The sequence below is a fragment of the Anser anser genome, assembly GCF_964211835.1.
Source record: "Anser anser genome assembly, chromosome: 1".
NCBI classification, from domain to species: Eukaryota; Metazoa; Chordata; class Aves; order Anseriformes; family Anatidae; genus Anser; species Anser anser.
Window position 1 is genome coordinate 151,781,211 of NC_139720.1, and position 144,179 is coordinate 151,925,389.

Below are 144,179 nucleotides of genomic sequence, written 5' to 3' on the forward strand. Positions count from 1 at the left end.
TATCATTAAGTAGGGTTGTTCTAAAGCAGACCCATTCACTTTCAAGAGTCTGAGTCTTTAAGGTCCTCAGCACCAGGGATGCACTGGCATCTTCAGGTCTTAACTCCAAAGAAGCTAACATGGAATATCAAGCCTGATGTATGAGACCTAAAGCAAAAAAAATATGATCTTCCTTTCTGTAGACAAAACCGAAACACAGTTTTAAAGCAATGTAATGTCTCACCAGCAGTTCTAAGACACAATGCACTTTGCAAGTCCCAGACTCACTGTATCCTTCCTGAGGCCCTGCTTCCTTCCAGACATCGATGTTTCTTTCTCAGGCGCCTGGTCTCAGTTCTCAGACTCTGACTTGCTGAGTTCTCATGTCACCAAAACTCTTTTTTTGCAAGCCACTGGTTCCCAGAACTTTCCAAAGGCTGTCGCTATCTCTTGCAGGACTACAAAAGACAGTAAAGCAGGGTTAAACAGGAAAATTAGAGCCTGTAAAGAAAAGAAAAAAGAAAAAAAATAGGGGGGGGGGGGAAACAAGGAAAAAGGAAAAAATAAAAAAGGAAAATGGAAAAAAGAAAAAAAAGAAGAATATAGAAAAGAAAAAAAAAGAAAAAGGAAGAAGGATTTTGGAAGGAAGAAGCTTTCCTTTGAAAAGGAAGAAGCTCTTGACTCCTTCTTTGCTTTACATGAATTCATAAAAGCAAAGAAGATTATGGAAGGCCATCCCTCAGATGGGAAGTCTTCTTGTTCATATAGATTTCTTTAAAATGTTTACTTATGTTTAAATCCTCAGACATAATGAAAAATTTTCTTCTTATTTCCTTGTCTTTCTCATAAGTTCAGCGGGGGGGGGGGGAGGGGCGGGGAGGGAATCTTACAGAAATGGTTTATCTTCTCACACACAATGAGGAACTAATTGTGTAATTTTCCAGAAGAACTTCATCAGTGAAAAAAGAATTGCAAGGACCATTGAAAAATAAGACAGTCCAAAACATCATTAAACCTAGTCGCATTTATTGGAAATTCCTTCTTATGCATTTTCTTCAACACCTTACACAAAGGGAAGATTTCGTGACTATAGCATCTTCTCTCCTGCCTCTATTCCATTTTCTTTGAATAAATGTGTTTACTGTGAGAAAACAGAAGTATTTGATTCAGAACACAAATCTGGAGGGAGGGTGTAGAGGAAAGTGAAAAGCAGACAGAAAGGGAGCTTTATGAATAACACAAAAAAAATGCAAAAAGCAAGAAAGGAGAAATGGTGAAATGCCATATCAAATGGTGGATATTTTTTTATTTTTTTTTATAAAAACCTAACTTTAAAAGATAATTTCTAGATGTTGCATTAACTCATGGTTGGAGCTTTATTTTGTCTGCATAACCAAAATGTAACTGTCATAAGCACTGGTACCTCAGCAGTCACTGCTTTTCATTTTGCAATCTTTTTCTTTTTATCTGTCAGAAAGAGATATAATATTCTTCTCCATTGGATAAAACACTTTGAATTTTTGTAAACTCCTATGTTAACTTAGCACAAGTAATGTGAATGTTACGTACGTCTACAGACAGATATTTAATCATGATTTTCCATATATTGACATTCAAACTATGTAATCCTGATTTCTTACACAAAACTGAACAATGTTCCACAAAAGCAAACATCTGTTTCTTTGATCACTTAACTTTACCAGCAGGTTGTTTCCAGAATCTTCTGTCTTCTAGCCTCTTTTACTTGAAGGAAAATAAAAATTAATTGTATGATTGCTAGGAATTCTTCTCCATTAGCAACCTTTGAGGCTCCTTGAAGTTGTTCATTAATTGAAATCAAATCATTAAAGAGGATGCATACCATCATCCATGGTTCTTTCTGAATTAGAAGCCTATGTGATACCAATAGCAAGCTTCATGAAAATGTCAAAGAATCATAGTGTTGTCTTGTGTTGGAAGAAACCTTAAAGACCACCTAGTTCCAAACCCCCTGCCATGGGCAGGGACACCTCCCACCAGACCAGGTTGCCCACAGCCTTGTCCAGTCTGGTCTTGAACATCTCTAGGGATGGGGCATCCACAGCTTCTCCGGGCAACCTGTGCAAGTGCCTCACCATCCACTGAGTGAAGAATTTCTTCCTAACACCCAATCTAATTTTTCCTTCTTTTAGTTTAAAACCATTCCGCCTTGTCTTGTCATTGTCTGCACAAGTAAAAAGTCGCTCCCTGTTTTTTTAATAAGCCCTCTTTAAATAGTGAAAGGCTGCAATGTGGTCTCCCCAGAGCCTTCTCTTCTCCAGGCTACACATCCCCAGATCTCTCAGCCTTTCTTCATAGGAGTGGTGGTCCAGCCCTCTGATCATCAAAATTGCTCCATGGTCGTTTCTGCTCAGACCTGAGTGGCTGGTGAATGGTGGAAATGCAAATCTACTGCCAGCCCCCAGAAGATATCATTCGGTTTCTGTACTACAGATGTAGTAATAAGTGAAAAGCTCCATCTGCATGGATCCAACCCCCTTTGATACCCTTCTCACTCATAGTCACAACCTGCTCCTCCTCACCTGCCTTCAGCTCCTCTTGCCTCAGAGCAATGAACCACTAATGCTATGTCATGATTACTTTTCCTTGGGTTCCATGGTGTCCCACCTTGAATCTAAGCTGGTGATATTTCTTAAATCTGGTTGTCCAATAAATATTTTTTTAATATGAAAATACATGAGAAAGTGTACAAATAAAATTCCTAACTTTTTTGTTAATTGCTTAGCGTAGGAAATCTTATGGTCCTCACCTTACAGGTAGAAAACTGAGAAAAAGGAAAATCAATGCCATAATCCCAAAATCAGGGGTCGGAAAAATGGGACTGCATGTAAAAGTCTTGGGCAGGATCTCCTTCTCTCCACTCTATTAGAACTTACACTTAAGATTGTGGAAATATACTTAATTGGCATTAAAAAGTATTCTCTATGCTAGTATATCATACTGCAGAAAAAAAAGGATGACATCGGAAAATTGTGATTTTGAAATGTGATTTATGCATGCACTTAAAAGTAGGATGAAACAGGAGGGGGAGCTCTCAGTACATCAGCCAACAACGAAAGCAAGCTCCAGTGCAGCAGTTTTCCAAGCCAGGGAAAGGTGCATCAGCTCTCACTTTGCTTTCAGCAGGAAAAAGGGAACGATTTTCTCACCTGCAGAGTCTAACCTTCCACACTAAATGGCACAATATTTTTCTTAAAATTGCATCTTTTACTTCATCAAAAGCTTTCCTGCTCACTGGTAATATGTAGTACATTGTTACATTACAAAGGAAAAGCTGAGCTAATTATCTCCTCACTTTTGCCTTTTTGATAAAATACACAAAATCTAACTTGGTTCAGCAAGCAACTATAGCAAACATCTAGAGAAAGAACACAGACAACATCTGTAACAAGTCAGAGATCCAAGAAGTGTTGTACAACTGATTTCTGCCTCACTTTCTGTCTTAGTTAGGTCTTTACTTCATATTTGCAGCTCAGCAGGCAACCTTCTCCCCTTCGGCCTTATATGTTAAATACATACCGTAGTTTGTGATCTACCAATGACAAGATACCCACTAGAAATCAAATTTCCTCTTCGCAGATCTTTCCTGATTTACTGCAAGATGCTTTACTCACTCAAATTGAAATGAAGTAGAGACACTTGGGAAGTCTGAATAGGAAACAGCTAATTAGAGACTTGCTAAACATACAAGTAACAGGGAAATGAGGTTAACTTTATAAGCAAAAAAAAAAAAAAAACCATTGAAATCAGTCAGGAATGATTCATCCAGCCATTGTCATCTAGCAATTTCATAGCAGGTAAGAAGAGGACCATGCAGAAGGATTGAAAGGAAGGATTAATAGACATAGAACAGGCTAGACATAGAAAGGTAGACTGTAAATATTTTGAATCATCATGCATAATAAATTTCTAGTAAACAGGATGATTTCTAGTGCAATAACCCTAGGAAAGCCATGTATGACCCAGAAAAACACTTTAAATGGTTCTAAAATAACCTAATTTTATTTGTCTGGTAATTCGACAAGTAACTCTGAAAGAAACCTTCAAAAGTGAAAACAAAGTGACATTTTCTATCCTTTTATTATGAGTTTGATTCAGTCCATTTTAAGTGAGCTACAATAAAAAAAAAAAAGTAAGTTTAGAGTAAGATTATGAGTAAAAACAATACTTTAGACCAATCAGCACTGAATGTTGATTATTTAATTCTTACAAACTGCCCGACACTGGTTTCTGAAATTAGAAAAAACAACTGAATTAAGTCCAATAATAATAAAAGTAAGAAATCTGTATAGATACCAAAAAAAAAAAAAAAGTTCCTAGGATGGTCCAGGGAATAGAAGCAAGATTTAGATAAGCCTTGCAAACCAGATGCTAGGAAACAAATATTCACTAGGGAAGACAAAGAACTAGTACAGCTGAAATAAACAAAGTTCATCCAAGAATGATCAAAAAATAGTCTTGTGTAAGATTACACTGGAAAATTAGAAGAAGGTTTCTAATTGCCAGAGATATAAGATAGCGGCTTAACTACTTTTAAGATATAACTTTATAAGTTTCTAAAGGGAATTATACAATTTGGCTGTCAGCAACAGCAGGCAGCTGGTAGCCAGGTCCTAGATGCTCCCTAGCTCTTCCCCATTAACCAGGACATCCCTTCTTATCTCATGCCCTTATAAAACAGAGGTCTATCATCACTGATATTCCATAAACAGAAAGAGACTAAATTTGTCAAATGCTCTTTTGAAGTAAATTATCCAGCACAAATTATTCCCTATTTTTATTATTCAATAACTCATGTAGTGAATGGAACTCATCTAATATTAATTAATTCTCTTAGTAGAACAAAATTAAGGATTTGTAGTTAAAAACTCCAATGACATGCATCAGACTATCAGAGAATGTTTGATAAATTCCATGGCATCAAGATTTTGCAGTTTTCTTCCCCTCCCCTCCCGGGACATATCAAGGATTTATGTAAAATAATAATAATAAAAATCTAAGATCAACATGTATTTTAAAAGAAACACTGGGTACAAAACCTTTCTATAGTTATATACATTCTGAAGGCACTACACTGACCTAACACAATATACTTGATGAAAGCTATCTGTTAAATATATATATATATAAAGTTATAAGGAAGTGCTTAAATCCCAATCCAAAAGTTGTAGATAAACAAACGCAATAGTCTTATTTATTAATGGGAATGAAGGAGAGAGCATCAATAATAGAAAACATTAAATCTTGTAGCAATAAGTGTCTAAGACACTAAATCAGTTCAGAAATGCCAGCACATAGATATCAAAAATGAGAAGAAGAACCTATACACTCTGACTCAAAGGTAGTACCTAGGAGGATGCTTTCAAAAGCAGATCTGAAAAATGTTCAGCCATTAAATAAAGAGTATCCTAATGTGTGCAAAAAGAATTTGCAGTTGGTTGAAAAATAAAGAAAATACAAAGGGAATACAAAGAAGATTGATTGCAAAAAATTCAGTTTTGAGATGAAAAGATAATGTTGTTAGTAATACGAGAAAGCAAAATCCTTTCCTCAGTAGATGACTTCCATTTTCTTCTCCAGCTTTCAAATCTTTTGACCAAGAAATGCATACATAAGATGACTTTGTTTTCAATCAAGTTTTTGCTCAACCACAAAAGAGAAGGAAAAAAAAAAAAGTATTTTTCAGGCTATGAATTTGAAACATCACTTTTGAATGGAATCAATAGCAGAATTGAGGAGGATAAACTGGGATCAGAGATGAATGTTGAAGATAAATAAAGAGTCTGTCATCACACCTGTAGATTTGTCATAGCTTCCTACATATTTGCTAAACAGGAAAACTGAGCTACAGGTTTTGATTTTGTTGGTTGGTTGGTTTGGTTTGGTTTGTTTTTTTCTAGTTCAATGTTTAGCTGTACTTAATTGATAGAAGAGTTTTTAAGAGACAATTTTATTTTATTGTTCCTCATTTTCTTTCTGATTTGCATTCACTTTACCCACTGGGGTAGACAGACAAGAAATTACCAGTATAACAATGCTGTTGAAAGGAATGACATGGCTTTTTGTTTCATTTTCTCCTATCATCAGCAATGTGTTTGCTGTCCACACTCTTCCTGTATTTTTTTTAAAGAAAGTTTACGATATTAGCCACAGGAACAGCAACAGAGGCCATGTATCAGGTACATGTCCCAAAGGTTCATTATTTCTTTCTTTCTTTCCAAGCCAATAGTTGTTTCTATTTCTTTCTATGAAGCAGAAGAAATTTGGAGGACCCTTCATTGAAACATGTTTCAAAACAGCCTTTGGGCAGTAGCCGAGACATCCTGGGGAGCTCTGAGCTACTGGAAGCTAGTTTCCACAATTCCTGGGGTACCACACACAAGAGTTTTTTTGCATGGTTACCCACTTTTTTATCACAGAGGTCATTCCTGGTGGTATGTGGTGTTCACTACCCACAGCAGGCATGCAAGTCTGAATCACCAAAGCAGACTTGAGTATGCTATAGTTAGTATGATTTTTCCCCTCTTCAAAATCTTCCGAATCTGTGTGGTTCAAAATGTCTAAGCAGCCAAGCGGAGAAAGTGAAAGAGCCTACCCTTAGCCAGAGGTACTTAATTTAGTTACATACCTCAAAAAGTAATTATCCATTTGCAGATATGGGTCTTTGTTCATGCTTATAAATCTAAAGAAACCTTTAGCTGACAAACTTAAGTGATACTACTGCTTTGCAAGTGAAGTGACACAACCAGAATGAAAGAGAAGGGAATAAAACCTAAGCAGCTAAATGATTCCACTCATTTCCTGAGAGAGAACAGAGAGGAAAGTTAAGATGTGGGTCATTTGCAGATCTAGTTTGGAAGCTCATTGGGAGGTACTCAGCTACAACTCAAATGGCTGCCATTATAAAATCTTGGGTAGATGAGATGCATAGTAGATAAAGTGGTAACTAGTGTCTCCCTTGGAGCACTTTAACAACTGGGTTTGAATTCATAAGTGTTCTGATTGTACATGTGCAAATGCTTCCATATAAAAGGTTAGGCGCCCATTGTTACTGCAGCATCTGTTAAAAAAGATAGCCATATCGGTTGCTAGGAGATGGCAGAATTCTCCTGGAGAAAAATCATTCCTGATAAAAAAAAATGATTTTACATAAAGACCTTCTTAAATATAAATATCTTTGACAGCAGCTATTATTATTCACTGAGCTCCTTCACAACTGAATAAATGGCAGAAAAATATATTATTCAAATACCATTATATCCTAAAGTGTTAAATAGGTTTTTGTCTCTCTTTTCCCCTTCTTTTTTGTTACTCCAATACAGTATTTGCTTCCAGCTAAAATTACTGCCTTTCCTTTTCTGTAGATCATTCCATGAAGAACCTTTAAGAGAACTGAGGTCAAAAATTGAACTTGCTTGTCTTCCCTTTCACTGTGAAACTAGATTTGCTTAAAATGAATCGTACAGTAGGATAAATGCTTCATTGGGAAGGAACTGGGATGCAGAAAGATGAAGGAAACCTTGCAGCAAGTCTTCACGAATGGATGGCTGGAAGAAGGCAGGTGGGAGGCTGTGCCTCCTGAAAGCAACCAACCATTCAATTTCATTTCAATAATGTTTGTAATTTTCTTCCTGCTGGGGTGGCTGGAAGTACAGCTGCCCTATATTTGTGACCATGTGTCCAGCTTTTGGTGAAAATGACCCTAACAAATACAACATGAAACAAATGATATACTTGCTGTTTTAAACTTGTGTAGTCAATAAATGAAACAATAATCTTTCCTAATTTAGTGTGCTCAGACTTGCTATTGTGGACATGAGAACTTCCCAGCTGCAGAACACAAAGGCATGCTGCCCACAAAATACGTGGTTTCAGCAGCTGTGCCTTCCATTGACTCGAGCTGGGAGAAATGTAGATCAAATACCAACAATAAGAGATCAATGTTGGAAATATTAGCATGAGAAAGAGTGCACCAAACTCTGAGTGTCTTTTTTTTTTTTTTTTAATCTGGCTGTAATAAAGTTTTTCAAGAATTTTGCACATGGGGGGTGCATGTGCACATGCATGTGCGCGCATGTGTGTAAAGTGCCTCAGAATCAGGCCGCAGCATGTTTCCTTGTACAAATATTGACAGGAATCCTTCAGTTTACTTGGAATTTTCCTGAGAAAGCTGCAACAATAAGGTAATACCTCTTCACTACTTTTCACACAGTTGTTTCAACTGCTGGCACCAGGAAATCCTTATTGTTTTAATCAATACCACTTGGAGTGATGACATGTTTCTTTTTTTCCTTTAGTGACAGACACGGTGCATTTCCTTGCACAAAGTTCTCATGAGAGACTTTTGTGCTGTGCTCTGTATATCCAACAGCAAATATGTATTTGCCAGAAGGCTGAAAGAAGGGGTCACTATTTTTATTTCTTCTACTTTTCATCCTGATGCTTTATGCTTCATTGTTGTACTTTCAAATTTACAAATGACCCCAAGAAAAGTAGTGAGACTATTGTCAACGGTCGTAATAAAACATCTGAGGAACATTTGGAAGACCAGGAGTTATTAATTTAAAGAATTTAACTTTGATGTTCCTTTCCTCCCCAATCTCCTTTCTAGCACATACACTTGAACAAAAATTATAAAGTAATGCTTTAACTGCATTCTTGAATGTTTTACGTTAATTAGAGACTTGATTAAAGTTATTAAGGTAATTAGAATGTAACATGCATATACCCCAACTAATATACTGTGACAAACATTATTGCAACACCATACTTTGCTCTGCAATTGTATGTAGCATAGACAGAAAGAAGTGGTAAGAAATTCTTTCTCTTAAGACATATGGAAAAGAACTGAGCTCCCACTGTGCTGGTGACAGCAAGAAATGCTCTGCTTCCATCACACAGAGAACAGGCAGGACGCTCACTCCCTATTCCCACAAACATCGGGCAACGCAGGAATTCACCACCCCACAGCACTCATTTCAGTGATTGGGACAAACAGAGAAAATGCACTTGTTTGCATAGTGCTATATATGTTCGTAGACCAGCACTGTGAATACCAGAAAAAAAAAAAAGAAAAAAAATGTTTCTGACGACTTCAAACTTCTACAGATTAACATATGCCCTTTAAAGAGCTTAATTGCAGCAGCTGCACATTCACTGATCTGCTGCAGTTTATGTGTTTTGACATCCTCTCCATTCTTTCTTTCCTCTGCCTTGATCAAGAGAATTTGTAGCTTCCAAGCTTCATTCAGTTATTGCAAAGCAAACAACATTTTGTGCTTTCTGCATTTTTTCCCCACTTCTCTTTCCATGATTACCTCCCATAGACCATCATCCTTCAATCCCAAGCTTCCTCTTTCTGTGCTATCCTGTACCACTCCAGACAGCAAGAACTTTAACGTCAACTTTAATGATGGTGGGAGTAAATCCCAAGTTTTATTTGTTTCACAAGTCTCAAGCCTACGAGTAGTTGAATGCATTTGCCTCTCATTGATACTGTTTGTCAATTGACTTTTCAGAGACCTTGAGTGCAAGCGGTGGTACCACAGCTTGCAACTGTAGTTAAGGCACAAAACGCACTGGAACCATCTTACTCTATTTTGCTGCTGCAAAACAATACAAGTAACTGAAGAAAGCAGCAGCCATAAAGCATGTTTTCGTTCCAGAAAAGAAGCAGATATGACATGGAGCATACAGATGGTTTGACTGCCATTATTTTCAAACTCTGTGCTCATTTTGCTTCTTTGAACAGGACCATTCTTAAAAGGAGATCTCAAATGGCCAGTTCAATAAGGAAAAAATCATTTGTTGATACTTAGATCTTGTGATAATATAGCAAAAGTGTGTAGTTTTTAAATTCTGCTAAGTTATAAATCAGTCACTGGATAGTGACAGGATAGTCACTTGTTAAATGCCTGAAGATAGTTATTTTTTAGAATACTGATAATAAACAGGTTAATTTGGGGAAAATGCAGGACCTAATTCCCTAAAACAATGTTGATACCCTTATTTAGAAACAGTAGAGGTAAAGGTAAATTTTTGGAAATTCTTCCAAAAGATAGAACTATGTGAGTGGTAAGCTATTTTTGCTGCATTGCAAGACTATTTAGGAGCTGGTGGGGTTTTTTTTGGTTATTTTTTTTTCATAAATTGAAAAATGTATTGAAGTATGTAAAGCAGTCTATATATTTTCAAGACTTAAATTCAACAATAAAAAGCATAAGTGTAAAGGGAAAATAATAAATTTATCAGGAAAAAAACCTGCAGCCCTGAAGATTACCTCCAGGTTTGTTGTTGTTGTTGTTGTTTTTTGTTTGTTTTATTTTTAATGCAGATATACTAACTGCTGTTTCATATATGGAAGAAACTATGAGCAATAGAACTGTGATTATAAAATGCTTTTAAAAGAGAACTTGGTGAGACTTGCTACTGTTAACAACTTTTTTTCTGAGATCCCTTTAAAAAATAAAGAAAAGAAGGAACAACTCTAGACATGCAGGAAATACCTCATTTTGTGTTGTAGCCAATCATGAAAATGAGGAAATACATTTTAAACTGTCTTGAACGACAGCCCATTTTACCATGATAGACATTTGGCTCTTGTGTCACTACTGTGTAATGCAGATTGTCTGACTAATACATGCACGTAGTACATAGCTGTATTCAGCTGGGTGCACAGCTGAGTACAGCACAAAGTTTTCAGTGTTAGGGATGATAAGACTACATTTGACTTCAGTAGAATATGGACATATTTCACTTAACTGACTCAGAACACTTCTAACATTTATTCCATCCATCTCTTTAAAAACACACCTAATTAGTTGAACTTCATCCAGACAAATTTTAAAAATTACAACAATAAAAATAAATAAAAACACCAATATCCCCATTTCACAAGTAATAAACAGAGAAAAGTCTGAATTTAAATGCTAGCTTTGACTCCTGCTCCCGGCACAAAGTTAATGGAAAAGAGAGGGAGAGAGAGAGAGAAAGACAGAGAGAGAGAATCCAGTATGTCTTTTATCAAAAGTCAATTCAAAGCTCAATATAAAGTTCAAACCTTTTGTAGCATACATTATCATTAAGATGAAATATTTAGTGGTTCTGTATTCCGGTCATCTTTTGACAATAACCTACAATGTCTCAGAGGTGGCAGGTGCTGGAGAATTCAGTCAATTATTTAAAAATATCTCATTTTTCAGGACGAAAGGTTGAAAACTGCTAATTTTTATTAGCATGCCATCGATTAAATTGCACCTTCCATTTTAACATCCTGAACAAATTCCATAAACATTAAAATTTTTAGCTGCTTTGAATCTTTTACAGTATCTTTATAAAACCTTGAAACATTGCTATTTAATAGCCATCCCCATCTCTTGCCCTAGTGAATGGGTATAACTCTTTGTCCTGTGGACAATAGGAAGTCACATTTTTGGACTTCATGTAATGTTCTTCAGAGATAAGCTTGTCACAAATTATAGCTAATAATGTTTCAAGCTTCTCTATGTGATAGTTGCAAGGTGAACACAAGGTTGGAACCAAATTAAAGTAGAACTACTCATATTTTTTCAGATTAAAATCTCACTAATATTTAATATTTGAATTTAAGCAAAATGTCAAATGTTTAAAAGGTAAAGTTCTTGTGATTATTAAAGGAACATTAAAGCAAAATAGAAATTGGATTGCTAAAAACCCCATTGCATTCATGTGGGTATGTATGCAGGCAATGTCACATTTTGGGAAATATTTGCAAAGCAAAAAAGCTTTTAAATGTTTATTTTTGTTTGAAACTCTATTCTTGGAGTTGAGGGACGGTTGGACCAGATGATCTTGGAGGTCTTTTCCAACCTTAACGATTCTATGATTTCCACAACATTTTACCAAGCAAATAGGGTTAGGCTGATCTGGTACCAAAGGGTAAAATCTTTGAGGAATGCTACTCATTTCATATCCACTATCATCAACTGTGCTTACAAATACTGTCTTCTCCCTGAGTAGTCCCACTCGGATCAACAGGATAAATTGTGATAGCTAGCCATAACTGGAATGGGTGTAAGTCATGTCCTTGCAGGAGAGGGCAACAGAAAAAAAATTGCCTCAGAGAAGTGAGAACATAACATTGTCTTCATGCTTCAGCTTCAAGAAGCATCATGCTCTCAGGCTGTCATCCTGATGGAGGATTTCAGCCACCTAAATATCTGCTGGAAAAGCTACACAGCAGGCAGTAAGCAATCCAGAAGACTTCTGGAGTGTGTTGAGGATATCCTCCTGGTCCAGGTATTAGACAAACCAACCAGAGGAGAAGCGTCACTGGGCCTGGTGCTCACCAATGCAGATGAACTCATTAAAGAGGTTAAGATTGGAGGCATTCTTGGATACAGGGACCACACTCTGGTTGAGTTTGTGATCTTGAGGAATACGGGCCTGGAGAAGAGCAAAGTCAGTACCCTGAATTTTAGGAGAACTGTGAGCTGTTTATAGAACTAGTGGATGAGAACCACTGGAGCACAGTCCTTAGGGACAGAGGAACTGATCTGAGCTGGAGACTCTTTAAGGGTACTTAGAGTACAAGAGCTTTCCATCCTCATGTGTAAGAAATCAAGCAGGAAAGGCAAGAAACCAGCATGCTGGTCAAACTGTGGCACAAGGAAATGCACAGGCAGTGGAAGCAGGGACATGTGGCCTGGGAAGAGTACAGGGATGCTGTCCAGATGTGCAGGGATGGGATCAGAAAAGCCATAGCACAAATATAACAATATAATGAGCTTGGTTAGGGATGAAAGAATAATAAGAAAGGATTCTACAGGTACATTGCTCAGAAAAGAAAGGCCAATGAGAGTGTACCTCCTGTGATAAATGAGAAAGGACAATGGGTAACAACAGACATAGAGATGGCTGAGGTATTCAGCAAGTTCTTTGCCTCAGTCTTCACTGCCAGTCAGGCTTCCCACATCTCTTGAGCCCCTGAACCTGTAGACAAGGGCTGTGGGATCACAGTCCCTCCCACTGTAAGCATGGAGCAGGTTCAAGACCACCTGATGAAACTGAACAGATACAAGTCTATGGGGCCCGACGACACGCATCCCAGGGTCCTAGGGAACTGTCTGATGCAATTGCCAAGCCTCTCTCCATCATATTTGAAAAGTCATGGCAGTCAGGTGAAGTCCACAGTGAACAGAAAAAGGGAAATATCACTTCCATTTTTAGAAAGGATAGAAAGAAAGACCAAGGGAACTACAGAACAGTGAACCTCACCTCTGTTCCTGGGAACACCATGGAACAGATCCTCCTGGAAGCAAAGTTAAGGCAAGACAAGGAGGTGATCTGAGACAGCCAGTATGGTTGGCAAATCATGTCTGAGTGGCTGCATCAGTTGACAAGGGAAGATGTCACCTGCTTGGGCTTCTGTAAGGTCTTTAACACGGTCCCACATGACATAGTTATCCCTAAACTGGAGAGATATGGATCTGAAGGATGGACTACTCGGTGGATAAGGAATTGGATGGATGGCCACAGACAGAGAGGTGATCCATGGCTCTGTGTCCAGGTGGAGGCCAGTGATGTGTGGTATCTTTCAGGGGTATGTCTTGGGATGTGTGACATTTAATATCTTCATCAATGACAGACAATGGGATTGAGTGCACCCTCAGAAAGATGACACAAAGCTGAGCAGTGCAGCTGATACAAGAGAAGGAAGGGATGACATCCAATGAGACCTGGACAAGCTTGAGAAGTGGGCCCATGTGTACCTCATGAGTTTCATCAAGTCCAAGTGCAAGGTGCTGCTCCTGGGACAGGGCAATCCCAGACATGAGTACAGACTGGGAGAAGAACTCATTGAGAGCAGCTCTGCAGAGAAGGACTTGCAGTTCTGGTGGCCAAAACACTTGACATGAGCCAGCAGTGTGCACTTGCAGCCCAGAAAATCAACTGTATCCTGGTCTGCATCAACAGAGGAGTAGCCAGAAGGTCGAGGGAAGTGATTGTCCCCCTCTCTTCTGCCTTTCTGAGGCCCCACCTGGAGTGCTGCACCCAGGTCTGGGGCCCCCAGCACAGGACGTGGACCTGTTGGAGTGGGTCCAGAGGAGGGCTACAACAATGATCAGAGGGCTGAAGCACCTCTCCTATGAAGAAAGGCTGAGAGTGCTGGGGAGACCTCATCGCAGCCTTTCAGTCAGATGAAGATCAACTTTTTACATGGGCAGATAGTGATAGGACAAGGGGGAATGGTTTTAAACTAAACAAGGAGAGATTTATATTAGTTATTAGGAGGAAATTCTTTTCTCAGAGGGTGATGAGACACTGGAACAGGTTACCCAGACAAGTTGTGGATGCCCCATCTCTGGAGGTGTTCAAAGCCAGGCTGGATGGAGCTTTGGGGAATCTGATCTAGCGCGTGGCATCTCTGCCCATGGCAAGGGGGTTGGAACCAGATGATTTTTAAGGTCCCTTCCAACCCAAGCCACCTTGGACAGCTTTGCCAGATCCTCTGATTAGCATCAAGGGCTTGGGCTAAGCATGGCTCCATCATGTCATTCACTCCCTTCGTCTTTCCTTTCTGTGATACTAGAGAGAATGCAAGCATACCTATTTTGCACTTGCCTGAATGGGAAGTTGTGGATAACATTTACATATGTCACACTTGAGAGGATGACATAAATTTCCTTTAAGCATGTCCACCGGAATAGATGCAGAGCAAAGCATTAACCCAAAAAGATGGGAACAAAGCTGAAGTAAACTTACAAAACCAGCTCAAATTCCAATTGAAAGCTTCCTCTATTTTTTTTAATATATATATATATTATTTTTATATTTCCTGTCTGCTGGCGACAAGGTTCTAGAAAAACCAGCTTCACAGAAAATAAGCAAGTGAACGAGTGCCTAATGACTAGATGTCTACTGGATAAGAACTGCCCAGATCTGGTCTAACCTCATTTTGAGATTGACTTCACAGAGGAAATGAAGCCTCTGATTAATATTTATGACAGACTCTGTTTCCTTATCTTCAATGATATTTTTTAGTCTGGGAGAGTAAAATCCAGATTGTTGTGACAATTGTGAGAATAAATTAGTCAGTATTTATAAATCACTTGGAAGAAAAAGTACTATTACTGATAATTATGAAATTGGATGAACTCAGCAAAACATGCTGCATATGAAACTAGTTGTTTCTTGGCCCTCTTCTTTTACATCTCAAAGTTGGAAACACTGAACTGCAGTAATGTATTGGTGATGCTGTGATGCAGGGTCTAATACTCCAGTCAAGTCTGTTGGACTGCATGCTCCTACATGAATATTCACATAATTTTGCCTTACCAGTTTTGTAGGAATGTAAAGACAACTGATTCATTTGCAGAAAATGTTAGCAGTCTGAAAGCTTTAATAAGTTTCCCTTTTACTTATAACTAGCAAAACTGTGTCAGAAATGAATCTGTATGCCCTGGTCTTGAAAAAATACATCAGATGACTCCCAGCTTCTTAAATGTTTAACTCACATCTCAGCTAAGACTTATTCCCACGAAAATATCAGCACTTGATTGTGTGGGATTGAGTGTAAAAGACTATTGGGGAAAGGATGCCTCAGAGATCCACATCCCCTGGAACCAAGCAGTCACACATGCACACATACACATAACCCATACTTCTCACAGAAGAATTTCATTTTGTTAGCATTTAATTTATTTTTTACAAATAAACAGAGGTTTACATGCACAGAATTACAATAGCTTTCTTTCTTGAAAAATGAATAAGTGCCACTCTGTTTATGTTTGGTCTTGAGTGACAAAATATTGGTACTAAAATACTTAAGAATAAATACTGGAAATAAGAGAGAAGTTTTTGTTTTTAAACATCTGTTTTAAAGTGATATGAGGGAGTGAAATTAAATTTAATAATCTCTCGTCCTTCCTCTGCTTTTGAATTCATAAGACAACGTGGTAAGACATGTGTTTCAGATCTAGTGTGGTATTTTCAGATGTAGACAATTCATTATCCGTGGTTCTCCTTTTCTGCATAAGCCATGATTTTTCTAAGTACGAAATTGTCTGTTAAATTGTCCCCGGGTTACACAACACAAAACAGCATTTGTGTATAGTAAGGCATTACCTCCACCTGCTATAGACAGTATTTATTCTACACATTTTGTTTTTTCTGTTGGATTGTGGCCAGTGAACTCAAGAGCTTCTTGGAAATTAGAGGACCTCACCTGTCAAATTTTCCAATTTGCTTTACATAAGTTTAACTAACTGTTACTTCTGTTTTGTTGGAGTAGAATGGAGGTTCTTTCATGCTTTTTCATGGATAATTTTTCCACTGGAAAATTCATTTTTGCTGTCCTTTTCATAACCTAACTCACGTATGTGTGCTTAAATCAGACCACAGAGTGTGAGCAGATTTAGATACTCAGCTACAGGACTTCTGCGTGCAGATTAATCGCTCATTTGAAAATGCTCATCAGTTGTGCCAACCACCTGCTTGTTCTGATTTATGCAATGTTTTCTGAACAACTTTGATCATACGTGTGCCCATCTGTATGCCTATAGCTATGCCTCAGAGCACTACCCTTTCTTGGACCAGTAGACCAAACTAAAGAGAACTTTACCACACAGAAGCTAAATCTTTTGACTGACCGTCCATTTAAATCAGTCAGTTTAGTACAAAGCAGCAAGTGACAAAACATTTTTGTCTCTTCCATGCACGACAAAACTGTGCTTAATTAGGCATTTAAGAGAGACTTAACTTCTACAGTTCTCACCACAGTTATTTTCAAGCAACTCAATGATCTGAAGCACCAATTAGTTTCAATTCACACCTATTACCCTCGCTTAGTTCAGTGTTAATTCAAAGTCTAAATTCCCCTCCTTGACAAAAGTGATACTTCTCTTTTTGTAAGTGTTTCCTTTGAAGTTCTGAAAATGATTATGCCAAATGCTATTACTTAAAGCTTCATATGGATGCCCTATATTTGTCAAGTTTTCTATTTTCATGTTTTTATGCCCAGCATATTCTCTTCCTTTCCTTCTGTTAATAAATGTATTGTTTCAACTCTCCTATTCTCTCTTCAACATTCTTCTTCCAAAATCACTGTCATGTTATTATGGGATGCCATAATGCTACCACCAAAGGGGATTGAGATCAGTGCAATCTCATAGAACATTACACATAACTTAATATTTAAAGGTCTTTTGTCTAAATGTCTTTTCTGCAGCTTGAATTAGATCACACTTAGAAGAATCAGAAAAAAAATCAAGTATCAACAAAAGCACTTTAAAAATACATTTGTTACTACTCTATCCCATTGTTTCCTTTTGAAAACCAATGCTCATAAATTCCGACAACTGATTACCTTAATTGCCCTTATTAGCTTTTAAGTAGTTTATTCTACATAATTATAAAATTGTTCATCTCCTCCTTAGTTTGTGAATGCTAATTTTGAATTTTGTGAGAAATATGACATTTCAAATCTCTTGCTGATGAGCTGACAATACAGAATTACCCATTTCTACCAAATAACTCCATATACTCCATATACATATAACATATAAAAGTTATATATACCCATGCACCTGCTGATGTGCATTCATACATGCTGCTTATACAAATTAGCATGTTACATATAGTGCTTTAAGCTACTGCAAAACAAAAAAAAATCAGTCAAACATTAATATTTTTTATTGTTGCCAATGTTTCTCAAAATACGTTGGATTTCTTTCTCAGTACAGCCCATCATGAAATCTCTACACATTTCAAGTCTATCTGACAACATTTACACAATTCTCTTTATTTTGGCTATAGACTGTATGAAAATTTACTGTGCTTTGTATTTCAAAAAAATCAGGTTTTCATTCAAAAAGTGGAGAGACAGTTCTACACTTGATGACAGGATTTTTAGAAAAATCTGAGGTAAATCTGCCAGTGTAGCTAGAAATCTGGACCTACCCTTGATATGAACCATAGGCATATCATAAGACTTTCTTATTTTGGCACAAATGTATACCTCAGTTTATAAGTATGCTATACAGAACTGCCAAACAAACAATCCTGAAGCTCAGTGTTATAAGTGCCCTGCACACTTGGAGTACATATGAAAATTACTCAAAAGAAATTTTGAATTTTCCCTCCTATCAGCAGCTGAGAGCTCTAGCATATGTACAAGGGTCAAAGTTTGCAGATAATTATGTTAAAGACCAAAATAATCTCAACACCAGACAAAATCGAGAAGCCAAACTAGAATACATCCAAGATGTACTATCTACTTGAGACAAATTTTATTTATAGAACTACCTTCTCACACTGATTTTCCAAAATGGAAATGCAGAGTAACAGCAGAGCAAAGCATTCGAGTCTCCAAAACTGTTAAACAAAATGGTTCTTCTCTATGTGTGAATTTACACAGAATTTCCACAATATTTGAAGACATCAAAACAAGGCAAGGAAATTTACCTACCTACAAATTTAATTAATAAATTTCATATTTGTATAATGGCAGTGAGCAAGGATTTTAAAAAATAAAAAAATAGCAAAGCACAGCTAGAAGTTAGAACTATGTCCCCAGAGCAGAGCAATGAGGAACACAACTGTGCTTGCTTTGCACAGGGTTAATTTTGGGTATCTCAGCAGCACATTTTCTAGAGATTTTTGTTCCAGATTGAAGTTAAATCTGGCCTATCACCTGGGATTCAGCCTCTCAAAATTGAGGATGTTCAACCTCTAAATACTCACAAATGCTCTGCTTTTCATCTACAGTTCCTATCAAATTTAGAAACATCTTTCATATGTTTAGTTTTAACACAGATTTCAGTACTCCGCAAACTTATTTTAAACCATTTCATAGCTATCCTTCCTGCCTGTTAAACACATCAAGTGCTTCAGTGCCAGCTGGTGTCAGAAAAAAGTCTAAAAACAAGAAACATACTGCTGGCTGTCTTCTATCCTTGCTGGCACTCACTGCTTGAAGACAGATTAAAACACTACTTGTAGCTCTTTCAGCTTTTCTCAGACACCAGAATTTTATAGTGGGAGAGGCAATTAACAATACTGCACTTCAGCAAGAGACTTCTGAGTTCCTTTCCTCAGTTTTGTGATGATCTTCTAATCTGATCCCCTCTTGCTCGGAAAACAACTTTCCATTTAACAAACAACAAAACAAATGAACAAAAAAGAAACTGAAATACAAGGTGGCTCCAAGTGGAATGCTTGCCTGACCCCCCCCCCCCCCCCCCCCCCCCCGGTATGACCATCCAACAGAAGCAAGAAGAAGGAAAAAAAAAAAAAAGCCTTTATATTATATGCATTAAGTCTTTCAGCAGATTTACACATTCAATCCAGTATTGTTTCCACCTTCTCTTTCAGCTTCCCCACACTCTGTTTCCTCACAAAGACCAGTCTCCAACCATCTCCCTCCATGCTCACAAGAAGTAAGCATTGGAAGAGATGCTAAACTTCATCACAACAGCTGAGACTGATGCATACAATTCAGTGTGTTCAAAAGTATTATATTACTGAAAGAAAAAGAGAGATTACATAAACATTTTAAAACTACTATGCCTGAATTAAACCCTACTTAGGCATTTAGCAAAAAAGATAACTTAGAGTTGTTTCATTTACTGCATGTATTGAACCTGTTCCTTTTTGACCAAACTATGGTTTCTGACAGTCAGTGTGACAAATTCTCTGTAGGTATGACTTTTGTACATACAAACATTCTGAAATGCTCAGAACTACAATTCCTTTGGCTTTAATCTGATCCATTTTGTGGAGCATCTTTAAATGAAGAGTATGTGCTTTTAAATAAATTCCTACAGGATTGTTAAGCAGCATGAAAAAAATAATAAATATTTATTACCTTCAGTTATTATTTACATAATACAATTGTATTAAAAAAATACCAGCAATGCTAATCTGACTAGAAGAACAAGGTCTGATTCAGTCAATTTTAAAACCAATCCATGGAATTATAAATTACAGTCTGTGAGTTTCCTAATTTTATCTTCTAGAATTAAAACTGAAAGATCTACATCTAACATAGAAATTATTTTTTGTTAATATAAAACTTTTCTTCCAGTAAAATGTTTACTATCAGAATTAAAATATTTCCATCCCTACTGGTATTCCTTTTAAGCAATACCTGACATTTTTCACTAAATGCACTGCAAATAAGTGTAAATAACACTGATTTAAAAAAAAAAAAAAAAGTTGGAGCTGAACAAAAACATTGGTTCGTTTAACTCTGGTGTTTGTGACTACTACTTTTATAAGACACAGAAGTGTTTTTTACCTATAAATATTTTAAATGAAAAATTCAACCCAAGACATTATTAAAACATTAAATCTGATATCTTTGGTTATTATTCATTGTTGGAATAAAAAGAAGTGATAATAAAAATGTCCACAGGCTATGCCCATTTTGGCAGTTTATGAACCAAACTAATAACTACTTTGCAAGCAGTAAAATTTGGCATTACTCTAGTTGCCCTATTAGAACTATAGTAGATTCCAATCTCAAGAATTCTGGATATAATGCAATACTTCTACACTTCATAGACCAGTTCCATCTAGAACCAGCTAACTGTAAGTAAAATATCCAAATTATCAGTGTTAGTATAGTTGCATTATGGAGATTCTCCAGCCAGACTAACTTATCTTTCTGAGAAAACAGTTTCAGTATTTCTGTAGGCCAATTTACTGCACTATGTAGACAAAACTAAGAATGAGATACAGTAAAGGACACAGGCATCTAAAGCAAAATATATGCCAATACAAGGCCTGTGTACATAATAGCAATTTCATGTTGAGCTGCCACTTCACCTTCAGGATAGTTAAATTTATCTGGGCAAGAAAAAGCACTCTTAAGTTTCTTTACAGAAACTTAGCCTATTTTGCAGCAAAAATCCTGAATTTCAGAGTATCAGAAGGAGAGCTAAGAAACATTGCTCTGTATCTTAGAGTGAAAGCACTTGGGTGGGACACAGGAGTTCTTCTCAACCAGTGCTTCAGGGAGTCTACAAGGAACTCTCTAGTCATTGGCTAAAAAACGAAAAGTCACTGAAAACATACAAACTTAAGAAAATATGGTTTAATTTTTTTTCTACTATTTCAGCAGTCGGATGTAGACAAGGTCTTTTTAGCAGTAGCTTCTGAACTCTGGATACCAAGCTGATGGATCTTGTGGCTACCTACAACCCAGGGACATGCAATAGAAAAGTAAGGATGTTAGACACATAATTGTACTCAGTATTTTCTAATTGCTAGCTCTGGAAGCCCTCTGCAAAACCATGCAGGCTCCCATAGACTATGTCTAAACAACTAAATTGAGAAGTACTCCCAAGTTCCAAGGTCTCCAAGGTGAGCATTCATGTAGATGAGGTACAGATGAGGGTAGAGATCCCTCTGCAATCCTGCTCCAATTTCCTATTTGCCAGTAATACACATCTTGCTGCATAAACATAGTTATCTTCTTAAGGCACCTAGGTCACTCTGTGCTTTATATAATAATCCTAGGTGTTCAGTTTTCGCCTACTAAGTATCTGGGCACCCAAAATGGAGTAACTTCAGTGACTAATCTATATTTGCCTAAGTACTGAACCTAGACCAACAAGCACTTATATCATATACAAAGTTATATATAGTTGCAGCCAACTTCACAGCATTTAAAAGAAACGCTATAAATGTGCCACACTGTGTAAAAATCAGTGTGAATGCCTATTTCCAAACCAATTACAATAAAGCAAAGGGGCTCAATATAAACACAAAATAAGATAACACCAGTCCTGCAAATATAATTCCAGAGTTTAAATTCAAATTGTTCTGGTCTGATTTCCAAAAGGAAAAAGGAAAAAAAAAAAAAAAAGAGAAGAAAGAGAAGAGAAGAGAAGAGAAGAGAAGAGAAGAGAAGAGAAGAGAAGAGAAGAGAAGAGAAGAGAAGAGAAGAGAAGAGAAGAGAAGAGAAGAGAAGAGAAGAGAAGAGAAGAGAAAAGGAGAAGAGAAGAGAAGAGAAGAGAAGAGAAGAGAAGAGAAGAGAAGAGAAGAGAAGAGAAGAGAAGAGAAGAGAAGAGAAGAGAAGAGAAGAGAAGAGAAGAGAAGAGAAGAGATATTTCATCCCCAAATGTTCAAGCAGCTTATGAATAGGATGCATAGGTGACTGATTACATCTCTGACATTGTTGTCTACACCATTAAAAACAGTGATTAAAGACTTCAAACACTTTTGAGACTAGCCTGAAAACTCTTCTGATTTATTTTTTTTGAAAAGAGGTGTTCAAAGCCAACAATGTTAATCTCAAATAAAACCTTACAGATTCGATGTGAAATACACAGATGTACCCAAATACAGATTGATGCTTAGCAAAATCACTTTTCTTGAAGTAAAATAATAATAATAATAATAATAATAATAATAACAACAACAACAATAATAATAAAATATATGCAAATGCCTATTTTTTCAGCACTCATTTAGAATGATTAACCTGGTATTTTTGGCATGGCATGGAAATTGCTATATTTTGTGAGATTTAAGGAAAACTCTCTGCTATATCTTGTTCAATACTTTTCCACCAGTTTTAAATGCTAATTAAACTACACTTTTGCAGAAGATTTTGGGTATAGTTCTAGAAAAAAAAGTATTGAATTTTATGAGCAAGTTCCAGTTTCTTAGAGACTATTCATGTCTAAATTGTATGTAAAAATAACATGACCCAGCCAGAGTTTAAAACAAAATAAAACAACTCATAACTTCTGTGAACCCAACTAATGACAGAGGTCTAGGATGTTTTTGTCCCTGTTTCTAGGTACTACGTGTTGCCAATAAGAATACAGTTTACGCCAATCTTAATCTAGCCATGGGAAAGAAACAGCCAAAGATATATAGCCAGAACTGTTTATGACATAAACAAACAGTTTACTGCTTCCCACATAGCAGGGAAACAGTTGGATTACACATCAGCATCTGGTTGCTCCAGACAATACTACCAGGAAGTTAATGAAATTGGAACAAGGAAATTACTATGACTCGGCACTCCATAAAAAAGTGTAATTTATCATCAGGGACGAAAAAAAAAAAAAAACACTAACAACAAAAAACAATGGAAGCTTTGCTGATAAACCAACAAAAGAAAATATAAAGGCTGTATTGCTGTAAAACAATAACTCATTTTTTTTCTGTACAAGTTTTATTCCAAAAGCTGAAGTCACTTAAAATTTTTAAAAATTGAAATGTCGCTATAATGAAAAATGGTGATTACAATCAAGACAATGAGGCAGGTGTTTATCCATGACTTGCAAGGTATTCACATCATTTTCAAATTAAATCACTATTAGTTTTACTTTATTAGGGTCTGATTTCACCAAGACCAGGAAACTAGAATACTATCTCAGTATTTAGGAGAGTATCCACCTCTCAAAAAAGGCAAAATAAATGTTTCTGTTAAAAGTTCCCAGGAATTAAACTTGGGTGGTCAATTTGTTAGTCAGGTACATGAAATATTCTGAAACTCTAGAATTTGTTGCCTGAAACTTAACCACTAAGCAGCCTTCACTCAGTCCGCACTGCCTGTAGAGTGCAACATGATGTCTTACATGAAAATTTCTAAGAAGCATTTTCCTTTGAAGCCACGCATTTTCTCATTCACGATTGCCCTTTTAGTTCCCTTTTGGCCATTTCCACTGTGGATTTATTCCTGAAAAAGGTCTTGGTCATGGCATCACAAAGGAGCAGATTATTCCCCATACAGGATCTTGGAGCACCTTCAGACCACTACAGACAGAATGGACCAAGGCTGGCACATCCCAAGAAGCAATACTTATCCACTAGTCCTTACCCAGCAAGACTTTCCTAGGTAGGTTCCACCCCCATGCCTCTATCACAGTGCCAGCAATCTGATATGCCTATGACCTACACAAAATGCCCAGTCTGACTTGTATCAGTAACTGCCAGCACTTCTTAACAAAAGGAGGAAACTTAGGCCATGGTCTGGACTCTGTATTCATAAGGCTTATTTGTTCACATGCCAACATAGGAGCAGACAGCAAGGAGACTACCCTACAGGCTTGGTCTTCTCCCACTAGCAAACACAGCTTGCTGAAACATTGCTTGCATGAAGAGGGTGGTCCTATGCCGTTTGCCTTCTCCAATATTTCTCAGGCATGTGTCTTGGGACCCAGATGCCCCATTCCTAGCTGGACCCTCCACAGGATCAGTATGAATATATCACATCAGCATACAGAAACAGAGCTCTGGAGGGACTAAAGGAGAGCATGGCCTGTATATATTTTGGAGACAGAAAATTGAGTTCATGAGAACTAGAGAATTCTAGTTCTCTGAGGATGTCTATTAGAAGATGAATATAACATGAAATACATTATTCCCTTCAAAAATATATAAATACATACATACACACACACGTGGGGGGGGTGTCTTGTTTTGTTTGTTTGTTTTTCTGAGGCAAAGAATTTCTCTCCTTATTCTTGTTACCATTAAAGAACAAGCATTCACAGCCAGCATCTGAACTACATCCTCAATGTCCCTAGTCATCCTGAAGTCATTCAGTGTCAGTAGACAGGATATTCTCTTTCTCCAAGCAACCTCTAGTCTAAAACTAGGCCCACCTGCAGTCAGACATAAGTTGCTTTGCCTACAGCAGATTCCAGGAAAGACAGGCAACATCACAAAAAGCCTCCTGTGTAAAGACCTTCCAAAATACTCTGTAAATTAATGGCATAGCACTTAAAATCCTTGGCTCTAACCAGCACAGAACTGCACTAAAGAAAGACATAACAGGTGTGCCCTAGGGGCTGACCTTCAAATCAAGACTAGGCCTCTTTTGCCAATTATCTATCTGTCCTAAGTGATTTCATTCTACATGTGAAATTCCAGTGGGAAAATAACACGCCCAAACCAAGGACCTTGCAGATCAGTGTTTGGCCTGTATTTACACGCAGCATGTGTTCCCCAAAACTGAGCTCGTGGGGTGTTTGGGAGAACTTGGCTGTGGGGAAGCTTGCTTCAGAGATGGTGTATGGTTTGTCTGCAGAGCTCTTTTCTCAGACAGTTGTCAGTATGGAAAGTAAGCTGTCATCAGATCCCTTGGCAAGCCAATTCACTTTACTTATCTGGCAGAAGAAAACCTGACTAGCTTCCTGCCAGACTAGTAAAACGAATTGTCGTACTGCAAAAGCTGGCACAAAGAAAGAGGTGGAACCATATGGCTAGAAATAGGTGCAGAGTTACAAATGAGTAAGGAGATAGGATTGGGACTGCCAGTTTTTGTGGCAATAATTATATTGGCCACTAAGCCACACCCTGGGTACTTGGTTCACAGCAGAGGCCTGTAAGACATGTACAGTTCATGAAAGGCAAAGGGTAGGGGTATGCAACATTTCACTGTGCCACTAAGGTTCTGGGGATCAGTCCTGGCCCTCCTGAAATCCATGTCAAAACAATGAACTTCAATCTGGTTAGGCTTACTACCTGCCTATCTCATCAGAGACCCATTACATTGTTTCAGAAACAATAGCCACTCAAATGAGTACTGGTATATCTGATTAAAAATATACAATTTCAGACAGAGGGGAACAAAAAAAAAAAAAAACGGGAGAAATGCCTCTACTATTTGAAGCTACAGCTCTCCAGAAAAGTACTGTTTTATTTTCAAAACTGCTTCTTATTGGTAAATTTTTACCAACATTTTGTCATGCCAAATTGATACTCTCTAACTGTTCCCACAGAAATCACAAGAATTTTTCTACTATATAAAAGGCACGTATAAGTCATTACATGATTTAAACCACAGATACGAACCTCTGCAGCTCTGCAGCCTGGAAAATACAAACAGCAGCATTGTAACAACCCAGGAACTGTACCAAATGTTAAACAATGCCTTTGGACTTTAAAGATAAGACATAGAATAGGCTAACAAACTACACAGCTGATGAAAACAGTGGTGAATTGAAGACTTGAACAAAAAGTGTGAAAAGGAAGAACATCTGCAATACTGAACTACTAGAGAAAACAGAGGAAAAATAACCCTGTTTCTTTAGCTGCAGTCTATATACCTACAACAGTTAAAACTGAATGCATCTAGAGGTAGTACAACACAGCGGGGAAGCATGCAGAAACCAATATATAATAATGATATGCAATTCTATAACCCTACAGAGACAAAATATGAATCTTATAGATATATATGGAAGAGTGAAAAACAGGTTTTATTATTATTATTACTATTATTATTATTCCAACTTGACCAAAAAAAATTTGAAATGTAGGAGTTATAATCTTCAGAGAGAAATATAAAATATCCTTATTATTGAGAATACTTTGCTGAGAACCCAGCCATGGCACATATGGTCACACATATTAACACTACGAAGGATTGCGGCGTTTATTTAGACTAATTTCATGCATAAATTATTCTACTGTTTCTTAATGGGTATCTTTTCAGCAAATTCATAACTTCTGTTTCAACTGTAACAGATCTTTTAGAAAGACATCTATCATACTGTAAATTCTTCAAGGAATGGAGGTATAGTGCTAAATAAAAGAGAACTGAGGAGGGAGCCCAGGCATTAGACCTGATCGCCTATGTTACTTAACTATTATTTTGGTCGCTGGCACTGTTTTTAAGTGTTACAATTTGTCATCTCCAGTACTATACCACAAAAACATACAGTTTGTAGTGCTACTCAGAATATAGCTTACTCCAGTGACTGTTCAGAAAAGCAAAATGGGTCAAAAAAAGTCAAGAAATGCATGTCAGATCTTTAGTAAATTCTTTTTTTTTTTGCCATCAAAAAAAAAAAAAAAAAAAGCAAATGTTATTTCAAAACAGCAATTTTAAACAGTAGCTTTTTATCCTAGTCAAATTTGAAGAACCTGACTCAAAATGTCAGAGGTCAATGGGATGAGGTTACGCATGGCTAAACACCACGTCCTGCGCTTTGGTCACAACAACCCTGTGCAACGCTACAGGCTTGGGGCAGAGTGGCTGGAAAGCTGTGCGGAGGAAAAGGATCTGGGGGTGCTGGTTGATGCTTACATGAATATGTGCCAGCAGTGTGTCCAGGTGGCCAAGAAGGCCAACAGCATCCTGGCTTGAATCAGGAATAGTGTGGTCAGCAGGACCAGGGAGGTGATCATCCCCTTGGATTCTGCTCTGATGAGGCCACACCTCAAGTACTGTGTTCAGTTTTGGGCCCCTCAGTACAAGGACATTGAGGCCCTGGAGCATGTCCAGAAAAGTGCTACAAAGATAGTGAAGGGCCTGGAACACAAGTCCTACAAGGAGCAGCTGAGGGAACTGGGGTTGTTTAGTCTGGAGAAGAGGAGGCTCAGGGGAGACCTTATTGCTCTCCACAATGACCTGAAAGGAAGGTGTGGGGAGCTGGAGCAGCCTCTTCTCACAGGTAATTAGTGATAGAACTAGAGGGAATGGCCTCAAGTTGCTCTAAAAGAGGTTTAGGTTGGAAATGAGGAGACATTTCTTCTCAGGAAGATTAGTCAGGCATTGGAACGGGTTGCCCAGGGAGGTGGTGGAGTCACTGTCCCTTGGGGTGTTTAAGGAAAGGTTGGATGTGATGCTTAGGGACACGGTTTAGTGGGTAATGTTGGTGGTAGGGGGACGGCTGGACCAGATGATCTTGGAGGTCTTTTCCAATCGTAGTGATTCTATGATTCTATGACATGCTGGGGAAAAGCTTTGTTTCAAAGACAATTCAACAATGGGCAATTTGCCCATGGAAGAGACTGAAGAGACTCAAAAGAAAGTGCTGCTGAACACTGTATACCCCATAAAACAATCTTACATCCTAATTAAAGCCACAGGATATGTTCTCCCTATTAAATCAAAAGAAAATGGACTAAAATTAAATGAATAACCAAGCCTCATACTAATACAATTAAGAACTTTTTTTGAGAGACATTTAAAAGAGATATTAGCTACATAAATGTAGTTTTGTAATCAAACTGTTAATTATTAATGGCTGGGGAGTGCCCAAAATACAAGAGAGACTGAAATAAATGTTAGGCCATTTACATTTAAAATAAAGCAGACCTTCTCTTACACTGGTAGGTAAGCTAATTGTAATATTGTCTATATTTACCCAGATGATGTCAAACCTAGCACAGGACACTGTAAATCCTACACACCAATGTTGCATATTGTACACTCTAAAGTCTCTCTTAAGCTATGGGATGCAAAGTCTAAGACTCTGATTCCCAAGTTAGTTGATTTGGCTAAAGCAGTTGTAATAAAGGGCACTGTTTGCTGATCACCATAATGAAATTGCTCCACACAGGAAGTTCAGCCAAGATAATTAATGAACTTAAGAATTTCTGGACCATGAATGCCAGCAAGACATTTGACTCATAACCATTTTATTTTTTTTTTCTGAAAAGGTTTTAAAGAAATGCAGATCTGCAGAGACATTTGAATGGATCTATATACCGTATAGAGACCAGTGCACCCATGTGGATAATTAAACTGTAATTAAATCAATAAAGCTAAACAGAAGGATAAACCAGGAATGTTATTTGTTCTGTGTTACTTAACCTAGCTATTGTGTTCTTATCTTTATTAAATGAAGGGATTATTGCCATAGATAGCATACAGATATCAGAACAGGAAGAAGAGATTATTTTCCCTGCTGATTATGTGAGAGACTTTGCTAAGGATTTATGAAAGGTTATTTTCATGAAGGCTTAAGGAACAGTTTGGGTTAGTGGTAGTACAAAGTGAATTACACCAAATCTGAACTAACAAAAAAGGACCTCAAGCAGAAGTCTAATTTGACCAGTGCCATCTGAGTGCAATGAAAGAAAAACAAACAAAAAGCAGCTATCTGTGGATTTGTTTTTTTTAATTCAATTAATGCTGAACCTCTCACCAACAAAGTATATTGTGACCTGAGACAGAGACACTCATTCTCATAGAATAATGCCATCTGGTTAAGATGAAAACCTGTATCCTTGTATGTATTTACTAAATCTTGTTCAGGCTCCTGATTTATCTGTACATGCACAAGTGTTTCAGAAGATAGATAGATGTAAAATATTTTCTGTTAGCAAGAGGAAAAAGGTGTAAAAGATTTGCATTGAACCTAATCCGATTCAAATGGAGAAAATTAAAAATAAAAGGAGCAAAATGGATTTAGAGTCCTAAAAAGTATTTTAAAGCCCTCTCTCTCTCAAACTCTGTACAACATGCGGAAGTTCTTGTGAACTCTGGTAACATACTCAACTATCTGCCTTAGAGAGTTTATCTCTTTCCACAAGCAGCTACTTTTGCCTAAGCTCTGCAGTGAACTGGGAAGCATCTTTCCTTAATGGCAAAAGGCAATTAATTAGGAATAATTTTTCCTCCAAATTTAGGACCTCAGAGACAGAGCAGTTTCCAGTTTCCTTGTCCACAATGGAAAATGACCTAGCAACATTGCTCCCAGAAAAAAAAAAAAAAAAGAACTAAAATCTGGCAGAACAAAATGTCACAACGATATAATTCTTCTGTGCTGTTATTGCAGCACAAAGATTGTATTCCTAATGCTACGAACAAGCACAGTATGAGAATTGGTATCTCTAAATTCCAGCATATATTCTATTGATGAGAAATGCATCTCCTGGGCATATGCAATGATGACCTGCTTTTGTACAAAAGGTATGGAAGTCTATATGAACTCACAAATTATATATGATTGCATATCTAAATGTAAATGAATTACATAATTACTTTTATGTTTTTAGGAAGATAGATTTCATCTTCAGAACTTAATGTGTTTGTTAATGTAGCAAACCTTGAAGTCCTCTGCAGTAAATGCTTTTATATACAGCAAGAAAGAAATACGAGATACTTCAAATGACAGCCTGAATGCTGCTTTAGTATCGGAGATAATTTAGTGGTATCCCTCTGCTTCAGTTGTTGTTTAGGTCAGCTAAAGTTGTGAATCCTTAAAAAGAGAACCGTGAACAAATGAATATAATTGTCTAATAAAACATAAGTTGTTGCAAAGCTGTATTTTATATACTAATTCAACCCAGCAGTTAAAACTCATCTCCCTGAACAATAAAATCAGTTTTGCTCAGCACAGTCCTGGCTTCTCAGCTGCTCCTTCCCCCACTGTCTTCTATGTAACTAGGCAAATACAAAAGAGACCAATCAAACACGATTTTTGTTTACCTTTCACTGAGAGATAGAAAGTGGTGAGCCTGCATATGCTCCTTTGTCCACGGAGAACATACACTAGATTTTGTTTGATACACATTTAAAAGTTCCTTTTAAGTTTTCACTTCTTAGAGACTAGTTGTGTTGCTATAGCTTTTGGACTCTTGCTAACAGCAGCTTTTCCCCCCTCACCAGAATTTGAAGCTTTTGATCTCTTTTATCTCCTGCTTGCTCATAGCCTAAGAATTGCATCTGTGGCAAAGCTTGTCCTCTTAAGAGTCCATTGACTTATTGCTAGAAAGCAAGGAAATAGCTTTCTTTTCATTCTGAGTCCCTGTTGAGATAATACATTCTGAAGGGACACAGTCTGTGTGGAGTAATCAGAGCTATTGTTCACCACTGTTTGAAATGCACAATGAAAATATATTACTGGGGTAAAGGAAAAAAAAAAAAAAAAAAGGAGCTTCTACCTAAGAGAAATACACAGATAGAAATCCAAAGAAGGCTTTTCTTAAGAATCACAAGTCAGGTAGCACCAAGCTGTAACTTGGACAATAGCACGTATTGGGCATAAAAAAATAGAGCATACATGCAAACAAATACATATATTTTATTTAATTTCTGTGCCATAGGAAAGGCAAGGTATTAGTACCACTCAACTTTCTGATTCAGAATGTCCCAGCACAGTCCACCAGACTGTCCCATGGTAACACTAGTCTATGTTTTTAGACTGATTTACTGAGCTCCTGTGATTCTCCCATAACATCCTTTAAAAAAAAAAAAAAAAAAAGACAGCTATGCTGACCTCTACTGCACTATCGCCAGAGTTTAGTGGGTAGCAGTGGTTTAGCTTCCACATTAGCTGGGTGAAAGACTGAACGCTTCCAAAAAGGTACTCTTCACTTTCATCTTACATGACTGCACACTGTTCAGTAGCAGCCATGCTAGACAGCTGTCACAAATGAAGCTATCACAGATGTTTGGCCTCAGCCAAACATCTTCCCAGAATAAAGAATAAAATGTGCTCTAAATATGACAGTGGCTTCTGAGCAGTTCCTCACCATGTAGGAAGATCTATGGTGGTGCAAAATGGTTCTGACATTGCCAGTCACACCACAACAGTGTAGGGACTGTGGTTTTGCAGTTCTTTTTTCTGCAGCTTTCTCCTAAGGAATTGGCTTGCCTAGAATGATTTAATTATTTCTACTGAAGTGCAAAGATGATTTGAAACTATATTTCTGTAGCTCCTCAGCAATGCTGCATGCTCCTCACACACAATTTAAACTGTTCAGCAAACAGACAAATTTTCAAGTTATTTGAGGATTACACTCTATAAAAGTCAATCTCATTATTTATAAAGGTTTTTTGGTTTGTTTGTTTTCCTTTCTTGTCACTTGTTTAAAATGCTATAGAGACTTAGTACAAATGAAAAGAAATTATAAACACCTAATGTGAAGAAATGATTTACATTTAATAGCCAAATTCTTAAGTAACAGCAGGCCATGAACTCATGTCTTAAAGTTAATAAATAAGAGTGGAAATTACGTGTGTTCCTATTTAACATCCCCCCTTTATTCATTTTCTGCAACAACAGATGAAGGAAAACCATTTTCCTTCAGTGGAACAACAAATTTCAACCTTGGAAGTACAGAAGCCAATGAAAAATTCTGCCAATGTAAAATTACGAGAAAAAAAAATGAATGTGAAGGGAAAAAAATGTCTTTTGTTTGTTTCTGAGTATGATGGCAGAAGAAGGATGCAGAAGCATACCATGTCATGAATTTCATGTTCTCCATACTTTCAAAATGGTATCACAGAATCACAGAATTGTAGGGGTTGGAAGAGACCTCGAGAGAATCAGGTCCACCCCCCCTGCCAAAGCAGGTTCCCTAGAGCAAATTGCAGAGTTGGTTTAAATGGTTTGCATCCAATGCTGCAAATGTATTTAATGTACTTATTTATTGCATAAATCTCTTGAGATACTGTTATCACCGACAAGAGGTTGCAACAGGCAACAATCCTTATGCAGCAAAACTGAAAAAGGTTCACTTAACTGGTATCATCACAGTTCAGCCAAGCTGTTAAAGCTTGCAAAATAGATGATTTCTGCTCCCTCTCCCCAAAACAAAATGAATTTCAAACCAACTAACAAACAAAATCCTAATCACTATATATACATATATATATATTTATTTATTTTTCAAAACAGGAGACCTTTTCTTGCAGAATCAGTCACAAATAAAGAGAAGCCTAAGTGTCCTTGAACTTAATAAGGTCTGCAATGATGTGTTACTATAAGTAATAAGAACACCACGAGAATCAGTAAAAATGATGCCAGTGAGAACAGAAATAACATGTCATAGTTACGTGGTCAATAAAAAAGCTGTCCCTACCTACCAGTATGGATAATCTTCACAATTTCATCGTTATTCATGGGATTATTTAATACATTTAGAACAAACAAACAAGCAAATCTTAGCTCCCAGTGTTTGCATTATTCTCCTCAGTTTTCATTTTATAAAGCTTCTATTTTACAAAACTTCTGAGAATCATTTCAAAACTGAGTTCTATGCATTCAGAAACAGAGACAAATATGTTTTTTTTGTTTTTTTGGTTTTTTTTAAATCTACTTTTTAAACCATTTTATAACCCCGATTTCTGTAAATTTGAAGAGGGATTCACCCCTCAACTGCAGATCTTGCCCAAGGCAATCATGAAGAGAACCCACTCCAGGCAAAAGAAAGACAAGCATCTGCCAGGGACAATGGTTCCCACATACACTACCACATCTCCTGGGACAGGACCTCAGCACGTTCCTCTCTCTTCTATTTTAGGGACTTAATTGACCCCTAGAGATAGCTAAAGTTAGATGAGAAGTCCTACACTCCAAGTTCTAAATAAATAAACAAATAAATAAACAGAAACAAACATTTTCTCTTCAGAAATATTTGAATTTTAAAGAACATTTTAAGTTATAATGCGCTACTCTCAAAGAATATATACATTAGGATATATTCCAATTAAAAAAACACCCAACACAGCTGGGGGATCAGGCCCAGTCACCATGGGTTCATGAAAGGCAAGTCCTGCCTGACCAACCTCATCTCCTTCTATGACTGGATGACCCACCTGGTGGATGAGGAAAAGGCTGTTGATGAAGTCTACCTACACTTCAGCAGGGCCTTTGACACTGTCTCCCATAGTACTCTTCCGGAGAAGCTGGCAGTCCATGGCTTAGACAGGTACACTCTTTGATGGGTTAAAAACTGGCTGGAGATACAGGAGGCCATTCCCTCTAGTTCTATCACTAGTTATCTGCGAGAAGAGGCTGACATCGAGCTCCTCACAACTTCCTTTCAAGTCATTGTAGAGAGCAATAAGGTCTCCCCTGAGATGACCCAGAGAGTAGTGGTTAATGGAGTTGAGTCCAGCTGGTGTCCCGCTACAAGTGGTGTTCCCCAGGGGTCAGTGTTGGGGCCCATCCTTTTTAATATCTTTATTGATGATTTGGATGAGGGAATTGAGTGCACCCTCACTGTTTGCAAACACCAAGTTGGGGGGAAGTATCAATCTGCCAGAGGGTAGGAAGGCCCTGCAGAGGGACCTGGACAGGATGGGTCGATGGGCAGAGGCCAATGGGATGAGGTACAAGTCATTGTACCCCTCAGTACAAGGACATTGAGGCCCTGGAGCATGTCCAGAAAAGTGCTACAAAGATAGTGAAGGGCCTGGAACACAAGTCCTACAAGGAGCAGCTGAGGGAACTGGGGTTGTTTAGTCTGGAGAAGAGGAGGCTCAGGGGAGACCTTATTGCTCTCCACAATGACCTGAAAGGAAGGTGTGGGGAGCTGCAGCAGCCTCTTCTCACAGGTAACTAGTGATAGGACTAGAGGGAATGGCCTCAAGTTGTGTCAGGGCAGGTTTAGGTTGGAAATGAGGAGTCATTTCTTCTCAGGAAGATTAGTCAGGCATTGGAACGGGTTGCCCAGGGAGGTGGTGGAGTCACTGTCCCTTGGGGTGTTTAAGGAAAGGTTGGACATGGTGCTTAGGGACATGGTTTAGTGGGTGACATTGGTAGGGGGACGGTTGGACCAGATGATCTTGGAAGTCTTTTCCAACCTTAATGATTCTATGAACAATTAAGTGATCTTTAATTCTAACGCAGGACTATGAAATCACTGGAATTTTGTATTATTTCAAAATCAAAATGATTTCAGGAGAAATATTTAATTGTCATCTTTCTACCAGCAGCAATCCAATAATAGCTACACAGACAAGTCAAAGAAAGGTCTAATTTCTTGTGCAGCTATCATATTGCAATAAACATCTCTAAAATGGCATCCTTAGAAATTACAAACTCCCTTAATAGATATTACTGCTAAGAACAAAGTTCTGTTTAATGAACTTGCCTACTCTGTGATGTTTTGTATGCTCCTCTTCTTACACAACTTCAGATGAAATTAGCATGGCTCTCTAATACAGATTTTTTTTTAAAGTTACATGGTTTACACTATGATTATTATTAAAGGAAATCATTACATAAAATACTCAATCTCTCCAGCCACACTGTATTCCTAGAATGTTTTATTTTTTACAGTTGAGGTAATTGCTACCCTCGAATAATTCTGTTTCCTCCAGGGTTTGCCAGTACGGAGGCACTACTGTAAGGTTACGTAAGAAAATCTGAAACCCCTGTGGCTTGACACAAGTAACACTTTGCCAGGAAGTCTCTTCCCTCACAAAGCTTTATTATTATAAGTATTTGCAGTCCATCAGGGAAGGATAACAGTGAGTCACCCACAGGCACTGCCCCAGGGAGGTGATCCCTTCCTGATGTCAATCATAGTGAAGAGTCTCACCCTTTCATTTGCAGTAAGGCTGCAGTGGTCAAGGCAGGAATCATAGTTATCGTGAAGCCGGAAGAGGTCCTGCTTAAATGATGCTCTTTTAGGGCTCAGATGATTTTACAATGATGCTACTGAGATCAAGTACAACAAAACCAAACATTTCACTTAAAAGAAGTTTTACTATGCTTTACAAAAGATCAAAGACAAAGTGATGGGCTTCTAGGATGAGTGATGCATCTCACTGATGCTATACAAAACACAGTTTCTGTGTCTGAATTAGGGAAAACAGCCTCTGAATTTCCTAAATCCAAAATATTCAGTTGGCTTCTTTCATACTATGGCAGCCTAACCTAATTGCATATACTGGAGGTTCAGAGAAGGAAATGTTGACACCCACAGCCACAGAATGTAAGACATACACAAGCAACACTTTCTCTGAACTGTACAGGATTACTCAGTCTGAGGCCTGATTTTGAACTCTTCATAATGATGATGATGATAACAGTAAAAATACATTTGCATTTCTACATTCAACCCAACATCCTAAGGAGTAATGCTGGAGTCATCATTAAACATAACACAGTGTTTCCTGACATTAGATGAGAGCAGAATCACTTCAGATGGCTGGTAAACTTTGGTCTCTGTAAAAATCTGCTAAGTGGGGCATTCAAAATGCTGTTCTCTTAGGTCTTGATAGCTACAGAACCAATTAAAATCAGCTATGAAGTCAGGCCCTCAGTCAGTCATACCTGTCTTTCTGAGGCCCATGCTGTGTTGACGCTCACCAACCCTACAAGGATTTGGGCATATTTAAAAGATGTACTATAAAACAGAGTATCAGACTGCATAGGTTTTCTGAATGCACTGAGTTCAAATGTTTTTGTGAAGCAAGCTATTGTATTTCTATTATAATCCACTATTGTTTTCATTGCCATTATTGCTATCATTATAATTGTTTTTATGAAAATGAAGTACAGAAACCAGATGGGCAACAAAAACATTCTGATCAAGAAAAAAGTCTACTGACTGATATGTTGCTGTATCTACAGACTTATCTGCCATTACAAATATATTTTTTTTCTATAAATAAGAATGACTTTATCCTAATGATGAAGTTATTTCTCCATCAAGGAAGTTAATACACTTTTCAGAGAATTGTGGATTCAAATGTGTGGACAATAAAGGGAAAGGTGCTTTTTTCTGTGAATTGTTAACTTCCTGGTTGTTCCGCTCTAACATTAATACTGAGGAGGTATTGCTCAAGAGTGGTTTTATCAGATAAAGCACCTTGGCCAGCAAGTAGGATAATATTCCATTTATTTGTCAATTTATAGGTTTTAAATATAATATGTTTTTTAACCTCATTAATGTTTTAAAATGTTTTGTATTCACCTATGAGCAAGTATAAAGCAGACATACTCAAGTATATGCAAGTATGGTATTTTCTACTTACGAGCATATTACACCAGTCTTGAATGATAGAAAACGCCCTTAAAAACATACCAACAATAGGGAGTTCAAGAAATGTAGAGATATGAAAGCAACTTTTATGATGTTCTATCACTTTGAATTACAAGGAAGGGTTTATCTAGAATGAGAAAATTATTCAAGACTAGTTCTGAGTTAGCCCACACATGACCTAACCTCACTTTTTTCCCCTCATGAAGATGCAAGTTAATACTCTTTAGCCTAGCTTAAATATGCGAGTTTAATTATGATGGGAACTTCAAATGGATGCCAGCTAGCTAAATCAAGAGGGTAAAAAAAAAAAACAGATGCTCTGGATTTTAGCTAGGAAAAGGGTCTATGCTAGACAATACCACAATGGTCATCTGGCCTGGGCCTATCTACATTTCCTAGCACAGGCCTAATTGAAGACTGATTCTCAGGCACTTAACACTTAATATAGTCCTTTATTACGGATCTCTGACAGGAGACTGCCAAGCACCCCACAATCAGCAGATGTTTCTGTGAAACATTATCATATGTTAAATAGAATAACGTACACAGTAGCTACCTTCTGATTTAAAATAATAATAATAAAACAAAATACAAAAATATAAAAAGCTCTGTTTAACTATACTTGTTATTGCAAACTCTTTTCAATGAAGAACTCTTTTTAATGAATTCCTGTACTGTTACAAGACTGTAATAAAGCATCTGAAGCCAAAAAAATTTATGATCTCCCATAAAACTTAAGAATGGACAAACTGATTTGTCTCAGCATTTATAGAGAAATAATTGGACTGAGAATTTACAGGCCAAGTTTCCACTTGGAAAGAAATTTTAGGTACTGTTACTATTACAAAACACTGAAAATGAATGTTCATAATGGAAATGCTGATGGACTTTTAACTTCACCAATGCTAGCTAGACATACAAATGCTCACAGACACACTGTGAAAATCTGAAGCTTACTTTGATAAACTCTGCTTCAGTATATAAAAAGTGAATGACAGCCTTTCCTGGCTTTTCAATTCAGTACAGATGTAAGCACAGAAATCACTATCTTGCAAATTTCCTGACTTCCCAGAATAGCTTTGAAGCAGGAATTATTGTAAGTCATAAGTGAAGATGTATTATGAAAAGTGTTAATGAGACATGAGTTACATTTCTTACTTTTTTTTTTTTTAAGAGACTGTACTTTGGAGAGGTCTCCACGGCCAAAATCTCTTTGCAAAGTTATTTTCTCTTTTCAGGGCAAGCTGAAGGTATGTTTCACGTTATCTATCTGATACAAGCTTGAGAAATAGTAACCTAATCAAATCATGCAGGGTTTTCATTACGGTTTAGCAAAAAATACTATCTGACATTACCAGAAATGAATCATATATTTGGCTGTAGTAATTTCTATACAGTACTAGGACAAACCCAAATATGACAAAAAACTCATGGCTACTGTAAAATACCTTTAGCCTACTCTGTTCTTTTTCACTAAATCCTTTCCACAGGGAATTGACCAGCTTACTTCTGGTTCACATTTTTTTTTCCCTTTCTGGGAGAAGTTCCCAGTATAATCTTTGCCAATGGGACCAAAACATGGTCTTATGAGGAGCACTTTCCAGATTTAGTCCCATGATTCAAGACACCATCAGGTTTTAAAGGGGAAAAACCCTCTCTGTGGAAATATTAACCTGACATGTCTCCAGTCTAGACTAATAATTATGTTAAGGACAAAGCGAGTCCATTATCCACATGGAACGGGTGGAGGCTTTGATAAACCAGTAATAATAGAAATCAGACTAGTCACTGAGGACTTTTCTTACTTATTTGCTTTCATATAAAAAGGAACTTTAGGCTCATTCAAGAATTCTGCTTCCACTGGGTCTGACAAACAGCTCGTTTATTTCAATCAAAGGCAAAGGACTGCATTTAGTGTAGTGCCCATGAAACAGGAAATTGAATGTTGTTCAACAAAGGTTGACCTGCTCCTGTAGATTTTTGTCTACACTGCTTTTGTTCAGAATGGGAAGCAGGGTTCCTCTAATTGTACCATTCTAAATCTTCTCATTGCAGCCTTTTATACATTCAAATGAACACATTCATTTAAACTCACCCATGCTTTGTAAAAATTGTACAAGAAAAACAAGTGTTGAGAACTGTAATGAAGCTGGTGACCTTCAGTAGAAAAAATGTATAATTCACATTTAGAGGGTAGCAGTTTCCAAATACAAACACCTTAGTCCAGGTTTTAGCTGTGCAATTAGAACAAACTTAACTTTCATTAAGAATACCATGCAGATAACTTCGGACAGAAAACGTCCCAATGACCACAACACGGTTATCCACCCTACAAAACTGGAGCTGTAGAACTGGGGAATGAATTCTTGAGTGCCACCTACTGGCATCCTAACCAGTTCACTAGCCATTCACGCATCTATCTCCATGTGTACAAAGCCTGAGCGCACATGTAAATACATACTTATCCAGGCTATCCCTACTTTAGTCATACTCACTTATGAATTCTAGAGTAGTGCAATCCAAGGGTGTCTCACAGACTGTTTTCAGGAGGGCATACTAATGTAATATTTATACAATCATGTTGGCATTCATCTTTAATGCACACAGTTAGACCATCATCCAACATCCACAGGTGTGAGTGCAAATCCTTTTGCCAACCTCCATGAGTGTATCTGGAGACCTGAAAATGGTATTTTCAATGCAAAAATGTTCACCAAAGTACCTAGTCAGAGGTAAAACTCTTTATTCCATCTTGAAAGAGGCAAGAAAATAGATTTTCAAGCACACTTTATGGACAAAGGAAAATAAACTATGTATAACACAAAATATTTGAATTATTTGATTGCATTTTCCTTCTACATATCTTTAAGAATTGTAAAAAGACTGAAAAGCATTGTTATCCTCATTTTCCACAGAGGGAAATCAGAAGAAGAAACTAAAATGTGGCGCTTTTTTTCTTACAAACAAGACAGTCACTGAAAAGAGAAAGAGAATATTTCAGAAAATATCACTTTTGCATGCTGTTTTTCAGATCGCTGTTTAAAACAGTGTATGTGAACTGATTGCTTTCATACTAATTCAAGAGGCTGATATTTTTAAATAGCTACATGCAAAAGTCTAATGAAAGATACATTTCTAACCTCATTGGAAAATACTGCTGACACTATGCGACTTCTCAGAGTTGTCAGAAAAAGAGCATTTAACTTCATTCATAGCATAAATTCCTGTCATAAATTAACAGTCTCCACTACAAAATGAAGCACACAGCTTCATACACAACCACTTGAAAGAGTCCCTGTACAATTATCACTATCAGTCTTTAGCTAAGACTATCAGTCTATCGAACTAAGTTGATAAACTTAGCTTCAGGTCCATCTTTCTTTCAATAAGGAGAATATATTATTTAACATTAAAATACCTAGAAATCTAAAGGCACGATAAAACATAGTAGTAGTAGAAATAACCTACATGGTCTGTAGTTTTTGCTCCTATGCTACAACTAAGATGCTGCTTCTTATAAATAAATAAAACAAACAAACAAACAAACAAAAACTCAAGAACTCAAAGGGATGTTTTTCTTCTGTTCTCCAGTGTAACTACTCTAACAGGAAGTAACAATTCTAAAAGACAACAATCATTTATGGGGTAGTGATGCCCAGTGTAGATACAAAGGAGATAGAAGAAAAATGCAAAAATGCAGTAAAAAAAGCAAAGAAGATGCAAATGGAGAAAACAGGAAGACTTTTAAGCTGTTGAAGACCTGCCCTAATGTTAATAGCTAATGTAAAAAAGAGGCATCACTGAAACAAAGAAAAAAAGAATAATCAGGAAAAATATAGTCAAATGGCATTGTCTTCCTACAGATGAAAAGCAGTGGGCTACAGCCCATACAGATGGGTCATTATTTATTGCATTGTGGGGAACATTACATTCCCTTTCTTTCTCTAGCCAAAGGAAGACTGAGCTCACATTACACAACCCAGCCCTTCCCAACAGGACTAGGATGGCCTCTAATGATAGAGTGCTGCCTCTCCATCACTTTCCACATAGTCTGAGGCTTGAGAAAATGATGCTTGCCATAGCACATTGTCTTCTTTCTGCTGTATGATTTAAACATTTGGAAAGAAGCTGCAGCATTCTCCTGTAGAAACATGAATTGTCACATAGGGAAAGGCAGGAAACACACACCCGTGTTTTAGCCTTCCCAGCAAATCCAGGCCTCCCTTCTGCACACATACCCAGAACAAAGAAGAAGGTAACTCGCAGTGAACTAGCAACATCCCACAATTCACTTATACTCTGTTAGTAAAGATAACATCACTGGGAATGTGGAACAGCTGTTGCCACTATGACAAAGCTAAGCTAGATGGTGCCCTTCAATGAGGAAGTGCAGGGTTGGGACTGTGATTGCAATGTCATGCAGACTTGCAACATGACCACAGCACTGCAGAGCTTCCTTCTGTCTAGCTCACCACGCACCCCTCCATTTGAAACAATAATGCCTGCTACAATCTCGTGTTAGCAGCCTTCGTCAGCTCGAATTTAAAGTGAAATGCAGCTAGTTTTAAATAACCTTGATGCTTTATGAGTAAGTATTTTACTTTTTTTTTTTTTTTCAAAACTATGTGGATCGCTAGAAATTCTTGAAGTCATAATTGAATTCTTGGGAATGGCGCTGGGTTTGTTTGTTTGTTTTCTTCCAATAAAGAGCTTTGCTCAAGTTTCTCCTGGCAGGTGAACTTCACTGTTCAAGAGGAAAAAAAAATCATATATGCCCTCCTAGCATTAATAGTCCATTACAATTTCTGTTACCTCAGAAAGTGAGCAAGAAATAGCTACTGGTCTGTGTTTTGGAAACTCCCTTGCCTGCCATAAGCTGTCTGCATGGCTGTAAGCACAGCTCTCCTTCAGGCTCTGTTCCTCAGTTGTGAAGCAGAGGTAATAGCAACTCCTTGCTTCACAATAGTGTTGTGAAGTTAAACACAATAAACCCTCAGGAACAATGTGGTCATAAGAGTAAAGTAGCAAAGGCAAAAAGTCAGGGCATATTTATTTTGCTGGCAAAGCACTGCTCTCAGAGCAGTAATGCAAACACATTCTTGGTGTAATGACAGGTAGGGTTGCAAGTAAGATGCATTTGGCCTGTTGCTTTTAACTGGCATTGTTTCTGTTGCTAGCTTTTCAGGACACTGCAATCAAATAATTATTGTTTCCTTGGTTGCCAACTATTTTTCTTCTATTAGTAATACAGACCTTTGTTTATTCTTCTTCCTCCCATGGGAAATTTCAACATGCCTCCAGAAGTGATGTTGTATGACTCTCATTTATAATAGGATCACTCCCTTTCTTCCCAGGGGAGACTTTTTTTCCTCCCTCCTCCCCACCCCCCCACATTTGTAGATGTGGACACCAAGTCAAGCCTCTCCTGTGTTCACATTCATGTGGTCTGAAAAAGATGAACCCATCAGCAGTTCTCACGCATTTGTCTAAGAGATGTACTGTTCAAGAGAATTCATCTCAGACACCATTTCATTTAAACTATTTAACACTCATTCTGGCAACATTAGCAACAGACTATACAGAAAAGTAGTATCAAAAAATACATTTTTAGTGGTTTTCCTTTCCTTAATGCAGTGAGTACTTTCTGAAGGTTTTACATCATTTCTTTGCTTTTTTGTTCACTTTCTATGTCTTCTCACCATGCTCGCTCCTTTCTCTGCAATGCATGCATTTTACTATCTGTCCCTTACTCATCCACAGTTTGTCTTGGTGTGGTTTTGCCCTCTAATTACCCACCCCCCCAACCATACTCAACCCTTCTCTTTCAGGTACGTAGTCTATTTTGTCTTCTAACTGCTACCCTCTGCCCTAGAAAACCCATCTCTTTCACTAGGTCACTGTGTACTTCTGTCACTCTAATTTGTAGCCCCCAGTTCCACTACTGGCAACTCCTGCCGATGACAGATGTCTCACAATCAGCTGAATCTTGGCTTTATGCTTGATGGAAGTTCAGGACTTTTTTTTTTTTTGCATTTTCTTTTTGCAGCAGCATCTTTATACAGATGCAAAGTCACCTCTTCCTGAAGTACAGCTTCTTTTAGAGAATTCCAGATCCCTCTGCACCATCAAGATCAAATACCTGTAGGAACAGCTTGAGAAAAATTGCAGACGATGCTATCCAGCAGGGTGAGTTAGCATGGATGGCATCTTGCCCTGGGAGTCCTGTTCTGAACAGTCAGAGCATGTCAGTGCATTATTTCATTACTTAATATATACAGCAGGAACTCCAGACTCAAGCATGCAGAGGAACCTTCAACATACGAACCCTAAGCTACATACATCCTCCTCCACCATGTAGTGCAATGCATTCATCTCTTCCCATGCCTCCTGTGTCATTCAACTTCAGTATTACCTTCCCCCACTCATTTCTTCTACCTTCCTTCGGCAGGAAAGCATACATAATTGCCCAATGAGGAGCTAAATGAAGAGAGACTAGAGAGTGCTAACTCATCAACCAACTAGCAGGAAAGTCTACAAATTCAGATTGACTTGATATTCCAATGCTATATACTCAGATTGGCTTGGTGCCTATCTATCAGATGCTGGCAGTCAAATACCACAGTCTTCTATCCTGCAGGGAAAAAAAAATGGCTTAAGGGGCTATGTCAGTATATATCCAATACACAAAGAAATCGTGTCAACTTCTGGCCTAGTCTTTCTGCAATATCTGTGTGCTCCTGAGCAAAGAAGTCAACACTGAAAGACTTGCTAACTCAGCTGTATGTGATTTTAGCAGCTATGTCTGCATCAGCAAGTAACGCTTTGCAATAAGAAGTCTGTGAACTAAGATAATGGCTGCTGGGAATCAAATGCTCACACTACATACTTTTAGGAAGTGCTTTACTTCGGACTAGCTCTAGACTACAGTCTACGGAGTCCTGCAGACTGTAACTTCAACAGCAAATGGAGACTTACAGTATACCATCTGATTTCACAGAAACACAACAGAATGGTTAAGGGTGGAAGCAACCTCTGGAAATCATCTGATCCAACCCCCTGGCTCAAGCTGGGTCACCTAAAGCCAGTTGCCCAGGACCACTGCCAAATGGCTTCTGGACATCTCCACGGATGGAGACTCCAGAAGCTCTCTGGACAAACTGTGCCAGTGCTCAGTCACCTTCACAGAACGGAAGCACTTTTTTACTGATGTTCTAACTCCTGTGTTTCAGTTTGGTTTAGATTTATTTTATTTTTTCAAAAACAATTCAGTTTACCTACTCTGAGATTACTCCACAATTCAAATCGATGTTCAACAGATTTGTCTCAACAGTAAAAATACAACTCTTTATTCTAGCTAAAATGCTAGTGTTGATCCATAGATTGGCGGTTCTACTACAACAATGTTCTGCAAATATCAGCAGTACCTGACTTTAAAAATGGTGTTTAATATAATATTTCTTTAAAAGTTTTACCTTGCTACACTTTTCTTTTTCCTCATCTCCAAAAACAGAACACAGCAAATTAACAGGGAACTGTCCAAACAAGATACCACCACACTATGCTTTGTAGTTGTTTAAACCATAAATGGATATGCTTCGTTCATTCAAACCTTTTTAAATAATGCAAATAAAAGAAAGGATTCCTTTCCACATTTACATTGCTTCCCACACTACTGAGATTACACCCCAAGAATTCATAAAGCTGTAATTAGCATCTGTGATAGAAACTTGAACACGACTTTATCAAATTTGTATGCCAACACAAAACACTATCAACGAACAGTAACCACATACGCATTGACGTCAGCTACATCTCTACAGAAGTGCATGTAGACACTAGATACATGCCTTTGGAAACCTATCCTGCTCTAACACACTGCCATCTTAGACACGGATCCAAATGAAATAGGCCCCGAGACCATTTGGAAATCAATGCACAGGGTCTGATGGCAGATTACATGCACTATGCACAAATTCTACAGCATGTATAGGTGAATACAGGTGACTACACTACATAAGCAGTGAGCTAGATGCTATGTATGCTGAGGGTGCCCAGTGTTAAGAGCTTACCAAGAATTCAAGTCAATCCTGTCTAGTATTGCTAAAGTCATGGTTATGGCTCTCTGGCAGACTGTGAGGTGGGACAAAGTTAGCCAGATCCCTCATCAAAACGCAGTTCAATTTAACCTGCACAACTGCTATCTTTGTGGTTTAAAAATATCAAACCATCTACAGATATGTACTACTGATACAATTTTGGAATAAAGGACACGAAGAACAACAATAGAGCCAAACAACACATACCATACCATTGTTGATGTCTTCATTAGAAAACTGTTCTTTCTGGAGAACTCCCAGAAGGATGGACTTCAAGATGCCTATTTTATCTCTAGTATTTTGTTTTTCTTCAGATCATTAAGAAAGACCTTTACGAGTACAGTCTCTCAGCTTTTGCTATTTTAATGATATTTGCACAAAGCAAATTTAAAAGCTTCTGTTAAAACTAAGCTAACTAAAATTGCATTCTGCCTCAATGCTTTATTCATACAACCTTTAGCCTATTTAGCCAGGCAAATGAATTAATGAATCAACTTGCAAAATGGAGCACTACTTTTCGGAATACAGAAGGCAGAACCTGGCACTCAGAAGACTTCCTGCTAAACTGGCTTGTTCATATAATACAGCACATGTATCTTATACTTTTTAACAAAAAAATAGGAAAGTATTAACTCAATTTTTCTGTCCATTAATACATGCAAATTTTAGGCAAACTGATGAATTAATGTTAAGAAAAAAAGAAAGGTTTTATCCAACCTTTTTTGATAGAATTTTAACAGCATGGCTGAGGGTTGAACATTCAAAAATGCTTCAGGGTCCATTCCTATTAATTGCTGTAGCACTGACTCAATTTTTAAACATTGACTTTTTTTTTATCCAAACTTTTTTTTTTTTAAGAAACAAGTTACTTCTTGTCTACTTTTCAAAAAAAGTCATCACTTCCTGTCATTTCCATATTCACACAGAACAAGTAGTACTGCTGTGCAGATTAGCGTTAAAAAGTAGGAAAAAAACAGGAAAAATCTGGTTACAAATAAAATTTCCATTGCCTGGACTTTATCCAAGTAGCTTTTCAAAATTGAAGAATTATGAACTCACAAAATACACGCACTAATTAGGAGTCACCAAGCCAAGTGGAAACACTGTGCAGGGAGGTGTGGCTGTCTCTGTTAAAGCTAAGGTGTCTGAGTCAGCACCGCAAGGGTGGCATCTTCATCTATTTAGGAGCCAAAACTTGGGAGTCCTCTCCTGAGGGCAGTGCCTACAAGTCTTTGAAGAACTGAGCATGGCTCACCCTCTTTAAAATACAGCTGCCGTAGGAGTAGTGTTATGTAATATCCAAGTGGTTGCAGCACTTGCCAAGTTCTGCGTTCCAGCTCTCAAGATTAGTCTTTCTTCCCATGACTATTTAATAAAATTCAGAAACAGTCTTGTGAGTAAGGACCAAAATCCAGGGTGAGTCACTTCCCCCTTCCAGAGCACTATAGTCATTACGTTACAGCAATATTGCCTCCTGCCTTTGAACCTGCATATTCCATATTTTGTGAAATCCACTTGGCTTCAACTAAGAAGGGACTTTGCTCCTAACCCCTTTTTCACCTTCCTCCAGCCTAGACAGAGGCCTGTTGATTAACATACTGTCATGGGAGGGAAGTGATGTTGATATGACTAAGGACACACCTGAATTCAATCTTCACACCCGCCCAGCTAGTCTAACTACTATGCTAACCAGTGGATCACGAGCAACCTGTTTTTGAATAAGTATCTGTTTCTACTCTATTAAAAAAAAAAGTACTATCCATGTATTCCTATTGGATCAGTCCCTCATGAGACTTAAAGGAAACCCCAACTCATTTCTGGTTAAGTCCCTAGTCAGACACGTCAAATGCCACAAAATCTTTCAGGTAAATCAGAATATGCCTACAGTGCTGAAATATCTCCACAGTTATGCAGCTGCTGGACAAGGCTGGTTGGATTTTTACTACCATCAGTCTTCAGTAAACCAAGTCTTAGGTCCAGATATAAATACTTCTGCACAATATTAAATCTGCATATTCTATGTAACATTGGTCTTTAAAAATATTCACTGAGAAAAACTGAATATGGATATACATCTTGCAGATCAGTGCCGCAAGTTGCGATCAAAACTTACGTTTACTACTTCTAATAGTGTTCAAGAGCTTTTTATTCAGTCAGTAAGTGAACTAGGTAATGTGACCAAAGCAAGCAAATGGACATCACTTTCCCTTTCGTCCATGTACTAAGAAATAACCCAAATATTTATTAATAGAGAGATAAGTAGACTTAAAAAAAAATCATTATCTGTATAAAGTTACCACGTTGATCAGGATTTGGTAATTTTATTTTCTAAAACTAAATCTAGTTGGAAATGAAAGTAGATGTTTTTATGTTATCATACCTCCACACGCTAGTTCAGATTGCTCAAGCTGTGCCTTTTTTTCCCATATCCAAATTACAAAACACTTCCAACAGAGTCCTGCACTATACAGTTTGTTTTCTAAGGATACAATTACCACCTAAAATTCTCTTTTCTGAAAGTTTAGCTATTAACTGTGTTTACACAGATGATCCACACAGTCTTTCTGTATAGGTACAATGTGAAAAAACATCCTCACAACTGTTTTGCTACTCTGCCTGATGCTTCATCTCTCTACCTTTGTATTTTAGCAGCTCAGAACTCCATAGTGCTACTAAAAGAGAAACAAAGCAGCTGACAGAAAATGCCTAAGTAAAATAAGCAACTTTGGCATCAGGTGTGAAAAAGTGATTTAGTAATACAATCTCTACACCTGCATAACTTTTGTAATCCACAGTGTGGCATGAATCTCAGTGCTGACTCATACATAAAAAAAACAAACCATGCATACCCAGCTCCTGACCTCGTAATAAACTCATGCTGAAATAGCTACTTTGAAAGAATTGACAGTTTAAATCATTTCCCCTTCCAAGAACTAGATCTTCTGTACTTCTTCTCTCCTCTTACTACTACTATGACCTGACAGAGCCATATATGCAAATCACATACTGATCACTTTACCTAACTGTACTGTTACTTTCTCTCTACTTACCCTTCAGAATCCTTCCCTTTTAGACCTATTACAGAAATATTCAGCTGTGCTACGCTCAACACAAACCAAGTAATCCACCTTCAATCTCCCAAGATTCCCTTGACCTAGCTACTAACAAAAGTGACGGCATGAGAGCAAGCATGACCTGCAGATTATCAGGATACAGAATGTAACTGCAGGGCTACCACCAAATACTTACAGGTTGGGAGATTTCATATGATAGTAGCCATATTACTGATGGGTGAGGTGCTTTAATTATGCCACTATTTGGCTATCAAATAAGGTGCTTTCCAACTCTAGGGCAACTATTTTAAGAAGCAAATTATGCATTTTAATATACCAAACATATTAAAATGCAGAAAAATAATGCAAAACCACAAGAGTTCATAGAAATTAAGTATGGCTAACCAGCCATGAATAAAGGTGTTTACACGTGATGAAAAACTCAAGAATTCTCACAATATAAACCAGAAAAAAATCCTAATATTTTATTTAAATATTGAACATTTCAAAAGGGAACTGACCAGGGAAATGACCTTCTTCCTTTTAAATTAATATGGGAAATAAAAATACTTAATGACATTAAGTTCTTAAATTTAGAATTCATAAACACTTTTCTTTTGTTATTACATACCCATTGCAGCAATACCTGAAAAAAAAATGTATTTTATTTTTATTAAGCTATGCAAAGTAAGATGACAGGATGAAAAAAACTACCAAACTTCTAAGAAATTACAGAAATCACAAGTCGGAATATTCCTCTACAAATTTGCCAGCATTGCGTAGCTCTCAGGGACTTTTATAAGAGTTCTTTTCCAGAGGTACTTTCTCACTTATAAAGACTAGATTCTGGTAAGAGGCCTGTCATTATCCTAGTAATAGGTACATAAGTTGTTCTCCTATTAATTCAGAAGTTTAAACAAGCAGAGACGGAGCAATATAATAAGGATTTAGGGCAATTATTTCATTATATCATTTCTTAATTCTACTATGCAAGCTGACCATAAATTGTTCTGATATTGTATAATGCATCTGTATACTTCTGAAAAAAATCAGTGATTTTAAAAAGGAATTGAATTCTGCAGTTGGTATTTCTTCAAAAAGTTAAGCAAAGACTCTGCTAACAATGCCTTACCAAGGATAAAACTACGCTTACAGCAATTACTTTAAAAACACATTTATGACCCATAACTGATGGTAAAGCAATTAATGTGTCCCATTTTTTTCCCCTACATTCCAAGTCAGGCCCAGCACATCCAATACTGAATGTAAGAAATTTAGAAAATTTTTGTAGAAATTATGCTGTAGAAACTATGTTAGTTGAAAATTCACCAATATCAGAAATCAAGGATAGCATCAGACACAAGTTCTGAGAGAAAACTTTAATGACTACGTGGCAGAACAGGGTTAAAAAAGCTCATACACAGATGCTCACTGTACCACCAGTTCATAGTCTCCACCTGACTTGAACTGGCTTTTGCCAATGTACCTACAGTTAACAAAGGACAGCAATACATACATGTAAAGTTACTCCCAAACAGGTATCAAGGCAGACATCCACTGGTGCTAAGCTCGAGATTAGCTGCAGTAAAACCACTCCCAGTAACTACAGAGTTCACCAGAGAACTGACAAAAATAATTTTCAGTATTTTACTTGGGGGCAGTTAAGTGTTTTGTTGGTTTTTTTTTTTTTTTAACTTGCATAATCTGCAGGGAGACAATACCTCCTACGTTGACATAATGTAAATTAATTGAAAAAATAATCACGGCCTTTAAAAGTTTTGGGTAACACAAGCGCAGTAACTCCTCAGCTGCGTAGCACCTCGCCACAGGACGCGGTGGTTGCTGAGGCAGCTCCCAGCCCCCCGTGGTGGGGGGGGAACACCTGAGGGCGGCTCTGCCACGCTTCCCGCTTGTGGTCGGTACCCAGGACAACACCTGGGACCGGGCGGCCTTTCCCAACGCCGACAACCCACCTCATCCCCCTCCCCACAAACACACCATCCCACAGAGCGCCAGCCCCGCACAACCGCCACACAACGCCCCCGAAACTGGCGTCGGCGACTGCGCAACGGTCGCCAGCCCCGCGCATACACAGAACGAAACGCTGCCTGCCGGGCTTTCCTCCCGCAGCGCCGCCTCTCATTGGCTACCGAACGCTGCCGAGTGGCTTCGTGCACCTCCGGAAAACCGCCAGAGGCGGGGGTGGCGGGGAGGGGGAGAAAACGGCTCGAGCGCGGCGCGGTGCATTGTGGGGCGGGAGGAGAGTCACCGCTCTGCTAAGGGCCGCCATCTTGTCTGCGGCCGGACTTGCTGCCGCTCTCGGGGCCCGCTCCTCGTCCTCGCCGCGCGGAGCGAGGGGACAGAGAGGGGACGAGGCGCCCGGCCGGCGCTGATGCGCCCGGAGCCTCCCCGTGCCTTCCACAGGCGCTGCTAGCGAAGGGGGCGGGGGTAGTCGGGCGGCCGCCGGCGCGGCCTTTCCTCTCCTCGGCCGGGATGGGCCGGTCCCGCAGCCGCAGCTCGTCCCGCTCCAAGCACACCAAGAGCTCCAAGCACAACAAGAAGAACCGGAGCCGCTCGCGGTCCCGCTCGCGGGAGAAGGAGCGGGCGCGGAAGCGCTCCAAGTCCCGGGAGAGCAAACGCAACCGGCGCCGGGAGTCGCGGTCCCGGTCCCGCTCCAACACGGCCCCCTCCTCCCGCCGCGACCGGGAGCGCGAACGCGAGCGCGCCTCGTCCCCGCCGGACCGCATCGACATCTTCGGGCGCACGGTGAGCAAGCGCAGCAGCCTGGACGAGAAGCAGAAGCGGGAGGAGGAGGAGAAAAAAGCCGAGTTCGAGCGGCAGCGGAAAATGTGAGTGCTGGGCCTGGGCTGGGGGCATCCTGGGGGGGTAAGGGGGAGGGAAGGAAGGAGGTGCGCTTTGCCGTAGTGCCTTTCTCTCCTCGCCTTCCTCCCCCCAGGCTGGAGTCCTTTGCTTATGGGGAAAAGGCGCTTAGGCCCTCTCTGAGGCCTAACTTCTGCCTGTTTTCCCGCCATCCTCCCCTTTCCTAAAGGCTTGTTCTATCAAGTGTGCTAAAGCCGCCCACTCAGAGCGAGAGCCTGCTGCACGTCGCTTCCCTGTCACCCAGACGTGCTGCTCACTTCCTATCTGTCGCTCTGCTGCGTTGCTCTTAAACTTCTTTCTGTCTCTGAGGCCTCCGCTCCCCGCAGGCTTTGTGCTGCACTGCCACACTTTCTGCCCCTCCCCTTCTGTGCGTGGTGCTTATTATGCGTCCAGCGAAGGCATTTAAGAGTTGCCCGTCTTAGGGTTTCAAGAAGTGCTAAGCAACCATTGTTGTAACCTTGCATTTTACTTTACTTTTTTCATTTGTCTTCAAATGGGACAGTGAGATCCAGAGACTTGCTTCATATAAAGCTTTTCCTTTTTCAGTTTGCATTGTGGAGAATGTAATAAATTCCTAAAGTCCATAAAGATAAGTAAATCGTGTTTAATGTTGGGTGTACGTTTTAAAGCGAATGTTGGTGTACATTAAAATGTCTAGCAATGTCCTTAAGTTAAGAAAGAGACCTTCAGCAGAGGTAACAATGGATGTAAGAGTTGTGCTAAAGTGATGCTTTTTTGATGCAGCCCTCACTCCTCAGAGCACCAAGTCTAGAGATAGCACTTGTACATGTGAAGCCAACTAGTTCTGTTAATTCTTTGGTGGACCTTTGAATTTTATTTCAGCTGTGCTATTCTAAAGAAATACTATTTGTAGTTCAGAAGGTATGATCACCCTGAATTGTCACTTTTTTTTGTCGATAATTTCCTTTGCTAACTTCAGAATTTGAGAGTGATGTCATAAAAACTTAACGTAGCAATACAAATTCCCCCCAAATCATTACATGTTTTTTGAATCATTAACCCAAATTTTGCAGTTTACAGTTTTTTCAGTACCTAAACAAAAAAAAAAAATCCACACACCTTCGGAATGTGCTTAACAATACGTTTAAAATATTTGATCTGTTTTGCTTCAGTTGAGTGCTTCAATTGAAAGTAGCCTGTTCATTCAATAAGTTTCATGTAGCAACATACATTTCAAGTCTATTTTCTGCAATGTTTTCTATGCAAGTCAGAAAACTTTGAAATTGTACTCATGAAGTCTCTGCAGAACAAATATTTGGTTGATATTGGCAACAGAATAGCAAACTATTGAGTGAGAAGCAGCATTGGAAAAGATTAGACATAGAATTTTGATGTTTCCAAAATGCACTTCAAATTTCAAAAACAATATCAAACAATAAATCTTAATACAGCATACAAGTGTGATATCTGAATTCATTTATAAATTGTGTTACATATACTCAAGTTAGGAAAGAAAATAAGTAATTCCTTGCTGACTGAATTAACTAGCAGACAATTTGTGTATTGAAAGTGACTTTCTTCTAGTGTCTGTTCAAATCTTAACACACAGCCTAACTCCCGATTTTACCTGTAATTATAGTTTTCCATAGCAAAGTTTTCATAAAGATGGTAAATAAGCATTTTTTTTTTCCTCATAAATCTGCTAAATGCTAAGCTTTTACTTTTTTTGCAGATTTTCTAAAATTAGTCTTTAGGAATTAAATGGAGCATACTAAAATATTTTTACATTAATGGCTTCTCTGTTTCCCTGGGATTATTGCTCAGTAAGTCAGGGTGATAAACTTAAATCTGTATATAATGTACTATAAGTGATAAAAAAAGAGTAGTTGATATTCACTACCAAATCGCTGAGGTTCATATCTTTTTTTGTAACTTGATTTTCTTGAGACACCCAGTAAATGGTTAGAAGTATATTGTCGTTATCCATAAGCATAAGGTAGTCTTATAAATGAATTTTGAGAATAGATTTTGATCTTAATCTGTTTCACTTCGTTTTGTTTCCAGTGCTCCAATAAATGTAGTCCTGTATATTGAACAGTTATATTTATAAAACTGTCATTGCCTGTGCTTGTGAAAAGATATATTTGCTCGATTTAGTGGAATACAAATGGAATTTGTGGAGGCGAGAAGAATGAAATCTGTGCAACGCATAGTGCTTAATTTGAGTGCATCATTGATTGCTGAGGATATTTGAAAAGTTACTTTAGGCATGAGTGTTAGGTTTTTTGTATAACTTTGTACTATCATTATTCAATTAGCTAACTTTTATTCTCATTTTCCTTAATATTAAAGGAAAGCTAAAATAATTGAATAAACAGCTTTATGAAAAACAGATTTCTGTAGAAAAGACTTGTGTATCATTTCAGGACTGTAAAAGTACTCATGACTGAATAAATAATCCTAAGAGGGAAAAATTTTTTTCTGAAAAAATAAAGAATTATTTGGATATAAAGGGTATTAACAGATATATATATGTGTGTGTGTGTGTGTATAAATAAAAAAACTTTTGACCCCTTCTCCAACTTCCGTCGAAAAAAGGCCCACAAGTTAATGACTTGGCAAAGACATGGGCCTGATGTATTTTTCTGGATACTGATAGGGACCTTCTTTCCCCTCAAAAAAATTAATTCAAGATACTTCGTCACTTTAGAAAAAGAGAGCACTGGCCCAGTGTGTCATTGGAAAAGTTCGCTATCTGCTGAGAAATGGAAGAATAAATTTTGTCTTCTGGGGTTGAATGTCTAAGTTGGGGTTTCCAAAACTTTTCAGTGAGGGAGAGGGACTATGCGTTTGGTTGAAAAGAAGATATGTAAACCATTTCTGAGCTTTTCACCTTGGTATTTCAGCTGACTATGTAGATTTGCAACCTGTACTTCATAATGATAATATGTAAAGTTCTTTTTGTGTGTCTCAGTATAAATAAAATAGAAATATGCAAGAATTATGAAAATGACAGTATATTAGGATACTAACAATGATTGATGTCTTTCTGGTGCTGACAGGCTACAAGATAGGTTTATAAGATTGTTTTGTATTTTATGGAATATTTAAAATGATGGTTCAGTTTCAAGGTTAAAAAAGAGCAGCATTCTCCCCCAAAGCCCGTAATAATCCTAAATGAATAGTGCCATCTGAAACATAGCTATACAGTATTCACTTTGTGTAAAAAGAGCATAGTTAATATTCGGATATCTAATTGCTGTACTGTACTGGTGATTACTACCTGGAAGATTTTCTTTCTTCATTTGGTAGTAAACCTGGGAATTGATCTAATCATTCTGTATCCTTTTTAATGAAAACTTAAACAGTGATCAAACTAAGTAATAATGCTGTTGCTAAACATATATAAAGAAAAGCTGACATTTAAAAATGCTTCCAAAATTCAGAACATGAAAAACTGTAAAGGTTGCAAGGATTTATTTAGTGCTTGGTGTTGGTATATTGTGTTTTGGATAATTATGGTGGAAACAGGTTGCTGCAGTAGACAAGTTAGAGGAGAGCTGAAATATTTGAAATTTGATGAGGTATTGGATAAGTAGATTGCAGAAACAACACCTAGAATTCTTACTAAATATTCAAATTATAAAATATATCACTTCTGATTAGTTTGGTGACACTGAGATCTTTGTTTTAAGACAAGATTTTGCAATATATTACGACTACCTTTGAAACCATGTAAATTCCTAAAGTGTGAAGGATGGCCAAACTTGGTGGAGTGGTGTTCTTTCCCTAAAAACTATGGGTTTTCATATCAAGTAGTAGTATGATAAGCTGTATTCTTTAGCTTAACGGTCTAGAGATAAGGAGCGATATTAAATATGGTATGGTCTTAATGGTCCCTGTGGTTGAAACACAGGTTGCCTGAATGTTCACTACAATACATTCTTCAGTGTAGGGAAAAACATTGAAATATCCAATCTACGTGAGTAAAGCATAAAACTATTAGAAGTTGATTCAGTAGTGTGGTTGGTGCTCTGCATTTGCAAGAGGGCAACCATTTTTATTGATTAAAAAGGTAATCTTCATGTTTGCATTTTCTAGCCGTCAACAAGAAATTGAAGAGAAACTTATAGAGGAAGAAACTGCTCGAAGAGTGGAAGAGCTTGTGGCTAAACGTGTAGAAGAAGAGTTGGAGAAACGGAAGGATGAGATTGAGCGAGAGGTTCTCCGCAGGGTGGAAGAGGCTAAGCGCATCATGGAAAAACAGTTGCTCGAAGAACTCGAGCGACAGCGACAAGCTGAACTTGCAGCACAAAAAGCCAGAGAGGTAACGCTCGGTCGTTTGGAAAGTAGAGACAGTCCATGGCAAAACTTTCAGTGTCGGTTTGTGCCTCCTGTTCGGTTCAGAAAGAGATGGAATACTGCAAATCTAATTCCCTTCTCGTATAAACTTGCATTGCTGCGAAACTTAATTTTTAGCCTATTCAGAGGAGCTCACTGATACTTAAACAGTTATTCTCCTAAAACCTGAACAAGGATACTTGATTTTTAATGGAACTGACCTACATATTTCAGAATTGTTTGAAACTTTTGCCATGGCTGCAGGATTTATCAACGGTCCTTTCTTTTTTGGGGAAGGGTATTAAAAATCTGTAATTATGTATCCTTCATTTGTTTCATTTTGTTTACCTAGACTGTAAGAGGCTTTTGCCTTCAGTCAGGCAAAGAGCAGGGTCCAGCACTGAGCTGCAGTACCTGTCTTTAACGAATAGGTTTCTTACTCTCCATTCAAAACAAACATTTTCCTTGAGCATACATTGGACTAATTCTGGAACTTCGAGCATAAGCCCATCCACGTCTTCACGAAGGATCTATGTCCAAATCATTATTTCCATTTTTAATATCTACTAACAATTCCTTTTTTCCCTAGAAGTTATAAAAGAGCAGGTTGCCCATGTCTGAAGGCAAGCTGAACATGTGACTTGGGTTGTGTTTTTTTTTAATCAGCAGCTGGAGCAGAAGCTGAAAATGTCTTTCTGTGAGACAGTAATTTGCTACTAAAGGCTTTGCCTGCCTGCCTGCACCAGTCATTCCAGGATCCAGAAATGTCAAGACAAACTTTAAATTGTGTGAAGAAAATTTACAGTAAACAGTCGTGTGTCAAGCACCTTTTTTACTCTGCACTTCATGTACAGTTTATTTTAAATGAATATATTGATTGGCTTACAAAAGGAGAGATAGTAGCAATGAAGATTTACCCTTCATCTTAAATGTGACCTGTCTGTCACAGTCTTTAAAATTAAAAAAAAAAAGTTACAACAAATATTAGGGATATTAAATAACATTTTTTTGTAAGTTCAAACCTTGACTGTAAAGGAATTGAAGTTGAATTTAGACATTTAGATGTGTATATTCAGCAAATGCTTTATATATACAGGTTTTTGTTTGATCAGATTGATGAATTTTTTTTTTTTTTAAGTATTTTTGCTATAGTCAATATGATGTGGAGATGCCCCATCAGTTCTTTGCAATGCAGAATAAACTTCCATGCCTGGAGTGAAGTGTGCTAGCTAGTAGCTGGTTACTAGTCATAGTAAGAAGTTTTCTCTTCGTATGCTTGCTTTGTTCATATTAACTTTTTTTTCTTACACAGACACAAACCTCTGGCTAACTTTAAATCTTCCAAATATTCAAATAATTTGGATATATATTATGTGAACTGAAACACCTCAAAATCTTTCACGCAGTCTTCATATTTATGGGTTGCATAAAAGAGTTCCATAAAATTCACCAAGAAAACAACAATTACAAGGCGTTATTTCCTGATCTTGCCTTTCCTGGATTCCAGAATTCCAAGTTCAGACTGCAAATGACAGTTTCATCTGTCTTAAAATTGTCAAAATATTGAATGTTAAGTCCATTCTCCCCATGAAGGAAGCCCATAGCTCCATGAAGTATGGATTACCATTTGTATTTTTCACTAACAGTAAATGTATTTTTCTTATTAATTGTTTGCCTTAGGAATGATTTACATATTTTTGTTCCTTCCTATCATAAACATCTGCATTCCTCAGCTCAGCCTTCCTTGTATGTTGTTTCTTTATAAATGGTTGAGCTGCTGATGCAGGTATTGCCAAGCTAACAGTACAAATCATTTTAAAGAGGAAGCTGGCGCGTATGGCAGCCGAGGAGCACACTCTGCAGGACACTGGACAAGACAGTAAATATTCAACTTTTAATGCTGATTAAAGGAGTATAGGTAAAGAATACGTAGGTATACTTAATTGGTGAGACAAACTATTCACTTTATTTATATTTTATATATTACTTTTTAATTTGGTAAATACTATCGAGTTTTTGTAGTTGTCCTTGTTGATTTGTGTGATATTAAAATTGTAGTAATAAACTGTCAGGATTCTGTGCTTAGGGAGGGTTTAGTTGGTTGCTGTTTGGACTGGGCGGGGATGATTTAAATTTAGTATGAGAGATGAGACCAGTTTTAGTGGCTGCACAATGTACTGTTGTGAGACAAGATAGGTGGCTGTAAAGCTGCCACTTTAAGTCAGTTCACGAAAGAATTCTGAGAAAGATTAGTGACATACGGAGTTGAATGTTATACTTTACTAACATCTTGCCCTGTCCTCCCGTTTAGGAAGAAGAGCGTGCAAAGCGTGAGGAACTAGAGCGAATACTAGAAGAGAATAATCGAAAAATTGCAGAAGCACAAGCTAAACTGGTATGTAAAGACGCAGTTAACAGTTTTATAGAGGAATACAGGTCTCTCTGCCTGATTTGCAACACAATTAAAATAAGCAAATCAAAGCTTTCTAGAGTTTAACTTCTCTGTTGCCGGTTATGTCGGTAGCAGTGCTCTGTTTTCCTTGAGAATAAGAGACCAGACCCTTAGTAATAACATTAGTCTGAAGAAATACTACTAGTCATTTATTAATTTGGAGGAAGATTGCTGCCTTCGTTATTTAAAAAAAAATATGTTTTTAACTGTATCTTATGGGGAAGGTTGAAATGAATTTGCAAACATACTCAGCTTCTAGAACAGAAATAACTTATTCTACCTTGTTGAGCAGGACAAGTATAAACTGGATTTGAGACTAGGATAAGGTTGATAATGCGAAGTGCTGAAAGAGAATTTCAACATGTGCTTAAAACTTCTAAGTTATGAAAGTCCATCTTATGTTGATCTCCAAAATTATTTAAGCAGGTTGCTTCTTCATGCAAATGTTCAGTATCACTTAGCTGATTCTAATCAATTCACGATAAACCAAACTAAGCTTTTTTTTAAATCCTGTTTGAATTTTATCAGTTTCAATTGCTGAAGTGTTTATAACCTTCTCAAGTAAGTATGATGTTTCTTAAAACTGCTTAAGCTACGTCTCCTTCAGATCACGCTCTCCACTGGTGTTTGTGCTTTATCCTTTTCCCAACCTTATACGGGGGGAACAGGATAATAAGGAAATCTGTTAAATGGTGTAATTAACAAAATAAGATTCAGAAGACCACCTACCTTTAGAAGACCATTGGAGTAGCTGTAAGAATCTTAAGTCAGTGTAAAGACTGACCTTGTTACAAATCAAATAGAAATCGCTTTGAATTAGGAGGGTCTTATAGATAGATCTCGGAGGTGGGAGACCTTTGTTTGAAGGTCTGTTATTTCATTATATTATGACTTCATCTGACATGACAGGTGTCAGGAAGATTTCTCTATTTATACACTGATTTTCGTATTTAAAATGTAATGCGTTGTTTGCATAGCAATGCTGAAAAACATTGAAGTAAGCATTCAAGGTTTTGATAATGTTAGCTATGAATGTAAAAAGTTTCAGCGTTTCTTCTAAACTCACTTTGTCACCATTTTATAAATAGTTCCATTGAACCAGCTATGGCATCTAGCTCAAGTATGCTTGCAGTATGCAGGATTGGATATTGGATACAGACTTGTAAATTGCTGTTATGACTGCAAAACATGTTGGCCTAAATTCTACCGTTTTCATATGTAGGCTGAAGAACAATTGAAAATTGTTGAAGAACAAAGAAAGATTCATGAGGAGAGGATGAAACTAGAACAAGAGAGGCAACGTCAGCAAAAGGAAGAGCAAAAAATTATCTTGGGCAAAGGAAAGTCTAGGCCAAAACTGTCCTTCTCGCTAAAGAGCCAGGATTAAATTGCAACTCTGAACTCTTACAAGGAAAAAAAAAAAAAAGGAAACAAAAAACAATAACAACAAAAACTTTGTATGGTAGCTTCATGTTGAAGTGGTTTTTTTTCTCTCAATTTTTTTTGTCTTTTTTTGAAAGTCTGGAAAGTTAGCTTGTTCTAATAGGGGCTGTGCTCTGCAATTCTTAATTTTTTTTAAACTTCCATTAAGTTAAACCCTTATCAGATCATTGTTGCCTTTTAGAGGGAAATCTGTTCTCATACGTTTTGTTTATGTATTAGTGGTCTGAAAGATCAGGTCACTATGAATGGTGGATGATCTGATAAGGTTTTACTTGACCTACTCATCAGAGTTTGACTCTGATAATTGACAAAACTTTATACTGGGTATTGCTGACTCCCCCTTTTTTTTTTTTTTTTAAGTCAGTAAATACATGAGTAAATTGCCATGGTATTACTGGACCTCTGTGGCTTACTGTTAAATCAGTGTCCTATGATACTGTCCCATTGTTGCGCTTGATGTTCCTGATACAGGTAAGGAAATAGTTTGTCATTTCTGCTATGAATACATAGAGAGAGTTCAGTATTGTCTCTGTTAGATTTGTTTTTATTACATTGACAGCGTTCAACCAGCGTTCCCCGTTGTGTAAATAAACCAATTTGCTGAATAAAGTGAAAGTCTTAAATTCATATGTTTAAGTAAATTTTTTTAGTACACTTCTATAAACAGCTGTAAGTGACAATTCACATTATTAAATTCAAGACTATAGTGGTATTTTTTTAATTTTGCTTTAAACTATTGTGGCTTCTCCTACTTAAAATGCAAAATTACACACAGTAAAAAAATCCCTGCAGTTGTGAATGTTTTTAATGGCTGCTGCTGTTTTCATGAATGTTGTTTTTTTTCTTCTGACAGAGACTTATTTCAACTGTAGTATCGTGTTTAAACAGCTGTATGGCTTACTGCACCCACACCAATACTTCAGTATCTAATCCCCTTCAGTTTGCCTCATAATATAGTATATTGTTATAAGTGAAGATCATTACCATATAATAAATCTGATGGATCCTAAAGGATTTAAAAAATTAAATTTTTCCCCCCCAAAGGAAAACAGAAAGTAAGACTCTGTTTAAATGTATTGTTTTAGCCAGAAAGCAACTGTTACGCATATACAAGATCTTGTTGAATGTTACCCACTTGTATGTACAGGTTTTATTTTGAAAAATACAGATTGAAAACTATATATAGAATCCCCTTTTTGTTTACAATTCTTCTACCAAAACCTGGATTACTGTGTCTTCTCCAGTTTTAAAACTTTTTTCCTGTTGGTATGCAACATCTGTAGTAAACATAGGATGACAAGTATCAGTAGTTGCCTGAGCATTGGAATGTTGCTGGACAAAGATGGAAATAATTCCTGATATTCCCTACGGATCTGTTTCTGTAGATTTGGCAAATTAAATGTGAGAGCAAGTTGAGTGTGTCACTGACAGCAATACATTCAATATGCTTTGTATGAAACCTGGGCTTTGGGGCAGATTGATGTGTATCTCTTTGTCCAGTATGTCAAGAAAAAAATGCAAAGAGTAAAATACCTACACTATTACTGTATTTAAATTTGTCTCTATATATTGTATTACAAGAGAAGGTTGAAGGTTGCTTAATGCATAAAAACAAAAACTGAAGCCAAATAAATTGTGTACATGACCTGTTGGCAGGAGCAGGTTGTATTTAAAGCTCAACTGATACCTGTATTTCTAAAACAGAAAACAACCCCTGTTCCCTTAAGAGAAACAAGCTATTAAAAGTCAATACTCAAACAGACCTACGCATTTTTGTTTCCTCTCCTCTTCTAAAAGTGAGAAGTTACATTCTCATACAAGCAGCTCTGGGGTATTAGGCTTTTATGTTCTACGTCACCAACTTGCTGTCAAATAGTAGTTGTTCTTTATACTTAACCTCTCCAAGCTTAAGTCACAATTTTATTTCCGTTCACACATTTAGGACTACTCCGTGGACAAAGTCCACAGTCAGAATTAGCCCCTTCCACAATTCCACAGCTTCTTATGTGTGATTCCTTCTCCCGTCTCTCAAAAAAGTAAAAACAGCTACATTTTTTTTGGTGTGGAGGGAGGTGGGCAGAAATATAGTCAGTAAAAACCACTGTCTTTAATGTCTTAAAACACTCTTTAGTTGTTAGCATTTTACAGACCTGGAATGGGTGTATCTTGTATTTGCATTGTTCTGGGGTTTTCTTTCTTTTTAAATTACTCTGGGACCTCTGGGATATTGTTGATTTCTAGGGAAATAACTCTCACTTTGGAAGGGGGGTAAACTGACATTTAATGGTAAGAACTTCAGATGTTCTCATTTTCCTCTGATACTCATCTAATGCAAAGTATGTTAGAATGTGGACATGTATTTAGGTAATGATTAAACAGTGTAAGCTTGCATGTGTGTCAGTTTCCATGAAGATACTAGTTTACCCAGAAAACTTGCTGAAACTGCTGTTAGAATGTGTCAGTTGTTTGGTTTTTATTTAATTTGTTTTATCTTCTTACAGTTTGAACTTTAAATTTACAATTGTTGGTTACTCTAGCAGGTTTGTTGTACCATTTTTTTGTTCCCCCTCTCCACAGTGAGATGGGTAAGCATTTTTTTGTTGCCACCTGCCTTGAGCAGTAGTCAGTTTCTGTACCTGATAACAGAGGAGAGCTTAGTTTTTCTTAACCCTGTTCATAAATGTCCTGGAGAATTATTTTAATACCAGACAATGCTGCCATCCGGCAGATGCAGGAAAAGTAGAAGACAAGACAGCATTATCCTAGCATATCTGTATTTCATAATGGAAAGTTACACTGGAGATTAAACTTCCTATGTCCGCTATCGTTATTTTTCCAAGTACATGTGGAAGGCTGACTGCTGTGAAATGTATTGGAGAGCTGGTGTCCTTGACGCTGCTCAAAGCATTTTGGTTGGTGAGATGTCTTAAGCTGCCAAGCAGTGGCACACCTACATGTAGAAAAAAGATTCCAGTATTAACTTACTAAAGTATCAATACTTCATCTATTATCTTGTTTTTTTTAAAAGTGTATGTCTTCATCATCTCTCCTTTTCTCTTAATCTTTGTGCTAGCTCGTGAACCTTGACCTTTCTGTTGCCCTTGCTGGCCTGAGGATCAGAAACCCACCTTCCCCGTGCTATTAACGCACCCTCTTAAGATATTTGAGTGTTTCTCTGCTGTTCTAAAAGTGTACCCCAACCATGGAGAGGTCTCTTAGAATTGTTTGTGATTTGCTTTTAACTGCATGAAATGTTGTGTTAAACGTTTTCAGGGTATTTGGGATGTGTACTTTGGCAAGTGGGAGGAAAATGATTAGCTGTGCTCTTGTAGGGTGTCAAGTGCAAGTTCAGGTGAAATTCAAGTTGATGAATACATTTCAGTTTGCACTGCAGAGGTGATTTATTTCAGAAGGAGAATTGTAAAGTAGTCTGTGTGCCGAAGGCCCTTTCCAATAAGGGAAATGGTAGAAGTGCCCAGGCTCAAACAGTTTTGGACTAAGTCCTGTCCAAGTGGAGCAGAACCATGACTTTTTCATGCATCTCTGTTTCATTTTCATGCTAGTACCACCAAATGCATGCATGTCGGGGTTATCCACCTCTTCCAATGCCAGCTGAGGAGGGCTCAGTCTTCATTGATATTTCCATACAAAACAAGCTTATTTTTGCTATCACCTTTCACAGACTGTGACACGTAGAACCAAGGGCTATGCTGGCTCAGTGGTCAGCAATGTACAAAGAAACATAAACCTTTATACAAAGACTGGTAAGATAGCAGAAGTGTGGTCCCTGGTCTTGTTTCCTACCCTATACCGCAAATAAATAAGAATTTTTGTTCTCACTGAATGCTAGTGAGAATCAGTATAAAAATACATCAAGGACTGAAATGCACTTTTAGGATGTACCAACTTCTCTGATTTTTATTTCAAGGGTGCTTGAATTCTATGGCTATATTTAGGAGCAGCCAAGGTCCTTTTCTAAAGAGCTATGGTTAACCAAAATTGTGGTTATAAAACAGACACGGAGAAGACAAAAAACATCTAGATATACATTAACACCATTACAATGTATCTTCTGTATTTGCGGTAGAGTTAATGTTATTTTAGGAGCTTCTTCAAGTATCTAGCATGCTTGGCCTTTTGTACAGACAGTAAAAACTCTGTTTAAATCACTTTTTAAAAGTGTCAATAACCTGCTTTTATTTGTCATTAGATTTGGCAATGCTCTTCAGTTATATCTTTACCACTTTGACATTGGTGAATTTTCACGTAACAACGAATGAAGGTGGGGTTTCCCTCTTAAAAATTTACATTTATAAGACCCTGTCCCACGTATTCTCATTCCCGACGCTTAGACTGATGTTTAAAAAAGAATCGAGGATCGCGGCCCCAGTCCCGCTCCCGTTCCGATTGACTGTCTTTTTGTCGCGGGTTTCTTAGGATCAGGGCAAATAGTTATTGTTAGTAGTGCCCGCATCGCTGCCGGAAAGAAGCCAAAACGAATTATTCCGGGATAAACCCGACTTTTTTTGCCGTAAGGCTGGCGGAAGTAGAGGAAATAAAGGTTTGCGGAGTGCAAGTGGCAGAGTCCTGATTTATTTTTTTCCCCCTTGAAGGTAACGCTCACCCAGCAGCTCCGTCCGTCCATCCATCCATCCATCCCTGTCCGCGGACCACTCCTGCCGGCAAGGGCAGGCCGGGCGCAGGGGGACCTCGGGGTCGCTCCCCACGGCGCCAGCAGGATTTGCTCCCCCCTGCAGCCCGGCCCTCGCCGCTCGGTCTAGCAGCAAACCTTCCCCGCGAATCCCGAAATCCCTCGCCGTGCGCCTTCCCCGTCAAACAGCCCCTGCAGAAGACCGCTTCTGCGGCCGCAGCTCTACTGCTAACTTCGTGTTTTGCCTTTTTTTTTTTTTTTTTCCCCACGGATTATTTCATCTCGCCCCTCCCTCCCGCCCCAGCCCGCAGCCTCTCCATCCCTCCTTGTCCGCGCCCCGCTCCTGCGAGATGCTCGGCGGCTGGGCACGGCTCCCCCGACCCCCTATGTCAAAAGGGGGGACCCGAGGAGAGCAGCGACTCGTTCTCTGGGCTTCTTAGCTGCTGCTGGGGTCAGCTCAGGAATAACTTTTGCTCCGCGTCCCTACTGCGCGGTGATTTTATTCACTCGGGTTTTTATAGCGAGCATCGTGGGGATGCTGAAGAGTAGATTACAACAGCTGTATTTACGTAAAATGATTAGCCGCTGGACAATAGGAGTCAGGGGATATATTTAGCCACGGGAGGATATTTTCAGACAATACCAGGGCTCTTCATTTCCTCTGGTTTACTTAAAGCAAGGATACGGCGAGTTAGAGGTCACAGTTTACTCACAGCTTTTACAAAACACCGCCCGTAATCTTTCACTTCAAAACAAACAGAAGCAGCAGCGTTACAAAAAAAAAAAAAAAAAAAAAAAAAAAGTAAAGCTGATTTGCACCTCTCTGTTGCTAGAAGCATTTATCGGGCTCCCCGTTTGCCTTGGCTCCCGCCTGGCCGCACACCACCCGTTTGTTTAAAAGTTGAATAATTAAGTACTTCTCTCTCTCCCTCGCTGGCGAAGGTATCCTTTGATGCCCCTCGATGTGCATAGATACGCAAGCCCTGTCTCCCACATGAGTGCTAAGTCTCCCGCCTGGGAATCAGATCCTATTCCACCAAATTGCGTCGCCGGATCTGCAATTCCTTCCCCGCCGCAAATTAAATTGAATTAAGCAGTTTGCTTAAAACGTATTCGATGTTTTGCGCGAAAAGGAAACTGCTTGCCTTGTTTCCTTGAGTGGTAGATTGCATTAGGGAGCCACCAGACGCAATTAGTGCAAAAGCTATGGGCCATCGAGCGCGCCTCAAAACCCTTTTTCCTTCTGTTGCGGGCGAGGGGAGCGGTCCCTGCCAGCGGTGCTTGGGGGAAAAGAAAGGGGAGAGCGATCGTTTTCTTCCAAATTGATCGGGGAAAGAAAGGATTTGGGCAGCCGTTTCCCTCCTACGGTCTGCTTCGCGTTCGCCTCAATGCCGGACGAGCACCGCCGCTAACCCGGTTTTTAAATAAATGCCAGTGGTACTCCGGGAATGAAATTAGACCGAATTGGCTCTTTATTAGAGTCTTTTGCTGCACGTTCTTTGCCTGCTTGAAATAAAAGGCTGGGAAATGACCGAAAGAGCGCCGTAATTTCCTGGGATTTAACTTTTAATCCTTTCTGCAGATACTGTTTTGGCAAAGAAATCCCTGCTGGAAGAAATTCGCTAAGCCCCTCCGTTTTTACGGGAGCGGCCGTGACATTACACACCCAGGATTTACCCGGGGTACGGCTCTGGGCGCGGACCATTCCCCAGTGCCACAGCCCGGGGCAAGCGCTGTTGGCTCCTTATCCCCAATTACTGGCCAATTTTTTTTTTTGGGGGGGGGGGATGAAGGGAACCGCATGGGCGCCGGCGGAGGACGGGACGCGAGGGCTCCGCGGCCGGGGGCCGGCCGAGGGGACCCCCCGTCCCCCTCCGAGGGCTGCCACCGGCCGCTAGTGGGAGCTGTGGCCCCGTGGAAGTGCCGCGGGAGCCGCAGGGCGCCGGGCACCGAGCGCGGCGGCGGCGGGGGCGCGGCGCCCCCTCCCCGGCTCTCTCCGCAACCCCCGCCTTGGGACCTCCGGGGAAGCACTTCCAGCCTTGTCCGGGCCTAAGAACGAATAAAATAATAATAAAATAATATTGATACCGACAAGAAGTAAAAGGGCCAGGTGCCGGCGAGGTGTGCGGGGGTGTGAAAAGAAGCCGGATCCTAAAATTCCCCCCCATCGTCCCCTGTAAGTGTGGCGGGGAGGAAAGCGGCGCTGAGCGGCGGCCGGGTACGGCGAGGGAAGCCGGTGCCGAGCCGGGGGGGCTGAGCCGAGGCCAAGTCCTGCGGGCTCAGGGGCGGCCCGGGGCCGATCGCCCAGCACGGCCAAACTTTGCGGAGCCGCAGACGGCGTGGGCAGGGCCGGCGGGGCACCGGAGGGGCACGGCAGGATGAGGCCCGCAGCCCCCCTCCCCACCGAGTGCCCGGCCCTTTAGACGGAAGCGTGCTCAATTTTAGCCAAGACTTTTTTTTTTTTTCCATTTTTTTCCCCAATCTCTCTCGTTTTCCTCATTCTCGCCCCACGCAGCTAAAAAGCGACTCGAAGCGAGCGGGCTTCTCCCTCTCCCCGCCGGCCTCCCCCGGACCGGGGGGGGGGGTGTTACGGGGCCCGGCGGGGGGTGGCACAGCCGGGGTGGGTGTTACAGCCGGGGGGTGTTACCTGCCGGCTCGGCTGGGCACGGCTCGGCCCGGCCCGGCCCGGCTCGGCCCCGCCCGCCGCGGCGGCGGCGGTAAGTGACACGCGCGGCGCCCAACCAGCGCGGCGGCCCGGCGGCGGCCCTATGAGCGGCGGCGGCGGGGCGGCGGGGCCGCGCTTATATGGCTACGGCGGCGCGCTGCCGCCGGCCGCGCTCCTGCGCCGGGGACTCGCCGCGGTGGCGGCGGTAGAGCGGTGACGACGGCTGCGGGGGCTCGGGTGAAGGAAGGCGGCGGGGGAACGGCGGAGGCTGGCGCCGCGTCTGTTCCGCGCTGAGCCCCGCGCCCGGCTCTTTCCTCCTGCCGCCGCGGCACGCACTGCGGATCTTGTAAGGGAGAGAGGTTTTGACGCCGCGACCCCCCCGCCCTCTGTTTTATTTTTAATTAATATTATTTCTCGCCCCGCGCCGGCGGCAAGGACAGCGGCGGTGCCCCCCGGGGGAGCCGGAGCCCTGCGGATGCGCCTCCCCGGGACCGGGGGAGGTGACTCTCGGAGTGGATTTATTGACTCGCGGTTGCGCCCGAGCTCCCCGAAACAGCCCGGGCTGGTGCCTGTGCGGATTGCAAACTGCGGGCAGCGCTGAGAGACACGCAGCAGGAGCCTCCTGCCGGGGCTGTGCCCCCTTCCCTAGCCCTTTTATTTCTCCCAGCACCGTTTGCTGTTTTTTTTTCTACTCCTTTTCACGCGAGCCTTAGACACTGTGAATGTGTATGGCGCACTGGATCCAAATGGGAGTTGGCAGTTTGAGTGGCATCCTCCAAGGCAGCCGGCAGACCCCGAGTGAGAGGAAGGACTGAGGCGTTTGCTTTTTTTCCTTACCGCCGTCGTTACTTCGGAGGCAGCTGGGATCTTACCTCGCAGGAGAATCAATGCCCTACGTGCGGGTGGCATACATGACTCAGTAGATCTGTCGCGGCTCTCGCCAAGTGCATCGTCGACCCGCCGCCGCCTTGTGTGATTTTTTTTATTATTATTATTTGATTGTTATTTTATTTTTCCCACCCGTCCCGGCCTTGGGGATACCGGGCGCCCGCCCAGGTGCGGCGGAGTTGGCGAGGCGCCGGGCACGGGCTCGGTGCCGCCCGCGACCATGGCAGCGCGGAGGCGCGACGGCTCCGCCTGGAAGTACTGCTGGGGAGTCGCGATGGTTTTATGCAGAACTGCGCTGGCCAGGTCCATCGTTTTAGACCCCATCTATTGGAATTCCTCCAACCCCAAGTAAGTCGCCGCTGCCGCCGTCGTCCTCCTCCTCCCTCCGCGGGGGGACGCTGCCGCGGCCCCCAAGAGACGGGACGGGGCGCGGGGGGGGGGGTGGCTGTCCCGGCAGGATCCGGCCCTCTCCGGGCCGTGTGGCGGCGGCAGCCCGCTGCTTGCCCCCACCGGGATGGAGGGAGCCAGGGGGAGTCGGGCCGGGCCGGGGAGGGGCGGTAGCACTGGGCTGAAAGCTGCGGGAGGGGTGCACGGCCCCGCGGGGGAGCCGCCGCCATCCCGCGGTGGGAGCGGTGGAGGCCGCGGGGCCGGCGGCACCGGGCGGCGCTGCTGGGAAGGGGTTGGGTGGGTGTGTGGGTGCTCCTCAACTTCTCCGCCCGCAGATGCAAACTCATCCCGTTTGACTCCGGCGGGGTTGCATCTGCGTAGAGCAGGGCTAAATTTGGTGGTGGAGTTGATGGTATCAAGGCACATGCCAGTGAGTAATGAAGTGAGCGCTACCCATCACGCAACCATTTAGTGTCATTCTTCATTAGCAAACCCAGGCAAAAAACTGCATGGGCTCCCAGGGCTTCGCTATCAAAGCACGGTCTTAAAATAGCATATCCTTTAAAAACTTAAACAGAAGAAACTTAGGCTTTGGGAAAGAAGAGTACTTTAGGAAGTGGGACGTCTTTCCAAAGAACAGTCTACCCGAGAAAACTTTTCTATCCCCTTCTTTTTTTTTCTGACATATGCAAAATAAAAGTTGGCTTCGTCCGGCTATGAAACCCTTTGAACTTTTGTGATTAAAAACACCTTAGCAATTTTTTTTTCCCTGGCTAGGAAGGAATAGTCTGTAATAAGTTCAGGAAGTTTTAAACCAGAAATGGATTAAAATAATTTATTCGAACTTATATTACATCTTTAATATATATTAAAAAGCAAACTGTGTGCATTGTATTAATTGAATTTTAAATTTCCAATTAAACCCAGTAAGTATCTGTCTTGTTTTCCCAGGGGACTTTTTAGAGGAAATGTTAGGTTGCGATGAAATGAGAAGAATGGAGTATTTCCTGGACTGGGGCTTAGTTCTGTGCGGGTGGCAGGATCTCCAAAAAATTGGGGAAGATTTCAAAGTTTGAATTAAGAGTGGCAACTCAAGTTTATCAAGTCTTGCCTTACTGTCATCATTCCCTACCATTGTTCCTGCTGAGGAAAAACTTGCAGGTTTTGTGCCAGCAGTTTTAAATAATGAACTACTTGCTGTATCCCCGTGTGACTTCTTTGCAGAGAAGTTTTCTAATCTTTCATTAAAAAAAAGTAGAAACTGATAGGAAGGCTGTGGAGTAGACATTTCTGTGTTTTTATTCTTAGCATTGTGGCAAATGTTCATTTTATTTACACATACACCAGGTGGGAAGCCAGTTAGGATAACAAAGTTTAGCTCCAGTCTCTGGCTCTGCACTTCTATGATTCATGCAGTTTTAAGCCCTTTCTTTGGTTTAAGAAAGGTGGTATGTCATGACACCTGAGAATAAAGAGAAGTAGGCGATTATAAGGCGGGCTTTACGGTGCTGTTTGAGTTTCCAGAAGTCACAGGCTGTGAGCTGGGGCTGCATTGCATTAGTGGGCCTACTGTGCTTGTGGAAAACAGGCTCGGCTCAGCCCTGGAGGTTTGCATCACCAGCCCTGTGCTCGGTGTTTTCCTACAGAGGTCACTCTTCCAATGCAGAACAGCTTGCTGCTCTGGCCTCTCCTCTGCTGCTCCTCCAGTTCCAACCTGCTTTCCCTTTTTTTTAAACTTACCTTGTAGCTTTTGTTAGCCATCAGTGAAATTAAAGTATCCAAGCAGCAGAATTTAACCCATCTTATAGTGCCTGGGGATATGCTGCCGTTATCAAATACAAGTTGTGTTTCCATTTGGGTAATCCTAAACTATTTGATTACAAAAAAGGTTTGAATGTTGTTAATGGTAGATCTAATGATAATATCTAATTGCTTTTTCAACTTAAATGCACACTTAAAAATAGGTTCTGCTGTTGATGTAATTGAGTTTTCTTGAGTGATTCATTGAGGCTTAATCACCACAGTGAAGAAGTACACTATTAAAATTAGTCTTTTCAATTGCTGGGGATAGTGATTTATAGGCCACTTGGAGGCCCATACTTTGAGGAAGCTTACAAATGCATTACCGATATTGCTGTTGGTGAGACAGCTCCACTTCTCAGAGCAGGATTTCTTACTAATTCTTGTCACAATTGTTTGCCCAAAGGATACTGAATAATTTCTCCTTAGACAAGGTTGTCCTCGCTTGGGATTCAACACGCTTGAGAAGTAAGCTGCTGAAAGGATCTCAGCATAGTATAATAAAGCTCCTTTCTAGGTTTGAAATAATAACTATCTTTTGGTACTGGTTAATTTATTCAGGGAAGCTATTCATTTAACTCTATTGAAAGCCTCAACACATAAATCTGCTGAACAGGTAGGCAATTAAATGCTGGGAGAAGTTATTAGTCAGGTTAATATAAAGTAAGAAATAATAAATTTTAGGTTAAGGTGAACATATAAACTGAATTGGTTTTGCACTGAAGTTTAGAGGTTGTAATTTTTAGCAGGTGGCTGGGATTGAGAGCACACAGTAGCTGTTTGAACACAGACCTCCCTGCCCTGCTCATGCTCAGCTCCTTTCTCCCTTCCTTGAGCTCTACTTTCATTGCCTCCACCGAGTCACAAGAGGTGCATTTTAAGTGACATAAGATAATTATACCTCTGACTTTATAGCTTGAGAGGTTAAATGTCATCATTGTAGATGGTTTTGTAGATGTTAGACTTCTCATTTGAAGAAAGTTAGTTCTCATGATCTTGAAAATGCAGTGAGAAATTATTCTGTAGACTTAACTCCTGTTGACACTTTTTAATCAGGGACTTTCTGCCTGTGTGGTTTCTGCCAAGATAAACAATATATATAGATAGCACGGATTACCTCAATTTCACCTCCCAAGCACTCAACACTGCCTCTGAAATGTATGACAGAGCATAGCGTTGTGGAGTGCATTTCAGTCAAACCTTCGCAAAATCTCATTCAAAACCCATTGTTTCTGTCTGAGTGTCTATGCCTTGCATGCTATAGGCTGGTGAGTGAGGCAGTTCTCCTTGGTAACATGTGGAAGCTTATCCTCAAAACTGCTGCATTTGACACTGATTAAGTTAGATTACATAGCTGTTTCTCTCTATCTCTTATAACCAATTATATATGGGATATTTCACAGCCCATCTCTGAATGAATGCTCACGTCAGAAACTGATAAAATAAACTACAATTGATGACCCTGTTAAATGGGCTATTCAGTAGCATATAGACTAGTCTGCTTCTCATTATTTCTGAAATTCTTATTTTTGTAGGTAAACAAATGCACATTCACTACCGATTGAATAGCCCCTTGAACTATGCTCTGCAGTTTGCATTTGGGTTAATCTTGTCGGTTTTAATATAGAGAGAAAAAAGGGGAAAGCACCAGGGGTGGAATTGTTAGTGCTTTCACATCCACATTCCTCACGTTTTGTCAGGATGATAAACTGTAGGTAATGGACAGTCCTTGTTTCACAGGACAAGTGAGTCTGCCGAAGCACAAAGAGCTAAAATGATACCTCACAACATGTTTGGTAGCCTCTTGCTAGACAAGAATTTATTTGGGAGTCCGGTGTCATGGGAGCACACTTTCTAACCTCAACAATTGCAGCTTCAAGCTGAAGAAACAGGAGTGGAAGGTTAAAATGATTTAAACACATGCTTCTAAATTGTACCCAAAACATAGCTGTTGACACTTGGCATGCTTATACAAGAAGTGAGTGGTGTCTTCCAGTCCATTTGTTATCTCTGGTGTTTGTAGCCAGGTCTTAACACAAGTGAATTAGCAAACTCAATTCAGAACAAAGTAATGTCCAGATTTTTCAGTTGGTTATTTTCCCCTAGTCTTTCACAGGGGGAGTATAATTGATATATTATTTATTGTAATTATCATAAAGTATGTTATCTGTAAGCTGTGCCATGTTGTTTCACTTTGTCTAATGGAGTAATTGCATTCAGAAAGGCAGTGACTAAAAGTCAAGCTAAAATTGCTATGTCCCCCCTTTTTCCACACACAAGAATGCCTCCCTCCCTCTCTTTTTTCTTCCTCTTTCCTGTTTTGTTGCAAGGAGATTGCATCCCTTGAGGTGTGACAATTAGGATTGTCGCAAATTCGGTCAAGGTTTCTGTAATGGAAAGGCAGCAGAGGGCCTGAGGTGACTACAGTGGCATGCTGGCCAGGACAGGCCTTGGAGACTTGCACAGCAGCCAGAACCAGGGCCTTTTAGACGATCTGGTCTTCATGTGTCGTGCAACCTGCGGTACCAGAAATTGCTTGTTGCAAATGAGAAGAAAGTCTTCTGAGAAAAAAGTAGTGATTAAAATGTTATTCATGTGTGCCTAATGTCTGCCTTCCTTGACTGCTGACATAAAGAAACCTGTTTTTCAGGTCATTTATCATACATCTACATGGATTTGCTTATGAGCTCATTCTTTGTGAGGCGTTGTGGAAACTTAAATAGGAATGTTACACTGCTTGAAATATTTTGATTAAAATATGCAGTGCCATAGAACTATAAACTTTTAACCAGAGCACTCTTCTCTCGAGTGAGGCTTTTTCTAGGGTGGAGGGGGAAGGGAGCAGCAAGGGAGAAGAGTTTGGGAGGGAGTTGCCTGAAAAGCAGAGGAAGGGAGGATGGCAAATAGACAGTGTTAGAAGAGCTTGGAAAAACTCCTGTGGCTTCATTGTCTCTTTAAAGCTGGAGAACACAAAGACAAATGCAGTTCAGCCTTTCTCCCATGATGGAAAATGTAAACCGTTGACACAGCTCCCATGTTTAACTTGTTTAATTCTCATTTTAAATTCAGTACTATACCAGCCGTGTGAACTCTGAAGATTTCTTTAGTAATCCATTTTGTAGTTCCGAATCAAAAACAAAGTGAAAAGGTCTGACACAATTTGCTTTTATTTTTAGGCAAATCAACCCTGGTCATAGTTAATAAGGGGATTACAACCCAGACTAGGTCTTTACAGATGTAATGTAAATCAAGGGCAGAGTATAAAGAAACTGATCCCTTTTGATTGAAGTATGGTAAAAAGGCATAGAGAAACTAGCAGCAGTAATCTGATTGTATGGCAATAAAACCACCATTTTCTGTCTTTCAGATAAAAATAATGTGGTAAATCCATGCAGTTCATAAGATGTAAAGGCAGATAAAGGGTGATGCCATGGCAACATATAGATTAGCTTGATGTTAGAAATGACACGTCTCTGAAAGGGGTGCTGGAGACTAAGGGCCTTGCTCCGGGCTGCGAGGCATTATGTGAGAGCCGCACAAAACTCGGGGCCGGGATTAGGCTGTATGAAAGGCCTACTTGTGGCTCGGGCTGGTTAAAGCAGCGAAGAAAAGCTGCTCAGTTCTTGCTCATTGGTGGCGTATAATATGGTAAAGATAGATTTCATTTGCTGCTCCGTCTGGAGCGGGGGCCAGCTGAAGCTTGAGGCTGTGGCAGTGGTGAGGCAGGGATGGCTCTCCTCGTCCAGGCCTGGCCCTGCAGCAGCCGTGCTGTCGGGTGGGCTGCTCGCATGCCTGGCCGTCCTTCACTGGGGGCAGGGGGAACAGGTGGGGCTGGGGTTAGCTGGAAGGAGAACAGAGACCAGGAGAACAGATTTTGGCTCTGTTACGGACCAAGGTCTCGATCCCTCACTCCATGGGAACAGCACTGACAAACATACTGCATTGTCCGTGCCCCAGCCAGGTGTTTCAGCGTTTCTTATGTTTCCCACCCTGCAAAAATATAAAAGAAGAAAAAAAAACAGCAACAAAACGCCAACAACCCAAAACAGCATTAATTCCTATTTGCCAGTAAAACTGCAGATAATCAAATTGATTGGCTTAGTCTCTGGGTGGTATTTATTCCTGAAAGGCTGGCTGAGATCTAGAAATGAACGAGATAAGCATCTGCCCCCCCCCCCCCCCCAATCATTGGGATGAGTTTGCTGTCAGCCTCTTGCGTTCAGCCAGCAGAGATTGTAGCCATTGCTTTGTCATTTATTTTAAGCGATCTGCAGCTGTAAAGGTAGTAAAATACCTCTCCCAGTGCAGCTGCCTGTTTTTTTTCCCCTGCCTTTTCTCTTAAAGAGCTTTCCAAGTAGTTATAGCTTGCTTTTCTACCCAAATGACAACCATAAACACCCAGAGCTTAAAGTCAGCATTACGTTGCAAATCGGGGTACCATTCAAATGAGAAATATTTACTTTATTGCCTGCTCATTTGTCTGCTGAGGGGAAAAAGAAAGCATTCTGCATTTGTTAGGCAGAGTCTAGACATAAGGGAAAAAAAACACCGAAGTCTACAATAACAGTTGTGTCTTTCTTTAGTGGGAACGAGCCTCGGATGAGCTCGGCAAAATAGGATTCATGCTGTTTGTTTGGCAGTGGCTTGGACACTTTTTAAGGTTCTTTTTTTCCCCCATTTTCTATTTTGTTATAAAGATGTTAATTATATGCTTAAATTTATCATTCTTATCCTACCCCATGGTAGAGTGGAAAGCTTCACAATCTGACTGAAAAGGCAACTCCAGAACCCAAACTGTCAAGCTGCTGATGCGATTTAACAAACGAAAAATAAACAAGTGCATATAGGGAGCCGAACAGATTGGCAAAAGTCTGAAGTACTCAGATATGTTTCCTCTCTTGCAGCTTAACCTTCAGAAATCTATATCAAAAGATCCAATTCATTTGCTGAAATTCTCCAAAGCACAGGGGCACCCTCATCTAATTTACAGGCCGGTCACATCCAAGCACCTTGCATTCTGCATTTGACAATGATTGCTAATGGGCCATTCAACTAAAGTATTTGCTTGTTAACAGGGAACAGAGCATGATAAATGTCCAGCAAGCTTGCGGCCTCCTTCAGCTTTTCAAATGCAGACTGGTGCATATTTATGGCAGGCAAATGACAAAGGGAGAAGCTGAATTACTCTGGCCTTATGCTTTCTGTTAGAACAAGGGTTAAAGTAATTAAAGAAATAATGCAAAAACCGATGTCCTTTGTTTGCCAGCCATTATCCAACATTTAGCTTTCGAACCTGCCTGTCATGTCACATTTCAGAAATGTGCGAGATAAGACTCGGTGCGTTTGGCAAGGCACAGAAAGGAATAGGTGGTGCTGTATGGAGGGGGCTCCCTGTGCCGCGGGTGCCAGGGCTGTGTGCTCCCACACAAAATCATCTGCAGGTGCCACTTCCCTGAAATAGTTTTTACTCGCAGAGGTTGATTCAAAGATGGACTTAAAACACAGAGCTTGTGCAGTCTGCACTGAGTTTCCCTAAAGGGGGAGGGAGGGGGGCACGATTTAAGAAAACAAGCACATTTTCACTGAGTCTGTTTCTGAACGCCAAGTATGAAAACAAAATGGCAGAACGAAAAACAGTTTTGCCGTTGCTCCTCTGCCCTCAAGGACAGCTCCATCTTCAAAACTGAAATGACAAACACACAGGCATTCCTTAAACTGATGCTTAGACTTGTAGTGTCTTCAGTGTCGTTCTGAATTAGTTGTTAGTTTTGTTATTTTTTGTGCTTATAAATTAATGTTTAGGGTTAGCCAGATTTTCAGAAGTCTTCGAGAAGTCTTAAGTACAGGTTTACAATATATAATTTTAAATTCTATATTTGAAAATGTCCTGAAGTATTTTGTGTTTTCAGCTGCAAGTAGGTAAACATGTTTAAGGCTTCCGTCTAGGTCCTGTTCAACTCCATGAAAATACTTCCAGTGACTCTAGTGAGTATTACATTAGCCTTCGAGGGCTCTACATTATAATTGTTTTTCTCATTATAGGTAAAATTTTTAATTTTATTATAATGAACAAAATCTATCATTTACTCAAGGAAAGGGAACATCCAGATCCTTTTTTTCTGCTAACTGTGATGCAGAGAACTTTCCTTTGATGTGATTATATACACTGTCAAAGACAGTGAATAAGGGCAGGACCTCTATCTTTTTTGGCAATCCTGGCCAGCCAACACCCAGTGTTTATTGCGGTATCAGCACGATAATTATAATGCAGCTGATTTAAACTTTGATGTAATAGCCTATGCTTTCTTCTGGTTTTAAAAGCAGGTCCCAGGCCAAAAAAGATAAAGGCTGGTAGAGGATTATGTTGCTAGGTGAATCATTCCTGATGCATAGCATATACATAACTATAAGATGGTTTTTCAACCTACAGCATTCTTTTTAAATGTCTTGTGATTAATGGCTAAAATAGAATTTGCAAAACTTTATTTAGTAGCATTTGGAACTGTATACACTTTAAAGAATGCACAGGAGGATAGGTTAGATGCTGGAATGATACGTTAGCCTGTAAACTCTGTGATGCTGTCAATTGTTTCTGACTGTTTTGTTAGTGTTTATTTGAATAGTGTATTTACTTAGGTACCCAAACCAAAGAACAATGGTGGGAAAGGTGAGCAATGCACTCTAAAGGGAAATGCATGTTTAAGCTAATAAGAGGGATTTAAAATTTATTATTATTATTAGTTAAAGCCTAGTTGCAATTGAATGCTATTTTATTTTGGATTGGGAGGTCTGCCAGACTCCAGCCTGTCAGAGCTGAGAAGACTCAAATCAAGTCCAGGCCTATTTCTGCAGCAAACGGGAATCCTGGCTCCTTGCCTGTGGATTCATTCAGGAAGGCCCATCTGGCTTTTGATGTTCTGCAAGTTTGAAGCAGTTTGTTTAAGGAACCTATGCAGCGAGCACTGGTGAAAGCACACATAACTACAGTTCTAACTCTTCAAGTGGTGCATCGTTTTGCATTTTCATTTTTTTTTCTGGTGCTTGCCATCTGCTTACTTACCTCCTGAGCAGCAGTTGGTTTCTATACCTGACAGGATGAAAGTGCACGTTTGGAGTTAGGCATATCTTGACTCCTTTTGAGGTTTTGCAGTCCCATAGCATTCACTGTCCACACTTCAGTTGTTTTCTTCATGTTTAATTAATTTCAGTTTAGTTCAGAAGCAGTCTAGCTTAATCACTGCACAACACTTGACCTTTAGTTTTTTCGGTTCTTTTTTTTTTTTCCAAGGTATTTTCAAGCTATATGGATTAGCTGAACAAGGAAGATCATGCTGGCAGGCAAGATTACTGGTCTGTGCGATAAATATTCTAAAATACATGATTTTTGGTGGTAATTGTTGTTCCTTCTAATTTTTATTGGAACAGTTTTCAGACAGTTTTTGAAGAGAAAAAAAGCAAATTTTTCGTAAATGTATTGCTTATTGTAATCTTTTCAATTCTTTGGATCAGTGTGTGACAGCAAGGCGAGCAAGATTGAACTCTGCTCCTAGAGCCTGACTCAGGAAACTGTCCTCATTCAGAAGAGCTCATGTTGAGCATGTGCTGAATGCTGAATATTTTTGCTGAAGCGGGACGAATTTAAGCATGAGCTGTCTTGAACCAAGGCCAGAGTGAAAAGGTTTTTGGGGGTTGGACAAATACACGTCTCTCTGAAGCTTCATTACATTTCTTTCTATCAGAAAATGATGTCAGAAGCTACAGCCCTGTCTGCACTAGGAATGAGTCTTAATTTCCACGTAGCTTGCCAGCTATCAGCGCAGCTGTGCTGGTGGTGATCCCTCATGCTGGCTGGGACAGTTTGAGCAGGTCCATCACCTTTGTTCCCAGATGTCTGTCTGCACTGGTAGCTCTGCCGGTACCCAATTTTCTGTGCTTTTGTTTGCAGTTCAGTGTGATGCCGATGCATTTCCACAGACAACTGGTTGATGTGAGCAGCTCAGTTGATCCCCAGAGCAGCTCAGGTTAACCCCTGAAGGATAATCTGGTTTGTGACTAACTGACCATGCTGAGCCTCCCTGTGGTAGAGCCTGAGACAAAATCTCTCAGGCACAGGGCAGCAAGCAGATCAAAATGGAGTGGCTGAGGCTCCTGCGGTCCCCAGCCACTTGGTGAAACCTTCTGATGGACTTTTCCACCTGGGTAGGGATGTCCAATCTAGTGATGAGTACACCTCTGGGCATTTTTAAGCTAGTCCGCTGGCAGCTTATCTTAATTCGAGAGGCTCAGCACTGCAGTGGGGAAAGAGCTGTTTTTGGTCGTTCAGATATTACTGCTGTCTTGGAGATGGCAGAGGCGGTCATGCTTGATTCTGCTTCTGCAAGTCAGTCAGACTTTGGAAAAGTTGGTAATTAACATAGGATCTCCACACTTACCAGTGGCTGAATCTTGGGTTTAATGTGAGATGCAAGTGCAGACCAATTGTAGGTGTCTCATTTGGGTTTTTGCTCTTTTTTTTTCCTTTCCCATCTGAAAATTGTCCTTTTTATATAAAGAGAAAAAGGATGCAGTATAGGTAGGAGTGAAAGTGAGTTGCAGCTGGATTCTGAAAATCTTTGCATAACAAAGGTTTGCCAAAATGTTTGGTTTGTCTTATGATGACACCATCATAGTTGATTTGGCATAACTTTTCCTGAAAGTTGTGAGTTAACAACTTGTTCAGCTTCCAAGTGTTTCCTTATGCAGGCAAATGGTATGCAGTAATATCTTTTCTAACAACTGCAAAGCAGCTGAATTTTTTTTCTTTGAATTTGAGATATCATCACTGATTATTAATGTCTCATCGAGTAAGAAGACAGACCCCGCCCTCTTTTATAGACTTTGCTTGGAGCATGTCTTGGAACAAGACCGTACAGGTGTGAACAAATTGTAGTTAAGGAAGACTGAAAACTTTGGTTTGTATCCTTGCGTTGTGGCTGACATGAGATTTGTTTCTGTAATAGAAATGGAGAAGAGCACGGAACGGCACAGCAATAGAACAATCTGTTTTCATTGTTTCTTTCTTCCATCCATAGCTTGTGATTTACAGTGCCCTTTTTGAAAAGTAGTTCTTTTGCAAGTGCCAGCTGGTCTCTGTTAGCTTTCTAACAGCAAAGACTTTAGTGACTTGTGTAAGAAGCACACATGGTTTGGTTTGACTTTCTGTTCCATGCTAACTACTGCTCTGCATCTTTTCAACAAAGCGCCATGTTTCTTGGTTTTGGCACACCCTGCCTCTGCGAGCACAAGTAGAGCGGTGGTTTTGTGTTTCACTGAATCCATGGCACAGACTTTTTTATTTTTTCAAAACCCCAAACCATATAAATACCTGATTATCTTTGCTGCGAGAGCAAAGAACTACTTTAATATTCCCAGTAGCATATTTTGAACAACAATTCTTTAATTAAAACAACATTGGTCTCTTCCTGTATTTCATGGCTAGCAAATGAGAGAAAACACCAGTGTTAATATCAAAGGGAGTCAGTTTTCATTACAGTAATGGTTCAATTGTGCAATGCTGTAGGCTGTGAAATTTAATATTATTGTGACTTGTATTGTAATTGTAGGATGACAGAGGAAAATGGATTAAGTTTAAGTATAAGTGTACACAGCAGCACATGGACTTTGTCAAATGGAAGCTGAGGGCAGGGGCAGGACGAGTCCCCCTCTGGCTCTGTCATAATGAATTAGTATTTTGTAAATAACTGGCCACTAGACTGTAGATTTATTACCTTTTGTAGATGTATATGGACACACACAGACACACATGAATTCTGCACTGACTGTAATTGCAGTGCGGAGTTGCAGAACGGGTTTATGCCTGTAGGCTTGCAGGGTATTTGAATGTCTAGGCTTCTTGTCTTCACCTTTCATGAAAATATCCTTGCCTGCCAGTTTGTGAAGTTTTCTTCTGAAGGCTACACCCATCCTTTCAGTTAGGAGATTGCTAACACATGAATGGCCTCAGACTAGAAAGCCCTTTGTCATTCTTTTCTTCCTGTTGAATAAAACCAAATGCAAGTTGCAGATGATCTTTGCTTTAGAAAATTGTGATAGACAACTAGCGTTAATGAGCAGTACCCCTTTCTTTCTCCATTGCCCATATACATGCAGATTAAAATGGAAAATGGTCATTTAAACCATCTATTGCTGATCTCTTCCATGGAAGATTAAGGGCAATGAAAGCTATATGTTTCATTTGTTTACAGCTTAGGTAAGTGGAATACGTCCCCGGAGCAGTGCCTGGTAGTTTCTTAGTGTGTAAACTCGATGCTCTGTCGTTTTAGCCCATTTCTTAACAGTGTTTCACAGAAGTATACTCATATTGAAACCTGTTCTAATGTTAAAGTGCAAAAGGGGGCAGTAAAGTGCTATCCAAAAAAAATGTTTATTTTTAAGGGTATTTTTTTTGGTGGTAAAACTTGCATTTCTCTATCTCCTGTATTTAAAATAGTTATCACATGAATGTCTTATGTTTGAAAGGTTTGCAAATGTCGTAAATGTGTATCTTTAAGCATTGTGGGAACAATGCTGAGGGTGAGTTTCCATGTTCTCTCCTTTAACCCAGTCCTGAAACATGCTACATATTTGGAAGGAATTGAAGGCGGAAAGCTGTCCTCAGATATATTTAGGGCACAGCTATATGAAGCATTTCCGAAAGAATTCCAACGTTGCTAATCATGTCTAGTTCTCATTTTGTGCATTACCAATGCTGCCTTTCTGGAAAAAGAAAATTAAAAGAGTGCTGAGGTTAGGGGGTTGTGCTTGAAGTTCTGAAGTGTGTAGTGGTGGCATGGGTCAAGAGTTGGGCTCTCATCCAGACCCGCATGCATCATTTGTCAAGAGGTAACTAGAAAGAGCAACTAATTACAATGTACCTACTGAGTGTTTTCTCTTTCAGAAATTCCTCAGAATAAGCCATTTATACAGATTGGCTTCTGCTTTCCACTGCAGCCACTTGCAGTTTTTAAACTCTAGGTAGAAAGCATGTTTCTGTTGAAATGCAGTAAAAAAGAGAGCGTGCTTGTGTGTGTTCGCAGGCTTGTGAGAGATAGCAAGCGATGATTGGAGGAGTAATTCCCTCATTGTTGAAACTAAATAAGTCCGGCCCTGTTTTGACGGTTCATATTTCTGTAAATGCTGATGAAATTATAATACAATGCACTTAAAATAGAATGTTGGTCATATCCATCTTTTTTTCTTAGTTAGCGGACCATCCTAAGCACATTAGTGGTTCTTTTGTGGTAACCAGCATTGATTTAGTAAGTGGATCAGAGTTGTCTAGTGCTCTGTGTGCTTCTTGCAAAGCAGTAATTGCTTTCTGCACAATAAAACAAAAAGTTAATTGCTGATAATAGTGCTTTATGTGGAGGTCATGTATAAAAACTAAATATCAAATCTAAAATTGTTTTTGAAATCATTCCTTTGCCATCCTTGGTAAAAAAATTGAATCATACGTATTTTCAGCATTTTGAGCCTTATCTGTGCAGTAAATATTCTAAGCCAGGCTACACTGCCTTGTGCAAAACACTCAGATCTTGTTTCCCATCCTACAGAAAAAAAGAAGAAAAAAAAAACCTAGATAGGTGTTTGCTCTCAGAGGAATTCTTAAGGCAGAAGAAAATGTGCTTTCCTTTTATGGGAGGAGAACTGCACATTCATTTCACACCCTGGATTCATGTTGAGGGCTGAGGGGTAAAGCGCAACTTGGTCTGAAGATTTTAGTTATATAATTGTGTGATAGGCTGTGTTTTTTTCTGCTTTATTTTGTGAACGAGAGCCAAGCGGAGAGGGAAGGGCAGCTTTCCAGCAAAGTGAACACATCTCTGGGAAGGAGGAATGGCACCCAGTTGAAGCAGCCACTCTGTCATACAGCAAAACCCCTGTGGCAGCTGTACTCCGGCAGCCTGAAGGCCAGCACTGCTGCTGCTCAGCGGGGTAAGCTGGGAGCAGGGTCCCTGGCCCCTGGTCACCCCAAGGACAGGAACTGTGGAGTCAGCTGCCTCTGCCCAAGCCCAGGATTGGGATGGCCTCTTGGGGGTCTGCTGCATCTCCTTTGACTTATCCACATTTTCTGTGGAACAATGTCTGGAATCGTGTAAGTCACAGTTTTTAAGGGACCAGATTTTATTTTGAAGAGAGTGTCTCCAACAAGATGTATCTGGTTCCAGGTGACCTCCTTCCATATACACAAAGGGTTAAAGGGGTACGGTTCTCACCAAACATCATGCCACAACTACAGGTTTGGGGCTCTCTCAAGTGCAGGGCTGCTTGAGACTTGTGATCATCCTAAACTGAATGGAAAGAAGTGAGTGTACCTATCCCTGCGACAGCAATAGTCACAAGAGTTGTTTGGTGAAGGAAACTCATGACACATCTTTCTAGGAGGCTGAACAAGGCACTTCTTGATGTGTTTGAAGAGTCCTGGTATCTGCGGGTGTCCCTCTATACATCGCATGCTCTGTGCCTTCAGAAATTTTGCAACTGATTTCGGTAAGGATAGGCTCAGGAAAAGGCACCAAGAATGGGGTCCATTTGCATGACTACTTGAGACATACAAAATGGGACATAGTTTTTGCCTTATTTGTGACCAGGGTGGTGATAAAAACAAAATAAACCCTTGACCATTTCCATTTTGAGTGCATTGCGAGCTTTTTCCCTCCAGTGGTCCAAAAGATTATGAGTTTCAGGGAAGGTAAGAAAGAGAGGGAGGACAAAGAGGTACCACAAAACCCAGGGTGGAGATGGGTTACAGTTTCAGGGGACTATTTCAATGCATTTATGGGCTTTCTGCAGGTTTTATTACAGGAGAGCCCAAGCCCTCCAACGAGGTTGTTCTTCCCTTCCAATGGAAGTGAGAAACACAAGAGCTGTAGCTTTAGAAACCTCTGCTATGGCATTTAATAATCTGTGTTTGTATAATGTGGTGCTTACCATTAAAGATCCTGAAGGATGTGAATGAGAATGTATTTGCTTATGTATTTCTTTGAATTCCATTTAGTTTCCATTCTGCAATTCCTATAAATGCAAGTACCCATTGCTTACATGAATAATTTCATTAACTGCCTGGAAAAATGTTACATATAAATAAAGGTTAGCAGATTAAACTTCTTAAATTTTATTGAAATTCAAAAAGATACCTGTTTAACATACTCTGTAAAACCTTGTTATAATATTAAAATAATTTAATAATACCACGCTGGCAAAGAAAAGTAGCTTCCAAAACTCGCTTAAAAGAATGTTAATAATACTAAATGCTGAGCCTCTTTTGTTTTCAAAGTTTCATTTGGTAGTCTGTGCATAATGCCAGTTCTGTCATCTTGCTGTGTCAAAACTATGGTAATTTTTCTTGCAGAAAGCTCATGTAAGAGTACTGCCTTTCTTTTTAGCCAAATTCCATACTCATTTTGAGACAGATACTCCACATTAATCTTTTTTGATGAAGCTTGTTTTTCTGTCTGTTCCATAGCAGTTACTGATCCTGTTTTCATTGAATTCCTGTTCACTTAATCCATTTAAACTGGCGTGAGATCAGTCCTATACAATCACTGCTTTTGGAAAAAAGCATTTGGGGTTCAGAGCCGTGTGTATACCTCATATCCACATGGCATATCTTTGCGTATGATATTGAATATGACAGAAACTAATGTAAAAGCTCTGTAAGGATAAAGGACTCTTTTTATAGAGAGTTTTGGTCTATGTTTTTGGATTTTTTTTCCAGTTCAAAGTCTTTGGGAGTCAGTAAACTGATTTTCATCTCATTCAGCAGGCTATGATTAGGCCCCTGCTACTTCAGTGAAATCAGTAGGACCTTTGCCTGTATAACTTTTATGAGCTTTGCATCAAGATATTAGGCCTTTTGTCCTCGGTAGAAATATTTAAGCAAAGCAAAAGAATACTCAAAATATTGTTTCTTTTCCTAAAAAGCCAGATGATGGCTATCATCTATATGCTATTTAATAACCATTCTTTTTAAACAAGGAGGAGTTGTGTGTGGCATGCTGTTCTGTATTCTGTTTGCACTTGTGCAAGTAACGGGCTAACGTACTGTGTTATTAGTATTCATGACATTTCCTTAATAAAACTTTTCAATGAATAACTTTATAGTCAGGCTGGTAGTTAAACTTCATAAAGTTAAGTGGGTAGGATTCCCAAACAGAAGGTTTCAGGCTGTATTTTAAGAAACATCTTGATTGTTCGCATTTTTAGGGTTATTTTTGTTACATTAATTTAAAACTAACTGCCTACACTAATTAGTTCGGGTAAGGTATTAAAGCACAGAAATTTGGCACTGTTTCCCCAGTTAAATATATAAGATTCTCAACAAGTAGTAACATGCTCTCTAAAATTGCGTTTATTTTATAATTACTAGGGTATAGTTAAAGGTTAGTGATTGAGTGCATATATAGAGTGAGTGAGTTTTACAAGTTTGTAAGTGTGACAACACGTTTTTTACATCAGTGTTGATTAATAAAATCTTTTTAAGAATTTATTTCCCTAAGATTTTTTCTGTTGATATTTTTACAGTTTCAGAAATGGCTGTGTAGAATAGTAGAATATTAGGAATAGTAGAATACTCTTAATGAAAAAATATGCTGGTAGATAAAGTTTTGATTTTTTTTGTGAATTTACTATTATGCAATTAGATAAGTTTGACTGGTTATCATTTAGGAGAACTCCTTTATAATTTAGTATGTGTGAATGTGCTAAGTTTCTGTAAAACAAAAGTTATATTCTTAAGAAAGTACTTTGAAATTGTATCTAGATAGATAGATAGGTATTAATTGCAAAATCAAATTTAAATTCTCTAGGACTTTGACAAGTTAGTGTTCATTAAAACCAGGAACTGTGGGACCTCAAAATAAGTGTAGTACTGAAAATTGCTGTAACATTGATATGAGTGGGGAAGAGACTTTTTTTTTCTATTCCTGTGAAGTGAATTTTTGATCTAATTTAAAACTGGTTTAAAAAAAAAAAAAACAAAACTTCGGGAACTCTGCATGTTGGTGTTACTTGCTCTAAGCTGCATGGCTAGTTAGACGTGTGGGAGGGATTCACATCCATGGGCTTTGCACAGATGTCAAATGTCACCCACAACACACCAATTTGGGGCTGCCAGCAGAAATGCCCTCTGTATCCTAAAGTGGTTTCATTTCATTGTACAGCTTTTACTATACTTAATGTACCTTTCCGTGCTTTCTCACAGAAAACACTATGATTATTAATTATGGGTAAAATTCTTCAAATGCCCTTGTCGCATTTTATTGGAGTTCTAGAAGAAATGTGTCAGGAAACTGGCTAAGCTTTTCTCCTACATTTCTGTTTGGGTACAGGGACCTATATTGTTATGTAAGTTTCCCAGTAAAGAACATTTATATCGGAAAAGCATAAAATTAGGAAGTCAGCTTTTTTCTATGAAGCAATGGCTCCAGTGCTGTCACTGCCCCGACTGCTCAAAGAGCCGGGTTAGTATCCTAAACAACTATTGATGTAACACAGCCTCCCTCAGTGCCATGCACAGGACTCTGAAATCTCTTGATCTATCCTTATTGTATCTCTGTTTGGGGGAAAAAAAAAAAAGGTTTTCAATTAATTAAAGGCACATTCCCTTCAGACTTAAAACCAGGTTATTAACTTTATAGATGCAATCTTACAAACATTTCATAAGTTTTGTTGCTATCCCAAAATGCTTAAAACTACATAAGCACTTGCAGGAATAAAGATTCAAGATACATTCAGTCATGCTGAAATTTTTGTTAGCCTCTACCAAGTGGTTTTTGGTTTTTTTTTAGATCTAAAGTTTGCAAAAATAAGGTCATAAAACAATAGTCTTAATTCCCTTCCTTGACATTAAATAGTTTCAGAAAGTACTTATTACCCAGCAAGTGATTTATTTAAAGTCTTTATGAAAATGCAGTAGCAGAAATATTACACAAACGGGAGGATAAAGATCCTGCCTAGTTATGGGTCACTAAGTTATTGTGGTTGAACTGAAATGCATGAGTGGAACTGAAACTTTTGTATTCTCTCCATCCATATTTATGCTTTATAGTTGTAAGAAAATAAGGAAAGTAAACTGCGAAAATATCTTTCTTGCAAAGGTCACGGAAAAAAGAAATCAATACAATCCAGTTCTCAGATTAATCCTTTCATCCTTTTTTCTTTACTAATCCCATCAGCATTAGATCCTAAAAGTTCAGAAACTGAAGTGGAAGCAGATTTACCGAGTTTAATGCTCAAACTGTACAGACTGCAGACACAGAGCAAGAGTATTCCCCTGCCATAAAGCCTAACGAGTGCCTGGGTTAAAGCTCTTGTAAAATGTGCTTTAGCTGTCTGTTGGGGGTGGTTCTGTCCTTTGCTTTTTATGGGGCAATTCCTAGCTGCGTAACCAAGGCACACAAATACGCTTTCTGTCTGGTCTCTGTTTTCGAGAATCAGTTGCCGGCTGTCCCTGAACCTTTCTTGTTTGTACTCAGAATTTGCATGGAGAACATATACCCCTCCTACTTAATTACACACGTATATGCATGAAATCCAAAGTTAGATTCAGTGTTTTCAGTTTTTCAGGGCGGCTTTTGGGTTGTATGATTGATAATAACAGGTGCATGTTTCTAACATTATAAATTTTGTATTTATTAAGCATGCACATCTAAGTTGATCTAAATGATCTAAATTTGAAAACAAGGATCCTTTCCTGAGGAACGTCCTGTGTCATCTTACACATTCCCATGATGTGAAGAAGAGCTGCAGCAGCAGGATCACAGCCTTTGTCCTGGCATGCAGGTTGAGGGACACGAGTACCGTACCGTTCATCTCCTGGTACAGCACTGCTGCACAGGAGCAATGCAAGCTGGGGCTCTGGCCAGACAAGACGATACAGTTAGTTGCAAGTGACCTGGGTTAGCCCAGAGACGCTGTCACTTTGCCTTTGCGTTTGCCTGGTCAGAATTGTTCCCAGAGGAGGGGCTGAGTCAGGATCTGTGCTGTTCTCTTGGAAACATATGCCGGCTGCGGTATGTCTTTCCTCATTTCCTATGCGCCCTTGCAGGGCTGGCCACTCCCTAGGTAGCTTCTCACGAGGCTGGCAGCTCCAAGGAGGATGTATTTCCACCTTTGCACTTGGATTACCGTTCTGGCTTTATGGACGCGGTAGTCACTGCATTCCTATGGCATGTCTGAAAACTGGAGGAGGAGGCGCAGCTTCGCCCCGTCTCCAGTGCACCTCTATTTGCACAGCCGTGGCCAAGCCTAGTTTCTATAGTCTAGAAATTACACTGCGTGACATAAAGGAGCGCAGTGATTTATGCATCAACAGTCGCTTTTCTTGCCACAACATTTCATTGTTCTTTTTCCCTAAATCTGTAATTACATGTCTTTGTCCTGCTACGTGCTGCTTCACAACAAATACAATTCTTACACAGGCTTTGTGAGTGAAAATAATCCCACTCAATTAGCACAGATCATAAACTTGCATTGTGCGGGAGCAGTTGCAAATGATGGATTCAAAATTTGGGGCATCACATCCTCCTTTTTTTCCCCCATTCTTTAAGTTCTCATCCAGTTCTGCTCCTGGCTGGTGGGCTCCTTTAGCAAAGGAGAAGGCTGGGGGTAATCTACGCCTACAGCTTTGTTCCTGGGCCTTAATATTCTAATAAGCTTCCAGGAAGGCTGCCTGTGAATAAGCTAGATTTACTACATGTGCTGTTTAGCACTAGCGCTTGCAGAAGGGTGTTCATTAGGCAGCAATTGTTTCAGTCAGTTTTTCAGGCTGATTCTCCATTAAAGAAGCTCTTTCGAAAAGGCTGGCAGGCAGGAGAAAGAGGAAAGAAAGTCAGGCTTTTAGGTCTGTGCATTAGATGACATTGTATCGCTGGCTGTAGTTCTAAAACTGCACTCTTAGCCTTAAATGAAACAAATATATTTTAAGGAGAATGGAAACAAACAAACCTGCTGTAGCTTTTGTCCTTGTAAGAATAAGGCTCCTAATTTTGTGGATAAATCAATGCTCTAAGTAATTATTTATATTTTCCTTTCATGAAGAAGTGCTGATGTTTGACTGGTAATTAATACCAACGGGAATGATACAATAAGATCAAGTCTGACCCCAAACACTAAAGCTCACTGTCAGTCTAAGAAGTCTCCATCTATACAAAGACAAAAGCACACCTGTGTTTCATTTGTAGCACCAGGGAAAAAAAAAAAAGATAAAATAACGATGTAATATTGGAGTTTACAAAGAAATCACTGTGGTGTGGTAATCATCGTGTCTTGGAAGTGTTTTATAAGAAGCATGTGCAGTCCTTGGTTTGAGTAGATCTCCAGTCCATCCTAGGTCTGTAAGCATCATCCCGACGAGTGACTGATGTTCCTTTGTGTTATACTAGTAACATTAATCAACATCGCAATATGTTGTTAAGTCTGAAAGTCTAAGTTGTTTCCTTTCCCACATGGCTGTTCCAAATGAACAATCATTCTTGTCATTCTCCCATGTCCAAAATTAGCAAAATATGTGCAAGAATAGTAGAAATGTTACCAACATGTAAAAACAGGATTGTAGCCCCTCATACATTGCACTGGCTCCTGTGAATGGCCAAATGTGGAAGAAACCACAGTTCCTGCCAGAGACATAAAACGTTCCAGAGTTCCCAAAACTGGGATAAAGACTATAAAACTCAATCCATCTGTAATTTCCAAGATCTAAATAAACATCTTGTTGATATTAAATTGAGTCAGGCCTAAACTATTAAGATCTGGTTTGTTCACTCTGTCATTTTGGTTTTGGAAACTGTGTGTTTTTTCCTTTCTGTCCATTGCAATTGCTACTTTTCTGAATGAGATTTTATCAAGTGTTTCACATTTACCCTTTTCTTTTTTTTTTTCTTTTCTTTCTTTCTTTTTAGATTCCTTCCTGGACAAGGATTGGTACTATATCCACAGATAGGAGACAAACTGGATATTATATGCCCAAAGGTGGACTCTAAAACTGTTGGCCAGTATGAATATTATAAGGTCTACATGGTTGATAAAGACCAAGCAGATAGCTGTGCTATTAGAAAGGACAATACACCTCTACTCAACTGTGCCAAGCCAGATCAAGATGTTAAGTTTACCATCAAGTTTCAAGAGTTCAGCCCTAATCTCTGGGGCCTGGAATTTCAGAAGAACAAAGATTATTACGTCATATGTAAGTTCAAAATAACAGTTGTTCATTCTTTTAAATATAGTTGTTTGTTTCTTTGTATTTTGTGTCATACATGATAAGCAAACCAAGAAGACTCTGAATGGGTTTGTATTTTTTTTTCCTCCAACAATATTTTCTCGACAGCACATTTTTGACATTATTGCTGATTTCTGTAGGGCCTTTGTATCTTTTTTTCTCGATTCATGTACACCAAATTACATTGTACTTCTGTGCCTTCACAGAGCTTCTCCTTTTGTGCACGATTTTATGTTCTATATTCATATTGAAAGGTTGTGCACAGCTAAAGCATGGCGTGTTTCCTGCTTGCAGCTCTGCTAATGCACCATGCTGTTGGCCTTGCCCGTGGGTGCCCTTAATGCCAGGAGTAGGGGTAGAGTGGTGCAGCTGAGGTAACCTGTGAGAGGTGGTTGGCTGTTGTTCCAAGTGATCCAGGGGTTCTTTCAGGAAACACATTCTTGGGCAAAATCCAGATGCAGCATGATCTTGAGTTTCGTCCTTTTTCATGGTCTTGACTTGTTGGATGAATGTGTGTGACACAGGCCTGTGTCCAACAATTTTTAAACTCTGAGTTTCAGGCTGATCAGGAATTTATACCTGAAAGCTAATCTGGAGGTAACCTGAGTTTCGTGATTCAAATTACTTATGACTTGTAAAGTTAATGATGTACATCAGGGGTTAGCATAAGCTGAGATTTCGGCAGTGCAACAACTATTTGCATTAGTTTAGGTTTTGTCATTTTAATACTGTGGCCTGCAGATCTCATTTAGCCCCATGGGGATTTCTGAAGTCTTGAGCAATGATCACCAGTTAGTAGGAGCTAGACAAAGTCTATGCATTGGTTTATCTGCAGTTACAATGAACTTACATACTGATGTGTCTTATTTCTCCCATCTCCTTGAAATTACATTGTACAGAGAGGCTGATAACTACTTTATGTAATGTCTGCCACAGTAAATATTTATTAATTTCTTAGTTTAAAATATTGCTAATTTTACATGTTCTCTAAGCAAGTACTTTTAAAATGGGAACAGAAATTACATTTAATATGAATTAATGATCACTTCCCAGTTATAACCATAACAGTACACACTGTATCATTATGCATAAAGCAGATTGTATATCACAGAAATTAAGTAAGAATTAGCAGTAATAAATATATATAGAAATGACATATCTTACTAAATAAGTCTGAGGAGATATAAAACGCCATTTATTGTTTTTAAGGTTTGACAAAAACATCACTTACTACAAGTACTTTCTCAGTTCAGTCAGTGAGTATATAAAAACTTGATCCCACTTACACAACATTTAACTTTGTCAGAGTTCCCACTGAAATACAGTGAGATTTACTGGGGTGAAAGCTGCAAGATCAGATGCTGAGAGATAGTTGTCTGTAACAACAAGGAGGATGTGGAACATAAAAACAACCATGCTCAAATAGTTGGCTTTAATGATGACATACATTCATTATTTAGTGCTGCTTAAAAAAAAAAAAAAAATCCACAGCAGAGCAGCTATAATGGAGCAAATGGCATTGTTACTACTATTACTTGAAAAATATGGGCACAAATGGAGCTTACTGATACATTGTCAGTTCTGTCATATCCGCGTCATGGATTTACCTGGAGAATTTTTAAGTCTGGCTCATTTTCATTAGTTTTGTATAATTATTTCATTACAGCAATAAGACATAATAGATGTCGCATTTCCTGGAAGATTACAGGGTAGTTTGGTTGATAGAACTTGCTCAGCCTTCAGCCTAATGCCTCAAAAATGACACTGGCCTGGCAGTAATACTGGAGTGCACGGATATTACTTTCTCTGCTCGTTCTTGCATAAGCAAATGGCTGATTTATCACTGTATCGCTAGCGTATTAACCCAGCTGCAGCAGGGTACCTATACATTTTAATAGGCTGGACAAAAAAACCCATTCATTCATGGAGAAGACAATGCAGTCAGTGATGCTGGCCTCAGAAACACCAAGAGGGGCAGGAAACTAGGCCAAGGCTCAGCTAGGACACCATTTTACAGAGACACTGGAGCTAGATAGCATTTTAACAGTTTGTGTTCAAAAGCGTAAGATGTCATGCAGCCTTGTCAGACACAGGTTCTGGTAGTCAGGATGTTTACTGTCATTTTTGAAAGTAATACAATACATCTTAATCATGTACGCAAATTGGACCATAAATCATTTGCTTAAATCCATGTTCCTAGGCCTGTAATTTAACAGGTGTGCTCAGGCCCGAATGAGGAGTATACTGGGTCTGTTTCCCACTGTCTCAGACGCGCAAACATTGCTCCTCTTTTCTTTCTTTCCTTTCTGTGTGCTTGGGAAATATGTGTGGTTTTTTTGGTGGTGGTGGTGGTGGTTTTTGAGTCGGGGGGTGGGGGGATGTGTGCTTTGAAGTGAATGTACCAGTGCACTTTATATGCCAGCTTTTAAATTTGAGGTATTTTAAATTTGAGATATATTCCCTTGAGTAAGGGGCATCAAACAACCCAAGACAAGAGTTCACTGAGCCCAGCGTTTTCGCAGTGCTGTCTGTGGCTGGATCTACAGACGAAGCTCATGCTGCTTATTCAGACAGGTTGCTGTCAGACCTTAGCATGTTTTCTGCATCATCATGTACCCTTATCATCTTGCCATTATTTGAAAACATATGTTTTTCTAAGGTAATAATATGTGGTTTGTGGAGCTTTATTAAACAGTAAAATCTTTATTCAGATTAGGGGGTTAGTCATTTTAGGAGCCTTAGAGTAACAAAGCAGAGGAGTTATAACACAGGATGAAGAAGCTTCCTGAAACCTGTGTACCTTTAGGAAATGTGATTGTACATGAATTCTTCAAGCCATAATTTTTATATCATTTAGATGTATTCATGGTAGATACAGCAGGAGATCTTTTCTACTCACTTCTTCCCTGGCTCTATGCACATAAAAATGAAACTTTTCCCATTCCTTAATTCACTTTTTTTTTTTTAAAGTAGAAATGTTGATGAATTTCTGATACCCCCTTTCATATTTAATGGTACTTTAATCCAACAATAATCTAAATCTAATCCATTTTTTGGAACAACAGCAGTGCAAGATATTCCTCAATGTACAAGTATCAGGATTCAATTCTGTGAAGGGCAGTACTTGGAAAGATGATACTCAATGGTATCATGAAAGTGAATAAATGATGTAACAGAATGTCCTTGCTTTTCTGTTCTTTGCCGTCATCAATTTTTGGTTCCTTGGAAACTAATAGATTCATTTCCTTATAGCTACCTGATTTCTTTTCAGCAGAACTCGGGAAGGTCAAATGTACTTGAGATCACAGACATATTAAGGTTAGATTATCCTAAAATATGCAACCATTTAGCTAACATATCATAAGTCTCTAAGGAAATCCTTAATCAAATGCATGAAGATACATCATGCCCAACAACATAAATACCTGTGTGAAGGGCAAAGTTAAGCAGAAGAAGGGTGTGTAAATTTGCAACTCTAATGTTTGCATCAAAAAGTCCTTTTATGTCTTTGGGTGCTTTGGGAATGAAGTATAATTTTCTGGTGTTGTGGATGGCTTAGAATGAATGGGAATCTCCTTGACTGTAAGAGAGAGATCTGCAAGTGCTTGGGTTATCATGTAATTGCTTCAGTATCCCTCTCAGATGCAGCATTTCTTGTATGGGAGGGAGACGTGGTAGTATAGTACAGGCATATATACTATGCTAAAAATGTTTACTTCTGGTGAATGGGAGTTGTCCTGAACCCTTCCCAACAAACTTGGCCTTTAGTCACAGGGCATAGAGAGTGCTGGAGTACATTGAGTTTGCAGTGAAGGAGCGCCTAAGGGAAGCCTGTAGGAAGCTACCTTGCCAGAGGGAAGGGAGCAGTGCTGCTAGTTTTCAAACCACCATCACACCCCGAGATAGTTTGGCCAAGCAAACCCATACTCTGCTCGCCTCATCTCTTCTTTTGCATAAAAAAAAAAAAAGAGGCTTATACAGCGACATCATCAGTGTAAAACAATACGTCACCTATGATGAAATTTTACCTGCTTGAAATGTGTAGATAATATTTTTATCGTTTTTGTTTTGCTTTGTGGGTGTTTGTTTTTTTTTTTTTTTTTTGTAAGTGAAAAATACTTTGGACTTGGGGAGGGGCTGCAGAGTGGTCCTGGAAAAGGTTCCTCTAAAGTGCTTTCTCTGCCTGTGACCTCATTAGCCAAGCTTGCTCAGCTAATGATGCTCATTGGCTTTGACATTGGCAAAATGCAATATGCAGCTTTCCTTAAATGTTTTTTGTCAACTTTTTTCAAGTGACCCACATACATAATTGGCTTCTGGCTTAAATTAAAAAATGTATGTATTTAATCCCTGTCTGATTTAAAGGGTTATACTGGCTAGCAGTGCTGCATTTTGGATAAATGCTTGTAATAGTCTGGTGGCTTTTAAAATGGAAACAGTTGTTCTGAAACTTTAGCATTAGCTGGGTTTAAAAAAAATCCCAAGGCTTTTATGTTTTCACTTTGTCATCCTGCTACAATTAAAGGGCAATAACTGTCTGAGGAAGAACACATTAAAGGACAATATAGATTGTGCCCTGAAATACGGCCCGATTGGGAAGAATAAATTTCTTTGCATGGCCAAATAGATTTACATTAAAATGCTATTTTAGTATTCTGACCAAACACTAGCTAATCTGCCTGGCTGGACATTCTGACACATCTTTGACACAGGATTCAGTCTGCGGTCCCCTGCAAACGCCTAGCAAGAGCACCCAAAAGAAAACTAGATTTTTCTTTGTCTTGAGGTTAATTCCCAACTAGCCAAAACCAGGAGAAAACTGTATCAAAAATTCAGTGACATTTCTTTGCAACATAGATATTATTGATGCTTTTTAATAAAGACTGCACAGCTCAGCAATCTAGTATTATTTATTTTTTGGTGGTGTTAATGAAAGCCTATGTGATAATAGCTACCCTGATTCCTCTTGCACAAAGATCCTATTTTTTTCTTTCCTTTCTCCTCCTCCTCCTTCAGAAAATTAGATAAACGATTTCTTCTTAGTGTAAAATGATACCCAGAGGTCAATCTTTGACATTGCTGAGAGTCTTTTAAGGGATATATCAGCAATACCACTTAGCTCTTGTTGAATTAAATATAAATACTGCTCATACAAATAATATTATTGGAGAAAAAAAAATCAGTGTCTGTGCAGCTTCAGATTTCTAACAGTCCAAGACCTACAGGATTAATGGAGTCATCGTCCTTTGGGGTTTTGTCCCAGACCACACAGGTCTTGTAAGAGAATAAGGCTACTTTAGATTGATGGACTTTGTTCATATTCAGTGCCATTACCTAGGCAATACCAACCGTTTATCTCCTTTAAAGTAGACAGAGATAGTTCAGCAGGAAATCTGTTATTATTTCTCAATTCCTAAGGGAAGGAAGTGAAAGATAGGAATGCTCAGGTTGTTAATTGATGGCATCTTGTGAAAAAAACACATTTACCCTCCCTCACACTCGCCATGTATTCCAAATAGATATGGAATCAGATGAAAATGAAGTGTAATTATTCACTTAGAAGAAAGAATTATTCAGGAAATGCTCAGGAATTAAACAGGATTTAAAATTTCATAGGAAACTGTTTAATGTTTTTAGTCACTTCTCTCATTTTATTATTTTTATTAGTTCTTAATCTATACATACTGAAAATACAGTACATTCACAAGGGAGAATACAGTATTCTCACTTAGAAGTATTCTTATATATACATGTATTACACATATCAAGTACTTTGCAAAAAACAGCTTAAGTCCTGATCTTCTGCAGGTTGTATATATTCCTGCATTTACACATACACATACACATTTTTAATAGGACTACGTGCAGAAGAGGGCTGGGTTGAGCAAATACTTTTTATGCTTTACACATGGGTTATGAATAACTTTAAATAGAGGAGGCGTATACTGGGGAGATGCATTATACTATATAAGGAAAATAGTCTGAACTGAAACTTAGAAAGACACCAGCATATTGAAACACATCTAACTTTCATTTTGTACATAAGTTTGATGATGAGCATATATCTGTCAAAGTGTGATGACTGGTCTTTACTTTATGCAGTTGCTTATATATGTTATATATATACTATAGTATTTTAATTCCTGAAATAAAAGACCAAGAACTGTGTAAGCATTTATAAAGGCTTTAATGAAACTGTTTTTGAATATTTGAAATTGTTTTTCTCATTAAAGTCTTTACATAGTTGAATTGGTGGGAAATGTACTTTTGTCTAAGAACTGCATTAGTTAGCTAAAGCACAGGATTGAAATGTCTGGAAAACAGGGTTAAATGTCAGTTTATACTTTATTTCCTGATTTTAGTCAATCCTGGAAACTTTGGAGGAAGAATATTTCACAATTTATTCCTGATAAATTTAACTGTAAGACTAAGCCCTAATGGCAATATTCCAGTTGCTTTTTTGCAGTTCCAAGGAAATCACAGAAATATATTTGTGAGTAAAAGCAGGATTAGGCTTAAGGTAGTCTTAGTAGTTCTCAGAGAAGAGTTCCTACTAAGCTGATAAGGCTGGTTTTAAAAAGTATGTTCAGGTCTTTGTTAGCATGATTTGTTGATTTTCTGTTCCGTAGATGAAGACAGCAAAAATAACTAAACTGCAACAGCATACTTTTCCTCATATGCTCAGAGAGCTTCTGTGAGAGAAACAGCTCTGAATCCAAACCCTGCCAGGGAAGCTGAGAAGGAGTTGTTCTTAGAGTATCACACATTAGCACATAAATGCATTAGACCACAATAGTGTAGCTGTTCAGAGTCACAGAATGGTTACTCAGCTATTTGGATGGCACCTCTGGAGCTGGCCTAGTCCCACGCTCAAACAGGATCAGCTACAGCGTGTTAACCGTCCAGGACCATGTCCAGCTGGGTTTTGAGTATCTCCAAGGATGGAGACTTCGTCGTCTTCATGGGCACTGGCTGGGTTTGCTCTGATATGTCTTATCTCTTTCACAGTGGGGAGCCCAGACCTGTACACAGCACTCCAGATGTGTCTCGCCAGTGCTGAGTAGTGGAGAGGGATCACCTCCCTCAACCTGCTGACAGCACTCTGCCTAATGAAGCCCAAGGGGCCTGTTGGCCTTCTTTGCTGCAAGGGCCCATTGCTGGCTTGTGGTCAACTTGGGGTCCACCAGGACCCCCACAGCCTTTTCTGCAAAGATGCTTTCCAGGCAGTTGCCTCAGCCTGTGCTGCAACTCTGTGATTCCACCTGCCTTCCAGAGTCTGCCATAGCAGGTTTTGTAGCAGAATCAAGGTATTATTAAATAATTTGTGTTGTCAAACAAACACCCCTGCTTTATAATGTTATCCTATTACAATACTTCTCAAATATTAAAATCTGTATGAACACTATTATTAGAAGTAAAAGTATCCATTCTCCTGTCTAGTTACGACTTTTCAAAATTCTAAATGCTGGAGGATTAACATACCCATCCCATTTGAGTTTCTTCAGATGAACCAAGATATGCTTATGTGATAACTTCCAAAGAAGTCGAATCCCTTAATTTCTTACGTCAAGTAGTAGGACTAAAGGTCCTGTAGCACCTTGGAAATTCAGATTGCTTTCTTTTAGCAATGTTTCCTCATTAAGTTTTTACTCTGTGGGTATTTTAAAGTTCTAAACACAAACATAAGCATGCAGCAATCAAAACGGTGCTTAACTTCTGATCATCTTTGCCAAGTGCATAGTCATCCAATAGCATCATAATTGATCTTAGAACTAAGGTGCCAAACTCTGTGTTGCTGAAGGATAGTTAAATGATGTAAATAGCTTTTTGTGTTTTGCAATAAAGCACACTTTCGTTGTGCTTGATGTAAAAGCAGGAGATGAAGGTATTCTTTTATTGAGGCAAACATGTGGAAAATTGCTCTAGATTGTTATAGTACAGAGCATCTCCCCTGAAAGGAATGAGGTTCATCTATAGGGCAAACTCTGACTGTGGCACTTTATTGGGGTTACTCCTGGACTCTCTGTGGTCAAAGCAAATAATGTCATGTCCATCTAAACTGTTATAACCAACAGACTGGCACATTTTCTCATCTATAGTGTTATATTCTGAACTGTCACTCGGCATTAACTCAGTCAGTAGTGAAGTCCTACCACCTAGAGATGAACTCTGCCTCAGAATGATGTTTTCCACTTCAGTGCTACTCGTATAGCAATTACTGGGTCATTAATATCATTGCATGCAATTAGTAACAGTAGAATGAGCAAGAGGTTTGTTATTTATTTAATATGAACTTTCACTATAACCCTTTCTTTTCCAAGTGCTACAGACAGAAACCAGAGAGATTTTCAAGGCAGATGAATATCTTTGAAAAGTGATGTTGAGTTCTTGTGATACAGGTCCTCATTCATTTAATGTTAAAGCTTCTGCTTTTGTTTCCAGCAAGGCCACTTGTCATTAGCAACAATCAGTGTAACTTGAATGCTAACTAATTGTATTAGTTCTGTTCAGCTGGACTGTTAAGCAAAGCTCACTGTTGTAGGAGGGAGGTATTTCTTCTCATCCATGAGAGGCTTTTGCCTGTAGTGTGCCAGGAGAAAGGCTAAACTACGTAAAATATCTTATTGCTTATGGCTGGTGAAATTAACTAGCTAGTAATCTGTTTTACATGCATACATTCTGATATACACTGAATACATCATAATTAGTGGGCTTACATCTGCCACAGTTACTTCAGCACTCACAAATATATAATTTGTTTATGTAAACTAGAAGCAACCATGTGTGCAGTAGATCATTATCTGAAAACATTTCTCAGAGTACGTGAAATACAGAACTGAAATACTTTTAGAAAAGCTTAACTGTAATGAAAGACATAAATTGTCATTCATAGTGGTACAACATTGAGATGCTTTTTTTTATCATCTCTAAATCCTTCTAACAGTAACAGTGATGCAAGTAGGATTTTGCCATGGTGGGTGGATATTATGACCTTATGTATTGGATAATAATGCAGCAAATAGTGTACTGTTTAGTACACTTAAGCTGTGGTATTCCTTAACCAAGAGATAAAGTGGTGCTGTTTTTAAAATGATAGGCAGAAGAAACCAGTTGGAGCTCACAGCCTGTTTGGTACATCCCAGCTCCATGTTGCTCACTGTGTCTCTTTCCCTTAATTGAAAGTCTTTTGTTTAAAAAATAAAATAAAGGGCATATATTTTACCACCTTTACTCTTGTTGTATGATGTCACGTCTCCTTGGAATTAATAGAATCATTCTGAATATACAAAAGGGAGAAAACTCTACAAGTACTCTCTCCCTATTTTGTGTTTAATACTTCGGTGATCCTTCTTCGGCCAGGTGATGTGAGACACAGGAAGGAGAATCTATGGATTTCCAGAGGTGTCCCTGGAATTAAAAAGTTGATATTTGCAAAGTATATATCAAGGCATTCTACAGTACAGAACTGATTGGCTCTGTCTTGGTTGTGTCCTCCACATCGCACTCCCCCAGAAATTAAACAGTAGAAAAAACTGTCCCTCTTTTGAAATATGAATACAAGTAGAGAATTTTATAGGGAATTTTATAAAGACCCCTATTACCATGAGTCTCTTTTTAAGTACCACAAGTCACACAATTCACATTTGGACAAGAGTACACATTTCAGAGTAGTGGTTAAAAAGTGAATCACAAAATTCCACTGCAGAGCCTTTGCCTTCTTCCAGGCAAGAGGAGGCCTGCTTTTTATTTTACTTCAATTTGTTCTGGTTTTAGCTTGACTGGGGAGGGCATTGCTGCTTACTTGCTGTGCAGAATATAATTTGTGGATCCCGTTTAGATATAAATCCTGGGACATATAGCATAGGATATAATTTAAGAACTGACAAGGATGAGAACTGAAAAAGAACGGAGTATTCTTTTTGTCCTTTCCTTCATTCACATAGGAGTTTTCCCCTTGTATGGATACATGGAAAAAAAAAGCTGGCTATAAGAGTATTTCAAAACACTATAAACTTTAGTTTAAGAGAAGTTCTATGTTAATTTGAATAAATTGTGAAATAAGATTGAGTCAACGGGAGTTTCTGAATGGTTTTCAGTTCAAGGGGCTCCTCAAGAAATTCTGCTGCCACCTTGACTTTGCAAATAGGACAAACAAACAAAACATGTTAGAAAAATACAAAATGATTGGTAAAGCATGTTTTGTTTATACATGTTTAATGATTGTTTTTCTTTGTTTCTATAAGATCAGTAGAAAAGGTAGGATGTGATTATATTGTTCAAGCACAAATTGGGGAGGAAGTCTCCAGCCTTCAGACAGGAACAGAAACGACATGTTGACTACTCTGCGCACCTATTCCTTAATGCATTTAAGTATTAGCACTTGCAGTCCAGGTTTGGGACTGCTGACAGTTACATTTTGGAAGACAGTTTCATGCTAAAATAAAATAATGAAAGTTTTGGTGTCAATCTGAATTTTTGTAACTACAAACAAGTATAAACGGTTAGTTATTAGTAGTTGAAATTTGGATCTTTGTCTTCTCTCAAAACTTTCTGCAGCTCACCCAACACCAAGTGTTTGCCAAGCTTCCTGCTCTTTGGTGAGTGGCCTGAGCAATTTTTTTTGGTTGTTTCAGATCTCCATGCAGATCTGGCATTGCTACTAAGTTGAGGGGAGAGGTTGGGGAGGGGGAATTTAATTTCATTTAATTAAACACTCTATTACCTCAGCTGCCTTGTTCTTCATCACTGGCTGGTCTAGAAACAACCACCATGTTGTGATCTGTGATTTGTGGTTTCTCAGTGTGTGATTTCTGGTGTTCTTAAACCTGTCACATAAATTTAGATAATTTATGGGAAAGAAGAATTATTTATTTGGTGCTTTACTAAGAAAGTCATTAAAAAGACCAAAAGCAGATGAAAGCAGTCAGAGCATAAACACACGATGCCTGGCCAAAATAGTGTACTGTTACTTAATAAAATTCAAAAAAAAAATCAAAAGCTTTACATGTGCTTACTAATCCTTGACTGCATATTAGATCAAGTGCAGCTTTGTATTAAGAATAACTTACTACTGTTGGATCTAAAGCTTTTGTGGATTTTTGCTGCTGCATTGTGTAGGCTTTTCCATTCTGTTTCTAAGCATAGAAACAGCACAGCTGTGGAAAAGTAGAGATGGATAGGGTTGTTTGATTTCATTTAGCTCTGCTTTTGAGCAGCCTGTTTTCTGATACTGACTTCAAGGAGTATTTAGGAAAAAAAGATGTTGAACATCATTACTATTGGACAATACTGATCTGCCCCAAAGAAACCTGTAGTTCTCTCCTTCCTTCTTAACAGATCCACACCAGCAGCAATTAATTCTTAACGTGTCTTTGATTGTCCACACACACAAAGCCCATTTTGCCCTCACCCGTTAGTTGAGATCACTCACTCATTCCTGTAGTCTGTGTCTTAAGGTCTGTTTAGTTTTCAGAGAAAAACCAAGAATGATGTTCATAATTTTCCTCTTCAGGCATGTAGTCCATTTCATATTCAGGGTCCAGAAATGCATGTGTTATAAAGTTGTGTTAGTTCGAGGGATGTGACATTTAATTTGGCAAGTAGGTAATGTTTCTCACAATCCCTAAACATAAATGTATGGGTAATAATTGCAACAGAATTAAGAGGTTGAGATTTTAGTCTACTTGTGTTTCCTTTTAAGTAATTGTGATGGTGTTTTTTAATTTTGTAATATGTATTTTTAAGAGTGAGGGAAGCTGAATTTTTGTGACTGTGCCTTCATTTCTAATCTCTTTGTGAATGAAAAGCTATATACAGGCACAAATCCAGGAGCTTAATTCTCTTTCTGATTAGAGCAGTGTTACCAACCTGATAGGTTGAAAACAGCCAAGATCCATGCAGTGGCTTAGCCTCCTGGGAGGCAGGGTAATAACAATCAAATGAAGACATATTAAAATGTAATATTACTTCCTCTCCATGGGGACTGTAAAAGAATCATAGCCAGAAACTATTCTTGTCAGCTGATTCTGTTTCGTTCACTGGTTCCCTGCCTCTGCATTTATGACTAATGCATTTCATACAATAAACAGAGCTTGTGAAGTTTTAAAAGCAAATAAATGTAAAACATCATACATTGATTTAGTTCCTTTTTTTTTCTAGGAAAGAAAAATGAACCAACTAATTATATATATGTATCTTAAAGAAGGGAAGGCAGAGCTAGCATGAAGTTCTTTGGTCTGAATAATTTAATTTTTGCTTGTGTAAATGAAACGGTATGTTAAGAAAGTGTTTCATGAAACTGAAAATATATACTGTCTTCTCCAAAGTACGGATGTATCAGCAGACTTTTAACCATAATTTCATACATTTTTAGTGAAAGTTGAAAACCCAAACTTGTACTCCTTATAAAATGACAGCTGCTGTTGTATTCAAGGAATGCAGACACATGATGCTTATATAGAGCTCAAACAGCAGTTTTGACTTACTGCTGACAAACTTTGGCTATAAATTATTACGATTTTGTCCGAAAGTCTTAAAATTAATAGAGATTTTAGGTTAATTATATGCATTTATTTGTAGGTGTGGATAAACTGTAAGCTGAATAATCTAATCTGCTTTTGACTGTAAGTTTCAGTTTTGTAATTGACACCAGTGGAACAGGACAGATCTCAGAAAATCAGAGGTATCTATCCATCAAAAAATTTAAAAACATTTCCTTAGCTGTTTAGCAGCATTATACGTACTTTTAGTTTCCTGTGTGTTGCTGTATTAACATAAAGTGAAATGTGAGATCCTGAGAACATTTAATACTTCTGAGAAACTTTATAGTTATCATTAGTTACATTTATTAATATTAATAAATGTTAATATTTAAGTAGTGTCTAGTCTTCTTAGTGCAGGGTCATATATGATAGTTTGTGTGAGTAAATTCCTCTCAAGTATATCCATATTTAGACCTAAATGTAAAAAAATGCTCTTATATATATAAATATATGTGTATATAAAAATAAACTGAATGGATGTTCTAAAATTTGACCATATAAACAATCAGAGAGTAGTGTTTCCCTTTTCACATAGCACAAGGAATTTGTGTTATGTTTCTGTGTTTATACCCAAAGCTGTATTACAGACACTTTTTTTTTTTTTTTTAAATCACATCAATATAAGCACAGGTCCAGGTCCAGGGTTACTTTTCTGCAGAAGTGTCGGTGTAATGGAGGAGTTTGGATGATACTGGGTATAATTTTCACTTGGAGATCAATATAAAAAGACAGCAGTGAGCGTTTGAGGAATATTTTGTACTTGCTCCCTTGTTTGACTTCTGCACACTAAACTGTCAAGGGGTATTAGCAGTATGAAACTATTTTCTCTGATGTCCCAGATTACTTCTCTCTGTGCTGATTTTCAAAGCTTGAAAGTATGTGTTTAAACTACCTACTTTCTCCCTGGTACGCTGGGGATATGTGAAGTTATATTTCGGTAGTCTTAATGAATTTTGAGAAATAATTTCCTCCAATGGCCTTGGGTAAGTGTCGGTTTAATTACAGAGAGAAGCTGAGATTGAAACTTTGCTTTGTCACTGAAATGCTCCTCTTTGAAAATTCTCCGTTCCTCAGGATGTAGTACTCTCTACTCTGAGCTATAACGTAGGCTTTCAGAAAACCCTTGAAGAACTGTGGAAAAAGTGAATACTTCTGCAAATTCATTCATCTGACATCAAAGCTATGAAAGCATTCTTTTAGCAAGCAAGCGAGGCAGATTGAACTCGCACAGGCACACAACCAGACTCATTGTGCGTTTGGTCCCTCTCATTTGGAGACTGTATTTGAAGTAATTTTACGTTCTTTTTGCCGTCTTATTTTCTTATTCTGTACTGAGGTCAGACTGCATCCTCTGCATCTTATTGAGGTCTCCTGCTCTGTAGGTTAAATGGATAGGCCTTTAAAGAATAAAAAGGCATTGATGTTCAGAAGAAGCAACACTATTCAATTAAAATTAAGTAGAAGGTGCTTAAAGAGCTGTGAACCCCCATAGCCTAGATTAAAAAGCAAAGGAAGAATAACAAAAAAGCAAGAGAAAGTCAATGTTTATTAGTTGCACTTTCAGTTGATGCTCAGCTTTGGTATTTCTATTTACTGCTTTTTTCCCTTGTCCTTGTGCTCTAGTACATTGGCAAATAGGTCATAAAAAACACTTTCAGCAAAGACACATTTGATTTATGTCCAGAACTGGTTCTTAGTATTGATTTTTTTTCCCCTCTGGAAAAAAACAAAAGAAAACAAAACTATATGTCTCCATTATTTTCTGAGCCTGGCAATGCAGTGGCACATTTCAGATCTGCTTTTATCTTAAATTACTCATTGCGCTCTTTTATATTTTAAAAAGTCTTTTTGCAAGTCCGAAAAAAGCAGTAGTTTCACGTACTTCCATTGCCATGTTTTTACAGCGGGGAGAGAACAAGAGGAGGAACTGGGAGGGCCTGTGTACAGGGAAATGGGAATTTTAGGAAAAGAAAGCACAGTTTGGGAAGTTCGTACGATGGCTGTAATTTGAGTTAGTCACAAAAGAGGCAGGAGTGGAACAAAAACAAGAAGTAGATCAAAGGCTAGGAAGCAGGGTTCAGCGGTATGGGGTTTATATCTTTACAGCTAGAGAGAAGATTAGAGCAAGAAAAATACTGCCGTGGGGCTAGGAAGACATTGTGAAGGAATAAGGAAATATACATTGCTCGCATTTGAAAGAAAATCCCCAAGGAAGCAGAAAGAGAAGGAGTGAGAATTAAAAACAAAGATCTCTGAGCAGTGTGAAGCCCTTGTTGAATGAGATCCCTAGCCTGAAAAGAGGGAGGCACACGTAGAAAAGTGCTGCTTAAGCAGTTCGCCAGAACCGCGCCAAGCGGCAAGCTCTGCACTCTCTCATTTTCTGTTTGTTTTCTCTAGTCAGCGGCCCGGTATCAGTGCTTGAGCATGCATCTGCTTGTCTGTGCTTTTGGGGCCTTGGATACATTAGATCCAAGAAGCACCCAGGGTGCAAGACCATGTGCATTGGTGGGGGCTGCCGAGGCAGCGTTCCCCCACCTGGTTCATTTGCAGCGTCCCAGTTGTGTGAGCCAGGCCTGGTCTTTGGGGCGCCATGCCTCCAGGGCCTGCTGTGCCACCACCACGGCTGGGGCCTGGTGCGATGCACAGGGTGGCAGAGGTGCCCCATGCCCAGGAGCAGCCGAAGGGTTTTTACCAGCAGCTGTCAGGGTGTGCAGCCCTAGTGGAGGTGACTCAAGGCTTTTGGACTCTTCCCCTGGAACTGTGCTTTACACACACACACACACACACACACACACACACGTTGACTTGCGGTGGCGGGATTGTGCGGGGGTGTGCGGTCCCAGCAAGCGTGGAGAGATAAGCAAGAACAATATAAACACGGGAAACCACCCGTTTGTTTGCATGAGCTGGAAGGTTTCTGTGAGAAGAGAGTGTGTCCCCCCCACCAGCCCGCCCCCGCAGAGGCTCCTCAATGCTGAGAAAAGTGAGATTGTACTCTCAAATATTAAATGGTTTTCCAATCAGTGCAGAATCTCAGCTTTCACCTGGGTCTTTTGTATGCCTTTGCTTCTTCCAGCAGGAGATTTGTAATAGAGGAAGCAGGTGTAATGTGGTGATTATAAAGATATTGTTGAAAAAAAAAAAGGGTAAATTTCCAGTGCTTTGCTCCTTTGAGGCTTCCCTTTCAGCTGACTCCATCACCTTTTAGCAAGGTGCCGTGTTTTCGTCCGAGTCAGTCAGTCAGTCAATTGTGTGTAGAAAAAAAGCTGCTGGGTAAATTTGAAACCTTGATAACACATTCCTCCATTTGTATGTATTGTACAGCTTAGCGATGTATTCATTCCTTTGGCTTTCAACATTTCACAACTTTCCATAGGTCATCCTGAGCAACAAGGACAGGTCCCGGTAGATTGAAAGATTTCTGCTTTCAGACACTCATGTCACCTCACTTTGTCTGTTGATTTCCTGATTTTATTTTTATTTTTATTTATTTTTATTTTTTTTTTTAATCAGCAACATCAAATGGGTCTTTGGAGGGCCTGGATAACCAGGAGGGAGGGGTGTGCCAGACAAAAACCATGAAGATCCTCATGAAAGTTGGACAAGGTAAAGACCATCTGCTGTTTCATGAAATCACTTTGATCAGTCTCAGTGGCCTTTTAGTTTTCAGGCTTCTTTTACTAGCATAGAGCAGAGAGCCAGCCGAGTCTAGTGTGGTTGTTCCTCCCTAACAGTCTGAAAGCAAAGCCTATTTTCTGCTCCTCAGCTACTGACAGATTTCTCCAGGAGGAGGGTTGGTGTAATAAGATCTCTTCATTGGAGAGCTCCCTAGAAGGAAAGGTCACCTGGGAGTTACGTGTTTCAGTCATTTTTATTTTCATTTTAAAAACAAAAGCCACAACTGCATTGTTCAAAATTATTTTAAATACATGAAAGGGGGGAAGCTAATATTTCTATAGTTTGCTTGTTATGAATTGTGGTTACAGAGAGGTTTTTGTTCATTGTCTCTTTTCATATATAGATAACCTATTGTGCAGAAAGAAAGAATTATTCTTCTAAGTAGAAGTTGGTTTAGTAGTCAATCAACTTCCTCAGTTAAACTGAAATGTCATCTGCAAAGCTTTTCTTGCCAATTACAGGAGTCCCTATAGTTTCTGCAGATGGCCTCACAATTTAAACCTCTGAAATAACTAATATAACCATTTTGCTTTAAAAGGAAAATTACATTCTTGTATCTCCTAGTCCTTTGCATAAAGATTCTTCTGTTCAAAGTTATCCGTGTTTCACAAGATACCTATAGCCGGCTTATAAGGCTTAATATCATCAGACGCCTAAGCTACAGTGAGTCATTTTTCTCTCCCACAGATCCCAATTCTGCAGGGTTACCTCGGAGCACAGACCCGACCAAGCGCCCTGAGCAGGAAGCTGGTACCAACGGGAAGAGCTCCACCACCAGTCCCTTTGTGAAGGACCACTCAGGTAGGTATTATGGGGTTTCACATGAGAAGTGAAGGGCTCTGGCAGACCATCCTTTGTCCCCAGACACATTTTTATTTTAGCATTAAAATGTCAGAAAATCAAATGTTTTCATACTGAGATGATGCAAAAGCCAGTTCTGATGCTCCGGTGGATAGGACTTTGGAGCTTTGAGTTTTGGCAACGGTTGCTCTTTCCCCTCTTCTATACTGCAGTAGAAGTTAATTACATCTTGTAAGAATATCACTCATTTACAGGAAAGTTTTTGGATAGAACATTCTGTAAGCAGCTTTACGATGGTAAATGCTCCTTACATTTAGTACTCTGGCAGATGAACGAGTCTTTCTGTCTTTCTCTTCCCGTATAATACATTATCAAGTAGTTCTCGACAGCCATTTATAAAGTTTATTTCAAGGCATCTATAATTAATGTCCTGATCTTTTAACTGACCATGCGAAGTCTATGCATGATTGGCCGGTCTTTTACTAAATTTAAATTTATTTTTTTAAAAATATTTATCTAAACAAGATAAACAGATCTGATGGTTCCAAACAAAAAATATGAGGATGCATTTCAAACACTGTGAGGAAGAAAAAAGCTAAGTTTTAAAACACAAGTTCTCTGGAGGAAAACTCAATAAACTGGGAATGTAACAAAGCAAAGCTTGCTGACTGTTGGTTTTGGGGTTCCCAAAAATGACTGCATGTTTTCTGTGCTACTTGTGTAATTTGATATCTTTGATATGACAGTCACAGGGCAGGCTTCAGCCATTTCCTGCTAAGGTTCCAGTAGTTCACAGTTATGTGGACGTAGCATCTGGAGCATTGTTCTGCATGTAAGGGAGCATCAAGAGAGGGAAGTCAGCCCAAATTCTGAAATGAGAAAAGTGTCAAGTGAGCATTAATTTAACTTTTGTGACAAATAATGTGACAATATTCAACAGGCTATTCAGCACGTGAGCTTTTTATGACTACCTGATATGTGTTGTTGTTTTCTTTTAAATAAGTGACAGTTATAATGCAAACAGATATACTCCATAATCATTTTGCCCATCTCCCACGCTGCCTCAAGCTCTTTTGTTTCAGTCGTAAGCATGAGGAGTCCACATAAAGAGACACTAAGGACAGTTTCACTTAAATCAATATCTGATGGATAAAATAGAAGAAGAACTATGTGACATTAAATAGTACCAGTTGTTCTGAGAATTGTTGTTTCCCTGTCTTATTTTCCCCTTGCAGTACTATCCCACCCCTCTCTGCTGCCCTGAGCTGGTCAGCATCTGTTAAAAGATGCACTGTGCATCAAAGGCTGCCTTGTCAGTGCCAGTCCTTGCTGCTGATGGATGATGATGTATGAAACAGGGTGATTTGGGAGCAGCACAAAAGTGAGACCAACAGACACAAAGTCTTGTTTAATATTGATTGCTGACTTCGGCTGTTTGCATTTAGCTATCTAACAGGGTAATTGGTTTGTCAAAGTTTAGCTGTCAGTTAATTCTTCCAGTCTTGCTTACTCTACACATTTTTAAGCAGTGTAAACGGGTCACAGGACGGCAATAACTTTTGTCTGTTGTATTTCCATTCTTTCCAGGATCTAGCACAGATGGCAGTAAGGCTGGGCATTCCAGTATACTGGGTTCAGAGGTGGCCTTATTTGCAGGGATTGCATCAGGGTGCATCATTTTCATCGTCATCATCATCACTTTGGTGGTTCTATTATTGAAGTACCGGAGAAGACACAGGAAGCATTCCCCGCAACACACTACAACTCTCTCACTTAGTACATTAGCCACCCCAAAACGCAGTGGCAACAACAATGGTTCCGAGCCCAGTGACATTATCATTCCTCTAAGGACTGCAGACAGTGTCTTTTGCCCCCACTATGAAAAGGTCAGCGGCGACTATGGACATCCGGTGTACATAGTTCAAGAGATGCCTCCTCAGAGTCCAGCAAACATTTACTACAAGGTCTGAGAAACACACAACCAATTCTGTGGTACAGTTGAGGCGTAGAGGACACTCACTGGTCAAATGCTTTCTGTTGGGGTTTGTGATGACGCCTTGTGCGCTAGGATTGACTCAAGCACAGGGGAGAGAAGGCAACAGCTCTTTCTTCGAGAGCCGACTCGAGCTGGACAGCTTACCTAGTCTGTAGAATTCCTCTCTCGGTGAATCAGTATTCACTAAAAGCTGGAAGACTTTTATGTAGAAGATGCCCATTCTGATTGCTGTACTCTTGTTACATTCATCATCCTCAAAGCCATGTGCTGCAGGCGTTCAGGCATGTACAAAAGCCAAGGGAAGATGGAGTGATCCGTGGATGTTAATAGCTCTAGGCATCCTGGGAAGGTGCTCTAGGATATCAAGCTTGAAATGCAATCTTCTGACTTTTGTGTGTCTCTCTCAGTGCATACTGGATTTGTCACGCAGACCTTGGTGTCTAAGTAAGACTTGTTAAAAGTTCTCTTGCTTTAGTCCGTCACTGTTCCATTTATTTCTGTTATCCGGGGCTCTGCCATCCTTCACATAAGATTTCCTTTCACTCCACCTACTGAATCACTAATGGAACATCAATGTTTGGAGATCTGTGCTCCATCCATCTGCTACAGCAGCCTCACTCGAATGGGTAATGCATTTATAGAAATTGTGTTTGATAGTAAGGAGCCTTCCAGCCAAAAAGTTAGGCTGTCAACAAGTCAAGAGCAGGACTGGGTGGTGGAGGGAAGGGCTGGCTGCAGTTGAAATTGAATACTGCTGCCTCAAAAATAGAAGCTGGGAAGAAAAAAACATTTAGGTAGCACAGCACTTTGGTATGCTAAGTTTTAAGAGGCAAATAGGAGACACAATAACAAGCGCAGTGGCTTAGGGCTGCATTTGAAGGAATTCACGGTTATCAAATACCAGTGTGCAGAAAAAATAGTACCTTCAATACAGTAGAACAAAGGGGTATTGTCAGGAAGTGAACAAGCTTGGAGCGGACAAGACAATAGCAGGCCGCTGAGGATATATTAGGGCAGGGCTGTTGCGGTACTGGCAATAAAATGTACAGCTTTGAAGCTGTAGCAAAAACGTAGTCTGCTTCGGAAGACTTTTAAGCAGACTCAGCTGCTATACTGTCACATTATACTGAACACAGGGAAAGCATTTAAGAAAACAGCAGAGAGCCAAATCTGACCAAGATGATTATAACAGGTCAAATGAGCTGTAATTCTATCACTGGTAAAGTTGGGAAAAGAAAAAAAAAAAAAAAAAGAAAGCCTTTCTCATCTCTAAAAGTAAAACAGAATTTTTTTCTGACTGAGCCTTTTGACACTTTGGTTTATCTTAGTGCTGTACCTGCACAGTACGTATAAGTACTGTAATGGGCACAGCAGTTCATTGGTGCTCTGTTGCAAAGTTAAAGCACATACGGCAAACCTCCTGCAGTCCATAAGAATAAAATAAATTATGACACTGAGATGGAGAAGGAAGATATGTCTTATTTATAATAGGTGTATAGAACACAAGGGATATAAAATGAGAGCTTTTCTTTTTCTTTCTTTCTTACTTTTTTGTTTTGTTGTTTTTTGTTTTGTTTTGTTTTTTACTAATATATATTTTGAGATTGCACAGAATCTACACCAGAAGATGTGAAATTCATTTGCGGCAATTAAATAGTCTTAACTTGTCATCGTTCTACATATATATGTGTATGTGTGTATATACATATATATGTATTTATGTATGCATATATATGTATACATTAAGAAATGCAGAAACTGCTTCTGGGAAAAGCAACAACCATCCAAAAATAATGGTAATGAGAGCATATACAAACAGAATCCAAAGCCCTTTAAAGGTATCTAATCAGAGAAAATGAGGAAATAAGCCCAAAGAATCAGGAAATCGATGTTACTGCATCACATATTTAACAATGACAAGGTGTGCCGGCATTTATTTTCTGTGTTGTGTTTTCCCTTGCCTTATGAGCTGAAGTGTTCTGTAGATTTCATGGAGATTTGTAGAGAGGGGGTTCAGGTTAAAGTTTTCTCTTTAGCATGGCTATTCCCCTGAAGCTCCCACCCTGGAGAGGAAATAAGAAAACTCTACTTTTATAAGTGCTATGCAAATAGACATTTCTAACATAGTCATGTTACTATGGTAACACTTTCCTTTCTGATTTGGAAGGAAAATGTAGCAACAGCATTTTGGGGTTCTCAGACCTCCAGTGAGTACCTGCAAGAAAAGGAAAAAAAAATCTGTCACAGAAATTATCACTCTCTCTGTTTCCTGAACCTGAAAATGACGTTGGGATGTTGGTCCAAATGAGAGGAACAAAACAAAAAATCCCAACCCATGGTTCTGTGGAAGGTTACCATGGTGACTAACTACAGTACATATGTAATTCTTTTCAACAACCCTTCCTTTCTGTGAATCCATCCATACAAGGTTCTCTTGTAAGTCATTAAGATTTTATTTTGGGGGAGGGGGAGGAAGGGAAAAGATGGGTTTGCTGATCCTGATTTTTATCAAATCAAACCTATGCTTCATCAGTTGGCTACATTCTAGTTATGTACTAAACTGTGAAAAAAAATCAGATGAATTGCTCAAGAGCAACCTGCAACCAATCGGAAAAAAAAAAAGAAAAAAAATGTACTGTGCGTCTTGTTTTGTGTCTGGTGCAGAATTATGACAATCTACCAACTGTTCCTTTATTTGACGTTGGTTCAGCTTTGAAAAGTTACTGTAAATGCCTTGCTTGTATGATCATCCCTAGTCACCTGACTTGGAATTTGCACCATCATGTCTAAGTGAAGATGCTGTAAATAGGTTCAGATTTACTGTATATGGATTTGGGGTGTTACAGTAGCCTTACTCACGTTTTTAAGTAAAAAAAGAAAAAAAAAAGAAAAAAAAATGAAAACAAGACAAAAATGGCTTTTCTTAACCAGATTGTGTATATAGAGCAATGTTGGTTTTTTATAAAGTCCGAGCAAGATGTTTTGTATAAAATTTGAATTTTGCAATGTATTTAGCTACAGCTTGTTTAAAGGCAGTGTCATTCCCCTTTGCACTGTATTGAGGAAAAAATGGTATAAAGGTTGCCAAATTGCCGCATATTTGTGCTGAAATTGTGTACCATGAATATTTATTTAAGAATTTCTTTGTCCAGTTTGTAACACAGTATTATGCTTGAGTTATAAATAATTTCTTCTTTTTTTTGTTTTGTTTTGTTTGTTTGTTTGTTTTGTTCTGTTTTTAAACTAGCCGGTAATAAGTTTGAAATCTGCTTTAGTTCCACATTGCAATTAGCTCCCAGAAAATGAAAATTATGAAAATCACATTCCACGTCTGTTTCAAACTGAATTTGTTCTTAAAAAAATAAAATATTTTTTTCCTATGGAAACCTTGCCTTCTAAGTATTTTCTTTTTTTTTTTCTTTTTTTCGTCATTTTTTTCTTTTTTAAGAGAAATAATAAATAAGAAAGCCACCAAGTCTGCCTCTATCTGCCCCTCCCTCCTTCCCTTTCTGTCTCCCTGTTACCGTCTCCCCCTGTCTCTCCACCCAGATTGCTTCTGGTTCATGAACAAAGCAAGCTCCTTGTAACACACTGACTTCTGTAACCTAATTTCCCAGAGAGGAAATCATACAGATAGGGCACATCAGCAGATATGGGGAAAAAAAGTGGTGGGGGGGGAGATCTTACGCCCTCGGAAGTCAGTGAGTTGTAGCAGCTGCAAGTTGCCTGGATCATCTAGGAGGTGAGATTTTAACCACATGGATAATTCCCAGAAATTATGGGGTGATTTTTGTACTGAGTTAGAGCCAGAGAAAAAATTATACCTGAAGCCTTTTGGGCACTGTTGCTGTTGCTGCTGCTTCTGAGGAGGAGGAGCAAGCCTGGGGCAGCGGGGCTGAGCAAGAAGGGACAGGAGATGAAAGAAATTGAAGAATGGTGAAGGATTAGAAGGACCACCATGTCAAAGCACCTCAGCATGCCTCTTTCAGTGAGGCCATGCAATGTCCTGTCCCAGCTTTACTGCTTCGAATAAGGCACTCTGAAATCACCTGTTCTGAAAGCCGTGTTAAAGAAGATCAGTGCCAATGTGTGCAGGTGACACAAGCAGTAACACAAGGTCTGTGCTTGTGTTGCTTTGATTTTCACTTGGTTAACTGATTCTCGCATTTAACAAATACTTTCATTTTTGAGAAAGTCCAGTCACCTTGAAAGCAAAGTATCTATCAGCCTGTTAGCAGTGCATAAATGTCAGGGTCATCCACGGACTAGCAGATGGAAAAGGTCTACAAAGGGGAAAGATGCATTCATCACTGTAACAACTGATGCCAATTTGTCACAGTTTTCACTGAAGAAAGGCAGCTAGTTTATTATAGTATTGGTCATGCAATTCCCATTTGTCAAGAGGGTTTTTTGTTTTGTTTTTATGACTAGTCAAGGCAAAAATGAGTGACAGGCGAAGGTAAACTTTGAGATACTGTATGTGTTGCTGTGGTACAGGTATTGTGAAGGTGGACTTACTTAAAGAAACCTTAGACTATCGAACTATTGGGCTAGCGTGGCTTCTTGCTGGTGGAGCTCATTTAACCAGCTCAGCTTAGAGTCAGCTGTGGGGGTTGACCTTAGAGGGCAGTTCACTCAGGTTTCCCTCTCGCCTCTGCTTCAGATGTCCTTGGGACAGTTCAGTGGTCCAGCAGAACACGCGGGTGCCCAAGGTGTAGTGTGTGAGCATCCACTGACTGCCTGGGTAACTCACTTGGCCCTAATCCTGCATTTACTGCTGTGAGTTGCTTCAAATGAAGTACTTCTGCGCACTCAGAGGCACATACACACTTGGCTGGATTGAGACTTCACTCTCTACTCCGTGCCTTGCACATGTGGGATTTCGCTTGCTCATCTTGGTGGGTTGTGGTGAGGGCCGCCACGCTGTTAATGTCTGTGAGGTGCTCATTAACGCTGTGGTCTGCTCTAAAAGCTTTTCTGATACAGCTGCCTGTTAGAATTGCGGCTCTTTAGCTTTGTTAAGGCTTTAATTTATTGCTTTATTTTAGGCCATGGTAAACACCAGAGAATAGAGATAAAAGTAATTTGACAGAGTCAAGCTTACGTGGCATTTTCATTTCTGTGCCTCTTTTGCCCATCCATGATAAACATTATTATATAACTATTATATTTATAGATGGCATGTTTACAGACAGCTCCCACATACCAATTTTTGTCACTGTTTAAGCAATAAGGCAAAGCAGTGTTGCTATAAATGGTGTCTCCATGAGGGGATGTGGGGGGAAGAATGGTTGGTGGTGTAACTGTATAGGTGCACTTGGGGAAAAGGATGCTGGATTAATGGGAGGGCCTTGCACACACATTCACACACATAACTGAACCTTCACTGAGTCTGTTAAACTCATTTTAGTAAATAATATGTGCCTTAGACACTCAGCGTAAAGCTGTTAACTTATAACCCATCTTTTATAACTTGCAGAGGAAAAAAAATCATACTTGCATTTTGCACTGTTGCTGACACTGCACTATTAATTATCAAACAAGCACAAAATCAGAATTTACTGCCTTTATTATGAAACTGGTTCCCTGGTAAGAACTCGTCCAAGTCAATAGGCTCTGCTAAGTGGAAAATAAAATTATAATTCACAGTTGTTATCCATCTAGAATGGAATAAGAATCTATTACATAAAATAGTGCCTCACAGAGTAAGCATAACAATGCTACTACCTATGTTTAAAATGTTGTACCTTTCTTTAGCTTTTCTGTGATGCATTGATCAAATGCTTACTCACTCAGCAGCATGCTCATTTTGTTCTGTGGGCACTGTAAGTTTCCTTTTTGCAGAAAAGTTTAAAATTGTGTAGTAGTTAGCAAAATAAAAGAAAACAAAACTCAGTCTTTGGAAGAGGCGTTCTCCATCTTTGTAGCCATAATAGAAATTGTAGTGGGAAAATGTGCAGGGCTTAAAAAACACCAAATGTACTCATTATACAGTTGGCATGTCATCACATGAAGCATCGGATCAGAAATCAAGTAATATTTGTTTTGGAAAAAGAAGAAGGTTGGAGAATATACCACAGTGTATTCATAGTTGTGCCATTCATAATCCATATGGTGCTGGATTCAGCTGACTGAGCTATAATCTCTTAAATAAAACAATATCTCTCTTTCATATGACTCACAGAAATACTTTGATGCTTAATTAAGGCATAATGCAATCCATAGGAATCACCCTAAAGATAAAATCATGGGACTGACGGTAGAACTGGAGTTACAATTGGAAGTGTAGTGTGCAGATGAGATCCTTGCTTGTGCTTGGATCTGGCAATAAGAGGTGAGGTGCTGGCAAAGTGGGACTGGCAAGCCTTAGTCTGCCCACACCTCTCCAGGTGAGGATGCAGAGTAGAAGCTACAGGTGGTTCTTCCTGGAGAAAAGCTTCATGTGGAGCAGAGGGAGGAGAAGAGGAGAGGGAAGGCCAGTGACAGGGCAGTGACTGCCCATGGAGGACACTTGGGGAAATCTGTAATGATGTCCTGGGCAAAAATCAGATTGAGATGACAAGCCCAGCTGTGGAGGGAGTTAGAGAGACACACAGGTAAAGGCTTCAATGGAAAACAGGTAACAGCAAGTAGAAGAAAGATGTTGACAGAGAAAAGGGAAATAAAAACAGTGATTCGATACTGTTGGCTCTTGTTAGGAAAATGTGAGGAGACCAGCCCAGGTTGTTCTGCTAGACATTGAGAGGAAAAAGAGGCTACATGGGGTGGAGAATGGAGACCAAAACTCAGTGCTTTCTGCAAGCTGGGATCCTGTGAAAAAGGGATCAAAGGTTCGCAAAAAAGTGAGTAACTGTAGGACTATTAAAAGTCTAAACAGCGAAGAACTTTGTGAATAGCTCTTGAAACCTAAAAAAATCTGTGTTTTCGTAAGTACATGAATAGAACCTCATATGCTTAGGGTGCTGAAGAAGTGGAATTAATTTAATAACACAAGGAATCCATTGGGGGGGGGAGGTGGTGGTGATTGTTTCTAGATCAGACCTTCAATGGATATAAATTAGTGTAGCTTCGTTTGGTATATGATCCTACTTATCACAGTTGAGAATTGCACATGCATAAGCAATATTCATACAGATTTTATTATACCTCTTATGCTATGAGAAAGTGCTTTATAAGAGTGTCGTCCTGAATATTATAAAGACTGCACTCAAAAACATACCAACAATGACATGCTTTTATAAGACTCTGCTATTAAATGCCATAACAATTGTAATTTGTACAGTATTGAACATCTTCAGCAATTTGCTGTATCTGTTCTTTAAAACTAGATTGCATTACTAGCAAATGTATAATAAAAAATATTTCACATTTTAATGTGTCTTTGTCCTTCCTTGCAATATTTAAACTCATTCCTTTATATTCAATTCTATTCCAAATGCATAAATGGCAGGTCAGCTGTCTGCTGTTCCTATGTTTTCCATTCATCCCCACAGGCCGCTATCCTAGCATTTCCAAATATCATAATTAGATCAAAATACCGAATGTTGGCTTTCTTTAAACTCAGCTGTTGGAAGCACATGATCACATGAGCAATTCAGTAATTATTCAGAATAAATAGCATTTTATCCTTCATCACTGTGAAGCATACCAGAGGATGTGAAGCCAGAAGGCTCAGAAGCCAGATTATGATGCAAAAGGACTCTTCATATGTCACGCTGGAAAAAATCTCAAGATTTGGGGAAACCCAAATGATGATGCACAAGTTAAAATAATTGCATGTGTTGCCTTTGCTTCATATTCTCTCCTTCATGCTATGCATTCTTTTTGTATATAACCAACAAAGCAAATGTGAGCTTTCTAGACCTCAAAACAGGGTACAAGCTGTAAAGATTCATACTGCTAATTCTGGAGGCTTTCTACTGACTTTCCAATGTTGAGAAAATGGTGGCTGCATTCCTTCAGCCCCTTTGTTATATACCCTGATGCCATGCCCTGATCACCTGTGCAGTACGCCAGCCCTGTCAGTCCCAAAGGCCTTTATCTTCCAAGATAAGGTTTCACTTCTGGACAAAGCTTTTGTTGCTCACCATGAAAGATTCTTTTATAAATGTTACCCTAGACTTTCCTTCTTTTATGTGACTGGGTCTGGATTTGAGGTGGTGACAACTTTTTCATGAAGAAAACATTTTGATGGAACACAGGAACAGTTCTTGTTCCAAGAGTATGTTTTCTGCTAAGCCCCTTCTTTTTTTTCTAATGAGCTTTGGTTTGAATTTGTATGTGGCTTTATATCTTCCTTTTGTATTTACTCAATTGCATCTTAAAGAAAATAGCATACAGTGAAATTCCTAACTACAATTTAAATATAACTCATTTCTATCCAGTTGTTCTTGCATCCCTATTCATCAATATAATAAGCTAAAAATATCTGAGGTAATTTCTTCTCATTTCTTGTGATTTTAGATACAATGTTAGATCTTTTAAGATCTCTTTTCAGAAAAGAGTAATCAGTTCACTTTGGAAGCCATCATTTAAGAAGAATTAAGAAACAGTGATTGGTGTGATGCTCAAAACTGAGTGAACATATTTGAAAGACAGAATGACTTTTGGCAATAACCAATATTTGGTTTTGCTTTGTTTCCTTAAATCAGCTCAACACTGAGAAGCAGAAAGTGCTGTTGGTTGTACTGTTTGTGTACCAGCCAGCATGGGGCTTATTTATGTAGCTTTCTCTTTTCAGTCTCTTATGATGAGTGGTGATGAAACCGAAGTCTGGATGCTTTGGCCACTGGTAGGTGTAACCTATGTGATTACACACAGTACAAAGGATTTATACCAAAGCATTTTTCCTGCAGGAGAAATATAAATCCCTTTCGACGGCTCCCCACCTCCACCCTTTCCAATGTTGTGTTTTAAAACAGCAGTCATTTTTCCTTTATATATTTTTCCCCAGCCTAAATATTTTAAAGATAGGATCAGAACTATATTTGTCAAGTTATACAACACTTCTGTTTTTTTCTGTATCTGGCTGATGATTGCAAAGTTTCCACAGAGTCTCTTTACTGAAGGCACCATTCATTAATAAAGCAGTGCCTACAAATATGTAGATGAGCCTCCAGAGAACATATTTTTGTGTCAATTTTATATCAAGGATTTGAGAAATATCTTACTGTCGTGTTTCACTTGTGCCACAACACTGACAGACTGAAGCACCAATACACCTTGGTTCAGGAAGGCCTTGTCCCTGCTGGCAGAAGCTGTAAGGACTGATTTTATTTTCACTCTTACAGTCACCAGCTCTGAGGAATTGCACTGGGTTGCCTAGGCTTTTGTAGGGAGGCGGATAGGAGGTGGCGAGGCCTCAGCGCTGAGTGCTTTGATCATTCTTTCGCAAAGCAAAGAGCTGCTCTGTGTTGCACAAGACTGGAGTTTCTCAAGTCCGTCGTGGTTGCACTAAGCACGTGATAAACACAGGGCCTAGCAGTGGTGCTCCACAGCTCAGCTTTCTGCAGACAGTTATGACAGAGCAACCACTTGGAAATCAAAGGATTTCTCAGAAGCAGCCGATCATCTGAGGAGTGCAGGTGGGGGCTGATACAGGGCTTTCAGCATGCCATAATTTATCTGACTTGTCCCTCTGTACCACTACACCAGCAGCATTTTGCCAGAAATGATCAATGAGGAGGAGGATCTGGCTTAACTGAAACGTTGGAACCAGCCTGCATGGTGAAAACCACGGAGGCAGGAAGAAGCAGCTGCAAGTGTCATGGCAGGGCCTTCTGCAGACCTGGAGGCAGGCACCAGCTTCTCAGGACAGGCTTCTTCTGGGTTACGGAGGGAGGTCTGGTAAGGCTTATGCTCCCTGTTCACTATGTGCAGAATCCACTTGACATTTCCACTGGCTCCTGTTTGACCTAAAAGTGATTTCTTAAAGCTGAAGCAGAATTTCTCACTGATGAGGTTGTCTGATTTCAGTGCCATGAAGAGTTTGGCCCATGTTTATTAATCCATGAACTGCCATGAATTGGGTGGCAATTAGATCATTGTAAAATATAAGACTGATCTAGTAATATCTTCAAGTCTTTTACGAATACGACTCTTGTAAAAATCCTGCATGTTACCAGCTATTTTAAGATAAACGTAATTGTTGAGTGTAGCAAGTTCTTTTTTTAATCTTGCTCAATTCTAGGCTACAGTGGTTTTCTGTGGAGGTGAGTTTTATAGTTCAGTGACACATCATATGAAAGAGTGATTTCTTTGATCAGTTTTTAGCTTTCCAGCTTTAATGTACTTAAATTCCCTCTATTCGTGTCTTTTGAGACAGAGAAACCAACTCCTAAATTCTATAACTTCTTAGTATATTTCTACTTTTTTTTTTTTTTGGTAAATTTTCATTCATCTCATTCTCATTCTTATGGTACCCTTGCTCCTCAATCTATTCCCATTTATGGAATTTCCCATGCCCTAAACAATTTTTTTTTCTGTACTTTGAACTCTTTCTTACTTCTTACAAAGCAAAGAGGCCAGGAATATATATGATTTGCTAGTAGAGATTGCATGGCTTTTTTCAATAGACTAATCTTAACAAGGGTGAGAAGGAACTGCATATGAAACAGTTTGGATACCATCATGGCCAATTATTATGTCCACAGCATTGTGGCAGACAGCTCCTGTAAAACATCTGTATCTTGAGTGGTGATAAGCACTTTCAGCTTGCCTTAATAGTTGTAGGATTTGAAACTGCTCAGCACCTCTTAAGCATCTTATCCAGGGAGGATTATATTTTTGGCTGCAGTCAAAAAGATTAAATGGTTTCTACCTATGAAATCACAACATTTCTTTAACAATACATTGGTGGGAAATATTTTTCTCAATACTCTTTTGTTGCATAGTCCAACCCGATGCACAAAACTTCTTTTTCAAAGATCCCCTTTAATCCATTTTCTTCCTCATAAACCAAGTGAATCATCCACATAGTAACAGTTTGCTGTACTACTCAATCCATCTTTTGTAGACAGACCATGCTTTAAGCAAAGGTTGAGTCCTTTCCCAGGTATTAAGGGTCCCTGCTAGCAGCCAGAATGTCTCCATCTCCACTTCTAAAAACATGCATTTGCCTTCCAGTTTAGATTATTCACCAAGGGTGTAGGAGTCCTAGGTTTACTAAATATGGCCAGCATGATTCAGAGCAGAGATATGAGTATAGGATTTCATGTCAGTGCCCTACCAAGTATTTTGAGTTTGTCACTCTTTTGTGTTAGAGTTTCCTCATTTTTGATAGCTGAACAGTTAGGTAGGGCACAGTTTCCAACATACTACAGTTTATGAACCAGTGGTCTAGGGAGTCAGGTTCCTGCTCATCAAGCCTCACCACTTACATACAGTGGCATTATCCTGTTGCTATTCAGTAAGAGAGATCGACCCCAAACCTGACATTTAGGGAAATCTCCTTTAATATGGAACGCAAAGCTCACATCACAGCAGAGGGTGCAAACACACCTAAGCAGTCCAAATCGTGTCTGAGGGCTCTGACCCTTACCTTATCCTGATTCAGTATGTGTCGTAAGTGGGAGATCAGGTCTACTGGCAGGGTGCCTATTTGCAAGGTCTCCTCTGAGCTTCTAGCTTGAGCTGAGACCCCAAACACTTCATTCATGGTGGACAGTGAATTCCATGAGGAGTTTTTTCATCAGTCAAGGCACCCACTGGGTTCAATGGCAGTGGTAGGTGTCAGTAGTGTCCATCTGAAGGATTTAGATGAGTAGAGGCACAGCTGAGAGCCTGACTGCTTCTGAAGATCTGGAAAAGATGAATCTGTCAATTTTTGCTCTAAATGGGAAGCTGAACTTTAAGTCATGGCTTAACCAAAGGGCAGCATATGGCAGTACTACAGCTGTTTGAAACCCACTTGCACTTCACGCTGGCATTTTGACAAATGCTATTGTGTTACGAATACTTGATGACACAGTAAATCTAGGGCCATATTCAGCTCTGGCATATGCAGGCATAATTCCCACTGACTTAGCACACGTCTACACCAAAAAATGTACAGACTTGCGTAGGACTGAAACAAACATACAGACCTTATAAGCAATCCTTCTGGCAGACTGAAAACATTTTGCTGCAGTTAGTCTCCTGTAGCAGGAAGTGTGAATGCTATAAGTAGAAACTGAGGAAAAAATAGGGAATCTATGAGGTCTAGGAGACACCTGGTGATTTGAAAGACAAAACTTGAATTTCTGCACTGGAGCAACAGTCTGCTCATTATAAGCGAAGAGAGGCTCCCCCTCCATCACATTCCCCCAAGATCCATTTGCTATCTTTCATACTTTGTTTCTTATCTCTTTGCCAATTTCTACAAGGAAAGAAAGAACTCAGAGGGATTGTTTTCTGCAGCTAGAGCCTACAGGAGGCCTAAAAAAAGCATTGGACAAATATATCAGAGGATAGATCATGTTGCAGGACTGTGGCTGCCAGTGATGAGATCTCCAGTTTCTTAGTCACTTTAGGTCAGAAACCAGGTGTTATGTTGTTGATCCCACAGCTGCTTGCCATCCGCTGCCTCCTCCTGTAACGAACAATCTCATCTGTGCAGTTTTCACAGCTCCAGATGTTTAAAAATACACTTTTAAAGTACTTGAACAATAAAGAGCTCTTTTCAAAGTATTGCTTTCTATGCTCTGTGGCTGAGCCTTTGCTGACTACTATGCACTGATTTTTAGATGGCATTTTGAAAGCTTCTGCAAGTCTGGACACATTTTCTTTGCTTAAAACCTGCTTAACCCCTTCAGCACTGTGGCTTTAGATCCCCTAATGTACATATAAATATGAAGGGCTTAAACTTAAAACAGTGGAAAATGAATAATAGGAAATCAATAGCCTTCATTTTCTCAATGAGAAGAAAGGCAGAATGGAAGAGTTCTCTCATCATATCTTATGACTTCAACTTACTTGTGCATTTTCTACTACTGAGAGCCAGAACTAGCTCATTTGTAATGAATGGTCCGGCAGCAGTGACAGTTTTGCAAAGTGTACAATAAGTGAAAAAAAATGCCCTCCCAGTGTAGCATTTTGGGGATTTTATTTTCTAACAGTCACAACCTGGAATTTATTAAACCAAATCACATCTACATACAGTTGGAAAAACAGAGCAGAGAAAAATGCTGTTTAAGGTTTAAGGAATAAAGTCTTGCTTCATGTTAAAGACATGTACTTTAAGCTAAAAGTGGCAGAGACAGTGCTGGCATCAAAGACAAAGATGTCAGCAGGAAGTGCTGAGGAAACAGCTGAGGCCTTGCACTTCAAATAGATTAGCTCTGGGTGAGAGATGTTCCCACCAACAGTCAAGAGTCACAGATGACATTTTCAGATGTGTTCAGTATTTTGCATTCAGACAACCACATGATGTATCCAATGCCATATGTCTTTTCTATGGGCTTCAGTTCCTTAGGTATCTAGAACCACTTTTAGTTCTCCCCTACAAAGTGGAAAAGAAATGTATGAAAACCTCTCTGATTTGTCTTGTTATTTTAAAATTAATTCCAGGAGATTTGGACAGGTTCCTCTCTCTCTTCCATTAGCAGAGATGACAATTTTTAGTTGCTTAATGCAGTGTTAACCATTTTTCTCCTAAAAGAACATGACCAACCCATCAGATACTTGACAAATGATTGATTTAGCCTAGAAAAGTCTGTTTACAAGCTAATGCAAAAAATATTAACTATGAGTAAACTAATTAATGAGCAATGTATTCCCCATGGCAACATGAATAAAATTGCTGTTAGGTCAACAGAGAATTCAACATTGCTCCATATGCTGTTTGTAGTAGTGTTCAAACACTATAGGTGTAAATTTTGGGTCACCTTATTTCATATATAAGTAGGTCATTAAAGGAAGCTATCACATATCGAACTAATTGCTTTTTAATTCCTTCCTGCTGATGTGAAGAGAAATACTAAAATTTTAACTTGCTGATATATCTAGAGTTCTTATCACACTCCTGCTTTCAGAAAAGCTCTATACCTCAATAAACAAAACAGATTTTTTCCCCAAAAAACTCAGGCACCAGTTTAAACATTTGTAGTCTGAAGGAGAGAGTCTGTGTACTTAGTACCTTTCATCCATGTATTTACTAAGGCAGGGTGGGAAACCACAGCTGAAAGGGTGTGGGAGGGAAAAGCAGCCTTAGGCACACCTGATGTAGGTCTTCATGACCCATATGTGGAGAGAGTTGTAGGTATGGCAATGCTCAAACCTACATTTTAGGTGTTCGACTTCTATAGTGGAATCCAGAGACCCAAATGTGGTGCCTGAATTCCCCATGTAGTGCCCAGGGAGAATGGGGTGTATCATAATCTGCCCAGCTAAATTCAGCTATTATGTGCAGGCTCTGAAGTTAGTGGGGTTAAATTGAAAATTAAATGGAGACCACTTGGCCTGTGGAAAACCAGAAAGAAAAAAAGAAAAAAAAGAGCAGAAGAAAGTGTGTATTTCTTTAAATTTTCTGCTGACAGACCAGAGAGATAATTAGCCTACAGCTGCAGACCGGGGAGAACTGCTCTTTTTTTTTTTTTTTTTTTTTTGCCTTGAAGCAGCAGGTGAAAGCCTAGAGAGAGAAGCTGGGTGCCATTGACTTAATTTAATTACTTGAATTGAAGCATATAACACCACAGAGAAACAGGGAAGTGGAAAATCTTCAAAACCAGTATTTCTAAAGAGTGGCAGTTAATAATCAGAGATGAGAATATGACTAGGGAGAAGCAAAGATTAAAAATTTGTACTTATGACACTCCCATAGCATCTTAGGTGCCTTAGGGATGGCTCAGCTAGACACAAGCCCTGTCTCAGAAGTATTGCAGTCCGATGAGAAATGTGATATAGCAATGAAGAAATGCAAGCAATAGGAGATGGAGGAGAGTTTTCAAAAGCATCGTGCACTTATGTACCACTACACACATATATAAAAAATCTTTCCGAAGTAATCTTCTGTGTTCCCACACATCGCTCCACACCCTACCAAGGCCTTCTGTCTTGCAGGCATTCCTTGTGACACTCGGATACTCATTTCACTTGTCAACCAAAACATTGTGTCATGCAGTGTTTGCAACGCTTATTGTATTGTGAGAAACTTTATTTTAGAAACCTGTGAATGTGAAGATTATTTGATGTTTGTTTAAGGGGAGAAAATATTTGTCTGTCTTAGTATGTAATGGTATAGGAAAAGGCAATAATAACAATAAATTAACAGAATTATCTACTTACATAATTTATTATGATACCCATTCTACTGGACATTTATTTGGAGAAGCATTATGTCTGTGTGAGCTAATAAAATTCATATAGACACAATTATTCCTCTTTTTTTCTTTTATTATTTTTCAGGAATGATCTTCAAAGTAGCCTAATCACTTCATGCTGACATTTTAATAACATCAATGGGAGGACTTGCGGAGTAAGTTTAAGGAAAGCACGAAATTAAAATGCATTAAAGTGAATGGGTAAAAGTTCTCTTTCCAACACTTTCATTTGAAGATGGGAGAGAGAAGTGTCAAAAGACTACCACACTGCTCTGTAAACGAAGAGATGAGGTTTCCGTTAACTATACCAAATGCAATCACCATTCTCTCTTTCCTCCCATGTACCACTCACGCACAGGGTGGATCTAGTGCGGTGAAAGGAAACCTTGGTTTGAGGCCTCAGTAGGTGCAGTACAACCAGAATGTATGACTCCACAGAAGCAACACAGATCTGACTATACTTCTCAGATTAGGTACCATGTGGTATGAATAACTAAAGCCAATATAGGTCCAGAAACAACAAAGCTCCATTTGAATAACCTTTACCCAAGGTTAATATTCAAGCACTTTAATAATTCAAGTTATAAGAGGGCTCACTGGGTAGGGCACAGGTCCAGGTGAAAGAAAGCCACAGTACCCTGTGGCCTGTGCTGGCTCCTTGTGCTCACATGCTGCTGCACCTGAGCAAATAATGCAGCAGGTGCCCAGGAGTTGATGGAGAGACAGTACCCTCCAGGAACTAGGTCAGGTCAGGAGACAAGCAGTTATAGCTCAAGTTACATACATATATATACATATATATACATATATATTTAATTTTAATTCTCTTGTTATGTCAAGAAATTATTTTGATTCTGAGATGCAATAATGAAACTTCCAGCCTATGCTTGAGATATTACAGAATGTTGTGGGTTTTCTTTAAAGTCTGCACTAGCAGTCATTGTGTCTGATATAACATCACGTCAGCAAATTTATATGCTTCCTATTAAATTTCTATTCGTTTTAGAATGGCATCTCATATTAATACATAAGAACGGAGACAAATAGAATAGCAAGCAGAAGGTGGAAGAACCCTGGAAGAAAAATCCTGCAGATTTTGGATAGCTGCTTAGAGATTTTGTGTAAAAACCTGTAAAGAATTCTTTTATCACTGGGCAAAAAAAGATTGCTTAAGAGGCTTATAAGAAGTGCTAACAACTGAGTACTAGGCATCATTTCTCCCTTGTTAAGCAAGATAAATCATTATTGTACCAAGGCTTTTCAAAGACTGTACATAGTGGCAAGTGCCAGTTCCCTGCTAACTTACTTCTTTTTATAAATTACTCATGATGTATTGGATGCAAAATTATTTGAGGGATTGCATATTTATCCAGTGAGTATAAAGCTCAAAGCCTGTGTAAGATTTCTGGCAGCAGAGTGAAACTCAGCCATGTCCACACACCTGCATGAAGTGGGTGTTTTTGTTCCTTGGATCATGTGGATTATCTCCACTGCAAACTATGCATTAATAAAAAAGCAGAGCAGGCACTTTCCATATTCCTCTTTGGAATTAAGAAATAAAAGTGAACTTGCATACTTGGCTAACTTTGAGGAAACTTAGAAAAGAGAGTTCAGAAGGAAAACGCCAGAGGTATCATGACTAATAAAAAATAATGAAAATCAATGTACCATTATAAGTGTAAATGTGTCTTAGAAATACCATCCCCAGATGCTCCTGAGTAGGTGAGGAAGGCATTCATGTTCTAAGTGCTCCTTTTCTGGCCATTTGGAAACAAAACAAAACAAAACACCTCTTTAATAGTGAAGTCATATATAAAATATATCTTTTAATTAATCTTAGCCCTGAAAAAGTTTTATTTATAGGCAATAAGAAATATCCTGATAATCAGCTTGATTTTTCCTCCAACACTGGCCTCAGGAGAGGAAACAGAATCCAGAAAAACTGTAAACTATTTCATCACTTATCACAGTGCAATGCTCTAGGAAGGAATAGTTTAATCAGGAGATTAGGAGTTTGACGAGGTAGGAGTGCAGAGGTATTCTTTGCACTAGGCGGTATTCCTAAAGAAGGACAGGTTGTCATACAGGATGCGGTGGATTCAGTAAATGAGGGCAACACTATAAAGGTCAAGCAGGACAAATGCGGAGGTGGACACTGGTGTGCAGGGAACAATATCGTGTGCTCTTGTCCTCTTAGGGCCTTATTCCTTGTACAGGCAGCTTGAAATCAGCAGGGCTGCTCACAGGGTGTGGCATGGAGATATTAAAAACTGGTCTTGGCTAATCAGAAATATCCTGCACCCTTTGGACACTGTGATTTAGGGTGTGGGAAGGTGGAAGGCAATGCTAGCCTATTGGCTCTATTTGATTGCTTACTCATTTTGTAGTACCATATGAACCTGATACAGAACAGATCAATGTTTTTGTTTGGTTTGGGGTTTGTTATTTTATTATATCTTTATTGCATTATATTTTCCAGAGATATTTTCTTTTTCTGGTACCAATAATGTCTTAGTAGTTTATATTAGTGCTGCTTTGTTTTAAGGAAACACATATACATTACCACAAGGCTAATCATGTGATTCAAAAGCCCTTCAGTGCTTTCTGACTGTAGCTTTATGTTACCTTGCTCTTACAGGAAGATTGTGACTGCTGGCTTTTGTTAAATTACTTTGTGCCATATCCTTTACTTTTCTTAAGATGATATGCAACTATTATGGACAGGCAATGAACCTCTAACTTCCCTTTCTCTTCATTTTTTAGGAGTGCTCACTCTGTAGAATATTGTGCGACCTCAGAAAGATATAAATGAAAGAATGGATTGAAAAATAAGCACCTATGTCTCTTACTTTAAATTTGTATCTTTCATGCCTAGCCAAAAATTAGATGATAGTATATAATTTTTTCCTCTTTAGGTTTGTATTTGAACATTTATTTCAAAAAATCAGGTCCAAATTAATCAAGTCCACACCTTTGTACATATACCCCATTCCCTGAGGCAGAATTACTAGGCAAATTGTTATACTGCAGTTTTATTAAATAAATAATTCCTACAAATTAATTCAGTTTGGTTTTGCATGTTGGTCAGGATAAATACTACCTTTTCTTACATATTTGGCTGTTCAGTCTCATCTGATTTAGCTCATTGAATGTTTGCACCACTTTACTCATGGGCCAACTTTGCAAGACAAAGTGCTAATTGAAAGAAGCCATCATCATTGCCCAGGGCTATCAGTTTTGTTGCTAGGACAGCTGATTTGACTGACAACATTATCAGCCGATGTTTCCAACCCAGGTGATGAAAATGGGAAGATTTGAACAGGATCATCATTCTGATACAACTAAAATGAGAATGTTTGTTGAGTTGCCAGGGTTTAGTAATCTGCCAGTGGCCACTGCAGCTTTTAGCATGGAGTACAAGCATGTCAGATTCAATTCAGATAATCACAGGTCAGCTTAAACACTATGACTGTACTCTTTATCTCTTTGTGTGATAGAGCTCATTTGGGCACACTGATGCCAGGATTTTGTGCAAGAACATAGAAAGGCAGAAGAGGTTCCTGGATTACTTCATAACTTTGAAGGCCTTGTCAGGCTTCTAAAAGAACAGTTTACAAAAGCTCCTCAAAGTGGGAGTCTGAAGGTATCCTAACCCAGACAGGAAAGGTGCCAGTCAGTCACTGAGGTAGGTCACAAATGTTACCCGAGACAAAGGAATTTTGCAAACCCTGCATAGAAGCTGCCTGACTCAACATACTGAGAGAGGAATGAGCTCAGTCCACTGGGCGACTTAGTATCTTGGAGTAATGAAATTATAAGTCTGCTTCACACAGTAGGCCTGTCAAAAAATAGTAATAATGACAATGAGATCCTCTTAAGAGAACTCTAAAAAGTTTTGCTAGGAAAAATTAAAATCTTGATTTTTTTTTTCTGGGGCAAAGTGATAATTAAATCCAGTGAGCTCCTGTGGCATACGGTGCAATCAAATTAAACACTGACATCCAGAAATATTCATTCAGCCATTTTTATCCATTGCACATGGCTAAAAGAGTTAGCTACTGTTATCCCTGTGGAGCATTATGGATTTCTGGAGAGAAAAAGACAGCTCTGTCCAGGAAGCATGCACTTAATTCTACCTCAGTTTATGTTTCATTTCTTTATTGCTTTAGCTTCAAATTAGATGGAAATTATAGCCCTCAAATTAGACCTTATCATTCAGATGCAGGTGTACTGAGCCTCACCTACAAATAGTGTGTACACTTGTGTGTGGCTTAGTATGTTCTTCCAAGTCCACACTCATGTAATCTTCACATGCTTGTTTTTAATTAAAACTCATTAAATTAATACCTGGGAAAGAAAGGAGGACAAATTGTCATAACTGTCCCTTTTCAGAACAGCCATTTATAAAAAGCATGCAGAATATTTAAGAAATATGTAAAAAACAGGTAGCTCATTACATTTTTTTTCATTTTTATGCATTCACACAGAAGGGCTGTATAATTAGTCTATGACAGGTTGCAACACTTTTTCTAGTTAGAGCTCATTTTTACAAGCTTTGCTCAGGTACAGAAGGATTAAGGACAACTCTAGTTCTACCTAATGAACGCTACTATAATTATGCCCTCAAAATATTGTTTTAAGTTTAAGCAATAAGACGGAGTCTCTACAAGTGTGAATAAAGACATTTTGTTATTACTGCAGATAGTATATAAGTTTAGATAATTAATTAGCTTAGGTTTTTCTTACATCACACACTTACATCATAAGTTTGGATTTGGTTAACCACAGGCTTGTCACTATAATAGCAGATACATGAATAAAAGACATTTCATATTCAACAGTAAATGGACTTTACTATATTCAGTAATATCCAACATACAATGACTTGGAATGAAGCCATTTCTAGAGCACGAATTTGAAACTAGTTTCAGAAATCATACATAATAAGAGAATGAAATACAGTTCCCATACTGGAGTAATGTTTGCTGGGTTTCCTGAAGTGAAATCCATATTTGAGTACCTGCAAATATGAATCTAAGTTCCGTAATCTGCTGCAGTTCTACCAAGAGTTCCCATCTGCTTTCTATTCTACTTGGCTCTGGTCTTAATGTCAGAATATCTGATGTCACTGTAAAACAAAAGGGAGGTCATTCAAAAGCATATTTATTGCCTTATGAAGTTAAACTGCATTTCCCACTGACAGATGAAGTTTTAGAGAAAACCCTCAACATTCCAGAGTTTCCTAAAGGATTTTACAAACCACATTACCTCTATCCTGACTTTTAAGGTGAAAGTGTCTTTATCATCAGATTTAGCAAATGAATTAGTTGATTACTTGATTATTTTTATATATGAAACCCTTAACCTTTTACTTTGATGTATGTATTTCTAAGCACAGTGTTAGCCTGTGGAAAGCTTGGTAACATTTCAGAGGCCCAGATAAATAAGATAATTCACTTGACCTTTTTTGTTATCAAAATCACATGTTAAAGCTTGAAGATGAATGTTCAGCCTACATTTGGACATGTAGTTTGTGTGGCTGGGGCATAAAAACAGAAGTACTCATGTTGTGCAAGCAGATAAATCCCTACAAGTAGTTGGCAGCACAGACAAGGTGTGAAATAACAGACTTGCAGCTCCAATACTACATCAACAAAGCCTTTTAAAGGTAGTTTTACATATCTGCTACTAGATTTTTACTGCATTTTTGTTGGGTCATGCAAACTGACATTTTTGGCTTTCTTCAGCCATAGCCCCTTTCTTTTGTACTCTACATCACAAGATACCACGTCAAGATATACTTTTCTAATCCTGTTAGAGCTGTATCTGTTATGATATTAATTGGTGGAAAATAGTATTTAATAGCTATCCTATGATACAGTCTTTTCCTTTATCACCAGTTTCTTCTGTATCTATAAAGTTCAGATTGTCCTCTGAGTTTAATTCAGTGTTTGAAAATTCAGAGCCTCAACAAAGGCATGAATGGAACAACTAGGTCCTCACCCCTTCTTCTTGGCTAACACAAAGAAAGTGTAGTATATCTCTCTTTTGTTTCTAGGTAAGGGTTTAGAATGGCTTTTAAAATATCTCAGATTACTTTTCTCACATTGTTTAGCCAATATCACCAATCATAGCAGGCTCTTTGCCAATCCCCTTGTTTAACTTATCAGTTTGCTTAGTTCTGCGGAATCTTTCTTGTACATTTTTTCCCTTCACTCAACACTCACCACAGGTGAAATTCATTCCTTGGTCTAGAGCCAGATCAAGGCTCATGTGATAAGTTATTGCTTAAATTTATAGCAAAATTATAAGGGTTTAAATTCATTTTAAGTGCCTGGCATGGTCCTCTGAACAGGTGTGAGTTTCAGCTATTAAGATAAAGTTCTCTTCAGCTGGAAAAATTGCAGTTTTGACTGTACTTTCAAACAATTTAAACTTGCAGTCTCCTTTACTAGAAATGCAACTTGTGGTGAGTTAATCCCATGGCAATGTGATGCTTCAGCTTCATTTATATGGCAGACAAACAATGGCTGTTACAGAGCTTCGAAATGGTGTGTAGGACCAAATTATCCTCTAGTTTCAGCATGTGCAATGAAAGAGTTTAGAAATTTTAGAAAAATCAATTTGTCCATTGCATGTTTGATATGATGTACAACTGAAATAGCGGTGAGAAGCAGCTACTAACAAAGTGATTACAATAAAGATATGAAAAAGAAGACGAATGGTAGACGAATAACTCCATGATAGATCTTATTTAAATTAACAAGAAAATTCAATTCTTTCAAAAACTGGGTTTCTTTCTTTTTACTTCAGAGATGAAAGAAAAAGAAAAAAACTCCATAAATCTAGCCTTTTTTTTAACTTTTAACCAACAATCAAATTATCTTTTCAAAAATTAAGCATTCTCATGGCACATTTTGACATTTTCTGTTTCATATTTCAATTTGAAATTCAGCAAGATTGATTCATGGACAAAATGGTATTTTCTATTTAATTCAATATTGTGAGCCATGATTTCTGATCCAGTTAATTACAGCTCTTTGAATAATGATAAAATAAGGATCTGTGACAGATAAGGCCTTGTGTTAGACTTTAAGCAGAAAGTAGAACTTGTGGGCTACCCTCCTTTCCCCCCACTGCAAGGCCTGTCACATACATAGCAATCATACTGTTTTTTTATTCTTGGAAGTGCACTGGGAGGGATAATGGGGGGAAAAATCTTGGTGCACCTTTCACATCTCATGATTTGAGTAATCTGTTCAATCACACTGCAATTTGTAGCTGGTTCAATGATATCACAGCAGTTGTGCTGTCATCCTGGAGGTATTGAGGGTTAGTGGTGTTGGTTGCACATACAGATGGAAGATGCCTTCTCATCAGGCTCCATGTGAAAAGGAGTCCTGCTAGAAGACATATTCACTAGCTACAGCTTTGTGGAACAGGCCCTCCTGCATGGCATGGCTAATATGTACTCCTCCTGAGCACCTCTCCTGTCACTTTTAGGGGCACAAATTCATCATGCAGGTGTGCCATGTCTTGGTGTCTTGACGGGAATTGTATGTTACACAGTGGAGTGTTTACCTGGTTAGACTTCTCCTTGGCTGAGGTTGTGCAGACCGATACACCTACAGGAAGCCAATACCTGAAGGGTAGATTTGGTACTGAAGGCATCTGCTAACAAAGGTAGCTTTTATGAAATGCTTCCTAGCAACCTTATATCTCCAAAACAAAAGCAGCTATTAACTGAGCACAGCTTTGCAAAAACAACAACAAAAGTATTACAGTGAAAAAAATAAAATTCATTAATAATCAGCCACTATTGATGATTGAGACAAAAGAATGAAGGTGAATTTTAATTAAAATCTTTTTTTTCACAGTGTTTTTTTTTTCTGTGAAGAAGTGAAGGTGATCAAAATACCTTTCACAATATTCCCTTCTGTGCTTTGATTTTGCCACTAGTGCAAAATATTCTCGCCTGAATTATATCGTTTTATCACTTCTTTTCTTATTACCAGCGTTATATTTGAACTTCTGATTGACCATGTATGATATCCAGTATTTGATATACTAGACAGTGTTACTGCATTCACTGTTTTTGTCAGGCTTCCTTCCTCTCTTAATACCTTTCTTCACATTTACGCAATCATTATCTTTCCTATTATCCTGTTTCTCTTGTGCCTTATCTCTGTTTCACTCATCTTTTCCATCCCTGCAGCTGGCCTCCCTCTGCTGTCACCTCTTTGGAGTCTAAAACCAGGCATGTGTCATCAAAGAAGTATCTCATATGCATTGATTTTTTTCTAAGTGCATCTGCTTGTCTCTTTAGTTCTGCTACTTGATCTTTCAGTACCATGAATGATAACATTTGTAAATGTTCAGTTTTGCTTCACCATTTCATCCCTTCATGGCAAAAAAAAAAAAAAAAAAAAGTTTTATTACATGGCTGAAAATCTGTCACCACTTCAAAAATCCCCAATGTATTGTACAAATGCTAATGATGATTTACTGTGCCCACATTAAAAGCTAACTTTAAGAAAAGGTTGTACTACATGTGTATGAAAACTGGTAATTTCTTATTCTAAGACTATCTTATAAGAAGTTAAAGCAATTTGCTCTGTTGAGGAGGAGAAATTAGCTCGGACTGTTGCCACTGGATTAGTAATGATGTCTGAGCTCACTAGGTTAAGTTAGTCCAGGTAGCTCAGTGCTACAGGGAACTCAATTTTGAGCAGCCATATCCTAGGAAGAGAGATAATTAGGAAGCAGCCTAAAGATAACTGATGGCAGAAGTTCACTTTCTTTAAGGTATTGCTGTATATGTTAGAAAATTGTGATTTTTGACTTAGTGGTCAAAATGCCTAAGGTATGTCCTCTAAAAATCAAACCTTCTTAACTCAGATTGGCTGCATGAAGATAGGGCAATCAAAATCATATATTCCTGTTGAACATAGTGGTAGTATAGGTGTTCTGAAGAGCATGCTTGGAATTACATCACCACCTGATTAGCAGTGGCTTTTCTGACTTCCTTCATTGTGAAGATGACAAAAACATTTCTATCTTCTTGGATGCCTTGCAAATCCCTTTGGGTAACCAAACGTCCGTAGTAACTTCATTCTGACCTTCTGGTCAAGAGATCCCTTTCTGGTTATTGTACTTGCGAGGGCTGAAAAAAAATCTTTTCCCTTTCTTTGCATCTCAGAAAGCTTAACAGGGTGTCCAAGGAGCCCCTAGAGATATAAATCTGGATCTTCAGCAACTCTTTATTTTCTCTCATCTAGACCCCTATTGAATATCTGAAATAATGATCAGTGAACACTTAATGGAAATGGAGATTGTTGCATCAGCCTGTATCATATTAAACAATGATGTTTCTTTAAGCTCTGTTAAGCTATTAAACGACAAGTTTCTGGTGAGGGAGACAGGATTTTCATAAACAGCATATGGAGCTGACTGTGAACCAGACATATTTATTTATTTATAAATAAATAACCTGACTTTGACACTGCTAGGTGAAGTTGTTCCTTTCCACAAGATCTTTCTGGAACAAACAATAATATACTCTTTTTTTTCCCCCTTCTTTTTCCTTAAAACAGGATTATTTATTTATTTATTTATTTCTTAAATGTCACACATGGTCATATTTTTTACCTTTATTAAGAAAAAGAAAGAAGAAAATAACTGTGGGGAAGATCTACTCAGACTATTTTGAAAGCACACATTTAAGGGTTTTCATCTGTACTCTGCCATTAAAGGAACAGCAGGTATGAAAAGATGGGGAATACAGTCATCGGCTTTGTAGAACCTGAGGAGGCGAAGCTACATCCTGGTACCTCTGCAGTGTGGTGGAAAGGTGTCTTCCTGGTGAAGGTAAGGCTTCAATAGGAAATATCAGAAACCTTCTATTTGCAGTAACTTTTTGTCAAATCTCCACTGTAAGGTGTTGTAAAGATGGAGATGATGAGAAAAGTCAGCAGCACTGGCTGCTGTTTAAGTATTCCCTCAAGCTACAGCAAGTGAGCATTGCCTGTGAGGTGCTTCTGTTGCAAGAGACACAGAACAACAGCTCTGGCCCAGAGAGCCACAAGTGACAGGCAGATGTGAAGCACTCTTGATTTTTTGAAGTGAGGCATGTGGTAAAATGTTGCAGAAGTCATGCAGACATGTGCTTACTGAAGCACATATTTTTCAAACTCCCAACAGGAATGAATAAACCCTATCAAGGTTTATCCACTTGAAACTAGCACGTGAGGGATACGCTAAGCTAAGAAGTAAAGAAGGTCTTATATAATGTGTAAAACATACTGTACGCAACATACATACTGTGAACAAAATGCTTCGTTATACCTGCTTCAGGGTGCTAAACCTAGAACGAAGCCATGCAGAATGGATGAAAAAAGTCCAGCATGCTCGCATGGGATCAGTGACTATCTCTTCTGCTGCACACTCACAGGACATAGCAGCCTCTTGAGGAGAGGCAGAATTCCTATAAATATACATGGGTACTCAGGAGCAAACAAAGGCATAACAGTTTATAGCCCTCTCCACAACTTTTTATTATTCTTTTCCCCTCCTTTTCCTTTTAGTGGAAGGTACCATACAGTCTATCAGATTTTAATGGGAACCATTTGTGCACATATTAAATGTTGTGATTGCTACTTTCCCAGCACTGTTGGATGATGATTTGGATAATGGCTATCTGCATATTCTACCCCCTAAAATTATAATAAAAACTCTGAAAAACACTTTCTTGTCATTCTCCCCTCTCTGAGTAAATATATATTGAAATGAGGTAGAATTCAAAAACATTACATTGGACTGTGATGGAATCAAGATGTAAAGACATCTGTCAGAAACAACCTCATGGCTAATATTTTCACAGTAAAGTTTCTCTTTGTTTATATATAGAGTAGGAAAATGATTCTCATATATGATTTCCCCTTGTCTCAACTACAGGCTTTTCCTGAGGAAAGGCAGTTGGCTCAGATTTTAACCCTTTGTCCCCTTTCTTTGTTTCCTTTGGCTACTTGTACAGCAAAATTATTTTTTAAATTAGAGCCAATTACATTACTCAGTGCAGATGTCTGACAGATCATCAAGATTTAATTGCAACAAAAATTGCTTGCAAAAAACCAAACTTACCTACAGAACCTGCAAGATAAAGACTTGCTCTTATCCTGTAAGTCTATTTGATAACAACAGGTTACAAAATAGGAAAAATGCAAAGAAACTAGAGATGATCATTATTTATTCTTGGTGCCAGCACGGTGTTTTTGTGGATCTTCCCTCACAGATTCAAACAAGAATGTCTGCTCTAAAGATCTTACAATATAATAGGAATCAGATTTTTTTTTTTAAGATTTCTTCTTCCCAGAACTTAAGCATTCTTAAGTACAAAACTAAGCTATATGTAAATCTATGAAAATGTATAACACATAAAAAAAAATCACAATTTATCTGCACACATGAGGACTATGCAATATGAAGTATGTTTATCATGCCAATTTATTGGCAATTGGTTTATATATTTGACATTTTATTTGAATGAATAGAATTATTAGATAACAACGTGAAAGTTTGCAGCTCTTTCTTTCAATGCTATCATAATTAGAATGGTATCATGGGGACTAGCTAAAAAAAAAAGTCATTTAGTCATAAGTACATTTTCCAGCTTTTCAGCTGATAAAATAATTGAGACTGGAAAGTAGACTAAAAAAATAATCAAGTAATATAAATATTCCCTCTCTACAACACATATGTGAAGAAATGAAGATTTTAAAGTTCACAATTAAAAATATATTTAAAAATACCTACAGAATTCTCCTTTTTTAACATGAACCTAGTAAGAGTCAACTTGTCATTTTACAGATAAATTGCTTTTGTTGTTATTTCACTCTTGCAAAACAAGGATTAGTGGTTGATTGTAGTGGAATTCTGGCACCTGTGAAGCCCATTTTGTTTATTAGCTAAGATAGGTCATAGCTTCAGCCTTAAACTTTGTTGGTGAGGATTATGTTCTTTTTAGCTGTAACCTGCCTTGACTTGATCAATCTTTAATGTGTTGGATGGTCACTAATAGAAAGAACAAGGTATGCCATTGAAACAAGAGGAAACGATGTTACTGCAGTACATGAGCCTGTTTAGGGCTGGATCCAACATCCTCTGAGCTTAATGTCAAAATTCCTACTGATGCCAGTGGCACAGGAAACATAAGTGGAATAGACATAGTTTTAGTTTTAGTTAGTTTTGTTCGCTTTTCACACAGAGTAACACTCATAATAAGGAAGGGGACCTGTGAAAATATTGAAACTTGTATAGAAAAAAAGTCATCTATAAAATAAACTATACGCCAAAAGTAGTTTAAACCTCATGGGACATTTTGTGACTAACTTTATTTCAGGGAAAGAGAACAAAGCTTTTGAGTCACAGGTTGCAGAAAATACAAATCATTAGCATGAAGTGGTATATCTTCAGACTCTCTCCTGTATTTGGAAGGAGTGGAGGTGGGATGTGCATCTTAATTTAGGTGTTCCTGCTGCTTGTGAATCCCCTGTAAGAGAGATTGTACTAGACCTCCTGCATGAGTGCATGTGTGTGTGTACACGTGTATCCAGAGATATGAGAAAGCAAAACAGATGAGTAGTTCCCATCAGATTGGCAGGAAAATCTGAAGTATGAGAGGCATTTGAAATAAATGGCAGACAGCTGAGTTTGGAAGACCAAAATCCCAATCTTGTACGCTGTGTAGGGTGTACTGGGTCTGGCTGGGATGGAGTTAACTTTCCCTGCAGCAGCCCATACAGTGCTGTGCTCTGCACTTCTAGCTAGAACAGCATTGGTATCACACCAGTGTTGTGTCTGCTGCTGAGCAGTGCTGGCACAGCACCAGGGCTCCCTCCAACCTTCCCAGAGCCAGCAGGCTGGGGGTGGGCAAGAGATGGGGAGGCAACATCACCAGAGCAGCTGACCTAACCCAACCAAAGGGACATTCCATGCCATATGATGTCACACTCAGCAATAAAGGGTGGGAAAGGGGAAGGCCCCTTCGAGGCCCTGCTTCGAGGCCCTGCTTCCCAGGACCTGGCTGAACATCGCTTGTTGATGGGAAGTAGAGAGTAAGTGCTTTTCTCTCTCTGTGCTTCCGCACGGCCTTTGCTTGTTCTTTTTCCCTCTTCCTGTTCCCTTTAATTAAATCATGCTTATCTTAAACCTTGAGCCCTTTGCATCATATTTTCTCCCCCTTTCCCTTTGAGGAGGGGGAGTGGTGGAGCTCAGCCGCCCACCTGAGTAAAACCACCACAAGGGAAATGAAGGTTGTTTGTTCAGGGCTGTCTCACCTCATCTGAGTTCAGGAAACACGAAAGCTAAATGCTTTCTTGAACTGGAAGTCCATTCATGAAAGGATCTAGGCAGGTATTTAAATCACCTTGGTTGTACCTATACCTTAGTTTTAGGTGTTGTTTCTTTTGAATGAAACCTTTTCTGCACATGAGCAGAAAAGGTCCTGACACTCATGCCAATAGGTCTCCCATTTTGGGTGGTCAGTGGACCCCTTTTGTGGAGTGCACCATAGAAAGTGACAGTAGTTTGAGGTTTGTAGCTACCTGACAACCTGGGATTAGGGATCACAACTTGGATTGCACCTGCCCCACAGCTCAGAACAGCCATTATTGAGTGCTATGCACATAAACAGTTTCCTCAATGAGGTTCTTCACAAATGAAATGCAGCGCTAATTCACTGTCCTTTCTACTGCAAAACCAGAAAGGGATGCTTAGAAATGACACTCTGTTATAGAAATACAAAACACCCAACTGAAACCTAAAAGAATGTTTCTGCTTTTCTAACATCATAAATTCAGTTTGTCACAATACCTAGCTAAGAGGGCTCCAGATCCTACAGAAATGTAGAGCTGAGGTGAGGGGTTTGTTGAGGGAGTTTTTATTTTAACTCTGAAACCAACCCTGCTAAAAGAATTATTGTAATTACAGGTAATGGACATGGACTATTATTATTATTATTTATTTATTTATTTCTGTAAACAAATCTCACAGGTGATTTTCTTGTATTACTAACTAGTGGACAAAATGGTACAATTCAGTAGGGAGACTAAAGCTGTGAATATCTTACCTTGTTCTTCCAATAAAAGACTTAGTTATTACACAGATATATATATTCAATTCTATGTCCCTGAGTTTGCAGCCAGATTTCACAAGCAGTTTAACTCTGATGTCATTATTAGAATTTCAGCCATAACATCGAATTCTTATACTGACATTTCAATTAGTTTACAAGGATAAGCTTGTGTTTTCAATGAAAATTCTATGGCAGATAACTAAGGGAATGTTAGAGCTGGCTGAGTAGTAATAATTATTTTTATAAAATACTGTTGATTTTTGTTTTAGCTTTTAATTGAAAAAGAAAATACATTATTTTGTTGTCAGTAACCATAGTTATGTACATTAGTTGATTAAAAGCAAAGTTTCTTCTAAATATGCATGATGTATTTTCATATATTTAATGAAAGAGTAATTGTAGAGAAAATAAACATTTTGTCATGTAAGAGCCTTAAAATATTCAAACAAGAAATTGAAAAATAGCATTCTTAGTTTGCAGTGTTCATTTATATTGGCATTTAGAGAACATATACCAACCCATCCTTTGATCCTCCATGACCTTGTAAGAACAAGATCACTGTTGCCTGACTTTGTGATTTGTGTGAGTGTCGTCTTGAACTTTCTGTATCAAAAAAGTTATTTTTGGAGAGGAGGATGTTAGTAAGGTTAATTTTTGGACCAACATTCTTTTAGAGTCTCCAATGAAGGCAAAACGTCTACAGCATAATATATGAGGTAGAGCATAGCATCACAAGCTATTAATATACAGGCAGAACTTTCATAGAAACACATTAATTGACTAACCATACTAATGAATCAAATTACAGGAGCTACCAAAGCTTGTACTTGGGGATGTAGGGATCTAGCACCATCTGTGCTTTTCTATACTTGTGTGGTACAGAAATCTAAGGCTGGATACAACATAAGAGATCTACATCTTATTCTGAAGTATCCCCCTTTGACTATTGTGAAACAAAAGGAAAAAGAAAAAAAAAACTGTATGAAATTGATTACTGTAAGTCCTTCTGATCCTTCCATTTTTTTTTATATTGTACTATGTAGCTTATTAAGCCTATTAAAATACGTATAGCACAATACATCCATTCAGTGACATACTTAATCTCACTGAAAAGTTATATTAATAGCAAATGTTAGTGTTGAGCAGCAAGAACTTTTTCTAATAAATAGGACTTTTGTTCTGAGATTGTTTTGTTATGCTCTTGATAAAGACATTGCCTTTTAAAACTTGTTGTTAGATCAAACTGGGTGTTAGTGTATTTTACTGTTTTTGATACTTATGGTTAAAAACTATAACATGCCATTTATGTCTTTGTTCTGAAGCATACTGTAATCTTTTTTTTTTTTTTCAGAAAGTATAATGTAGTGTTATCAAGTAACCTGCTGTATTTGTGAACATTTATGTAAATTACATGCTTGTTGGATGGATTTATATTGACCTGAGGAATATTCAGCTTGTAGACATGGCAAAATGAAACTATATAGTATCTGGGATAACTCCTTCTCATTCACATAGCACTTACTACAATTATATCTTCTTCTCCATTTAATTTAGAGATAACTATATAGGTTAATGCAAGTGTACCTGATCCCTTGCTACATCCAGATCGGAGATATAAGCTCCAGAGGAAGAAAACATTGAGGAAATAGTCTTGATAGTCTTAAGAGCCAAACATTTGACCAGGACATTTATGTGTGCTTGAAAGATTGACTAGTTATATTGGTAATGTTGTCCACCTCAGTTCAATTCAGATTGATCCCGTATAATTTGTATACAACATATCAAACATTTAATAAATCTGCTTTAGGAGGTTATTTGCAATGTTGTATCTCATGAAAGTATGACATCAGATTTCATGGTTTTATCCTATTTTACAACGTGTTCCTCAGTTGCTGTAGCAACACTGTTGCTATAGCTTGCACAGTGGGAGTCATAAGGGTCAGCAAAGATCAGAGCCCCGCCATTCTTCATTCAAAGGCAATTGTTCCTGGAAAATGTGACTTACTTCAATATTTAAGGCCTGGGTACTGATATTAAACCAGAATGATACTTCTGTTAAAAACCCATAATTAACCTTGTCTTCAACTCTAGGTCACACATTAATAGCAATTTCATAAAGTGGACATTCCTCTGTCTTTCATTCTTGAAAGCCTAGACAGGTTTAAATAATATGTCTCTTGGAAAAATACATGGGTAATCGTTGCAATTTATTTTATGTCATTATCTAAGCCCTTGAGACCTCACATTCCCAGCTCCTCTCCCTGAGGTAATTGCATACATCTTGGGAATGTGTGAAATGGTGTTAATATTCAGTGCACCATGCCTTTTCAGAGGATCTGCAGCCTACAATGGTGCACTGTCTAGAAGTTTCTCTGCAGAATATATTTTCAGACAAGTGTAATAAGAAGCAGCTCTTCACAGAACAAAGGTCCCAGGATGTTTAATGATTCCCTGGATGCCAACAAAGTTTTTAACTGTTTCAGTAGTAAAAATATAATCTACAACTTGGTGATGTAACTAACATCAACTGTTAAATTTCATCAACTTTTTTTTTTTTTTTGGAAGGGGGGTTGTTTTCCTCAAGTAAGTATCATCAGTACAATTTCTATCTGTAAGTTATTCATCAGTCTAATGACTGCTTAGCAATATTTATGCCCTACACATTTTTTAGGAGAGAAGTTTGCTTATAGAGAGACTGTTTCAAATTTTAGGCTTTAAGACACAATGACTGTACTATTTACACTCTTGTACCTTGCATTGTCACTACATTATTCAAACTGGATTCAAAAAAATACTTATACTCAAGGGCAAGGCAATGAACAATTGAGTTCCGGGTGCTTAAATGAAGCATAATTGAATTTATTTCCCATAGAAATTAATTTAAAAAATAGTAAGAGTGACCTAATTTCCTGCTTAGTACACAGTATCGTTTGCAACTATATAAGATAGAACAACTTTTTGGAAAAGATAGAACAAACATTGTCTTCACAACATTTTTCTTTGTTGTTTCTTGATTAGGGTCCCTGATAGAGAATACATTTCCATCTCTTAAAGACACAGAAGTGAATAACATTTCTTTCTAAAACTGGTCATTACTTTACGAATTTACTTTATAAATTAGCCTTGAATAGTCCTGTGAAACCTACACCTATATCCATTTAACAGAGAAGAGGCATAGTGGTATATTTTGCAGTGGAGATATATATATATATATTTAAATGTAATATTTTTTTAAGTAATCTAGCACATATTTTGTTTAAAAAATTGTACTTTCACACCATTGTTTGATCAAGATGAAAGCTTTGACTGTTTTCAAAAATTGTCCCCCTCCTTTCCTTCATCTTTTCCCCAGTTTTTATTGTTCCACGTGATGCCATATGCTATGGGATATCCCTTTGCCCAGTCTGGGCCAGCTGTCCTGGCTGTGTCCCCTCACAGCTCTTGATGCACCCCCAGCCTCTTCACTGGCAGGGCAGTACGAGAAGCTGAAATGTCTTTGGATCTATATAAACACTCCTCTGCAACAACTAAAAACATCGGTGTGTTATCACCACTATTTTAATCAGAAATCCAAAACACATTACTGTATGAGCCTCTATGAAGAAAATTAACTCTGTCCCAGACAAAACCATGACAGATCCATAGGTTTCATAGAGGAAGTCACAGTCCTATTGCCCACCTGTTCTCAAAAGCACTTTCTGCTTTCTTTTGCTGAGGAAGAAAATTTTATTGAGCATATGCTCATTGCATAATAGGCTGAAATCTTGCTGCAGATTTCAGTGGAAATCTCTTTCTTTTGATTAGTTCTATATGTTCTGCTTTCTCCCTTGCATCTACTATACCTGATTATTTTAGGTATCTTAACTGTTAAGCTAAGAGTGTTCTTATTACAGAAATGCTTTTTGTTATGTCTGAAAAGATAAGGCTTGCTTTCATCTGAAAAGCTAATGATTGTCCATGACAGTCAATTCCGTAAATCTTAATCAGAGGTGTAGCTTCTGTGAGGTTTATAGGGCTATTCAAGCAATATTTGCCCATGTAAGTTAAAGAAAGCATACTATTTTTTACTCTGATTATACTAGCTATGCAAATGAAACATGAAAAAAAAATCACTTTCTCTGGTTACCATTTTCACTCTAATACAATTTAAAAGGGATAAGATATCAGTGAAGTGACAGGCTTAATTCAGAAGTCTTATGAAGAATATGACTGACACTGGAAAATGTAGTGATTCAACACTTGTTTGGTTATTAGAAACATTGATTCCTAAACAGCCAATTACATCCTACAGCAGTTCATACTCAGAAACTCAAATGTAATTTTGAAAAATGTAAATTATTTCAACATCACACAGAGAAATGAAAGTTGATATAACTGAGGGAGTTGTTAGTGTCATAACATCACACAAACTAATGCACATGGGAAAACAAATTGTTACACATTTTCTTTGACTCTGATCTTGGATCCAAACTTCAGTCATATGTTAGTTCATTTTTCCCAATTAACAATCCTATTTAGAATGACTTTCCTTTTTTTCATGTAATCATTTTTAATGAACCTTCTGATCAAATACACCTCATTATCTTTCATGAAGAACTGAGACAGTCAAACTGATTATTTAGAACAGTTAAAACTGTTTTATATTCATTTAGCCTTCCTGCAGTAAAAAAAAAAAAAAGAAAAAAAAAGTAGTGAAGGAAAATGGAAATATTTATTTTCTTAAATTCTTAAAGACCTTTAAAAATGTGTTCAAGTCAGATTAACTTTTGGACTGTAGGTAGAATATAAATACTAATTTTTATCTTTTAAAGGGTCATTCTTAAAGGTGATGTGCTTAAAATAAACATGTGTTTGCATGTTTGTCTTCTGAGTCTATTTTCTTGTAATATCCAAAGTGAAATCTGTTTAGAAATGCACAGAAAAAATCAGAAGTCAAAGCTCTTTGATAAAACAGTAAAATAGTTTTAGCATAAGCCTAAATTCTTCTACTATATTTCTTTTTCAGTCAAGACTTTTTTTTTTGGTTGTTTGGTTTTCTTGGCTTTGCAGCAGCCAGCTAAGGTAATTACTTATCTTTCTATGTCGCAAGTGTCACCTGTAACTTCAAATTAAAATGCACCATTGTAATTAGATTTTAAATACATTTCTTCTAAAAGGATAAAATGGATAAAATGACCAGTTCTTACTAGACAAATTAGCACATTGCTGTTATAATCAGTTTAATCTCTCCTGTCCCTTCCCCCCCCCCCCCTTTTTTTTTTAAGTGGAATACTTTGCTTTGCAAGTAGACCCATAGACCCACCCACTGAAATCAATGAGGTTATCCTAGGTAGGAGAGCCATTCATGATAAATTAGCATAGCTGAATTTAGCCCTGTGAAATGTCTGTTATAAATATGATCTAATTTCTTCTGCTGCTGCTGCTTTTTTTTTTTTTTTTTTTCCCCTCCACATTTTTCACAATTTCTTTGGTAATTATCTCTGTTTTATTAGAAATAATATAAAATTTAGTCACAGCTTTCCTTTCATGATACAGGTCACAATACCATCCTCTCTCTTTCTTTGTTGAGGGAAGTCAACTGGTATTTCCTGAATGACATTTCAATAGAAACCTAAAAATACAGTTTAACAAAGAGATCAAGGGATACTGTAAGGACAAGGCAGATTTCTTTTTCTATTTTGAAGATGTGAATAATCCCACTAAAAACACACCTACACACTCAGGCACACAGGTTTTTCCTCACTGTCTCTGTCTCACTCTTTCCTCCATGCACCACCTCTGTACCATCAGGGTATAAAGCCAGTTCAGGCACAAAGCAGGTATGCTGTTTATTCACTCTCTAAACAAAGCATGGGTCCCCCTCCTCTGCCAGCTCACTGTTGAGTGAGATAAGCAGACCTCCTATTGCTGAATTATGATCTTTCTTTCAGGCTTATGCCCCCAGGATCTATAGCAATCCCTCTAACAGCTTGAAAAATGGAAACGTTTTCAAAGACAAGCTTGCCGGTACTGTGACTGACAGACTATGAAACCTTGTTGTTATTCACACTCTGAGAAAAGACCATTCGTTCGATTTCAGCTCTTCTTTTCACTGAATTGTTTCCCAAGCAGTTATTTAAGTGCTGATAACAATTTTTTAATTGCAGGTTTAATTACAGGGAAAAGTCAATTATCTCATAGGTACAGCATTTTACATAACGAAAGAGCCAATTAAACAACAACAACAACTGCAACTAAATTATGTCTCTCAAATATTTAAGTTATCTCATAGTGTGTTTTTTTTTCAAGTAATCTTTCTTTGGTATGGATATTAGAAATGGTTTATTAAATTTCAGATGTTCAGATTTTGATGCTAAAACCTGCAGCAGCTTCTCTGAAAATATATTTTGGATGCATTTAAATGATTTCTTAATAAATTTACTGATCCCTACTTTTGGATCAAATGTTGCACTAGTGTAAATCAAGCCAGGTGCAGTGAGGGCTGTGAAGGCCTCTTTCTTTCAGAGAAACATTTGGCCATTTTTGTCAGGCACATGTCTGAGACTGGGTGAGATTTGTGAGCAATAGGTGTGAGTCCTGAAATGTCTGTTCAAGCAAAAGTTACACTGAAAATACAGTATTTCACTGGAAGTTTTGCCTAAGTACAGGTTGAGCCCAAATTTTGTGCAATATTGGACCATAAGTGTATTCAGTTACAGCTTTTGATGTTGGTCTCACAGGGAAAATCCCAGTCATTTTTCAAAATTTTTTCCAGATCACTACTACAATAGCTGTCTGTTTTTCAATACAGTAAATATTTATAAGGAAAACTGCCTGTCCGAAATAATATAACAGCTGTCTGCTGCAACATACCCCTAGTGAGTCCCCTTATTACTGTACTGTTGTTCCAGTCAATCACTTCAGTTCCTTGAATCAGCAAAGTCTTCAAAGTCTGTCATTCGTGCAGCTGGATATGGAAAAACCTGTTGAATTTACAGCAGAACAATCTTAAGAGAAGAGGAAGAAAGAATGATCTCAAAGATGTTTAATAATGATAACATAATATAAAAATGCCTTAAGAGGAATATTGGTATAAGAGCTGTGTGTTGGTGGGGACACAAGTACAGGCTGAGCAAATTTGTATAATCTGTGTCTACTCAAGTAGGAATATGAGGGAGCCTTCTTATCTCTTGTAAACCAGAAACACAAGTATGGTCTTGCTATGGTTTTGACAGCAGAAAGCCGTGATACTGTATTGTGTAATGGGTCTGAGGCTCAGATGTGGATTTCCTGTTTAATGGTCAGTCATACAACAGGAGTCTGCTGCCACTGTCCAAGGCTGATATAGTAAGCGTGCTTCTCTTTCCTGCTGTGGCCTGTCATAACCCATGTGGACCATTAGCAAAGTCT

The 144,179-nt window shown here is 38.8% G+C and overlaps 2 protein-coding genes and 1 long non-coding RNA gene across 5 annotated transcripts; 2 read left to right on the forward strand and 1 right to left on the reverse strand.

Annotated features, from left to right (window-relative positions):
- Positions 1 to 49,856: 49,856 nt before the first annotated feature.
- Positions 49,857 to 60,462, forward strand: ARGLU1 (arginine and glutamate rich 1). Of its 3 annotated transcripts, none has more exons than XR_014575842.1 (4): positions 49,857 to 50,472; positions 54,566 to 56,684; positions 57,117 to 57,200; positions 58,480 to 60,462. XR_014575842.1 is itself a non-coding variant. In XM_083814610.1 (4 exons), exons 1-4 carry the CDS (start codon positions 50,117 to 50,119, stop codon positions 58,642 to 58,644), a joined length of 831 nt encoding a protein of 276 aa, XP_083670736.1. In that variant the 5' UTR covers positions 49,857 to 50,116; the 3' UTR covers positions 58,645 to 60,462. The 3 variants fall into 3 exon arrangements, 1 of the variants encoding a protein (XP_083670736.1); XR_014575843.1 differs by having other exon boundaries at positions 54,566 to 54,791; positions 56,627 to 57,200; positions 58,480 to 58,627; XM_083814610.1 differs by having other exon boundaries at positions 54,566 to 54,791.
- Positions 58,500 to 66,020, reverse strand: LOC310888202. Its single transcript, XR_014575859.1, has 2 exons — positions 63,325 to 66,020; positions 58,500 to 61,650 (listed from the first exon to the last, which is right to left on the reverse strand). It is a non-coding gene; the product is annotated as an uncharacterized lncRNA (long non-coding RNA).
- A 119-nt stretch (positions 66,021 to 66,139) lies between these two features.
- Positions 66,140 to 110,266, forward strand: EFNB2 (ephrin B2). Its single transcript, XM_083814591.1, has 5 exons — positions 66,140 to 67,252; positions 88,030 to 88,313; positions 104,402 to 104,494; positions 105,254 to 105,367; positions 106,955 to 110,266. The coding sequence occupies exons 1-5, from the start codon at positions 67,125 to 67,127 to the stop codon at positions 107,335 to 107,337; spliced, it is 1,002 nt and encodes a 333-aa protein (XP_083670717.1). The 5' UTR covers positions 66,140 to 67,124; the 3' UTR covers positions 107,338 to 110,266.
- The last annotated feature ends 33,913 nt before the right edge of the window (positions 110,267 to 144,179 follow it).

Excerpts from the sequence above, each read along its gene's own strand:
- ARGLU1 (XM_083814610.1), top strand. The coding sequence starts at position 50,117 with ATGGGCCGGTCCCGCAGCCGCAGCTCGTCCCGCTCCAAGCACACCAAG. Across the intron at positions 50,473-54,565 it reads TTCGAGCGGCAGCGGAAAAT|CCGTCAACAAGAAATTGAAG; the intron begins GTGAGTGCTGGG and ends TGCATTTTCTAG. Across the intron at positions 57,201-58,479 it reads CAGAAGCACAAGCTAAACTG|GCTGAAGAACAATTGAAAAT; the intron begins GTATGTAAAGAC and ends TTTCATATGTAG.
- EFNB2 (XM_083814591.1), top strand. The coding sequence starts at position 67,125 with ATGGCAGCGCGGAGGCGCGACGGCTCCGCCTGGAAGTACTGCTGGGGA. Across the intron at positions 67,253-88,029 it reads TGGAATTCCTCCAACCCCAA|ATTCCTTCCTGGACAAGGAT; the intron begins GTAAGTCGCCGC and ends CTTTCTTTTTAG. Across the intron at positions 104,495-105,253 it reads CCTCATGAAAGTTGGACAAG|ATCCCAATTCTGCAGGGTTA; the intron begins GTAAAGACCATC and ends TCTCTCCCACAG.